The sequence below is a fragment of the Episyrphus balteatus genome, chromosome 3 (assembly GCF_945859705.1).
Source record: "Episyrphus balteatus chromosome 3, idEpiBalt1.1, whole genome shotgun sequence".
Lineage (NCBI taxonomy): Eukaryota > Metazoa > Arthropoda > Insecta > Diptera > Syrphidae > Episyrphus > Episyrphus balteatus.
Window position 1 is genome coordinate 59965474 of NC_079136.1, and position 138876 is coordinate 60104349.

Genomic DNA, 138876 nt, shown 5'->3' on the forward strand with positions numbered 1-138876 from the left:
ATGCTACTGTCAATTGTTGTTGTTTTCCATAAGTTTTCATCCGTCGAGTGCGGTTGCGAGCGCACTTGTCGTATGAAAACTTATGGAAAACAACAACAATTGACAGTAGCTTCCGACTCCATCCGCCAATTATAGTTCTGGCTTCACTCATAGCTATATAATCACTCCCAAAAGGAGTGATTTCAAATTCCAAAATTGAAAAAGCAGTGCATTTTTGAAGAGAATTCTTCACTCCCAAAATTTTGAAGGAGTGACGGAGTGATTACCAATATTTCTACATTTTTCTTCATGGACTACTTGTCAAATTCTTGGGTGGTTGTTTTAATTTATTTTGTGAAGAAAATTATATTTATTTATAAAAAAATCAATAAAGTATTGATAAAAAAACGCGGTTTTCGGCAAAAAAAAATTTGAAAACTTGAAATGCGTTCCCACAGGAAATTTTCAGGTTTTGGTTTGACGTTTTAATTATTTTAATTCTTCATCACCCAGACCCCTCCAAATTAATGGTAAACATAGAAACAAACGTACTCTATTGAACGGTGTTCTATTGTTTTTTATTAAAGCCTGGTACGCAGATAGATCATTAGGGGTATTCACTATTCGATGCAAATGGTCTTGCATCGTTGTAAAAGTGCAAAAGTGTAACATTTTCTTAAAATAAAACAACCAAATATACAGTCTACAATTTTTGTACACTTTTACACTTTTGCTATACCCCAACCCTATTGCAAAAATAAAATACAATGGTGCAAAATTTGTCTATTGTACTTGTAGTAGTAGAAAACAAAATTTTGCATTTTTACACTTTTTTGCTACACCGGATCGTGAATACCCCTATTAATTAACACGTATTGCAACTATTGAGATCTTGCTTTTCATCAGGATCACGAATCTTGATCTTGCTTTTCATCAGAATCACGAATCTTGATCCTGATGAAAAGCAAGATCTCATGTAGTTGTTGTAATAGGTGTTAATTAATGATCTATATGGATAAAGTGTTATAATAAAAAACGGCTAATGTCTGAAATAAATATTTCTAATGTAGGATACGCCTGAATGCTCACATTTAAAACAAAAAGTATTTTATGCGCTGAACATAGCCATTCACAGTTCAGCTTGAACTTACCTGAACACACTTTTCCTGTATGTTCAATGCTTCCCTTTTATCTCTTCTTCAACGCCAAATCAGACACCTCAGTTAAAAAAAAAAACTCGTGCATTGAAAATTTTTCTCATCTAATTTGTTTATAAAATAATAAAAATTACAGCTAAATTTTTAAAACAAAACCAAACCAAAACAATGTCAAAATCATCCCAAAACAAACACAATATAGCTACCAAAAGAATTACCGCCGAACAAACAATAATTATTATTCGTTTAATTAAAAAATACAAATGCATTTGGGACAAGAAGCACCCAGATTTTCGGAAGCGCCAAGTACGTTATAATACTTTTAAAAAAATTGGAAGTTATTTTCAATTAACGCCCGAAGATGTTAGTCGAAAATATAGACGGTATAGAGATTGCTATATTCAAGAACTCAAGCATTTGCAAGAGAAGAAAAAATCATACACAAGTGTGTTTTATTTTGACGAAATGGACTTCTTGCGGGATCAAGTGAAGCATCGTTCTTTGACCAACAAAGACACTAAGTATTCAATAGCATGTTCTGATGGGGTTAATTCTGGTGATAAATCTGATACGGATGAAGAGTAATGATTTTTTTCAAGTATTTATTGGAAATTAATTAATTAATTAATTTAACCTGTCATTATTTTGTAATTTGTAGCTTGCCAGTAGAGTCCCTGGAAGATGAATTTACCTTAGAAGAGCCTATGGAGGAATTCCAATTCTCTAGCAATGAATCTGATAATTCGAAAGAAGAAGAAGAAGAAGCACCTGCAATTGAACAACCTATTAAAATTAAAGAAGAAGTTGTTAATGAAGAAATGGTTAGGAATGAAGAAACTACAATTAACGACGATAATGATCCAATTGAAGAAATACGAGAAGAAAATGAAATGAAAACACTAGCAAAAAATGATAAAACAGATGAGTTTGACGTTTTTGCTGGATACTTGGCCTCTCAACTAAGAACAATGGATAAGCTGTCAGCGTTAGAGACTATGGAGGAATTGCAGGGAGTTATTTTTAAACGAAGGATAGAAATTTTGAAAAGAGATAGGAAAAGTAATTAAGATTTTTAAAAGTAAATTGTTATAAACAAAAGTCCTAAGATCCTTTGATCTGGGGAATGTGAAAAATTCGTTTAGATTTAAGATCAGAAATGGTAGTAGTTTTAAATTTACATACAATTAAAAAAAATATATAAAGTTTTAGAAGTTATTTAAACAAAAAAAACGAAAATAGTCGTATTAGTGAGGCGGCTTAGCATCTAAATCGTGCACTTTGTGATAAAAGCATGAAATTTATATCTTTGGTAGTACTCAATATAAGAGTTATTTTGAGATATTGGGCCACCTTGTATTCCATCCGGAAGGGAAGATACAAGACTTTTTCTGTGTTGCACTCGATTTGTTTCATATCACATAGTATAGGCAATGAAACATTTGTATTAATATGATACATGAAATCAATACCAAAATGTCTCGACCATCATGTAAAAAGTTATTGGACTCTTTATGAATCTTCTTTTACTCAAAGAGCAAGAGTCAGAATATTACCAAGTACTCCTTGAAAAAAAGTGGTTGGTTGATAAAATTTCGTGTGGACGTTTCATATACCATAGACAAAAATAATAAAATATGTCCATCAAAAAATTTCAGGTCAAAGGGTGTTTTTTTTTTAGCAAGAAAGAAACACTTTTGAAATGGTACCATTGCAGCACATGGACAATTTTTGCATTTTTTTGAACCGCATATATATTTTATACATCGTATGAGCATCAAAAGTAATCAAAAAATGAATTATATTTACCATGGAATATTGAATTTTCATGCAAAACTTAAATTGCTTGCTTTTATTTTTTATTAAATTTTCATACAAATTAATATTTTAAAGGAGTGAGGTGCATAAGTAAAAGTATGAAAAAATAATTGTGCAGTTTGTGATAAAGGGATCAAATTAATAGGATTGTTAATACAATATGTAACCCTCATTTTAAGATATTCGGCCACTTAATATTTTGCCTATGGGCAATTCCATGGTAACTCACGTTACATTCACAAAAATTTCCAACACATAAATAATTTTTTTTTTTCAATTTTAATGTAAATTGATACGAAATTACTATCCATGAATGGAGCATAACAATTACTTTCATAATTAACTAAAAAAATTGTCTTTATTTTTAACATTTGCTTGGGAAAAATAAAAGTTTGATGGTAACTCACGTTACAAAAATCGGACACAAATTTTAAGAGTCCGACAGTATGAAGTTTTTATGTGAAATTAAGAATCTTAATTTGTTTTCAATGAAGATTCCATACATACAAAATTACAAGCTTTTAATATGAGTGACAAAACCAAACATTTTTTCAATATTTCGAGGAAAAATTTAAAAATATTTAGGTAACTCACGTTACATTATTTTGGTAACTCATGTTACCTGCGATTTGTGGTTCCAAAAGTAAAGAAAAGATGCATTTTCACTCAAGTTTTTTTTTAATCGAATAGTGTGTAACGAAGCTTGCTTAAATGTTAACTTATTTTAGCACTCACGAGGGGATATTGTCATCGTCACTATTAGACTCATCATATTTTCAGTTTGCTTGTATTTCCGTCATTTTCATGTGAAATTCTTCTGTTGTTGGCAAGCTTATGCTATAAAAATGCTTTAAGATTATTAAACTCCCTGAATTTTATGTCTATCCATAAGGGAATACAACAAAAAATCTTTTTTTGCAACTTGCATAAAGAGTTGCCGTTTGTAAATAGTAATTTGCTAATAAAAAAAGTAAAAAAGACTGCATAATTTGTTCAAAATTCCTGTCCACTTTTTCATGGAATTACCCCTATGCAGATACCATAGAGCCATCTAATAATCACAAATTTCACAAAACTTCATTTAAATTGCTTTTTGTGCATCGTTATAAACATCCTCATTGGTGAAATATTAAGTGGCCCAATATCTTAAAATGAGGGTTACATATTGTATCAATCCTATTAATTTGATCCCTTTATCACGAACTGCACGATTGAACTCTTTTTTAATGCTAAGCCGCGTCACTATATCAAATAATTTAAATTATAAAGAAAAACACATTAAATTCTTCTAAAGTGGTGATTTTATTATGGAAACTCCAGTTTCTAATGCATTCCGATTTTACTAATTGTGCCCTTAATTATTAAAGTGGACTAAGTCACTGTAAAAAAAAGGATTGAAATTAGCATAATAGCATAAAACTTATAATTTAAGGTTTAAACCTCATTTAAAAGCGAAATTGCAGTAAATAGACTTATTTATTGTTCTATTTATTGTTTCAAAAAAGAAATCCATTAAATTTTTTAAATAAAATTATTAAATTAGCTTGTTTTGCAACAATAAAAAAAGTGACTTATAGTCCACTTTCGTAATTATGGGCACAATTCTTTGTGACTCATAGATTTCTTTATTTATATCTTTTAGTTTATCTTGGATCTGCATATGAAAAGAACGAACTTTAAACAGGAGGATCGGGGGATCTTATATACATATGTACATAGTTACATATAAGGCATCACAGTAATCCAGGAAGTGCGAAGACCGGCTATTCGGGTATGGTGTTATGATAAAAGCCAGGTTTTAAACAAAGAATCACGTGCTTGAAATATAATAAGGGAGTACCTTGTCACCATATACTTTTGGGAAAAATTTAAAAATATCACACTAATCTATGCCCATTTCTTATCTTTTAAACCAAGAAAAGATTATATGGGCTTGAATTCCATGACAACCCACTTTTAAAAAAAGTACGTGACGATAATATAAATTTTACTATTCAAGACATATATTATATTTCGCCGGTAAATCAAAGATCCGGGGAAATTCTTGAAACAGAAAATGATAACCTGAAAATCATAGAGGTTAAAACTATCATAACTTCTATTCTTGACAATTTTATTTAACTTTTATTTTTTTTTATTGTTATTGTAAAACGTATAACAAAAAAATGTATTCATTCAGTCATTCATTAATCTATGCCCAGCAGAAGAAATGACCAAATCACGGGATCATTCTGTCCTTCTTTAGAAGCCGCCTTGTAACGAACTTGTATTGTTAGATAGCGGTAGTACTTTTGTTGTTGAGTTTTTTTTAGTCTTGCAAAATTGAAAATTAAGAATTAGTGCTACCCATAAAGTGATGGTTTTCATATCATCAAGAGAATTATAACACATGTTGAGCAGAAAGAGAGCCCCATGAATGGAAGTCTTGAAAAGTATAAATGCATCTGTCCCTCCTTAGCCTCTGAATTGGAACATCTCTAGATGTATGCATATTTTATTTGTGGAACGATACCGCATGAAGAATAAAGGCCTAATTAATGTGCAAGAATGAAAGGAAACAACATTTTACCGCCGAATCCGAACAGAGATGCAATTTTTCATGACATAATAGTCCTTGAAAAATTATTTTGGGGGTGATCAGGATTTCAACCAGACCTCTTACGTTGTAGTGTAATTATTGGGCCATGGAGAACTACGTCTCCAGATGTATGTATGTCTTCTCAAAATCTCTTAAAATTTGGCTGGTTAATTATTGTCATCCCCTACAAGCCCCTTTCAAGCTAAAGGCTTGGAAAATCTATCATTGACCAAATCTTCACTCTCCGGTAGATTTTGGATAAACAAAGAAGCTTCACCATCTTTTTCAACGCTTTTTAAGTCTCATAATGAAAAAAAAGTATATGATTTCATCGAGGAGAGAAATTCAACATCGTCGGACAAAATGAAGAAAGGCTCAAAGTACATTCAAAACTTTGAATGATTCCGGAACACCAGTTGAAATGTATGTAAGTACGCTGTATTTCTACTAAAGTTGAATTGAATATTAAATGATAGGTGATAACGTCTGCTCTGCAAAATTAAATATCCATAGCTTAAGTTTTGTCATGCACCATATTTTAAAGTTAGGAGTGTTAATCGCTTCAGTTCCAGTAATCATAGGAATTCGCACAGCGAATGGTCTTGTGGTGCATACAAAGGAACAAATCGAAAATTTGAGATTTTCAATTTAGGGGGCGTTGTAACCGCCCATTTTCGCTGAATTTTATCAATTATTTTAGAGCATTTTTGATTATCGTAGAATCTTGAAACTTTTTAGAATTGTATAGCTAATAGACAAAAGGAACAAAATTCAAATTTTTGAATTTTAGCCAGGGGGCGTGGTAACCGCCAATTTTCGCTGAATGGCCATCAAACATTATAGAGCACTTCTGATAGAATATTACAGATTGTTAGAATCTTATACCTTTCAAAAAGTAATGAAATCACAACAAAAACATAACTGTTAAAAAAAGCCAAGTTAAGTCTTTGTAAAAAATAAGTTTAAAACAAATTGATTTAAAAAATTGATTTAAAAAAAAATGTTATCCGAATCAGGATATTTTTACATATCAATTACAAAAATGCATTTGAAATTAAAAAATTGTATTAATTGCAACTGAAAAATATTTGCTTAGAAAAAAAAAAAATAAAAAAAAAGAAAAATATTTGTATTGAAAAAAAAAAAAAAATATTTATTGCAACTAAAAATATTTTGCATTAAAAAAAAAATTGTATTGCAAATGAAAGAAATTTGCATTGAAAATGAAATTTTTATTGCAAATAAAAAATGTTCTACATTGAAAAAAAGAAATTCAATGATAAGTGCATAGAGGACTTCCTCTATGGATAAGTGTGTGCATTAAATACTACAATTTTGAATATTTGACCATACATTAGGTTCAATGTTGCATTGAATACAGAATTTTTTTTATTTGCAATACAATTTTTTTTTCAATGCCAAATATTTTTATTTGCAATAAAAATTTTATTTTCAGTGCAAATTTTTTTCATTTGCAATACAATTTTTTTTTAATGCAAATTATTTTTAGTTGCAATAAGTATTTTTTTTTTATATGCAAATATTTTTCAGTTGCAATAAAATTTTTTTTATTGCAAATATTTTTCAGTTAGGTACCTACAGTAAATATTTTTTTTTCAATAAAAAGTTTTTTTTTTGCAATAAATATTTTTTTAGAAGTTTGTAATGGAGAGCAAATGCATCAATAATAAAATGATTTTTTACAAGCCTGTTCCGGATACAATATTTTTTTTTAAATGTTTCATTATATTAAAATTAAGGTTATTAACGTTGCTAAACCTAAATGTTGAAACTAAAACAAATGCAAAAAAAGTCTTTTTGAAATGAAATTTTATTCTGGTTTTTAATCATTTATTTTTTTTTTTAATAAAAAGAATCATTTTCACATTAAATCATATACCTACCTACTATTGCTCCAAAATAAAATAAGTTAAAAAACATTAATTATTTTGAAATAACGAAGTATTTTATTGGTCTAAAATGATTGGTCGACTACTACACGAGTCTCTTCTTTCGTGCTTTTTTGTACATTGAAAAGCTCTTTATAAAGCTTCAAAGCAATTACATATTCTTAAATTCGGACGAAAAAAAAAATAAACTATAGAAAAACTCAATAAATTAATTGTTGTGTTTTGGGTATTTTGTTTTGTGTTGTCTTTTGGTAATTTTAAGTTGAGAGCAAAAACTTCGGAGAGAAATTCCTTCTGAAACGCCTGTTTATACAGTTAATAAAACGTTTACATAAATTACTACAAGTTTCGAAAAAAGTCAAGTGTATTTTTCCTCTTGCCATGAAACATAAAAATAACTAACCAACTACTTGCTGTGACGTTCTCTTTCTCCATTCATTCCGAATTCTCGACTGAAAAAGCGACATGTTCGGAAAGGGGTTTTCAACATGAGGGGATTGCAACATGTGTCATTCACTGGTGTAAAGAAGTAGGGGGCTCGTTTGAATAAAGAAAAAAGTCTTCTCCGACTCTATCGGTCGACTTCGGTTCAAACAAAATAACACCAGCCAAATCATTTCATTCGCGTCGCGAACACTTTAGGAACAAGCTGTATTATAATTGTTGTGCTGTGTGCAAGCTATATCTTTTGGTTGTTCAAATCGCGCGAAAAATATTTTTGTCTGCCATTTGCTTAGGCTAGATAAACACCCACCTTTGTTGAAAGATATCAATATTATTTTTTTGTAATTGCGAAAATAATAGCTATCCGTGGTGGTATATATCATTTTCCATACTTTTTATAACGTTGGCTATCATAATTATACTTTAATTTAAGATACCAAGAAAATTTTGTTATTTTTCCTGAACATTATTTTTTTGTTTACGTTTACGACTTTTACTCATTCTTGTTTCGATTTCTGTTGAAAGGAGTTCGTCGTCAGAGTTCGATACCTAAGCGAAATTTGAAACGATACCTACGAAAAAAAAGTGATTGCAATTTTGAGAAACATATAGCTTTTTTATACTCTCTTTTTTTTTAATTTTTTAATTGCTTTTTTGGAGAGAGAGAGAGAGAGTGAGAGTTTTTGTAATTTTTGTTTTGTGTGACTGTAAATTATAAACAAGAAATGCAGCTTTTTGGCGGAATCGAAGGGTAAGCACGATTTTTGATTTTTTGTTTTTTTTTGATACCTAATCATTCGATATTAAACTTGTTCTGCATTCCTAAGCCTAGACTTTGTTTTAAAACTTAAAAAAATGTGCTGACGCAACACATGTACTCTGAGCTCACATTTTTTTATTATTATTATTTTAAACTAACACCCCCGTAGTGGCGTTGTTTTGTGAGATTACTCGAAAAGAATGTCAAACGTTTTGTATAAAAGATTAGAAATAATCAGGGTCATAATAAATGTAGAAAAGTAGTATTTAGAGAGAGTAGAAGAAGTAGGATCAGTATGACTTATAAGATGACTTTGAAATTGCAGCAATAAGTATGATAAAAATACGAAAGGAAGTATAGATCGTTATTTAATTGCAAAAAAATGTAAACAATGTGATGTAGGCATGTGCTTATTTTATGATTTAAATATTTTTTATTATTCCGTCCCTATACCAAAATCATTAGATAATCCCACATATTTAAGTTATTTAATAGTAGGTATCAAGATTGATATAAAAAATTCAACATTAGATAAATTCACTCAAAATATTCATAGGTATTAATTAAGTTATTTTTAGATTCTGTTTTTTTTTTTTGAATCAACAAAACTTAATAAAAAATAGTTTTCAAAAAGAAAACAAAAAACAAATAAAAAAATAGGAAATTATTGTCTCAAGGAGAAAAGCATAAGGTGGTGCGAAAGTATTTTTCTAATTTAAATTGATAAGAGATTATTTGTTGTAATAAACTGTTCTAGGAAAACGATTTTTACTTGCGGTATACTATAGCTATAGTAGGTACCTATAATAAGTTTAATATATATGTACATAATAAGTTTAAGATTCAACTCATTTCCTTCTACAGATATAAGGTCACCGAATACACTTAGAAGTACAAAAAAAGTAGTTGGTAGTAGTTACTGAAGTCCAAAAAAACACAGCGTCATTATGATGCTGAAGAATGCCATTGAATATCTGCATGTCTATCTGAACCTACAGCCAAAACCACTTCACTGAAGCGATTTACTTCAAACTTTGTAGTAAAGGGTTTTTAAGTGATTTCATAGAGGGGAAATTTAATTTGTTTTATCTATCAAACAGTTTTTCTGTTCTATTTTTGAGATATGAAATAAAACACCATATTTTTGCAGCTGTAAATGACTTAGGTATTTCTAATCACCTTTTTATGAGCAAAAAAAAAAAAATTATATTAACTTTACATTTTTTTAATATTTTAATAATTAATACCGTTTAAATTTAAGATAAATCAAAGAAAAATTAAAAATTTTCAAAAAAAAATTAGGTAGCTTTTGAAAAAAAATTTTCATACCATTTTTGAAAACTTTTCCTTATTTTGAAATTTTTAGATTTTTCTTTAGTTTATCTAAAATTTAAACGATATTTATTAATAAAATGTTCAAAAAAAAAACTCAAAACAATTTGACGTGCTCATAAAAAGTGATTAGAAGTAAGTCATTTACAAAAATGTGGTGTTTTATTTCATCTCAAAAGTTCAATCCTAGATGCAGATTTATTTCAGGTATCTTCGGGTTCAATAAATTAAGCCTCATTTACATATATCTTATCCAACATAGTTATAAAAATAGCAGTTAATTTTCTTAAAAAACCGTAAACAGGCCCATTTTGATTGCTTTTTTAAATTTCCTGTAAAGTGATCCCTTTAATTTTTTTTGTTCTAGTATAGTTGTACAGTCTAATCAAATAGTAGGTAGTTTGAAGAGGAAAATGCTGTATAATAAGAAGCACCTTACTACTTAAAGAAGTAGGTAAGAATTTCGATAAAAGGTTAATTCTTTCTCTCTTAATTGAATCTTAAAATTTTTTAAAGCGGAATGACATTATTCTTAAATACTTCGTTATTCCTTCTTAAAAAGGTTTTACATTTACTTTGCTCATAAAAGCCTTTTTCAATAAATTTTTTACTCCTGCTTAAATAGGTATGGCATTGCTTAAGTAATAATAAAATTAATACGTTTTACAATCGGCCAAAAAGTTTAGATTATTCATTTTTATAAAATATTTTTTCTTTTTAATTTTTATTTTTTTGTCCTTTTATTCTTGCATTTAATATTGCCCTTTCTTTTAAAGAAATTTTTATTTTAACATCAGGATTCGAATTCGACGGTATTTGAGTCGTTATATAAATGAACATCGTATAGGTTTTATATGACATTACTGAACTCCCGATATTAGAAGAAAAGTTTTGATCTCTTGAATAATATTGACTAGCACTTCGCTTCCCATCAACAAAAATACGATTTTGAACTCTTGCTAAAACTTTGCCAAGATAACCTTAAACAGAAAAAAGATGAAGAAATCCTAAAAAAAAAATTATGACATAGCCGCCGCAATCTCCTGATAAGAACCCTATAAAGCGGTTGTAGGAGCAGGTGGATACATCTGTGGTAATAAGTTAAAAGAGCTTATGTCGACATAAGTGAAAAACGATTTTATTTGCTTAACATGTTCACCTTTTGTTCAGCTTTGTTTTAGTCTGGGTCTCATTTCTCTACGCAAAATATAAACCGTTAAATTAAAAAAAAATCATAATAGCTTAAGTCTTTTTGGACAAAAACTGCATTTGCAAAATAGCTTATGTATAAAATCGTCAAAATCTTAAAAATAATACACTTTTTTAAATAAGCTTAAGTCATGACATAAGCTACTATGACAATTTGAATTCAAATATATTCATCGCTTAGGTCAACATAAGCTATTTTAAACTTGTGGTCGAGTGAACCATTTGTGTTCTTATGTCGACTCAAGTCATTTTTAAAAAATGCATTTTGAACCAAACCCAATTTTGCAAAACAGCTTAAGTAAACATAAGCTGTTTTGTTCCTTGAAATGTCTGCAAAATTGTATACTTAAGTCAAAGTAAGTTATTTTTTCAAATGTAACGGCCGTCCCGAACGTTTTCAAGGAAAAATATACATATGAAAATTAAGGGTATAACAAGCCTGTACCCAGAAAAAAAAATTGTTGGTTTAGCGGAAACAGTTTAAAAGTAATCACAAAAAAAGTAAAAAAAAATCTGGTCCACAAACTTCATTTGCTTATACTGAAAAATGATAAAAATTGACTTAAGCTCTTTTAACTTATTGACACAGACATATTATATATGAGGTCAGTGACTATCATCGGATACTGCGTTGCTAAATCAAAAAATGAAAGTCTGAAAAAGGCAAAAAAGACATTTCGTTCACTGAGATGCCATTTTTTTTTTCATATTAAAATAGATTCTTTATTTTGTAGTGTTAATGTAAAATTTGTTTAAGGTGTTGATTCTTAAACTAATTGTTTGTATGAAAGAAATTTAAGGATTCTTTGTAGACCTAATGTGAGTTTAAAAATAAAACAATGATGAAACAAAATGTTGCGTATACGCCACGTTGATTTCACTTTTACATGAGTCTGATCCTGATCCTCCGATCTTAAAGACCTCAATACAAATTGATACATAAGTAAAAAAAAGTTTACTTGAAATTTAAGTCAAATATTGTGAAACAGAGGCTTAGTGAAATTTCTATGAACTGACTATTTTTTAATGTTCGGTAGTAGGCAATGCATTAAATTGTAAATAAATGTATATTTTGTCAAAAAAAAAGACATTATTTTCACAAAGCACATTCAAAACTTGACCCTTTGTTGTTTATCAACCATCCAGAATGTCTTTTCAAAAAGTCGTTTGAAAAATGGATCAGAAAAATGTTTATATTATGTAAAATTTTAGTTCTTAACTCTTTTTTCAATAAACTGTGCGCGGTGCACTGCACCTTTGCATTATTCTGGGTCGTTGGCACCGTGGAGCAAAGTCTAGACATAAAACCCTCATTTATTCATGTTAAGCTAATATAGACAAAATTAAGCCTTAAAAATCATATTGCGTTTTTAAAACAGCGCATCCGTCTGCATTTTATAGCCAAAAAAGACTAATATTAAGGTTCAAATAAAGAAAAAACTGAGGGATTTGCTATTTATTGTCTCAGTCCAATTAAGTATTAATTTGCAAGAGGGTACGTTTGAACTTGGCGCTTAAATTATTTTATAAGCAAGTCTGGTTGATATAAAATAAGATAATTATCTTCAGATTAATTTATCATTAAAAAAAAAAACGTCAAAGATTATAGCAATATTATTTTTATTTTGCAATAAAATTTTTTATTTTCAGTTATCTGCAGATCAAGTAATCAAAATAAAGAACATAATTATTATTTTGGATTTTATTGTTTTTGATCTACGTTGCGTAGGTACTTAAAGAAATTTTAAAACTACGATAAACAAAATTAACCACCACACGGTTTTTATAAAGTTATTAAATTGATGACGATAAAAAGAAACGATAAGTTGATTACAAATTTGCTACTTAGTAAATTATTTGCTAAATAAGATTAGACACTTAACAATTTTTAACAATCTTCTTATCTGAACTCTTGCTAGCATCTTACTGTAGATATTTTTTTAAGAGAAATGTATTTTACGCATTAAATTAATATGAATAATTAAGCAGGATTTAAAAAAAAAAGTTTTATAGAAAAAAAAGTTTAAGAAATCTCATTCATGAAAATTTTGAATTACCTACTTGTTTTGTTACCCTTCAAATAAAATGCAAACCATCTCCTATTTCTCTAATAATATTAATATGACATTAGCAAATGTTCAAACTCAAGTGGAAACAATGTACTTCGTGTGTATTTACTTCTAACACTAAATCAAAATGTGAAATACGTGATAAAACCATGGAATTTACGGTATTTTCCATCGAAGTCAATGGAGAAGTTGATTTACGACAATATCCTACGTATGCAAACACCATCATGTGTAAACAATAATAGTTAACCATTTTGAGTGTGATTGAAAGATATAGTAAAGTGTATAATATAGGTATACAGAAAGGTAGCCAGGCTCTAGGTGTAAATAACTTTTGTTTGATACAGTTCTTCGGTGCTTTTTTAATTTTTTTTAACCATTTTATGAAAAATATGCAATTTCGAAAAGGTCACATCTCCAAATGTTCGTCACATTCACTTTTTAATAGATATGGAATCTATATGCTTCCCAGCATCATCTATGTTCGAAAGAACGCGACTTTCACTTTGTAATAACTTATAAGTTTTTAATGACATTGACATGAATGCTTATAAAAAAGTTCAGACATTTTTAAGAGATGTGCGCTTTTCGAACATACTTAGTTCATTTATATCTACAAAAAAAAAGATCATTAAAAAAGGATTTTTAAAGTATTTCTGTCACCTCACTTTTTTATAATTTTGATGTTGTATTTAATTTTTGATATTTATATAGATGTTTCATAATAATGCTAAATAATAAGTTCATATCTCTTACAAAAAAAAAAACCTGAATAAATATATCGAGTCCTTCCCGCTTATTTATAATAAACACCAAGAAAGTCATGAATTTTTATAAAATAGTGCGTATACGCCACCGAGTCCCACCGGATTTCTTTTTTAAGAAGTTTGAACATACCATTATAAATTGCTATGAGTCGCCATTCTAGTATCGTATTATTTTCTCACTATTCCCTTCTTTAAATTTTAAATACTAAGCAGGTTATGTAATACATACATATGTAATTAATAAGCTAATTTTTCATTGTGTTGAAACTCTTAAATCACATAAGCCAAAAACCTTAAAATAATTCCAAGAATTTTTTAACAAGTTTCAACTTTTTGTTGTTGGATCTAATTTAAAATTTACTGTACAAAGAGCAAAACTCCATGCCGTTCTCACAAGAAACCGTTGCTTGGGAATGAGTCTGAATTAAAATAGAGACTTGAAACTTGGGGAATATTTATTTTCAACTTTCTGAGCTTCTGGAATAGAAAACCGATAGTTACACCAACACACCAAAAATCAAAAACTTTAAATTTTCCATTTATTTGTGCTCCAAAGTGTGCTGAGTAAAACAACAAAAGTGGGTATGGTCGTATAGTAGAACATTTTTTTTTTTCGAAAACATTATAACTACATTTAAAAATGCCTGTAAAAGACTACCAGTCCTGCTAGGATTGTCAAATATCAATTGATGATAAACTATAGAATCTAGCAGTTGATTTGCAACGATTGTGGTTTCAATTTCGTATTGATATATAATTCGTCGCCGTAAAGCAAAATTGTTCTAAGTCACAAAAAGCAAATTTTACACAAGACGATTTTTAAGTTTCAAATTGGTTTAAAGCGAGAATTTTCTTCTCGTTTGCCATTCAAGTTATGTGTTTTATAAAGTTTGTTCTTTTCTCTTGAATAAAATATATAAGTTTACCTCATTAGTAGGTGCATACTATTTTTAAATATTTTATTAAACTAAAAACCCAAAATTGGACATAGAACAAGTACGTTTTTTCCTTAAATAAAAAGTAGACTTAGAATAAAATATGATGGGACTTAGAACAATCAAGAATACTCGGGCTCATTTTCAAAAGGCTACTTCCCTGTTTTTATTGTTCTATGTCCCATTAAATTTTATTATCTGCGGAATGAAATTTTTTTTAACAAAAACGGTTTTCAAATTCGTTCAAAATTAGTAAAACTGCATTATTAACTCATTTTCGGTAAAAAGTGGATTTAGAACAATTTTGCTTTACGCCGACGAATTGTCAACCATAATAGAGTCTTAATTCTATGATGCTTAGGGCCTGTATATTTATTCACTATATTTAACCATGAAAATTGAATGCTCATAAAAGGTGTTTCAAAATATTTCAATAAACATTTGACAGTCTAAAATGAAACATACCCATTGAGTGAAAGTGAGCTCAAATTTTTTTCAAGTGCATACATTAAAATAAAATAAAATCGAGAACTGAAATTAAATGTTTTGTATACAAACGAAAAAAAAAATAGAATTTGAGTTGTTTGTTATATTTTAATTGAAACTAAATGAGAAACGCAACTTAAAAGTGTTTATTTATCCCCCGACTAAATTGTATCTTTAAAAAATTTGTTCTTTTACAATTGCATTAAGGGCTGTATGTCGGTTCAATATGAACTCAAGTGTTTTATATGCAAAAGCTGGTTTCACTGGAAGGTTATATTTCATGCATTCAATTGGATTGCAGAAAATCCTTGGGTTGGGATATTGATTTTTTTTGTTTGTTATGGTATTTATCTTATATTTTAATCTTTGGTTTTTATGGTGTATTCTATGAGGGCACTTAATTTACATTATTAATACCTTCTCTGTGAATCGGTGACACTATTAAATCACTTGTTGAACATGAGCTTTTGGGTGTGTGGTTACAGTTTTGTAAACAAAAATCGTGTTAATTGTAAATAAAATCATAAATGCATCGGGCATACCTTTTGGGAAGGAAAAGAGAGATTGGTGGGTAATATTTTTGTAGTAATGTATTTTCTTAATGCTTCAAATAGGTAATAATAACAAATTTGTTAAGTATTAACGGGTGTCCCAAAAGTTAACGTCGGAACGAAAACGGTAGATAGGGTAGGTGGTGATAGTTATCAGAAAAATAATAAAAAAATCGCAGCCATATATTTTGTGAGTTATGGGCATTTAAAAAAAAGTCGAAAAAATGGTCACCCTGTGACGGTTTTTCATGTTCCGTGACTACAAATCTTAATTTTTCTTATTTTATTTCTTTTCTTTTATTTCAACTCAGCTGCATCAGTTTTAAAGCAAATATTACTTTTTTGGCCAACTAAGTACTAACAAATTTTACATGACTCTAAATTCAATGAACCGTAGTGTAAAAAAAATGCACTACGATGTTTCGGCAAGTAAAGTCAGTGAATATGGACCGCCAATCATATTTTTACTAATAAAACTGATAAATTTAAAGTTTAACCATAGATATTTATTTAAAACAAAATAATAGTGCATTCTTATGAATAATTAGCAAGGCAAATAAAAATTCACTTTACAAAAAAAATTACAAAAAATAAGTTTTGAAGAAACTCAAAAACGTAAAAAAAAGCGGAGGGTAATTTGGACCACCTACACTCAGAGAACAAAATAGTTATTATCGGGATAACTATTAAAATAGTTAGAAAAAATAGTTATATTTGACTATTTTAATAGTCAATCGACTATTAAATAGTCAATTTTAACTATTAAAATAGTTATACATATGTGACTATTTAAATAATCAATATTGACTATTTAATTGTCAATAATGACTATTTTATAGTCAATAATGACTTTTTAAAATAGTTATCCCGGTTTTAACTATTAAAATAGTTGTTTTTTTCTCTGTGTAGGTATTTTCTCAAATTAAGGTGGGAAAACTAACTTAAAGTTAAAAAAAACTTCTAGTATCAGGATTTTCAAATTTGCATAATCTTATGAGCGTAGTTTTTTAGAGCAAAGCCACAACATTAAGACGTAACCATCTCAATCACTCTTTTCACAGCCTCTGAAATCTGGATACCAAGACTTCCTTTTCTCGTATTTTCTTTTGTTTTCGAACTCGTTGCATGCAGTTATACATAGAAAATATGGTTTTTAATATAAATTCAATAATAAGAATTAATATAATCCATCCATCCCATAACATAATCCAAAAAGCCCATGGTAGTCCATATTTCCCACAGTACCTACAATGTCTTAAATAAAAATTATTTAAAATGAAAACAGTCGACAGAGTCGAAGCGTCGAAGATGAAAGCTGAGAGCGTGTGCGCATAAATGCAAATAATTCTCACACGATTGCATTTTTGTGTGCGGCGAAAATCTGGTGATCCATATTAGACGCATGGTCCGTATATGCCGCCTTTACTTTATATAGTGCAGCAACATAGTTTTGAAACATGTTTCTACACTTGGGAAAGATTAATACACCATGTTCCAGGTACATTGTACCTGGAACATAAAAAAATTGAAAAAAAAACCGCCTGAAACAGCGGTTAAACACTGGTTTAAAAAATTTTTTTTTTTAACAAACGATGCTACATTCTTTAATAGATTACTTCATGAAATTTACAGACTTGCAATCTTGCATTTAAAATTCAATTTTTACAATTTAAATTGCTATTATATTAAAGTGTCTGACAAATTAATATACTCAATAGTACCTGTAGCCCGATCATCCTAGACGAAATTTCACTATATATCAAAGTTAATTTAAGTACAAGATTTTTTGATGCAGTTAGGTTCCTTTGATGGAGTAGAATATGAAACCACAGTTTTACACCAAAATTTGATATGGCGTATCCCCGAAAATGACCTCTGAACCCTAGGAAGTTCGAAAAAGTGATTTCAGTCGAATTTAACAGAAATTTTATCAAAGTTAATGGAAGTACACGATTTTTTGATGCAGTTAGGTTCCTTTGATGGAGGAGAATATGAAATCATAGTTTTACACCGAAATTTGATATGGCGTATCCCCGAAAATGACCTCTGAACCCTAGGAAGTTCGAAAAAGTGATTTCACGATTTTTTTATGCAGTTAGGTTCCTTTGATGGAGGAGAATATAAAACCACAGTCTTACACCAAAATTTGATATGGCGTATCCCCGAAAATGACCCCTGACCCCTAGGAAGTTCGAAAAAGTGATTTCAGTCGAATTTAACAGAAATTTTATCAAAGTTAATGGAAGTACACGATTTTTTGATGCAGTTAGGTTCCTTTGATGGAGGAGAATATGAAATCATAGTTTTACACCAAAATTTGATATGGCGTATCCCCGAAAATGACCCCTGACCCCTAGGTAGTACGGAAAAAGTGATTTCACAATTTTTTGATGCAGTTAGGTTCCTTTGATGGAGGAGAATATAAAACCACAGTTTTACACCAAAATTTGATATGGCGTATCCCCGAAAATTTTTTCCTACTTTGTTTCTTTTCCTTTTTTGGAAATTCCACAGCTTTTTCTGTTGTTCTGAAATGATGAGAATATTATTTTAATTGAAAAAGAACACATTTTTTTATTTTCATCACATGGGCCGACCAGGAATCGATCCCACATACCTCTGCATACCTAGCCAGCACCTTACCAGTAGACCATACTGGAATATTAAAGATGAGTGGAAAAAAGGGAGCTAATTGAAACCTCACATAAAAATGCAATGTTTTTTTCTAAAGCGTTACAAACATTGCATATCTGCAGGATAAAAGCTTTGCATACTTATTGGTGAAAAACATTGCATACTTGAGAGATGAAAACATTGCATACTTACAAGAACCTCTTGAAACAGGTCTTATGAAAGCCTTCGACTGAAATCACTTTTTTCGAACTTCCTAGGGTCAAAGGTCATTTTCGGGAACACGCCATATCAAATTTTGGTGTAAAACTGTGATTTCATATTCTCCTCCATCAAAGGAACCCAACTGCATCAAAAAATCGTGAAATCACTTTTTCCGTACTACCTAGGGGTCAGGGGTCATTTTCGGGGATACGCCATATCAAATTTTGGTGTAAAACTGTGGTTTTATATTCTCCTCCATCAAAGGAACCTAACTGCATCAAAAAATCGTGAAATCACCTTTTTCCGTACTACCTAGGGGTCAGGGGTCATTTTCGGGGATACGCCATATCAAATTTTGGTGTAAAACTGTGGTTTTATATTCTCCTCCATCAAAGGAACCTAACTGCATCAAAAAATCTTGTACTTAAATTAACTTTGATAAAATGTCTAGATTGATCGGGCTACTGATCTCCCCTTATTATTACTTAATGTGCATGTCATTTAAAGAGTGCTTCAATTCTATAATGCAGAATTGCAGGCAGACTCTTAGATCATTGACATTGCTATAATTTGCAGTATGCTGCAACAATGTTTTTTTTTCTCCTCAACAAATGTTCTTCTTTCACTCAGAGCTAACATTGTTATTTCAAATTGCTTTCATCATCGGCATAAAAAGTCATTTAACTCTCTATCTTTCTTATTATGAAATAAGTTTTAAATTCCAAAACGTAATATATTTTTTTTACAAAAAAAGGGGGAATATAACTTTATTGGGCTTTTGTATCTATTAAAAGACCAGCCAAATAAAAAAAATTATTCTTCAGGCACATAATTCAATTAAGACCTTATGTAGCCACAATCATTGTGAATTCTATGGATAAATATAGAACTGAATTAGACTCACCCAATTGATGACAGTCGGTCGTTGATTAGTTCTCCTTTATTACTTAGTTTGTTAACCGTCAAATGTAAAGTGAGGAACGTGCCCCTAAAAGAAGAAAAACTTTTCATCTGCATCAAGTATTGAACTTTGGAACCCTATAACCAGATGCATTATTTAATTTAGGCATTGTTATGAATTTAAAAAATTCTCTATTGAAGTTTGTGTTAATTTAATATAAGAAAGTGTATAAAATTGCTTCATAAAAAAAATATCTGTTCATTTATAAACAAGCAGTAATGCAAATCTGGAAAAAACTAAAATGAAAGCAACCACTTTCAATTTTTTCTGGTTTTATTTATATTATTAAAATTAAAATATTTGTGTCCAACAAATAATAAATATATCTCTTTATTCACTTAAAGTGGCGCTACAACGCTGATTGCTCATGGGCGTTAACTGAAAACATTTAAATTACCATTTTATATTTTTGGCGTTTTTTGTTCATAAAAAATAATTTATTTTAAAATTGTTCATCTTGGGAATATGTAGCTGTATTAGTTTTAGTACCTACAGCGTTAAGCCAAAAGTAACTGTACTTGCTGCAATTAAAAGTTTTCTTATAGAATTAAATTCCTTAAAGCAATATTTTTTTTTATATTGTAGGAATCTCTATGATGTACATTTTTTTTGGGGGAAAATACGGTTTCTGTTGCTCTGAAGTTGGTATAGAAATAACGGTTACAAATTTAAGGGGCTTTGTGACCCAATTATCTTTAATTGTGACATCTTCTCTTTCAAAAGGATTGATATAATATGAGGAGTTCACACGCCAAAGTGGGATTGTTTGTTTGTTTTGTTTTAACCATCATACATATACCTAATTAAAAATCAATAATTAAGAAAAATATACTATTCCAAACTTTACTACAGAGTAGCTAGAAGACAGATGTAGGGATTCACCATTTCCGTTCGTTTCGTAATTTTTCGTTTGTATCCTGTACTATATCTGTTTATGGTAGTGGACTAATATGCGATACTAAATCAATTAAATGATATTTCAGTCACTTTTGTAACGATATAAATTTAATATTTTCTTTGAGCAATTCAATGAAAAAACGACACAAGTACCCGTTGATCTTAGATCCAAAAGTAAAAAAAAAAATATTTTAATAATATTTAATTTTTTTTCATGGTTTCATTGAATCCACAAATATATCCTTTAAATATTAAAAAAAAATCCTTACTGAAAACGATTTTTTGTACTAAAATTAAGAAACCCTGAAGAGCTTCATTGCTTCCACCTTTAAGTCTCATAATTTTTTTTTCTCTGGAGGTTTGGGAAAGAAGAGTTATGACCTCTACGCCTCCTTACTTATATCCGCCACTGAGTTTAGGGTATACCAAAATCGTATATGGGACGTATACGTTTTATTGGAGGAGGAAAATTACGAAAACATTAACTGTAAAAAAATTCAAAATTATAGGCTGCAGCTTCATTTACATGTACAGATGAACGTACCGCATAGACCCACTCGTAATATTAGTTTTGAATAAACCTTTGAAATTTGGTTTGAAATCAATATAATGTTTTCTATAAAAAGTACGCATACACCACAGTGACCCCCAAATGGTTCGATGATTTCTCACTTGACACTATCTTCGTTTTAGTCTAATTAGATTTAACCCTTTATATCACCGTGTGACATTTCTGTAACAAACCAAAAAAGATCCCACAAAAAACCATACGAAGTATGTGAACTGCTTTTGACTTAAATAACTTAATTTTTAAATACTTTTTTATCGAAATAATTCAACATGTTACACCGAAATGTCGATATAATTATGTTATTAACAGTTTAGTTTGAGAGTTTGGTTTTCTTGAAAAGATATATATACCTACATATCAATGCCTACATAAGTAAGAAATTCAAAAGACATATTAACTTACAGGGTTTTCTTTTTGGATTTTTGGAGAATGTCTAAAAGTAAATATTTAATAGTTTTTTCTTTTAATTATCACATTTCTGTACTTGAAAACAGCTATAAACACAAGGGTTAAGAAGAATGCTACTGGACTGTTTTCCTTATGATTGTTTTCTTTAGGTATATTGTTTGTATCAATCTTTAGAATGATTTATAATTAAAATTTAAATTTTGAGGTGAAAATTGTTAGTTCGAAAAATTTACTCGAATCTCATACTTCCTTGGATCTTTGTACTTACCTTATTTGTACACAAAGGCATTTAATAAAAAAAAAAAAAAATATATAGAAAATTGTGTTCTCATTTTTACCTACAACTTAAAGGTTTCTATTACCTTATTTAAGTTATTCATATTCATTCTTAAATTTTATATCACCTTTTTCTGAAACAAAAAGAAGATAAAAAGCTGAAACAAAACACGTGCCGTTTATAATTTTATGGCAAATCACATTATAAATTGCTTATATTTTGCAGCAATTGTAATTTAATACATAGTAGAATCCGACTAAGACTGTAGAAATCTCAGTTAATTTATTCTGAAAATCGCCCACTGTATTTATTAAAGAAGTGCCTAAGGAGAAACATTCATCCTTTATTCTTCTCAAAAACCTTTAATAAGGATTGAAAGTTAATACCGAGCACCTGATGCTCACAGTTATAGAAAGTTGCATGACAGAAGTGGGCTTTGGACGTCTACGTATTTTTTTAATGGACTTAATATACCCTAAGGGTTGTTTCAGTAACTTCTAATCAGTTTAAAAAAGATTTCTACCCCCTATAACAAATAAATAAAAATAATAAAAAAGTATTTTCACTGACATGAATAAGACAAAAACTACCTATATTTTGCTTGCAAATAAGTCTTTAAAATGTTTAGTAAACCATAATAATACTCTGCAAGGTTGTCATACATATTATTCAAAAACTAGACAACCCTCAAGCCATCCAAAAATTTCAAGGTCTTGTCAGATGTTTGTTGTTATAGCTTGAGCTTGTTTCTTAAATAGCATGAAACTGTCCAAAACTTGATTTTCAATAACAATCATTTTTTTTATAACCATTATGCAAATTCTAATTTCCGTTAAACACATTTTATATATTAAGTCAATGACCCACTGATCTTTACCTACAATAATTTAATAAGTTCGATTAACAATGAAGTTGTAAAGTATAACGCTAATTAAGATTCAATATGTCATTTCGTCTCGAACCAAACTATAAAACTAAAAAAGTATCTTACAAAGGCAATAAAACAGCATTTTTTTAACGTTAACTTTTACTTTCAGTGGTGCAACCCACTCCCGCTTGGTGATTTGCAATGCTGAAGGTGAATGCATAGCCCAAACAACTGGTCTGAGCACAAATCACTGGATGGTTGGTATTCCGGAATGCGCTCGACGAATTGCTGACATGGTCCATCGAGCTAAATCAGAAGCTCAAATATCAAACGATACACGTTTGACTAGTTTGGGTTTGAGCTTGAGTGGCTGCGAACAGGTATGAAAAAGAAGTTAAACATTACAAACTAAACATGCTACTGTGAAGTAAATTATATACTTTTACTGAAATTAATTGTTTAATTGTTACCAATTGTGTATAGTTAATCATTATCATTATATTCTATCGATTTTTTTTAGGAAGCCACAAACCGACAGCTTGAAAATGAATTGAGGGAGTCATTCCCCGACCTTGCTGACAGCTATGTTGTTTGCAGTGACACTGTAGGCAGTGTGTTTACGGCTTCTCCTATTGGTGGCCTAGTTTTAATTTCCGGAACCGGATCAAATGCTTTGCTACGTAATCCAGATGGAAAGTCATATTCGTGCGGTGGATGGGGCAATTTTCTCGGTGATGAAGGCAGTGGTGAGTATAAATACGAATAAAGTTTTACCTATAAATGATATTAATATTAATTAGCTGTAGTTTCGATAAATTATATTGGTAACCTAAACGAACACTCAGCATCACTGGATTGATGCCGTCTTTTTAATTATTTTTGTTTTTTGATCGAATATAGGTACCAAATTATTTTTAACAAATCAAACTTTGCGGTGTAGTAAGTTCAAAGCAAGATGTAACTATTAATCATTATAAGTGCATTTGTTAGTAATACAACACTTAGCATAAATTTAATAATAACATCATAAATAACAAAATTATAGCTGCAGAGCACGGTTAGGAATTAAATTTCAACTCAATTTTCTTAGCAAATTAACTATCCGAAAAATGCATGTTATTACAAATTGACAAAGACAAACTCTCCAAAATGTTTATAAACAAAAATATATAGAGTTTTATACTTTGAATCAAATGATGAAATTCCTCATACTGAGAGAAATATTTTTCTAGTTACTTAACGACAGATAGCTACAGTGACTTGCAAACCAAACAACTCGTTAAAAAGGAAGGTTCGACTCGTGAACTGAAAGAATAAAAATTATAGTAAAAATCACTTTTTTTTTTGACACAGAAAAAAGCACTCCCAATAAACAATATCCCTTCTATAAAGCTTTACAGGAGCTACATACGTTACCACCTGTAAAGCTTTATAGAAGCAAATTTGTTAGTCGGGTGGACCTGTATTTTTGTTTTTAACCATTTGAAAAATTGCATTGAAGAAAAAAAGTATTTGTTGCAACTGAAAAAAAATTGCACTAAAAAAATGTATTGCAACTGAAAAATATTTGCATTGAAAATAAAATTTTTTTCACAAATAAAAACATTTTGCATTAAAAAAAAATTTATTACAAATAAAAAATTTTCTGCATTGAAACAAAAATTCAATCCAAAATGTGTGCGTGCATTAAATATTTTTTTGTAATATTCGTCGAATTTTTTACAATTTTAGTTATTTGACCATACATTAGGTTCAATGTTACCTATAGTATGGTCAAATAGTTAAAATTGTAAGAAATTTAACTAATATTAAAAAAAAGTGCATCTCTGTAGAATTTGCTTGTAAAGTGGCAGCTTAGACCGTTCCGTTTCCGCAACAGTGAGTGGCTTTCTACAAAACGGCTGTGGTATCGTATACGGGTTGAAATAAAACAGCTAATGTACATTTTTTTAGATACTCATTTAAAAGAAGCTTTAAAAATTTATTTTTGTAAACCGATTTAAATATTTTTAAATGGAAAGTTTTATCAACTTAAATCATTAGAAATTCAACTCAGAGTTATTAAACGAAAATTATTGGGAATTATTTCACATTTTGTCTTTCAGTAAAAATACTTTGGGAAAATTTGAAACAATAAAATAACAACCATACAAAAACCGGCTTAAAAATCAGATTATCACTTTGTAACGTTTTAGTGCCCTTAATTATGAAAGTCTAAGTCACTCCTAAAAAAAAAACGCCCGTTAACGAAGAAGATATTTATCATATTATTAAAATAGATGGGTGTATGTATATAACACATGTTTTGAGTCTTTCAATTATTGAGGACCTTGTATTAAAAGCAGGCAAAGTCCAAGTTTAACTTTTTTTGTGGGAAATTAAAAAAAAGTCTTCGCAAAATTAATTATTTCAGTGATGTTTTAAAATGACATTATATTAAAATTATTTGCATATTTTCACAATTTTTTAATCAAGTTTTAGGTTAAATAAAAAATTGCATTATCTGTTAAAGTTCGTAGGTAGGTACCTATCTGCCTAAATTAAAAATTCACCTTTTTTAGATTACTTGTAGAGAATGCCAAAAAAAAAACCCTTTGCTTTGGTAGGTACAAAAAACATGTTAAAGTAGCTTTGCATCTCTTTACAAAAAAAGACTATTAGGCATTATTTTACAGAAATTTAATGTTTGAATTTTATCCCGAGTCCCTATAATTAAAGTTAATTTAAAGTAAAAACAAAATGATTTATAAAATAAAGCAGCTCAAATCATCTGATCAAGGATGTATAAAACTGAGTTTCTGATTAGCTCTCATGCGGGTGGTGTTAAGTTAATGTAGGTATAGGGCACTTAATGCCAAAGAGTATGGCTATTATAAGCACAGATAACCTTTTAACTGCGTGCTTTATATTTAACGTAAAGTTTTTAAAATTGTATGTACACAGATTTTGTGTTTATTGTTATAGTGATAACATGACATACAAATTCAAAGTCATTGAATTTTTTTTTCGTTTGGTTTTGTTTTGATTCCAGGGTTAATGTTCTGTTTATAAAATTCTAGAACTAATTTTCTCGGACAGAGTGAGATAAGCAATATATTACGTAACTTAAAAAAAAAAAAATATGCCACTTGTCTGCCTCTGCACGTATTACCCTCTTCATCGATTTGTTATCAACCGATAATTTAGCACGATTAAGGCGCACGTTATTGCTCTTAAAGATCAAGTGGATCAAGATTTGTTTATATTCTTAAAAAAATAGTGATTTAAATAAGTATTCAATTGGATTATATTTGCACGATCTTGGTGGTATTGACCATATCTAAAAATTATCAAACTTTTTAGATTAAATTGCTGAAAATATTTTCTGATAAAATCAAACTATTTGAGATTAATGTTTGTACCTACGCAAATGTCTTTTGTTAAGTTCTGGGCATTTTTTTACCGTAATAGATTCCTCTGTGGTTATATTGCACTTGCTAACGAGTTCGAGAGTTGTCTCGAGATTTAACAAGACTCTGATAAGCCAGTTTTAAGGGCTCTTGTTTATCCCAAATACTTACAATTTTCGATTAAATGAAGTTCTTGTGAAATTTCAAAAAATGCCTACATTGAAAATTTTTCACTAACACATTGGTTGATAAATCGTCGCCGTTCAATGAAAACTCCCTAAGTCCATTTCGACTTCAGTTACATTTTCCAAGTTACCCAATGACCAAAGCTTTATTTTTCAATTCTAACACAGCAATTATTTTACCGAAATGTTAACGAACACGTAGATTAGACCATTTTTGAATTTTTAATATGGGAAAACCAATTTCTAATGCGATTTCTCAAAAAGTGAAAAAAGGACTTAGGGAGTTTTCATTGAACGGCGACGAAATACTTAGAAAAAAATAAATAATCAAAACATTTTTCATTTCCTTCCGTGAACAATTTTAATAATATTAAATTTCTTCCTTTTTTTAAGAGCAACTTCCTGAAAAAATTTGTATTGTTTGACACTGGTTTTCCCCGAAAATAGAGACTTTTGTTTAAAAACTTGTACTCGCATTGGCACATTTACTTCTACAGAATTTTTCCGTGGCATGTGACTATTAAAATAGTTATTTCTAACTATAAACATAATAGTTAAAAATTACTATTACTATTTTAATTTGTATTCTATAATCTTTGATTATATTCTCCACTTCAAAACTAATCAGGTTTGAGATGCTGCAAAATATAAGCATTTCAAAACATTGCAATTGAAGCCATAAGAAGAAGAGATCTAAAGTTTACTTCTAAACTAATGACGCTAGATGAATGCCGATAACACCTAAATTTAAGTTGTTATTTGACACCGCTGGAAAAAATTAAAAATTTCACTTATGTAACTCCTTCTTCTTCTCATGGCTTCAATTGTAGGTTGTAGCATTCTTTGGTTACCACTGGTATTTGATTTGACAAAATTGTAGCTTTTGACAGATTATTTTTCAAAAAAAAAAAATATCCCTAGTATATTTTTAACAGAGTTTTAAATTGGGCACGTTCAGGAAATATTAGGAACTAATTATTTAGGCAACGTCTTTTTCTGAACGGAAATTTGAGTAAATTCCCTAAATTAGTTTGGATGTGATATTATTGTCAAATTTCGAAATGTACTTAACAATCTATAGATCGCATGGGGCAGACACTAAATTTCACTTAACTTTAATGAATAAATAATATTAATTATAACCGATAATGCACTTTTTACTCGTTTTACACACAAATAAATTTAATTTTGCTAAATTAATTCTTTAATTCAAATCAATCTACTGTCATGTTGACAAAAAAAACTTTCCTAAATTTTTAGGGAAAATTTTCTTGCCTAACTTTCCAGTTAGCTTTCCAATAAAATTACCCAAATTGGAAAATTTTTTTTTGACAGCTGACCAATCAGAGACCGAGAAATTACCTAAATATTTAGTGCCTAACGTTTCTGAACCTGCCCATTTAAAGTTTCCATTAAAAGTAAGGACTTTAACTAAAGAAGAGTGAATTAAATGAATTTTTAATGATGTATACTTAAAAGCATCAATACGAGGCCGTTAACTAAAGCTATAAATTTCAAAATTTAATGGAGGCTCAATAAATTGGCCCTAATAGTCATATTTTTAACTGTTTTGTTAATATTTTCTGTTTAAAAATAGTTATTCGCAAAATTTCATTAAATTCAATCAAGTGACTGCAAATAGTTACAAAATAACTATTTTTTCTCTGAGTGTACCATACAACTTGAACCATTGCTTGACGATAGAATAATTACAATTAAAAACTTGACAAGTTGCATTTTAAAAATTAATGAAAATTTTTTTATTATTTATTTTCAGCCTGGTACATCGCCCACAGAGCCATGAAAATAGTTTTCGATGATGTTGATAATTTTGAAAAATCAAAATACCCAATCGATAGAGTATGGGAATTAATTCAACAACACTTTAACGTAAAGACTCGCTTAGATCTATTGGACCATTGCTATGCCAAATTCGACAAACCATTCTTTGCAAGTTTGTGCCAAAAATTATCTAAAGCAGCCGATGAAGGTGATGGTTTGTGTCTTTTCCTCTTTCAAGAAGCTGGTCATCATTTGGCCCGTAGCACAATTTCCTTACTTCCCAAAGTTCACGAGGAGCTAGTCAAGAGTGGTGATTTACATATTGTTTGTGTTGGATCAGTTTGGAATAGTTGGCATTTAATGCGTGAAGGATTCTTGCATGAACTACGAAAGGTTCCTCTCAACTATGGAATAAAATTAATTAACATAACTAAATCAATGGCATATGGAGCAGTGTATATTGGAGCTGATGGTATTAATTATGATCTTCCAAGAAACTATTCGGACAATTATAAAGTTATGTTCCATTATACTAATACACCAATGAAGAACGGCATCACAAATGGTCATTCAAATTTATGAAGGTTCTATTTGTAGACTTGTGTTGCGCATTAAGTTTCTCTAAAGGCAATTGACCGACTAAGCCCGATGTGATAAAGGCCAATTTTCTAATATACCTATGTTTTTTTTTTGTTGTTATTTACTTATATTTTTTTTTGTTTCTATTAAATTAACTTTAATTTAGTTGTATAGTTAAATAGTTAAACAAATGAAAATAATCTTAACTATTATTGGTAATATTTGTAAAATATAAAAATTTTGATACGAAAATCCTATTACGTATACTTACGTATTCTATACATACGAGTAGGTATATATGAATTATATCGTTTAAAATTAAGAAAAATAAAAATATTTGCAAAACTCTTAAAATATTGAGTTGAAATGTGAGTTAAATGTTTTTTAATTAATTCGTTCTCCGTTTTTCTTTTATACCTAAGACAGATACAAACTACCTTTATAACTTATTTTCGCTTAAGAAACATGTAGTTAAAGGCCCCGACAAATTTTAAATTAAAATAGGTAACTGGCATAATTGCTTAGTCAGCAGATTAATTTGTATATTTTGTATATTTTTAGAGTTTAACTTAAAGGACACTGCGGTGTATGTGTATCATTTTTTTTTATAGAAAACGGTTAATGCAATTTATTTATTCCTAAGAAATTATCATCTTGTATGGATTTATGGATTTTAATTTGTTGTTTTTTTTTACGAAAAAACTCTTTAATTTTTACTCCACCCCAGAATAATAACACTGACTGGTCTTAAACAAAAATCGCCTTTGAACGGAAACTAAACATATTTTTCCAAAAAATTTTGGTAACTAATTTTCAAAGTTGAAGAGGCTCTGGCACGTCATGTTTTTGAGTTATGTATTTCAATATTTCTTTCTTAAAGAAACTCGATATATGAAGGAAATAAAAAATAAATATTCATTTGTCTAAAAAATGAAATTCTCTAAAAATTAAGAGTAATGAAACTTAGGTACATCTAGAAGTAGTTCACCCATATCTAAGTCGATTTTAAAACTAGAGCACTTTTTTAACAAGTGCCCTTATTTTTTTAATTTATAAATTCTGAATTTGAAACAAATTTTGCTTTATTTATAGAAGAAAATGGATTTTAGAGAATGATAAAGTTACAGAACAGGGGCCAAGATTTTAATTTTGAAGTATTCAATCTCTCTCATCATTTCAAAACAATATTTGAAGGATAAAATAAAAATTGATTTTTGCAGAAGAGTGTTAGTAAATAGTTGATGCAAAAAAAAAAAAAACAAAAATCATTAAAGCAACTTGATTTAAAAATAAATAAATTGCACGACTGGGGTCGCACGTACTTGCTCTTATGCTTAAAGTAACTATAATGTTAAAGCTTTTTATTCAAGAAATTTAAAATTTGATATTTTGAAGAAATTTTATAAGTAGTATAAAAAAATTAAATCTGTTTTTATAATTAATTAAACTCCGTTTTAAATTATCTTAAAACAAAAAACAAATATGCCATTTTATTTCTTGTATAAAAAGGTATTTTTAGAAAAAAAAATTTCGAAAATTGTAGGAGCCGTTTTTTAAAAAAATAATTTTTTATGTATAAAATTTTTTTAACATTTTTCAAAAAAAAAGTTGGTATGCCATTTTGAAGAAATAATTAATTTACACATAAAAACTAAATTTCAAAATTTTTCATTGATCCGTTTTCAAAAAATTGATTTTTCAAAAAAAAATTTTGAAATATTTTTTAAAAATCCAAAAATGCGTTTTTTGAAAATTTTCTAAATTTTTAATATTATCTTTACTTACACACGTTTGTATAAAAATTTTCATTTAAATCGGGTTAATGTTGTACGAGATATTCAGAAATGAAAAAACCCGTTCTATGACAGGTACCGTTAATAACGGTACAAAAAATATTTTTTTTATTTAAAAAGTTGGCTCTTATGTGTAGTACTATACACAAAAATTTTAATCAAAATCGTTAGAGCCGTTTTGAAAAAAATTAACTTTTCTATTTCCGTTATATGGCAGGTACCGTTAGTTTTGGTCATAAAAAAAAAATTTCAATTTCCCCTCTAGGGAATCACCAAAAACTGCTAACTACCAAGTTTGAAGAAAATCACTTCACTCGTTTAGGCTGCAGCTCCAGATAGAGACAGACACACAGACAGACAGACAGACAGACAGACAGACAGAATTGCCGGACCCACTTTTTTGGCATTCTCCATCATCGTAATGTCATGTAAAATTGTTATCTCGAGTTCGATTTTTTTTACGAATCCTAAACTTGCCCTATAGTTACGGTGACCATATTTCTGGAAGCCAAACCCGGGACAGATACAAAATTCTTTGGATCGTTTTGAAAATATGTATTGATTTTTCAAAAAAAATTTCAATTTTTTTTAAATGAGTTTTCATAATTTTTCTTTATATTAGGTGTGTTTTTTTGTTTATCTATATAGATTTTGTGCAAAAAAACGACATCGAGATTTTTGAAATCAAAACAATTTACGTGTTAAAAACAACAAAAACTTTATCTGTATAGATTTTTGAAAAATCCAGATAATTATCCAGATTTTACTTTCTCTCGATAAAAACAGTAGTGCCAAGGTACTTTATTTGTTGTGTTCATACAAAAATATCTGAAAATATTAACAACAAAAAAAAAAGCGGAGAAAAAGAGGTTTGAAAAAAACTCTCATAGAAAAAAATAATTACAAATTTGTTTGACATGGTTGCATTGAAATGCTAATATCTCGAGATATACGCAATGCACTTTTCAGATAAAAGTCTTAAATGGATCCATATAAGATTGTTGAACAGATATGTATAAAAAATTACCAAAGTTTTTTCGAAAAATTAGAAATAAAAATAAAAAAGTTTTCACATTTGATTTTTAAAAAATCGAAAAAAAATTCAATATGGCTACCTTCAAACGCTTATAACACAAGAACGACGCAACTAATGTTAATGGTCATGGTCTTAAAATGTAGCTAAGAATATACAGATAATTTTTGGTTTTTTGTGAAAAAAACCATTTTTTTGAATCCAACATGGATGCCATGGCCATATGAAAATTTTTGTTTGCATCCAACATGGATGTAATGGCCTTCCCACTTCGGAGTTAAAATTAAAAAAAAAACAAAAGCAACATTTTTGACAGACAGCTGCCAAAGTATATGTACAGTGGTGCCAAATGTTTGCATGGATTTCAAAAATCCCGATGTCGTTTTTTTGCACAAAATCTATATAGATAAACAAAAAAACACACCTATTGATATCAAGAACGATTTTTTGGGAGCGTTTTAGTTGAAATCATTTAAGGTCCATTTTCTTCACTCGGAGTTGAACAAAACTTGAGAATTTTTATATTAAAAATTCTCAAGTTATGTTCAACTCCGAGTGAAGAAAATGAACCTAAGTCGGTTACGAAATCAGAAATCAAGAAAATGTTTCATAATAATGTCTGTTAATAACTTCTAAAAAAATATTTTTTAAATAAAATCGTAAGAGTTGCTTTTTAACATTTTAATTTTATTTTAAATGATTTTGAAATTGTATGATCTTTAACACAACTTTTAACATGTCCTTAAAAGTCTTGAAACTTATCTGTGTTATTTACTCTTCCATATGTTGTTCTTTATTTGAATACATTTTTCCTGGTGTAGCAACCAGACAAACAGAAGCTGGAACTTAATAATTGACGAACATTAAAAAAAAAACTAAAGCCTAGCCTAGAGGCGAAATGAAAATTTTCATACAAAACCAACACAACGAAATCATAAACAAAAATTTTGCTTTTCGTTGCACAGTACGCAGCTTAGGCAACGAAATTCTTATCTGTCAGTAGTTGGAAATTAAAATTTTTCTTATTTTTCGGATAAAGCATTAAGCCTAGTACGCTGTTGAAGCAAAACGAAAATTTGCCTGGACAAATAAATGGTGGTGACAAACGATTGAAAACTATCCATATATTCTAGCACGCACTGCTTTCTTGTTTTCCGAACAAAGTATTTAAAATATTGAATACAAAAATCAGAGAATGTGCAAATACTGGACAATCACGGGACAAATTATAAAATACGGGACATTTATACGTCCCGGGTTTCTTAAATAAAAACCCGGGACAAGCTGTAGAAATACGGGACAGTCCCGGGTAAACCGGGACGGATGGTCACCGTACCTATAGTACCTATATCGCAAGTAAAAATGAGTACACATCTAGTTTTCTGAAAAGGTTATTAAAATTATGTTATTATAGGTGATGCCGTTATTTTTAAATATGTATATATTATGCAAGTATATTTTTTTTATTTTTAAGGCCTTTTTAATTAAATTTAACCTACCGTCTCAAAGGAGACAAACGGACCGAAACAATTTAAATTAAAACTTGCGTAATGTATGTCACAAGTTTTAATTGTATTTGGAAATATACATAGTAGGTACAAGTATAGAATTTGTAAAAAAGTCGAACTCGAGATAACAATCAGAAATGAAATCATTAGTGTAGCTAGCCTTCTATTATGGGGTTCAATTAGTTTTCGAAACAAAACAAAAACTAGTATGACAAAAAAATGCAACTTTGGAACAGTTTTCAAGTTGGAAATCATCCTATAATTTTGATCCTGACTTACGCAAAAAAATTGATGTAGTTAACTATAAGCCAACTTAACAAATGTATTCTCCCAGATACGAAAATTATTTAAGTGCGATAAAACCTATGGAAATATATTTTCCTGGTACTTTTCCTGGTACTGGTACTGGTTTTGTGCCGCATTTCCCTGTAGGAACTATATTAATGTTAAAAAATTTTCCTATATTAACGTGACCTTGTATATTAAATTTCTATTGGTATTATTTTAACTAGTTACTAGTTTTCAATTGAAACGATCATTAGTTTGAACATTTCAATTCAATTACTGATAAGCAATGCACAAACTTGAAAGAAATCCCTTTCCTGCAAAAATTTGAGAGGTTCAAGTTTAAATCACTGACAATTTCAAAGCATCTTACCAAATAATTTACTTATACCTAATAAAGAGTTATTTTACACGTGCTTTAAGTATTTTCTTCAAGTATCGATAACTTAACTCATAAAAAAAAACAACTTAATAATTGTTTTGAGATAAGATGTAGATGGCCAAAAAAACGATTGGAAAGTTTTTATGTTTAGTAATTCGATTATGATATGAAAAAAAAAAAAGCGTGCTGATAGCTTGCTAATAGGCAATTTCATCTGAATACTGGAGTAATTTTAGTTAGTAACAATAAGAGCATGATCATCACCGCACGTACAGGGTGTTCATTATCATTTTATCTAAAGAACATGTGTATAATTAAAAATGATAAGATAATGAACAACAAAGTACAACAAAGTTTATGCTGATGGATAAAACACGAGCCAAACTATTTTGTTATAAGCACCATTCATTCTTTATGCCTCTAAATAAATGGATGTTAGTAATTTAAAGCGACTTTCAAATTCATTTAATGAGCTGGAGCGTTGCGAATGACGACGCGACGCACGGCTATAGTGTGATTAGATTAATTTTAATACAAGACGCAGTTTTATATCGTTTTTTTTTTTACAAAAATAAAATACGCACTTCATTTCTTTGGCTCAGATATTAACTGATTCAAAATTTGATAGAGAAAATAATTACAAAATGATAAGAGTTTAATTAACAGGCAGATAAATTGGGCATCAACTGCGTCATAATCAGTAGCCGAACCTTTCTCCATATTCGCACCTAAAGCTATTGTCGTGGGGCCACAATCTCAGATGTAGAATTTAAATTCAAAATTACAAAAAAAACTACATTTGGATAATCGTACCTTTATTTCAGATTGCTAGACTGTAAGAGGCAATTATTTGGATAGATGAAGACTGGCTTCAGAATTATCTATAGGTACATTAAGTTATGCTTTTTTTTTTATTTATCAGCAGTTCTGTTATAAAGATAACAAAGAACATAAAGGTAGCCATAACACACCACGCGTTTTAAACTAAACAGTCCAAAATTAGTAAATAGAATAGATAACCAACTATGTAACATTGCCGATCGCCCGAATAGAAAAGGGGGAGGAGACCGTAAAAAAATTCCAATTTCTGGAAACGAGTATAAAGTAAATTGAAAAAAAGAAGGTTTTACAAAAGGGTTTTTTATAACACTTAAAGCTTAGAGGATATTGCATGTTTTTCAAAATGGCGGCTCTTCCCTGTTTCCCACTGTACCAAAATTATTTTTACTTGTTCTATATAGCAATTGTCTTCGGTTTTCAGTGTTGATGTTTATTCTTCGTAATAAATTTAATTGGGTCTTATTCATAATTTATGTTTTACTTGACCTATCAAGCTTTTTCCAAAGGATGGTTTTGTATTTAAATTTGTATGACCGATATTTTTATATTTTAGTGAAAACATTTCTTAAATCGTCGGCCAACACATACAAAAACAAAGCTTTATGAAAAAGATCACTTTTTTAACCTAAAATACACTAGATTACAAAACTTGCTTAGGTTGGACCTGGAAAACCTATGAATTTCGAAAGAAGATTCTATTACCTTTAATTTGACAATAATATTTTTAAGCTCTATCAGATGCACACCATTATAATGGCTCAAGACCATGATTTTCAATTTTGAGAAGATTTTTCTCAGGAACTAAAGGAACTTTTGAAATAAATGTTTCATAGATCAATAACTCTAATCTATAGAATTCCTTTCTTTCGTTCTATTTGATATAAAACCAAACCCTTAATTTTTAAGACCTTAAAACATCCAACCTATAGAGAAGTGGGCTTGACCCATTATTTTTCCGAACGCTTCAATAGCTACTAATAGTCATCTTACACTTTATATTTGGGACCCTATTATGATTCGCGAGTCGAACGATTTGGGAAACACTCATATCGTGGTATTCCGATTATAAAACTAGGACAATCTACCTGCAATGCAGTCAAAATAAAGGAAACGATGTGAAAATATAATTTTTAAAACGCTAAATTGCTTATTAAAGAATCAATAATGGGGCCCTTGATATCCTTTCCCCCTAATTTCTTTCAATTGCTTGATTTGTTTTTTTTTCTGTGATTCAAGGGGATCATAACTCTCCCAATTTATCCACTTCACATTAGTGATCCGTTTGTGTTTCACCAAGTTGACTTCAGAAAGCTTCGGCAAGCTTCCCTGTTTTAATTTTTTTTTTTTTTCATTTCTGAGGCCATTTCATGTCCTACATCCAACTCCTTAAATTAATTGCTCAACGATAGAAATTTTGTTTTTAAGTTTTTTAGAAAAAAAAAACAAGTATACGCCACAGTGACCTCAAATCGCTCGATTTTTCGCAAGGAAATTAAATAAAAGATATATATTTTGTTTATACATCTCTTTCGTTCTCCTATTGAAAGTCAAGTTTTGTTTTATAAACATATTTCGAAAGTGAAAGAATAAATAAAAGAGATCTGTTTTTTTTTCTAAATAGTAATAAATATTTTATTAATATATAATTATTGTGTCGTACATGTGTCCATTTGTTTTTTAGAAAACAAATTTTTCCCACAATGAGTCATACAAAACGGCAGTTTTATAACGACGCCGCAAACCTCACTTATAAATTATTAAAATTAATTTGTTATACAATAATTATTAATTGGTGTATAATTTATTATTATTCATTCTATTACTCTTTTATTCTTACATACTTTCGATAGATTTTTTTATAGATAAAATTGGGAACAATAAAAGAAAAAAATACAAAAAAAAAAAAAAAATACGTATGAAAATACTGAAATGAAAAATAAGAAATAGAAACAAAATACAAATGTATATAATAAATGTAGGTAGGTATTTAGTCATTATTCACTTAACATCTTAATATAAAAACTTTCTCTTAACAAATTAGAATAATACAAAAAAAAAAAAAAAATCTCGAATATATTATGTAAATCAATATTTTGATCTTAAAATAAATTCATAATAATATTATAATATATTTGTATATATATATATTTTGTAATAATAATTATAAAAAAAGTGTTGTCATTATAAGAAAAATGCACATTTCTGCAAGGTAGCATAAAATAGATCGATAGATAGATTTGATAATTAAGAAGACCAAGGATGATATACATTCGTAGAGAATATTTAATTATTCAGACTCTGGCGAAGCTTATTTGGATCTTGATAGTGTGACGATACCATCGATGGATGCTGAGGTGGTGGGAAACAACGAACATGTTCAACATTCGAACCTTCACCATCGCCACTTTTAAGATATTTATTAAGAACAGCAAATACTTGAGAGTTGAGAACTTGGAAACGACGAATTCGATCAACCATTCGTTTTAATTTCTAAAAAAGCAAAGAAAAAATATTTATATAAACCTTAGGCAAAAAATCATGTTTTTAAATATTTACAATTCCATTGACATCTTGATCTTTTCCATCCACTCGTTGTATTCTTAAAATGTGATAACAAAAATCTAAAGCCTCGAAACGTCTCTGTTGTCCCAGTAGAACAATCATAGCGCAACCAGCCCAGTTCAGACCTTCGCCGAATAGCTCTTCAATTGTGTATTCGGTTCCTCTCACTGGAATGCAATAGACAAATTGCAAGGCTGACCAAAGACGATGGAATTCCGAGCATTCGTCAACATGAATAATTCCATTGGCTGGCGGTGGCCCCACCCACACAGGATCGTCCAAATAGCTTTTGATACGATTGAGGATGACTTCAAAAATGCTCAATCCACAACAGAGTCGTTCTCTGGTTAAAAGGTCACCCTCTCTGGCAATCATTGCTTGCTGCAAAAAATTAAATTTATTAACCAATTTCTTATTAAAACTTGGTAAACTTACTTTAGCTGAACCAAGTTTTTCCACATTGGAGACAATTTGCAAATTCGCAAATTGAGCTTCTAATCGTTTTTGTTTGGCTTCAGGTTTTTCATTTTCTGTGAAATTGCAAGAACAACCAAGAATAATTCACATTTTTTTTTTAGAAAACAAAGTAAATTTCCAAACAAACCTTTACAAAATGGTCTTGGGAAAATATTTTGGAAAAGAGCAGCATGCAACAAATCACAAACTTCTTCTTGTGATAGAGCTTGTTCAATTAGCAGGCAAAATATAACGCAATTTCCAAATTCTCGGAATGATTGGAAGAGTTCAGTTTTTGTGTCAGGATATTGCACAATGTCTGTTAAATGGGCCTGATAATAGCTTAACACACCCGGCGAACCATATTCACATCGTGGCAATTTACATGACTTTGGCATTGCACTCATAAGGGTTTTGGTAAATTGTAGTAGACTTCCCTGTATGAGAGGTTTGACGATATCTTTGAGAATGATGTCCATTACAACAGCAATTCCTTGATAGCCAAGTAGGCGGCACATTCCATGGAAGTGAGGGGCACCAACAAAACCAGCATATTGGCCGTATTGAGTTGAGTAAGCGGCATTCAGTTGTTTCGAACCCCACAAGTAATAGTGAGACATTTGTGGTGGTTTCTCACGCTGAATAGCTTGAGAGGAAGATAAATTGACTTTGCTGCGCACAAATCTGAAATTAGATGAAAACGTTTTTTTTTTTTTTTGTTAAGAAGACTAATAAGTTAGTATTTAAAAAAACTCACCTATTGGTTGCTGCATTGTAACAATAATTTGATAAGAAATCATAGTTTAATTCGACAAAAACGTGTAACGTTATACGGCCGTATGGGGCGAGGACATTATGATTGGCTTCTTTAACCATTCCATCGAAATTATCCATTGCTAACCATTTACTTAACAGTTTATGGCATATACGGTTGGCTTCAAGTAGACCGTCTAATTCCTGCAATTCAAAAGATTAAAGATATGAAAATAGTTCAAATCAAACAATTTTACTAATTTTACGATGAATAAGTTGAGAAAACATTCCTCGTGGTTGACAGTTTAACTAAAGCCTTAAACAATGCAAATAGTACCAGACTACTTTAGAAGAGATTTTACAAGTGCTATTCAAAAAAAAAAGTGATATCACAGTTCCAGTTTTTTAAGCCTAGAACGCAGCTGAAGCGAAACGAAATTTTTCCATACAAAATTTCGTTAACGAAATCTTGAACAAAATTAATTTAGTTTAATTTTTGCTTTAAAACTTATTTTCTGATGTTTTTTCTTGAATTTTTTGATTTGTATTTTTATTTATTTTTGCTTTGCTATAATATCCGATGGAATTTTTTGTCAACATGTTCGCCGTTGACTTTGAAGACTTCAAAATTTTTCGTTTCGCTTCAGCTTCGTACTAGGCTTTAATTCGATTCCAAATCATAGATCGAAACTTATTAATACTAAAAATGTACAACAAAGGAGTGTCGACAAAGTTTGTAAACATTTTACAACTTTGAATTCAACGATTTCGCCAGTTGTCCTTGAAGTTCAGAGAGCAAAACATTAAATTCATCAATCAGTAGTACATGGATCAGGTAAAACCCATTTCGATCATAATTTTGTATGAAGTTATGATATTGAGGTTAAGGGCTATTGTGTTTTTTCTAGACGTTTTTAAGGATTCCCATAATGTAACCCTTTTTTGTCTTTAGGACCTTTTCCTTTTCCCAAGATCATAGAATAGAATTTTTTTATACGCCTCGATTTATTTACACTCCATTAAATAAATTTCAAGTCTTCATTAACGTCAGAACAAATATTTTTTTTTTAATCGAATCGCATCTCAGTGCATGACACTTTTTCGAAAGCAAAAACTCTCGAAAAGTCAAATTTTTCCAAAATAATGTCGAAAAAAAAAATTGATATGCTGAATACATTTGTACGCAAAACAATAATAACCGTCATTTTGGGTTGCTTAATGAAGTTCTTTAGTTTTGCCTTACACGGCTGTTCTGATTTCCGTTCGAGTTCTATTTTCTCCCATTTTCAAATTTAAGCTGTTCCGAATTTTGTATTCGAACACATTTTGCGAATTCATACATAGGTGTTTTGAAAAAGGAACGGACCTACAATCCGACAAATTTTTGACGTTTTCAATCCGGGTAGCAATTTGCTACCGGAAAACAATATTCTCAAACAAAAAAGTCGAATTAAAATCAGAACAACCGTTTTCAATCCGTACGGATTCAATTTTCGTTTCCGTTTTCAAATTCGAACGAATATTAGAAGTGCCGTATTAGTTATTTTTTCATTTAAGAAGTTACTTTTTTTTATAAAAATATGATGATTTTTGTTTATTTATTTTTATAAAACAAAAAACTTTCCAACTTACCACAATTCCAGTTATATCATTTGCTTCGAAACGAGAAATAGCCAATTCGATGCTCTTATGCATATTTGCATTAATACGTTGTGTAATAAGTTTATTTAAATCAATTGAGCGTCCTAAAAAACAAACAAACCAAAAACGTTAAACCAATTACAGTTATTTAAAATCTTTGAAAATTTTACTTACCAAGTAACTGGACATGTCTTTGCTTCAATAAAGTTTCATAACGATTATTTCTTGGATACGATTGAAAATTAAATCCAAGAACTTCACATTCCAAGCGGAATCGCTTATCCAAAAACATACTAAGAAAAAAATATCATTCATTTTAAAATAAATAGGTTTTTTTTTTAAACTATAACAAACCTTCCAGCTAATTGTTTATAATGAGCAAATATTTGTTCACTCAGTTTATACACAAATTGATCAAAGCACAAGTTAACTTCAGCCTCGACTTCATCGTATAAAAACTGTTTACGGAAGACAGTCAGCGCATAGTGTGCTGAATCGTTGTACAAATCCAATGGATATAAAACGAATCTATCAAACAAACAAACGACAATTGAATTTAAAGAAATAAAATAATCATTATAAACTCACTCCATCATAGATGGCTCCTTCGTTTGCAATATATGATCCGTTAATATCCAAGGCATCGACATTTCAATAGGGAACTGAATTCGCTTCTCCATTGTTATCAAATCTTTGCATTCCTCGTTGTGTTGATGACGAACCAGACATTTGTTCACTTTCCTTCCCATGGTCATTTCCAGATAGAACTCTCGATACCAAAGTTGTGATAAATCGCAACACTTTTGCAATGTGTCACTGAAATTCAGCAAATAACTCCAGTAGAACGAAGTCTTATGGAACGAATCAATTTGCATCAAGCAATTGCCATCGATGTCCTTGCGAAGGGTCCTTTTGCCACCACTTTTATCGGCGATAAGAGACTCCAACATGGTTCGCACCATGTAGAGTTGTGTCGATGATGGACCAACATTCAAACGTGGCACATGGATGCGAAAACCTCCATCGGGATCTTTCTTTCCCTTGGAAGCTGGATCATCAGATGGTTCATAGCCTTTTTGCCAATCGGATGAGGTCTCTCTCACTGACATTATGATACTTCTGATGAGATCTTTTTTGTTTTTAACGGCCTTTCGTAACGGTTCTCGGAGTGTCAACTGAACAAAGTCTTGCAGTTCCGAATAGATATTTCGGCGTATAGCTTCACACAAAACGGTCTCTATACGAGCCATAAGGACTTGGAGTCCCTTTATCATGGCAATAACTTCAATTAGAGCAAACTTCTCCTCGGATGTATAATTATAACGAGTAGCTCGTTCATACTCTTCCGCTTCAACGGGACATTCTTTATTCTGATGATGATCGGTTGGATGAAGCAACTTCCACGAGTACAATTCCGTTACTACACTTGTCCACTCTGAGAGCAATTGCAAGCCCCGCAAAGCCAAATCTGAAGTGCAACGATTTTCAAGATCAGAAGGATTTTCCTTCACAGTTGTTGTCACCTCATTTGTGTATCGAGCCAGCTCGGATATATACTTAACATGATCTTCTCGAATTTGTGGCAAATGTACCATCAAATCGGCCTGTGGACTGGTTGCTGTGGAGCTTGAAAGTGGCCATTTACTGGCATCAAAGTGTTTGCTGCGTTTAATATAATTAAATGGAGCAATTTGCATGTCCCCAAAGAGTGGGACAACTTCTAGATTTTTGAAAATACGATCAATTCTATCCAAGCGGATCTTTTTCTTCTGATCCAATTTGTTGATATTGCAACCATCTGAGTCCATCAAAAAGAGACCAAAGCCCATGACTTTAACAAGCATATGCTTTTCTTCGGGAGTTAAATACATTTTTGTTTCGAACATATGTACACAGATGTTTACTACATCTGAAAGTAAATCCTCATAGCCGGGGATTTTTTCGAGAGTGTCTTTGACAGTGTCTCGAATTTTATTTTGTGTTGCCAAGAACATTGATAGATTTTGAGATTCTTGCAATGTATGAGAATCGGACATGACTTTTAGAAATTGAGCAGCCCTTCGGTATGTACTATAGTCATTTTTCACACTCGATTTCATGTTTTTCAATTCATCAAGAACTGCAAACATGTTGATGAATTTTCCCAAGGTTAGAAGGTATGCTTCGGAGACAAAATCTTTGCGTTTCTCTGCATGACATAAGCGTTTAACTTCGCCGGAGAATGCGTCAATAGCTTTGCGCTGCAAATAAAAACATATATTTTTAATTTTAATATGAAAAATTTATTGGCACAATTTCTAACAATTATATGTTAAACAGAATTTTGTAAAATTTGAGTTTTATGGAAGTCCTCCGTTTTCGCATGATGCAATGTCCATGCCTGATCTAAATGGATCCCGAGGGTTATCATATAATGCAATAGATTGCATTTGAGATTAAGAATTGAATTTTTGTTAATCGATAGATAAATGTGTTACAAGAATGGAATACGAGTAGGTTTTAAAAAAAATTCTTACAAATTTCAAAACTAAGGTATGAACGGTTTTCTAAAACAAAGGCATGATATAAGCCTTAAAAACAGTGATTGTTATGCGTTGAAGAAGTTTTACCAATGGAAATTTAATAAAAAAAAATTAGAATTTTTTTCTAACGCGCTAGATTTTGAATATTTTGATATATGATTTTTTGTTTTAAACCTATTTTTGGCGGTTTTTATTCATGCTTTCTATCCCAATTGCAACGTTGGTACCAAAATTCCAAACTGGAACATCAAAATTCAGCTGTGGAAATTTTTTCATACAATTAACCGTACCGCTACCGCATGTACCCTTCGGTGTGGCCAAGCCTTTATAGGTTTGACTATTGCCCATCAATTTTGAAAATTTAAAAAAAAAATTTGGTTATAATGATTTTTCATTCAAATAAATTAAAATAATTCATTGGCATATTTGTTCACTTTTCGTAATTACAAGATTCTAAAGAAAATCAAATTTTTTTTATTCATTTTATCATATTTTTGTTTGAATAAAATAAAACAGCTGTGTCTGACAGTTTTCACTTACTTGCTCTACCTCAAAAGTAGGAGCAGAAAAACTTGAACTAAACTGTCATGGAACACAAATTGACAGTTTGTAGAACAGTTTGGGGCAAAGTTTTCTTTCATGGAACACACAAACTTGTACTTTTTGGATCTTTTCTGTTCTTTTCTGTGCGGATCCGATTTATTAAACAGACCTATTAATTGATTATTTGTATTTATTTAAACAATAATCAATTGTTTTTGAAGGTTCAAATATGTAAAAGTTTAGAAAAAAATGTTCTCTGTAAACAAATAAATAAAAAACTTTTGTTTATCCTTAGCCATCATTTGCCTTTTTTTTAATAGAAAAAAAAAACACCCTTTTAATCATGATGTTCTTATAGACACTATAGATTCTTACTTTCAATCTCAAAACTAACGCAATTGCTGAATTTTAATAGACTATTATTATTAAAATGTACTTTGTTTTGTTCAATAAACCCACTTTATCAATCCTTTGGCCTGCTTTATCTAAAACCTTCATCCAGAATTTTTTTAATTTAACATGTTTTTCAAATCGGTTGCGGCTATATTTTACCTGTTGTTAATTATACTCTACAAACAATTTTGTTAATTTTTTGTTACCTTCTCTCCCTCCCTCCTTTCCACAAAAAACACCCATCACCTAATTTTTGTATAGGTTCTTTTGATCCAAGGTTCTTATTCCAAAAGCAAACTCTTTGCGGAGTTTCATGTGGGAGCGGGTCAAAACTCTGAATTTTGAATTTTTTAAATTCTGCCAGCATTATATTTCAACCAAATAATAAGCAGAATTTTGTAAAGCAGAATTTTGATACTGGCAGAATTTTGACTACAACACGTTTCATGACGGTTTTATTTACAAGAACTATAAACGAAAACTATTTGTTGTTGCCTGATGAAGAGTGTATTTACGCTCAAAACGTTGTAACCATATAAAAATCTTTTATTGGAGCCTGCATTCAAGTTTTTCATATATTTATACCAAAAGCTGAAATCCGTTTTAAGAAGCCATTTTGTAAAAAAAAACTTGAATACAATGGGGCAAATTCATATTCGTTTTTAGACTGCAGTTTATCTTAGACTGAGGTTTATCCAATGTTCTTTGTATAAGATAAACTCCAGTCTTTCTTAGTAGCAACTTAGACAGCGTCTACGAATATCGCTGACTGAGAACTATAATGTTCTATGTTCTAATGTTCATAGAACATTATAGTTCTCAGCCAGCGATATGGCAAAATATAATCGTGAATTGTGATGTAAGTATTTAATTTTTTTTTATATTTGAGGCTATGAGAACAATAGTAGCCCACTTTTTTTTTTTGTTAAAATGAGTTTTTTATAAAAATGAGTTTCTTAATATATATCTAATACATAAAATAGATTTATGGACAAAAAAAGTGTTGTTTTAAAAAACCCTATCTCTTAAATCTCTCGTAGCTGAAAACTTAATTTTATGACCTACGCCACTATTGTTTTCATAGCCTCATTTAGTAATATACTAAAGGAAAAGAAAAAAAAAAAGTGTATTGAGTTTTTAGTTCACAAAAGTCTAGTCTTTGCCTTGACCTTCTATATCTAAGAAAAGGGCGTTTAACTGATAATGTAAGTCTACAGACCATAGTTGGACGAATCCTTTACATGGCACTGAATGCTTTCTCCTTAATGTTTAAAAAACGGACATGCTTTCTTATTCTCATTCAGACATCCTAATATATTGCTTTTCTAATTGAGATAAGTTTTAAGAATCAGTCATAAATACTATTCGTGATACGAAAGTTATTCTAATTTGACTACAGTTTTGCTTTCATCGTTGTAGACAAATAACAAATTATCATAAATCTCTTATGCGGTTTAAAGCATAGATATGTACTATTTATTCTTGAAATCTTATACATGACTTCCAGAACTAATCAATTGTTTAGTTTTAAGTTTATAAGTTTTAAGAATCAGTCATAAATACTATTCGTGATACGAAAGTTATTCTAATTTGACTACAGTTTTGCTTTCATCGTTGTAGACAAATAACAAATTCTCATAAATCTATTATGCGGTTTAAAGTATAGATATGTACTATTTATTCTTGAAATCTTATACATGACTCCCAGAACTAATCAATTGTTTATTTAAACTATCGTCAATACAATTGAATGAATATTATCATGATTTAGTTGTGGCTGCACCCAAAAGAGGTTTACTAAAATTGTTTACATACCTATTTGCTTTCGTCAAACAATAAAAACAATTCATGAATCATTTCTTGTAAAAAAGATAATATCAAATTAGATTACGTAAACAAAAAAACAGAAGGTCATTTTGAAAACTACACACCGGATGTGGTTCATATACCTACTTTAAAGATAAACAAAAACATCTCGAACATTGAATGCTTTTTGAAAGAAAAACTGTTTAATTTTGATCTTACCTGAAAATACATAAAATTCAACAGCTTATTAACTTCTGGAGCAAGCACCTCCACAGTTTTCTCATAAATCTCAACTCGATTAGGTTGTTCATTTGATTTTGGTTGTGGAATTGCCCGGGAACAACATCTCCAAGTGTATAACATGACAGCATGTTTTTGTCCTTCATCTAGAAGAACATTCTAATAAACAAAAATAATTCATAAGTCTCTGACCTCTTATAAACATAAAACAAATCAAACAAACCAAATTAGCATGAGTTGTAGCTTCCTCAATGTATTTAGCAACTCCCGTGACAAATCCATTGCGATCTTCGAAATTTGTATCAAAATTAGCTTTGTAAATAATCGAACAAGGTTGGGCTTCGATGCATGGTTGTTCGTCGGGCAGCGACAACTCATCCAGAACTTCCACGTTGGATAGAGCATCCGCAAGGGTGATCTTTTCCGTCATGGTGTTTTGCTACAAAATAAAACCAGACACAAATAAATATCATCTATAATAGAAAAAACTACACATCAAATTCCGCTCCTAATTAACAACTAATCAAGTGCGTCTTTTGAGGCTTTTTTATGGGTGGGTCTAATTTTTTTTTTTTCATCTTCACTTCATTGAGAGAATTCTATTGAGCGAAAGAATTTTCAATATTTTCACATAAATTAAAGATGAAATTGATAGTTTTGTTAGTGGAATTTAATGTATAGATTGTTTATTTATAATTTAATAATATTTACATACAATTTTTTATTAATATTTATTATGAAAAAAACCTAATTTATAAACAATAAATATTTTTTTTGGATCGTTTACTAATTTTGTCCGTGTTGGAGGGTTAGACATTCCAAATTCCAAATTGGTTCATTTGGCTTGGAGTATTTTTTTACACACACGCACACACTAGAGAATGTTGAGGAATGTCAGATAATAAGGAAATGTCAAAAAATTGTTGTTCTAGTAGGTTTATGGAAGAAAATTGGAATAGAAGTGGAAACATTCAGAGAAATCGTCAGAATTTACACAAGCTGCAACAAAACGAAAATTTGTTTAAACCATGGTTCAGACAGATATTTTAATCTTTTAAAATCTCTGGTATAAATTAGGTTTAGCTGCTAATCAAGGTTCATATATTATGTTTAAATGGTCAAATGGTCATTGATTGAGCTACACAGCTTATTTAGCGAAATTAGTGATTTAAAAATTTGGATACGGTCTCAACCATAGTTTAAACCGTGATTTATAAAATTCCTATCTTGTTAAATGAACGATATATCTATTTCAAGTTCAATATAGCCAAATAAATGTTTAAACCAAAGTTAAACCACAGCTATTCAGCTGAAATCGAAGAGTTAAGTCATAACTACAATGACCTAAAAAGTGAAAAAGTGGGGAAAATTACAAAAGTAAAAAATGTGTATTTCTCTCTAGGGCTATTTGTTTTTTGAAAAAACTACAAAAATTTATTTTGGAACCAAAAAATAAGCTTTCTGCATCATTATCTTTATTTTTTTCTGCTCGGAAAAACTGTTACAAACTGAGTTTGAAAATTTTCACTTTTTGACTTTTTGCAAAAAGTGGCCTTTGTAGTTATACCTTTATGGCTAAAACAGATGTGCGGTACATCTCCCAACTAGCACAACATCTTCTATAATTTGAGATCTCGTCGGTACTACTTTTTATACATCTTGTATTAAGCTTGCTTCAGAATTTAATTGCTTATACAAGTTCGAACTTGTTTAACAACTTCTAATAAGTTGTTTAAATACTGTTAAAGAAACTTAAACGAAAAAAGCTTGTTTTCGGAAAGGCCTGCTTAATGAATTTATAGAAGTTTTAAAGAAATTACCAAGTTTAGTATTTGATTTTGGTTTTGATATTGAATAATCTAGCTGGGACACTTTTTGGTTTTGACATTGAATAATTTAGCTCGGCTATTTTTTGTTTTGACATTTCTGCTATTTGAACTGATTAAGTTTTTGACTTCATTAATGAATATTCTAGGATAGCCGAGTGGGTAGAGTGGCGGACTGCCACCAAGCAGATACGAAGTTCGATTCCTGGGTGTGGTAAAAAAATTATATAATTTTAAAATTGTTATTAATAGATAGACTAAAAACTAATGGAATAATATTTATATAATTTCAAATAAAAAGATAAAATTCATGATTTAAAATCAAATAAAAACCAGTTAAAAAAGAATTCTTTTTTGTTTTTGTAGTTGTTTTTTTAATTTCGGTAAGACATGTATTAAATGGCTGAACTGTCAAAAGTCTTCCAATACACCCACCGAAATAATTATAAAGGCAGTCGATTTTTTTCGCTTTTAAACCATATAAAGGATATTTAATTTTTACTCCTTGCACGAATAAGATGACAAGTACATACTGGATTGTTTGCCACCCTTTATTTTTATAGATACAAGCTGTTCCGAAGCTATCTGTCAAATCTCAAAGCTTCGGTAGAGCTTCGGTAAAGCTTCGTTTACCTTTCCTTTTTCCATGCCCAACAACCTTACTAAAGTTTAAAAGAAGCTGAAATGTAGCTTTTGTAATACCTTAACCGAAGCTGAAATGTTAGTTGGGCTGCACGCATCCATACAAAATTTCGTTAGCGAAATTTTTTGTTTTTGAAAAAAAAACTACAAAAAATGTTTTTGAAACCAAAAAATAAATGCGGTTAAAAAGTAATGGTGGCAGTAATAGATTATTGTTTTCGTCTACCCAAGTCTGGCTACACGTTAATTTTTCAATAGACTAACCAGTTAGGTTTGTAGGCAAGAGGGATCAGTGGCGTATCCAGAAAAAAATTTGGGGGGGGCTGAAAAATTTTTCAAAAATTTTTGATAAGGTAAATGTACTACAAATTTGTCTCTTTTTTTATTCATCTTTGATCGAGAGAAAAGCGCTGTGCTGCGGTACTGAAAGTCGTATAGTAGCATTTTACTGCTCCCGACAACTTCGTACTATTGTCTCCTTTCACATTCAAAGTAGCTATTTTTCCAAGTTCTTGTATCCCAAACATTTTACACAAACAGCAAGGTGTAATCTTAAAAAAAAAAAAAAAACACTTTTTCGTTCGAACTGTTTCATGTGCTGAATTCAAAACTGTTTATAGATTTACTCCTATCACGTCTAGTTTTTGAGCTATACTCATTAAGGTGGAGTGATTTTATTTTTTTTTTTTATTTTCGATTCGGCATAGTGATAAAAAGTTGCGCCATTTATAAACGAACAAAACTGTATATTTAAAATTTTTAAATAATTTCATTTTGAGGTGCCCCAAGCCCTCTGAATGCTTAAAAAGGCAACTTTTTGACCTTTAAATTAAATGGGAAAAAATAAAGTTCAGTATAGATTTTCTTTTAAATTCGTATTTAACTGAGTTTGAATCATCTAAAAAATATGTTTTACTTCACTTTTAATTGAGATTTCAATCAAAAATCTTAACAAAGGTGCGGTTAGTTGAAAATCTAGAATTCTTAAATTTCGATGTTCATTTGTTCATACTTTTCGTAAGACTTTTTTCTAAAAAATATATTAAAAAAGTCAAGTAACTTATTTTTTTCAAGTTTCACACTCAGTGAAACATGAATTAAAAAGAAAATAAATTGAACTTTATTATTAAAGGTCAAAAAGTCCCCTTTTTAAGCATTCAGAGGACTTGGGGCACCTCAAAATGAAATTATTTAAAAATTTTAAGTATACAGTTTTGTTCGTTTATAAATGGCGCAACTTTTTATTACTATGCCAATTCGAAAATAAAAAATTAAAATAAAATCGCTTCACCTTAATACTCATCACTTTTTTCGGTATAAATGCCCATATTTCCGCAATTCGACCGAAAGTGAACTGGCATCACTTTTCAATTTCACGTGAAATTGATCTTCGATCGATTTCGAAAACTTCGAAAATGCTTCGAACTGTCAAAACTGAAGGATCATCCATTTTTATTTTGTTTCTAAAGTTAAATTACTGCTACTTTGAAAATGGATACAATTTTATTGGCAACTTTACTGAAAAAAAGCAGAATTTAAAAGAAAAAATAAGAAGTCACATTTTGCGAGACTTGTAGGTAAGTGAAATGCAGAACATGGGCGATATTATTGCAAATTTTCAAAGAAAAATGAATTAGATAAAGTGTAAAGCGAATGAGGTTGCCAACACAGAGGCATGATATTCATGCCTTATGTGTTTTATGTATTTTGTATTAAATTAACAACAAATAAACATTACAAAACAATAAAAATATAAGTTTTGATAATATTTTGTCCAAAAATTGGAGATTCATTGAAAAAGATACCAAGTTCACAAGCAGAAACAAAGCGAATTGAATTCGATCAGAAAATCGAAATGAGCGAAAAAATGTAGAACTCCTAATTTCACTATCGGCAACGCAAGTGAATGCTCAAAAAGGAAATGCAGAACGTAAAAGTCTCAAAAACTAATTTTCAATTAAATTCGTTTGATGTTTAATGCGATATATTTTTTAATAATATGTTCCTTTTTTAATATAAATCAGAAGCACAAACTGGAATTTGCTTAAATAAACTATTAGTTTGTTGACCACTAAGATATTGAGATATAAACAATTTGTATTTCCAATATCTTTGAGAAAAATATTATTTTTGAAAAAAAGTAATATACTCAAGACAATAAAATACAACGTGATGGCATAAGAAGCTTTGCTAAATTTAACGGTGATGTAATTCGACGTCAAAACAACAAACAAATTATTTGAAGAATTCTGAATTGGACTAAAATCCTGAAAATCCCAAACCTCAACGTCAACTAAGGCACTTACAACACAAACAACCATTTTATAATTTGGGGGGGGCTCGATCATTTGAGCTGCCTCTAAATCTCTACGATTTACGAAGAAGTTTCAGTTAATCATGTAGATTATGATGAAATCAGCTAAATAGTAACATTATTTTGGAGGCTGGGGGGGGCTTGAGCCCCCTGAGCCCCCCCCTCAATACGCCACTGAGAGGGATGAGGATTTGCCTCACAGTACACATAATATGTGTACTGTGGATTTGCCTCTTTTTGACGTGTTTGTTCCTAGAAAATGTAAACTGGAACTTGATTGGGCACAACACTGTTTAGCCACCGCCTTAGTTAGATATCATGTCGTTGGAGTCTCTGTAGCAAAAACACCGTCAGCATAATTCTTAACCGTTATATGGTTTGAGATAGAAAAAACTTTGCTGTGCTGTTCTTTACTTTTTTAAAACTGTGAAAACAACCGGAAACGGAAAAAATAAATAGAAATATCAATCTATTACATTTTTTTTAAATCATTCTTCCGTTCCGTTCCAACAAAAAGAAAGAAAAAAAGAAAGGAGAACAAAAAAAAAAAAAAAAAACAGGAACCAAATGTCATCTGTCATTTGATGTTGCATATATAAAAAAAATTGAATTGCAAATCACCGTTCACCGGTAATTTGGTTTTGGTTATATTTCGCATTCGGCTTTTTTATTCATAAAATTGATTTTATTTCCATGCGATTGTTGAGTTTAATTCTTCCCAAAAGAACAAGCCATTTAAACGCATTTATTAACAACACCAACTGCCTTCAAAGGCTTCGCAAGGTAAGTTTGTTATTAAATATTAAGATGAGCAACTTATATCTATGTATTTCCGAGGAAAAAGATTTTTGTAATTTTAAGAATACCTTGAACTATTTTTAAAGTTAAATTTATTTAAACTCAGTTCCAAATATTATAGTTTTAACATATTCTGCATAAAATTAATCTTAGACGATCTTAAGAAAGTGTGTTTTGTTATCCGCTTTGATGAAACCTGAAAAATGCGTTTACGTTGCCAATAAAGCAATAACAATCATCTTTCATTTGCATATTAAAAGGTCAAGGCTTTTATAAATAACACTAAATACAGAACCTATTTTCTAGGTTAGTGTTATTGTTAAAATATGACAAAATATTGACGATAGCAAAAACATAAACAATCAACAGGCCGAGCGCAAGCAACAACCTATTGCAATGTGTTTGGTCACTTCAATAACATTTCGAGATTTCTGTAGCCCTAAGCTTCCTATGTAAGTACCTATGCCCACAGAAACAGGTTCTACAACTGAGAAGAAGCTAATTAGAAAATTATCTTGTTTAAGAATTTCTAAGCAAGGAAAGGATTATAATATTGGTTAATCTTTGCACAGAACTTGTCTAGTTGAGAACTATTTAAGGGATGTGGCATGGTGTGGGGCCATTTCATCGGATAGGGGGAATTATAAACCACCTTAAGTACAAGGAAATCCTAAGGGACACTATTCTACCTTTTACTGAGAAGGAAATGCCTTTAAAGTGGACATTTCTACAGGATAACGATCCAAAAATAAGACTAAGTCTGTGAAACAATTGCTATCCGTCCAAAAAATCGGTGTTATGGAATTGCCAAGCCAGTCCCCAGATCTGAATCCTATTGAGGACCTGTAGAGTGACGTGGGAAAAGCGATTAACAGGTCTGATACCTCAAATTTGGACAAACTTTGGCAGGAATTTCGACGAGCTTGGTACTCAGTACCTTTTGAACGATTTCGGAGTCTTGTTACGTCTATTAACCGCTGGTTTTATGCTGTGATAAATAATAAGGGTTACCCAACCAAATGGTAGTTATTTTCTTTTAACTGTGTTAAAATTTTTGGTAATTTGTTTTTGTTTTTAGGAAGTGTGCTATTTATTTTGTCCTAAAAAACTTGAGCTGTATTAATGATTTTGTTGTTATTTTTTGTTAAAGAATTCAATGTACTTAATTTCTTTTTTAATAAATCAAATATATCTGTGTTCTTACTTCCTCATTAATAAAACAGCTCTTTTAAGTTAAAAAAGTGCGAAAAACTTTCATTTTAGAAATTTTAGGGTACATGTGCTATTTATTTTGTCGCCACTGTACATTAAAATCCTCAGTTTTGCAAGTTCAAGTAATTTATAAGAAGAGTGATTGTATAATAAAGGTATTCACGGTACCAGGCATAGACAAAAAAAACATTACTATAGGGCTCAAAAGATAATACGATAGTTATTCACCCGTATTACGGATGTCGTTTGTATTAGACAACAAGATAACCAAATCAATTTTGTTTTACTTAGATCTTGAATATGTCATATAGAGCGAGTCATTTTTCTATCGCTTCAGTGCAAAACGTCATCGGTATTGGGGCTGATAACATCTTTAAAACCCTATTGAAGCTGGCAAATTAAGCTATGTACCTATACACGATTAGAAGATCTTTCAATATTGGCTGAACTGTCAAAAGTCTTCCAATACACCCACCGAAATAATTATAAAGGCAGTCGATTTTTTTCGCTTTTAAACCATATAAAGGATATTTAATTTTTACTCCTTGCACGAATAAGATGACAAGTACATACTGGATTGTTTGCCACCCTTTATTTTTATTTAATTCGTTAAACTTAATTTTAAAAATTATTTTTTGAATTTCTGGTGCGAAATAATTATAAAGGCACAGCTGATTTTCACATTAAAAGTGTGGTTTAGCGAGATCAAATGTAACCAAAGGTAAGCAAAACAGTTGGAAAATAAATTTAACCCATTATGAACATTTAATAAGTAAAATTGTTCGGTTATTTTTAAATCAGGCGTGAAAAAACCTTGACGCAGGCAGAAATGGGCAAAATTAAGGCTTACCATGAAAATTGATTGTCCAACCGCGAAAAATCTGGAGGAGTAGAAAAATCCGATTGTGTAATTGATAATTTAATTTACAAAGATGACAAGTATGGGTTCCTAAAACGATCAGGACGGAAGCCTTTGGTCGAGAGAGAGCCAAAAGTGACAAAAAATGAAGTAATTTTCGTGAGAATTTGATAACAAGAGAAGTTTTCGTGAAAATAAACTTGGTAGTGGAAGTACGACAAGTGCAGCAAATAATTAAGTCGGACTTAAGCCATTCCTACGAAAGAAAATGTGGAAAATCGGTGCTCTTATCAAGGCATAAGCTTTCCCGCCTTCGCCTCGGTGAAAAGTATACATTCTGGGATGAAAAATTGAAAAACTTTTAAGTTCACCAATAAGAAAAAGTTCAATTTGGATAGCCTAGATGGTGTACACATCAGTTTTTCCATTTTTCATCCCAGAATGCATACTTTTCACCGAGGCGAAGGCGGGAAAGCTTATGCCTTTACACCTTTGTCTTTGTGGTTTACACTTTTAATGTGAAAATCAGCTGTGCCTTTATAATTATTTCGCACCAGAAATTCAAAAAATAATTTTTAAAATTAAGTTTAATGAATTAAATAAAAATAAAGGGTGGCAAACAATCCAGTATGTACTTGTCATCAAATTCGTGCAAGGAGTAAAAATTAAATATCCTTTATATGGTTTAAAAGCGAAAAAATCGACTGCCTTTATAATTATTTCGGTGGGTGTAGCAACCAATGAGCTGCCAATTTTCTATCAAGTGAAAATTATCTGTTGGAAATTAATAAATTATAAATTTGAAAGAAATTTAGCTTTATTAGCTGTGTTCCTTTGGCCTTAAGGATCTACTGCTAAGTACTTTTGGTTGTATTCAACTCCATTTCTTCTATAGAAAAAATATCTTTCAATGGATTAAGAAGTATTTTGCTGAGCCCAAGAAAATGGATTTCATAGACATTAAAAACTGGGTATAGGAAACATCTATGCAGGGTCGAAAGTCCACAGGCCAAAAGCCCATAATGAACTATTGGCTCACTAGTGTGGGTCATAGCTCCATAAATCAATTATGGACTTACAACCCACCCAAGTGAGTCAAAAGCTCACACATGCGGCTGAGTTCTCATATTCTAATTTTTTTCGCAATATCTCTCCAAAACATTTGTAAAAAAAGTAATCAAATATTCATCAAGTAATCAAGTATTCTAAACTGGAACAATCGGCAATTTTCGAAAGTTTCTTCATTAAATGTTCAATTGGTGTCCAAGTGAAATAAGACCAACTTTCAAAAATTGGTTTTACTTCAATTTTCAACATTTATAAATATACAATTATTCAAAAGCTTTTTAAAACATTTGAATAAACATTGAAAAATTAAATGAAAAAATCCCGTTTTGGCAATTGTATGATAATACCGCACACCAAAGATGTTTATGTTATATGTAACTCGGTAAACGCTTAGCGAAAAAAAACTTGCTAACATGAGAATCTATTTGAATTGCACAAGCTAAACGCGAAGCGGAAAAAAATTTCCACGGGAGAATCAATTTTGAGGTGTCAAAATAAAATTTCACACCTCAAAATTGATTCTCCCGTGGGCAAATTTTTTTCCGCTTCGCGTTTGGCTTGTGCAATTTAAATAGATTCTCATGTGAGCAAATTTTTGTCCGCTTCGCTTTCCGCCAATTAATTGGTATTTATTTGTTTTTAATTCCCATGTGATAATTAATTAGCCCGCTTTGTTTGCAAGATAGTTCCCCAAATAAGTGGCGATCATCACTATGAGACTCCAAACTAATCGTCTTTTGAACAAAATTTTGTTCTTCTTTGCTTTGTGCAAGTTTTCGAAAATTACTTCAATAAGCTTTACAAACAAAGCTCGAGTCAGTTAAGAAAAAAAAAAACATAACATTTTCAAAAAAAAAAAAAATTATAAAAAAAACTAAAAAAATCAATTTACAAATGTTGTTGAAAAAAAATTAACGTTTCAACATTCTTTACAAATTAATATTCCTTAAGCACCTTTTCGACATTATGGAGTTCTGGCTCACTTTTTTGTGGGTTTCTGACACCCTTGGGTGGGTTGTAAGTCCATAATTGATTTGTGGACTTATAACCCACCCTAGTGAGTCAGTAGTCCATTATGGACTTTTGGTCCGTGGACTTACAGCTGCGAGCAAAAAAATAGCAGCGATTTGAAAAATATTTTAAATAAAGCATTAAACATTAAAAAAGCTTTGATTTTGGAAATTTTTTTAAGTAAAACTCATTAAGTTTCATTAAAATTTAATTTTTAGTACAAATGGAATTTAATTTATTTCTATTAAGCTTAAAAATAATCCAAAGACAAAATAAGCCTCAAATTAAAGCGAGCAAAATAATAGCAGTGATTTTCTTTTTCTATTAAATTTAAATAAAACAAGGGCGAAAAAAGTTCAATTAAACGGTATTTTATTAGAGAAAAGGTAGTATTTGCTCCCATGACCGTTATTTTGAATTACCGCTTCGCAACGACCTTTCATGAAGTTTTAAAGTCCCTGAGATCTTTGAGGTGTTATAGATCACTAAACCTGCTCAGCAACGGTTAATAACTCCCGTTATTTTAGCTTTAGACACATCTCCTTTTATATCCCCTCAAAGTTTCTAGAAGGGATTGAGGTCTGAAAGACTGAGCAGGTCACTTTATGACCCAAATTTAAGTATCTTGAAACCATTGCCTGGCTGCTCTGCTAATGTGATTTGGGTTATAATCCTCTTGGAAGACCCATTTAAGCTTCATTTGGTGTCGAAGTAATAGCAGCATAATGTTTTGCAAACTATTCAGGTGCCAGAGCTGGTTAATTACAGTTTTGATCCAATGTATTAGGCCAAGTCCATAGTAGCAGAAGTATCCCCAAAACTTTATACTGGAAACTCCTAGTTAATTAGTTCTTCTAATGTATCTAGTTTTGAATTTCGTTTTCCGTGGTCGTTACACATAAAGAACCAATTTTCTCTCATCAGTAGAGAGAATATTCAAGATAATATAGAGGGTTTAATATTAAGTTTTGGGGATACTTCTGTTACTATGGCCCCCCTTTGGGGTTCGCCCGGTTGACTTCAGAAATCGGTGGCAAGGCTCCCGGTTTTTTATTATTCCATTCTGAGGCTAACTGAATCCTATTGTTTTTTTACCTTTGCTTGTACCAGTAGTTTTTAGTCTAACCTTTTTTTCTACTTCGCGGTCCATGTAGGCTTTCTGGGATCTTCGTACTTTTATATCGATTAAGCTTCGTTATTCCTGGTATCAACCTTATGCCATTAACCTTACGAGTTATAAATAAGATAAGTATAAAATTAAAATATAATAGCAATTCTTAGAACTATTTTTCTTAGAGTCCTGAGGAAGATTGTAAGCACTATCGAAACGTCGAAAAAAAAAAGAAGAGTTAAAAGCAAAACAAGACCTATAGCCAACGAAGAAGATACCATTTACTTATGTGAGTTCTCCACAACTGCGGTGCAGAGCCTTCTTTTCAGCTTAAGGGGCATTTTTGGATCGCAGATAGCAGAATTTTACAATCCATTCTACACTTATGCGATGATTAATATCGTTATCTCAAGTAACTTAGCTATTTATAATAGACCCCATATATTTAAACTTTTCATATTTGAGAATCACTTCCTCATTCAAATAAATTTCAGGAATTGGTATGTATGTATGGATCATACCTATGTATTGATAGCATAGTTATTCTGTCTTTTTTGTGCTTATGAGGTACCCACTTCCTTCCTGAAAATCATACTTCAAGCGCTGCTGGTTGCAGAGATAGCCGATTTTCCTTAGCTATTCCCTTATGTATTTTTTCACCGATTTTCAATTATTTCTATCACTTTGCCTTCAAGCAGGAAATCAAAAACTGTAATAAAAAGGAGAGGAGTTAAGACGCTTCCCTGCTGTGCACCTACTTTGATTTTGAATTTATCGGTGACACCAACTGCACATCTAACTTTAGCAACTGTTCCATTATATGTACATGTCCATAATTATTCACACATAGGTTTTTTAGGAATTCCTCGTTGCCAGAGGGCCATTCATATCAGATGTTTTGGTTGTAGATCGAATATTTTTTTCAAAATCAACCCCTCAAGAAATCCAGATGTTTTTCAATTATGACCCCAATACTTTGGGTTGCATCTGTGGTTGAGCCAAGAATCATAATATATCTTGTGATAAATGCGAAGTCGCACACTTTTTCGCAGGGTATTTCGTCTGGCCCAACAGCTTTTCCATTTTGGAGTATTTAACCCCCTCAATAATTAGGTGAAGCAATGGTGTAAGCATTTGTTATCAAATAGAGTACAAGGCTAAATGGTAATGTTTGATGTATAAAATTCACCTTTAGATTTAGATTAGTTGTTAACTTTATCTAATCTATTACGGGATAGTTTCTACTAATGTTCGATATTAACAAACAAAAACCAAATATTCAGTCATTTCCATCCATGCGTTTAGATGGTTCTGGTAATGTTTTGCTTAATTCTAACTGCGGGTTTGGTTTTGTTCACTTCACATTGATTTAATGAGCAAATTAAGAAATAATATATAAAACAATATAAATATACAATCATAGTAGCAAAAATGTTAAAACGGGGTGCTAAAGATAGAAAGGTAAATCAAAAGTGATGAAATTTTAATATTTTTTTTGTTTTATTTAAGAGTTTTTTTTACCGTATTCATATCCATAAATAATAAGCAAATAATTTGAAAGAAAAGCTATTTCAGTGATGCAGTAGAAGATTAATTCGTATTTATCGCTATAAAAAGATAAGACCATTCACAAGAAAAAAATGTTGAAAAAAAAGAAAAACTTTAACAAAATTAAATCTAGGGCACAAAATAAATTGATTAAAAAATTAAAAAAAAGGTATCAAGAAAATACGGTAAGATTGCAGCTTCATGTACAGATGGACGCACAAACAAACCAAGGAACAGACCGAAGGGGACGGTCAGTATGTGGAAACCAACTCTTTAGTTACCAGCATTTTTTTTTATTTTTGGTGCCGGTGTGCTATCTTGGTCATTACACTGGTGGTGCAGGCACAAGTGTGGTGTGTATATTCCATAATTGTAATTTTGGTTTTGAATAAAATCTCAATTTGTTTTTGATACGAAACCAATATTCTCCCTACATGAGTAAAAAAAGAGTTAGAAAAAATGTATTTGTGTTTTATTAACCTATTTCATGAAAAGTGGGCTTTTTTCGACAATGTACAGAATACAAAATTCCCAATAATCTATGGTTGGCAAATTTCTTTGGACTACTTAACTTATGGCTTAAAAAACGTTGAAAAATTCGTAAAAATCAACATTTTTGAAAACAGACGAAATACTTCTTTTACAGTTTTTTTCTTTAAAAAAGTATTTTACAGCCATGATTTGTACATTGACAAAACATAAATTATTGTAAATTGTCTCTTCTTTTATTTTACAGAATCAGTTTTTGTGAAAAAATTTCACTTTTCAAGAAATACGGCAATAACACAAATTTAAACTTGTTCGGGCTTCTTCGATAATTTCTCAAGTTTTTCGTGAAACATTCACCTTCAGACTAGTGTTTAGCACCCCAAAAAAACATAAATTTAGCTATTAAAAACAATTACATCAGAACAATAGTAGGAATTTATTCACCCCGTTTCACATGGAAATTTTTCCTCCCGGGATGTTTTTGTTCAACCGGAATTTTGTGAGTTTCAGCAGAAGGGAATTGACATTTTCCGCTAAACTGGTTTTTTGTTCTTCATCAAAATTCAAGTTAAAAAAGAGCTGTCGATTCAAAATACGATGAGTTTTTCGACCTTGAACAACTTTTCACCCGGAACTCACAATAGGGGATAAGTTGAACTTAATTTTTCAGGGTTGAAATCTTTTTCACGGGAAACTCACAACATTGCTGTAGTGGCCTCTTTGTCAAGTTTGTCACACATTACACCAAAACACTTTTATATGAATTACAATTTGACTAGATAAAGTTAGCTTTAGACAGTTTCTAACTCTTGTTAAGAATCAAGGTTCTTCATTCTTTGTGCACTTTATTTTGAAATTTTTTTATAATCCTTTTAATGCAATCTCTTATACCCTAAAGTCAAAGTACAAAAATTAAAAGTCTAGATTTTACTCCCAATTTTTTACTTCAAAATATTCTATTTGTTTCCAAAATTATTTTGTTTTTTATTTTATATTTCCCCCCCAGATGAGTACTGATATCAAATTCAATTCATCTTTAACTACCAGCGATCCGCATGTGACACCAGTCCTTATCATCGGCCAGCTGCGTCATCTTAATCTCCTCAAGTTTCCCATAATTGAATGTAAGCTTGCGCCACGTGTCACCGAAGACACATTCAAGCATGCCGTCTCATGCCTTCATCCATCACCAACGGACTCCTGTTCCCTTTATTTGGATATGGCAACAATTGCTGCACTTCCACTAAAAAGTTCCCGCCACAATACAAGTTCGCGTGCTCATGCAATCACTAATTTAGTGAAGAACAAAACTATGAACGTCAACGATAATGTCGTAATTGTTTGCGAACGTGCGGATGTATTTGCAAGCGGATGTGCAGTCGTTCGAGCCTTTCCATTGTACTCACGAAAAACTTCCAACAATGGTTTCAACAACGAAAAATCAAACAACACCGTTAGTATTGAGTTTGTTGTCATTGAAAAAGACGGCCAACTTGCCACATCTGGATTGTCTGCTGATGATATTGCCTGCATGGAAGAAGCAGCGCGAGGCATCCGTTTGGCTGCCAAAATAGTCGATATGCCATGTAACGAAATGAATGTCAGCCACTTCATTGAAGAGGTTAAAGTCATTGCTGGGGAGCTTTCGCTCACTCCGCACATCATTCGCGGCGAAAAGTTACAAGAGCTGGGATTCGGTGGGATTTATGGTGTGGGGAAGGCAGCGGCTGTGCCACCAGCTCTCGTTGTTCTCTCGCACGAGCCGAAGGGGGCGAATGAAACAATTGCGTTGGTGGGCAAAGGAATTGTCTACGACACTGGTGGCCTGAGCATCAAAGGCAAGACTGCAATGCCCGGTATGAAAAGGGATTGCGGCGGTGCTGCAGCTATTCTTGGTGCATTTTATGCGGCTGTTAAGTGCGGATTCAAAGAGAATTTGCATGCAGTCTTTTGTTTGGCTGAAAACTCTGTCGGACCGAATGCCACACGGTGAGTGAGCTAATTGAAACGCTAGCGTTTTCGTAGCCATCGTTGATGATGAGAATGATGATGATGATGATGACTACGACGATGCACGACGATGACAACGAAAAACCACGACCAAGTCGCTGGCAATGAATAATAACGATTTTAATTATTACTATCCCCGTGTTTTGTCTTTTTCTTTTATTCACATGCTATTTGGGATTGCTGCTTGCTATTGCTACCTTTGTTATACTGCTTGTTATTGTTTTGTTGGGAACTGCTGCTGCTACTGCTGTACAGCCCAGATGATGTTCATACACTGTACTCTGGTCGTACGGTGGAAATTAACAATACGGATGCCGAGGGACGTCTGGTCCTAGCCGACGGTGTAACCTATGCACAAAAGGATCTGAAGGCAAACATCATATTGGATATGGCAACACTCACCGGAGCTCAGGTAAATATACCTTTGGTTGCTATAGTTGCAATTCCATTTTATAGCAGAGCAGAGCAGAGAGAGCTAGGCAATTATTCAATATTGCGAAGGTTCCGTGTCTTTTGTTTTGTAGTTACCTATTCTCATCCCTTAGTTTTAACTTGCCTAGCCATGGATGGTTTGTTCTATTGTGCTTGTAAAGTTCATTAGCGTGTTTTTGCTTAGCTCCAACAATCATTGGATTTTGTAAAGTTCTTTGTGATAATTATTTCGTAAAATGAATGCAACATGGAATTTATGTGGTAATCGTAGAGACAACTAGACTTGAATGTGTATGTACAAAATGTTTGTGAGAGAGGATTGTGATATGTACATTCGATGATGATGTTAATTGATTTATGAATTTGAGGGGATGAAAAATTAAAAATGATTTGGATTTCTTTTGGTATAGAAGGACATAATACGAAAATCTTTAATTGAGTTAATGTTAGATCAAACAAATTGATGATGGCTTATATTTAATCAGTTAGAATAATGAAGCTACAGTTTATATCCTCTCCATCAAATTTAAAGTGTGAATGAAGTGTGAATAAAATTGCTGCTAGGGTCTAATTTATTCACCGTGAATCACATTTAAAGGCGGCTTTTAAAACAGGAAATTTTCATTTTTTAAGTTTAATTAAATTTTACGAAACTCACCGCGTATTTATAAGAAATATTTGATTTATTTCTTCGTCCCGACGTTTCGAAGAACCTTCAAACTTCGTGGTCACGGGATTACGCGGTGAGTTTCGTAATATTTAATCAAACTTAAAATGATTGATACCCGCGAAAAGCATAACTTAAAATCTTATATAGGAAATTTTAAATTTTGTATGCGATTTGACAGACTTCTTATTTTAAATGGCGACTTTAAATTTAATTAAGAATGAATAAATTGGGGCAAAGTGTACTAGTTAATTAAAATTTGACGAAAATATAGGGGTTTTTGTCGGTACAAAAATTATTCATAAGACTTTCTATGCATTTCAATGTTTCTTCAAATCTAAGGCATATAGTATTATTTTCTATTTTCTAAAACCTTTCAGAATACAAAAACTTAAATAAAATGGAAAAATTACCTAATAAAAAAGTCGGATTTCTTAAGAAAATAAATTTTATCTCGGTTATTTATGGAATATTCTCAACAATGTTATACCATTTTGAAAAGAGAATTGAACACACCAACTTTTAAGGTAACTTGCCGAAACATCGTTGTGCATTTTTTTTACACTACGGTTCATTGAATTAGAGTCATGTAAAAATTTTTAGTACTTAGTTGGGCAAAAGAGTAATATTTGCTTTAAAACTGATGCAGCTGAGTTAAAATTTTTGAATGCATTTGCAGGGTTATTCAAGGTTCCGTAACAAAAGAAAAAAATGAGAAAAATTAAGATTTGTAGTCACGGCATATAAAAACCGTCACAGGGTGACCATTTTTTCGACTTTTTTTCAAATGCCCATAACTCACAAAATATATGGCTGCGATTTTTTTTATTATTTTTCTGATAACTGTCACAACCTACCCTATCTACCGTTTTCGTTTCGACGTTACCTTTTTGGACAACCTGTATAAAACAAAAACAAGGTGTTGTAAGCGTCATGTCGCTTATTTGGGGGGACGTGCGCGATATGTTGGAACAACATATTACTTTTTTAACAATCAATATTTTAACATAAACAGTCCAATTATATCGGCCCCTAACCCTTGTTGTTACTAAAGTAATTATTATTTCTTTTATGCATGTCTATTCTAGTAAAAAAAAAATTTTTTTTTATGTCCGTTTAAACAAAATCTCTCAATCGACTGGTTTTATAGAGAGGACTTTAAGCTTTAATTTTATTCGATTTTTAACTAATGATTATGCTCAGTAAAAACATGAAGTCGAAAGTAGTTTATTCAGGCAGACCGTAATACTATGTTTCCACCTACCCTAAATTCGAGATTTAGGTAAGTAGATTTAGAATAAATCTCGAGATTTCTTCGCTAAATCACGGATTTAGGGTAGCTTAACACCCGTAATTTTGCAAAGTAGATTAAGAATAAATCTCGACTACCAGTTTTGAAAATGCTTCAATTTTTACAAATTAAATTTTAATATTCTTAAATTTCTGAACCAAAAAAAAAAAAAAACTAAAATAAGTAACATTTAAATTCGTCATATCAAACTGAAAAACAAACAAAAAAAATTAAGCCTGAACTACATCAAAACACAAAGTAAAAAAAGTACGAAAAAGTAAATAAAGCTTAAAATATAAAAATCACATGTATATTTACCTGACATCTATTGGAAAAAAATTAACTAAAAATTCAAATTCAAATTTAGATTTATTGAGACTTATTTTTGATTACAATAAAGTACTTATGTTTGAAATACATTAGTATATTTAAAAAAAACTGACTTATAATTTTAATTTAAATATTGAAATTAACTAAAAAAGCTCTTTTGTTTTTGAAGTTTTGAAATTTCAAATAAAAAAATTTAAAAAGTAAACAAATTACAGTCAACTCCATCTAAGTCGAATTGTCACAAGACACGAAAATTGCTTCGAGTTAGAGGGAAATTCGACTAAGAGAAATCTATTTAATCTTTTTGCTGCAGGCGGTTTCATTAAAAACCTTAAAAAAATTGAGTTAGAGGAAAATTTGACCTAAAGGAGGTACGACTTATAGGGAATCGACTGTTTTTGAAATTTCAATTGTTTGTCAAAAGAGCTTTTTTTTCGCAAAATGACAGGAACTATGTGATCGAAGAGCTACCTTACAGAAAGGATATAAAATATTGTTTCAGTGTATTTGTTTTTAAAACTTTGTGAAAATTGAAAGCTTGGTCTTGTTCAAGCTTTTTGAATCGAATACTTTTTTAAAATGAAAGAGAGATATACAAACAAGCTACTAGGGGGAAGAAAAAAAAACATCGTGTTTACTTTTTTGTACTTTTTTGACTTTGTGTTTTGATGTAGTTCAGGCTTTAAACAATGAATTCACAGAGCGCTCGCGCATACCGTTAAAAGAAATTAAATATTTTGTAAAAACTGCAATAAAATGTGACATAAGGAAGTTGCTTTATTATTCAATTATTGTAGGTATAAATTTATTTTAAATATTTTTGTAGTAAATCCTTTACTATCCCAAAACTCATTCCTAATCTCTTTCAAATATCTGACATTTGTTTAAATTAACCTGTCAAAATTGAAAACATTCTCCAATTAGGAAAATTCAATTTTATTTATGAAAATCACATAAATTACCTTCTAAAACATCCTGTCCTTGATTTACCACTGTGATTGATACCACTCTTGATCTCTCCCAATAAAATTCAATCAATCATGTCAAGAAAATGTGTTCTTATTTGAATACTGTTGTGTGGTTGTTGTTATTGTTGTTATTTTCTATCAACCATATCTCCTCCACCTGCAAAATGCATTTAATTTACTCCTCTCTTTTCCAATTTCCTAAATGACGATCACAATCGGCTGCGAGATTCCTTCAAAACTCTTGCAGCAACCCTTGGTTTGGTGGACCACCCCATTATTTCCTACCCTAGCACCAAGACACTATCTTTGTTAACCAAATAAATTATATTGCTCCTTGAAGCTTAAAATTTACATTATCCACCCTTCTTGCAAAAAACCACCAATACCACCCAATCTGCTCATAAATCGAGTGAATCTTATTCCGAAGCCATTGAATCGCATCGCACCGCACTGCACTGCTTCGAAATAAGTGAAATATAACCCAATACCCTACACCCTTCCCACTATTTAGCTATATGTATGTGGTACACACAGGTATGTACAATGTACATACTCGAATGAGATGATTTTAAAATGATTTAAGTGATCTGCTCCGTCGCCTCTTCTATCTTTTCGTATATCACGGGCACAAACCGGCACGGGCAATAACTTCTTGCCGCCACCTTGTGCTGCTGACTGCCTCCCTTATCCCTTTAACCAATATGCTCCACCAAAGAAACAATAAAAGGTGGAAAAAGAAATTTAACGGAAATTTCCTGTTTCACAAATTTGTTTCCTTCCTCTAATTCGATTGTCTTCCTTCGGCCTGCTCTCTTCCATCCATATCTATCTACTTCTTTTAAGTGAGAGTGGGCGTGGGCGTGTGTGTCTCTCTTCCATTGCATTCTCAATTTTCTACACTTTACTGCTTGTGTATCCTGGTTTACTTTTTCGTATGCATTCTATCTTTGTGTTTTTTTTTTTATTTTTTTGTTCGTTACCATCCTGCAACAAATTACCATCTGTGTACCCACTCGATGTCGATATCCGTTCAAGGTGTACAAGGAAGAAATACTTTTGCTCCATTGACAAGGCAGTGTTGTTATAGGTATGATTTGTTTGTTTCAAGTAAACACAGTGACCTTGTAGAGCGGGTGACCACTGCAAAAACGCTTTACTCATCGGGCAAAAGAAAATTTCAAACTGGAAGTGAAAGTTGACTATTATTGTGCATCTCATAAAGCTAAAAGACGATATTTGTGTCAAATAAAAGGTAATAACAACTTCTTGCTAAATTTAGATGTTTTCCGTGTTAGCCTGTTAGGAAAAAGGAAAATAATTAAAATGTACGCTGTGGTAATCGTACCAACATACTTATCGAGTTAAATGGCGAAATAATTATAGGTAATATCGCCTAATTATTAAAACAAAAAAAACTTCCAAGTAAAAATTCTGAAGTTTTGTGAAGCAGCCTGCTTAGTTTTGTCGTTGAATTGATAACAAAAATTCCTTAACTTGTCGGCGAACACACAAAAAACAGAAATTTTCTTAAAAAAACTAACGGTTTTGAACCCTTAAACAAAGTAGAGGAAGTGGGACAATACCGTCTCTTTAAGGTTTGCCTACCTTAAAACCCAATAAAAAACGTTTCTTATTTAAAATAAAGTCTTTATTCATTAAATTATTGTTATTAGTATAAAAAAATACTGAACAAAAGATAGGACGTTTAAAAAAAAAACATCTAAAAAAAGGGTCTTGCCTCCACATGGGTGCCCGACCGCCCCATTAAATTTTATTTTTTAAGAATGCAATCTATTTGCACTAACACACACGTATGCTATTGATATCTTCATTGGATCCCACTTTAACCCAAGCTTTGTGGGACCATTTCGTACACATATTGCATTTAATCCACCTAATATTTTGGTTTGGATTAAGAAGCAGGAAGGAAATACAAATACAGTCTGCAACATCCTTTTCCTCAGTATCTTAACTTACAGTAATATTTAGCGCCTGTCTCTTACCTTTTTTGACAACTTAAACAATGAACTTCTTTTTTAAGCTGCCTGAGTTTGCAATTCCGCACATGGACTGTCTTACCTGATGTTCTGCAATATTTTTTTTTGAAATTGAATCTTTACGACTCTTTCTTGCGCAAAAAATACTTTTGAATAACTACCTTTTATTAACCGACTTTCAAAAAGGAAGACGTTATCAATTCGTCTGTTTTTTTATCAAGGGGCACGGTAGTGCCCAGCCAAGTTCTCTAGCAACTTTGGCACTACACCCTTATTTACAGGAAACAACTCAGGCCATTTTCGACCCCCCTCTAACTTCCACACCAAATATGCTAGAAATTTCAAACTCACTACGTTTGTTGAGCTCGTCAAAACCAAACACCTCACAAAATTTCAGCCTCCTACGATGAGTAGTTTCTGAGATATAGGGCTTCAAAAATCGCAAAAACCGTAACTGACTCACTGACTCACTGACAGATCATCAAAATTATGGAGAACTTCCCGATATCGTAGAAACTTGAAATTTTACACGGTGATAGGACTTGTGGTGTATACAAAGGAAAAAGAAAGAAAAGAAAGAAAATTTGAGATTTTCAATTCAGGGGACGTGGCATCCGCCCATTTCCGCTGAATTTTCATCATATATTATAGAGCTCTTCTGATTATCGTAGAATCTTGAAATTTGGTAGAATAGTAGAGCTGGTAGTTTATACAAAGGAAAAAAATTAAAATTTGAGAATTTTAGCCCGGGGGCGTGGCAACCGCCCATTCCCGCTGAATTTTCATCAAATATTATAGAGCACTTCTGTATGTCGTAGAATCTTGAAATTTAGTAGAATGGTGGAGCTGGTAGTTTACACAAAGGAAAAAATTTAAAATTTGAGAATTTCAGCCAGGGGGCGTGGCAACCGCCCATTCCCGCTGAATTTTCATCAAATATTATAGAGCACTTCTGTATGTCGTAGAATCTTGAAATTTGGTAGAATGGTGGAGCTGGTAGTTAATACAAAAGAAAAAAATTAAAAGTTTGAGAATTTCAGGCAGGGGGCGTGGCAACCACCCATTTTCACTGAATTTTCATCAAATAAAGAGATTTTATATTCTACAGCCATACCTTACAAAAAGTAGTGAAATCACAACAAAAACATTACTGTTAAAAAAAGAGCCAAGTTATCCTATGTTGAAATTATGCTGGCACAAAAAGTACTGAGATGTAAAAGTGTACCAAGTTCTAAAGTTTGGGTTCAAATTCGTATCAATAAAATTTTGATTGTTTACTTGGCAATTTTTGAAATAACTTTAAAAATCGATGGTTAAGAAAAATTGTCAAGAGAACAATCAAAATTTTATTGATACGAATTTGAACCCAAACTTTAGAACTTGGTACACTTTTACATCTCAGTACTTTTTGTGCCAGCATAATTTCAACATAGGATAACTTGGCTCTTTTTTAACAGTAATGTTTTTGTTGTGATATTTATTACCTCATGACTTTGGACTGAGTGAACCAATTTTGAATTTTGTATTCGAAAGCTGGTGCCTGTGGTCCCATTCCATGAGAAAACCATAAATCTATGTTTCGTTCCATAGAAGTCGGTTTTTTTTTTTATATATATAAATGATTATTACCTATAAAAAAAGACAAAGTTAAAAACTTTTAATACTTCACTGTTAAAAATTCAACTTACTTTTCATATAAACGATTTGATGAAAAATCACAAAATTTACCGTAACTTTACCGTAACGACATGTTTTTTCGGTCCACTTAATCACATTTTTTATTTTGATTGCCTTGACATAATTTCAACTCATTTGTATCTGGAACTTACTATATCACCGTTATAACAACGCTGTTCAAAATTGAAAATTCTTAAGTACGACTAGATGACGAAAAAAAAGTTATAACACACACGAACGAATATCTCTCACCCAGGATTTTTCCTTTCGAATAGCATTTTCTTTAGACAAATAAACACGGCGGATACGCTTGGATAACGAACAAAATGTTGAGTTGCGTTTCTAGGCGGTAAGAGTGAGGTAGTAGGGTGGTATTGTGTATCTACGTAGCATATATCTGTGGCTAGAATAGGTTTCGTCTTTTTACATAGGTTAGGGCCGTATACCTACACAGCCAAGCGCCAAGCTTTCTGTAATGGTTCAATAAATTAACAATAATTTATAGCAACTTTACAATACCCTGTTTGCTTGCAAGCTAGCTTGCTTAGATTGTATCTTGTGAAAGTCCCATATAACGGTACTCCAAACCCTTTTTAACTTTTTTTTTATTGTTATTTTTGCAGGGAATAGCAACAGGCAAGTATCATGGTGCCATTTTGACAAACTCAGAGGATTGGGAGGTGAAATCACTTGATGCTGGACGCAAATCTGGAGATTTATTAGCACCAATAATTTATTGTCCTGAATTGCAGTTTCCTGAATTTACATCGGCGATAGCTGACATGAAAAATTCCGTCGCTGTAAGTATAAAAGAGCCTTATGTATTTTTTGTGAAGGTAGTTTATCCTTTTTTTTTACGGGCCATACGTTTTTTTTTTGCATATATGAGGTTGATTTTTTTTATGGACGCGTGTTGGATGGGAGAGACGACGACCGGGTACATTCTATGAGTCTATGTGTGGTAGTTGTTAGGGATTAGATTTTAAGTCTAGAAGTCCAGCGCGTCCAAATTCAAATATACAGAAAACACCCCCGGGTTTGGGTTAGAGTACGAGATCCACCTTTTCGAGTGGCTTCGGTTGTTGTCTGGTTACGGTCGGTGATTTATTTTATTTTGTGTGCTATGCTCTGCTCCTCTACTCATAGTGTCCTGCTTGCCGCGTGCATGGGCAAATTGTTGTTGTTTTATTTTTTAAGCTTTATTCTGTTGTGTTTTTTGTTGTTGTTGTGTTGATCTTTATAGTGATGCATGACAATGTCAGAGATGATAACTCGAGGCTATTTGATGGCGACATGGTGTATAGAGATGATGGAGAGCTAGCCGGACGCTATGCATGCGACAGTCATTTAACCCGATGGGATTTTTGATCGATTAGGTCGAATGATGTAGTATGTAGTGGCTGTAGTGCTTCTGCTTTTGCTAGTACTGGCTGCTACTACTGCAACTCTATTGTCCGATTGAAGAGAAAATTACACTCTGAACATGATGGGTGTATAGAGCATAATGGTATACCTAGTAAAGAATGAGGACACACACAAACATGAACAAAATACAAAATACAAAAAAATACTGAAAGGATAAAGGTTTACCCTCTTCTGCATCGAATGATTTAAAATCCATAATTTAAAGAGAGATTTTTTTTTTGATTTAAAAATGGGATTGAAAGCCTTGTTTTAAAGAATATTTTATGCATTTTCAAAATAATGTATGATGAATCAGTGACGGTAGTGTATTTTTATGTACACACTATATCGTATATCGTGTAATTTGTTATTCTTTTTGCAATGGTTTTTAATAAAATGTAATTTAATATTGAACAATACAATGACAAAATTGTGATATATAACAGAGATGTATACAATATTTGCCTTAAAATGGTATTCGATTAAGGGCCAATTTTTCAATAGTCAGATAAACTTCAGATAGAGCTCATTCCTAGGAATAAAAGTTTTTTTTATATTGACATTTATTCTTCTGATAGTCTAACTGACGATTGAAAAATCAGGGCTAAATTGAAAATATTACAAAGGAAGAAATTGAATCTGTTAAGAAATATTATATGAATTTTAAATTAGTAATTCAAATTGCTCTTAAAACATTGTATCCATTCTTTGACTTGATTTATTAGTAATAGATTTTTTACAAAAAACCTTTAATTGTTTAAGGTTAATCTGGCCTTATATAAAATTTTTCAGACTGGCACCTCTTTAAGGGTCCACATAGAAGAATAAAGAATTAAAAAAACAAAAATGGAGGATGCTTCAATAGAAAATTTAAAGCTTTACATTAAGGGTCTTAATGATACTTCATAATCGCTAAACCAATTGGTTCATATGTAATTAAAAGACAAAGTTAATTCTGGAACTAACCACCACAAAAAAATATAGGTACCCAAATTTTTAAACTGCAGGATTTATTAACGAATTATTTAAATTAAAAACAAAAGAAAATTGAAAAGTTAAATCAATTTTTTAATAGGATTAAAGTACCTATCGAGTTATAATTTATTTTTGTTTTTTTAATTTATTAGAGGTAAGATGTTTTCGCGTTTTATAGTGATCTTAGAAAAATATAAGCCGAAAAAATATGTTTTACAAGATATTTGGCATAGAGGAAGGAATACCTAGAGAGCCGACTCGTACCCCCCTTACCTAAAACACCCGCAAATTTAATTTCAGATAATCTCTCTTATTTTTCTCTTGTTTTCCTATCTGTGAATACGTGTGAAAAGTACAATTCGTTTAATACCTTCCTTTCACCAGTAGATGTCCTCACAAATTTTGAATTTAAACATGATTTTGGTTTGTACATGAACTTGAATAGCTCAAATAGCTCACTCCAGACACCCACCTTTCAATAAATATGTACAGAAATAAAAAAAAAGGTTCGTGTTTTGAATTTATTACATTATTTTTTTATGAATTTATTTCCTACTGAGCACTTAAATTGTTTTTAATTGTTTTGAGCTCAACTCCACAGTTGAATGTGTTGGTGCCATTTAAAATGCACGGGAAAACTACCACATATAAGCACTGTGGAGTTTTTCCTCTCATTGCAGCTTGTAGGGTGGAAGAGAAAAACCAACCGAAGTCGCGTCTCTAGGTATTCCTTCCTCTATGATATTTGGTTGGTGAACTATAAAAGTATGTTTTTGTAAACGTTCATGTTACCCGTGTTTTTTTGGTACTCAGTATTTTACTGAGTAAACATTTTATGATGTAAATAACAACAAACGATTGCTTTTATTTATTATTAATAATCTTTTATTGTTGAGAGGTCAAAAATGTATAAGTTAAGAAAAAAGATTTCTCTGTAAACCAACAAATAAAAAACTTTTGTTTATCCTTAGCAATCATTTGTTGTTGTTTACCGTCTAAAATCAAATGAAAACCTTTTTTGAAAATAACTTTAAAATAAAGGTTATGCGACTTTCGACAAAAAAAAACATTGTTGAAATAAACATATTATGTACCTAAGATGAATAAACCAGTTCTTGTATCAATTTATTCAAATTTATTTAAGTTTCGTCACTCTAAAAACACTTTTAACTGCTATTTTAATTGTTGCTGTTTTTTCATCGAAGTCAATAAGTTTAGATCTTTCAAAATCCCCCATTAAAAATCTACAATCTTATTTAAATCCTTAAAGACCCTTCTAAATGTACATTCCCCCCTAAAATCCGTCATCATAAAATATGTTAGGTACAAAATCAAATGAAGAAATAAATATATATATTTTATGGATTTCATTATCAGATATAGAAATCAGTAATTCCATTTTAAGGGTAAATATCCATATCGAATAAGCACAACAGAGTACTTAACATAAATACAAACAACAATCTTTTGAGCCGGAAGAATGTTATATACCATTTTTTTTTTTTTTTTTTGAATTCGAACATAACATATTATGACCATCGAACATGAACCATAAAATCATAATGACCAACAATTTTTATATCTCATCATGTTGCTTGCTTACTCATTTGTTTGTCTCATAAAAGGTTACACATAAAAAAAAAAAAGGTAAGATACTAAATTTTCATGAAGCACTTTAAATTGATAGCCACCAGAAATTATTATGTATAAGCAACTTCCTGATGGTTCCCTAAATACCACCTACGGATTGACCTCATCATTCCAACCAAAAATGTGTTATCCGACAACCAAGAGAAGATTGCTATTAGCACCGCAGTAAATTGCACAAAGTATTCATCTCATTATTTTTCACATCCAACACAACAAGAAACCCATCATCATTCTATTGCATCCGCCCATCATCAAAGCCATCTCCATCTCCATGCTCCATCCATATACGCACACCACCTTTCCGCCTCCTTGATAAACGGTTATTCTAAATAATAATATTTGCTCCTCCGTCTAGTTAACGTTAGTGTAGAGATTTTACCCAAAGATTGGGCCAAGGATATGTTGTTGCAACAGCATCCAAGGTTTGAGCCAAGCACCACCACACACACAAATTCCAGATTCATTTAATCCTCAAAACGCAAAAGGATGCTAAGTTTTGGGGTAAACTTACAGACTTTTTTTTTGGGTGTGTTATTATTCTGAATGAGGGCCTGGTCCTGTTTAGCAGTGCGAATATGAGAATAACTGACATTAGGAGGCAAAAAAGTGCTCTTTAGCCGAGTGAGATGGGCTCCTTGCTGTGGGATCAGGGATTTTTGTACATTACGTATAAATATTGGTGTGCAATAGAACCGTTACTTCTTTTACACTCATCCCATAAATAATGTAAAGTAATATTGTGTGTTTTATTCATCGTGTGTAGAGAACAACGTGCTGGAAACGATAGAGAATCGATTTAACACCATACAAAAATTAACATAGGGTACGCTCGGGTAAAGTGGCCCGTGCACACCATACTTTTTTGCGCACTAGTGGCTGTATCTGTCAAGGAATTTTTTTAAAAAGAGAGACTTTTAGCTTCATCTTTAGTTTTCCTCAGCTATTTCTATCAATGATCTTTTTATCCTATTTTACCCTATACATTCAAGGTAGACACTGTGTTTTGTGCGGTTGTGGTGGAATTTCGAAAAAAAATCCTTGAAATGAAAAGAACCATGCAAAAGAAGAAGATGCTGTGCACAGCACGATTTCTTAAGGAAATACAGCAAAACATAGCTTTTGTATCCTTGCATTTTCGCATTATAAGTTACGACCAAAGCCTTTATTATAGAGATGTATTCCAATTTTATGATGGGTGTTTTATAGAAGTAATTTCCGTAAACGGAATGTTAGCTCTACGTTGTCGTTGTCGACGTCTTCTTCTTTTGCTGTTGCTTAGTGCTCACCGAGCCATAGTGTTATTATTCGCTTATCCAGCAGAGAGAGAGAGAGAAAGAAAGAGAAAGTGAATGTTAGAGACGATAAGCTAAGCTCCAACTGATGTTGAACGCGAGAAAGCGCGCGCTAATACTCAGCATGAATCCTTATAATACAGAAGAATACCAATGAAGGAGTTAAATGCTTCGGAATGAAAGTTAAACATACAAGGATGCAACAATATTTTTCAAATGATTTGAGATTTTTTTTTGTAGTGGGAAGGTTGGGATTGAGAAATATTTTAGCAGATCAAAGGAAACAGGGAGTCTTTTCAGAAAATAAAAAATGAATTATATGCCTGATCAATAGAAAAAAAAAACACTTTTGTACTACGAATTACGCAAAATATTGATTGGGATATTAGAGTTGTAGTTTTTTTTCAAGCTGCTGTCCCACTTTTTTAGAAAAAAAAGCTACAGTTGACTCAATAGATTTTTATCTATTTTTTTTTATAAAGAAAAGGAAAAAAAGCTACAGTTGACTCAATAGATTTTATCTATTTTTTTTTATAAAGAAAAGTTAAAAATTCCGGGAAATTCTTTGAAATGACAAATTTGTGCAGAGTTCTGTTTTAATATCTTACCTTGTGTGCTAGAATTCTAGATATTCTGCATTTTATGTTACCGGTTTTCGGGTTTTCTCATTTTTATTTTTGAGAATATACCTAGATTCAAGATGGATTTTGGATTTTAGGTTTCATGGTTAACTATTCAATATTTAAATGAATAATTGTTTTTGAGCAGGTTTTAAATTTCATTTAAATGTTATTTGAACGTCAGATACCTATACATTGATTAACACAAAAATCAATTATTTAACCACACAAACGTGTTTCAGAAATGAAACTTTTCGAATTCCTAAAATTTAAGTCAGTAACACTTTAATTATACGTTCTGGAACTGTATGAGTTTCAATATAGATAAATATAGATAAAAGGCCAAACAAATAATAATGAACGTTTTCGGGAATTACAATTCCCGTCTTCAGATTACGAGCAAATATTTTTGATTTTAGATTTTGCTCGCAATCTGAAGATGGGAAGGTTGTATTTTCTAAAATAAAATTTTGACCATAATTATGACTTGCAAATCGCTGCAAAAATTTAGGGAATCACAGTTATTGAGTTATATTAGAGTTTTAAAAATTATATAGACGCATATTCTTTTCTTTATTTTAGCTGCATTCCAAGGCGAAAACGTTGTAGTTTTCTAATCGGAATACCACTATATGAGTGTTTGCGAAATCGCTCCACTGGAGGCGAACGTTCGACTCACTAGTGATAAAAGGAACCTTTTTTGTTACTACAACCCTTTTTACTCATTCGTTTGATGTTTGGGGCATTCCATAAGAAAATTAATCTCGAAAAAATTTTGCAAAAATTTCTATTTTTGATATTATGTACCTACTATGTAAACATTGCCGATGCCGATTGCCGATGCCGATTGCCGATGCCGCGAATATTTGGCCACTATTCGGTAATTGGCCTATTCGGCCTATTTTTCTGGTATTCGGTATTCGGCCGAATAGTTTAACTAATCGGCCGAATACCGAATACCAAATGGAGAAGAAAATGGACATACATTATTATAACAAAATATGTGTTTTATTAAAAAATTGTAATTTTAGTAGGGTAATTGCGGGAGAGATGCCGCGTCGGGAGAGTTGCCGCAGTCAACCGAAACCATATATCTAGTCGTCCAGGCAAACAAATTTTTTTTCTAATTTGTTCGTTTTACATTCAAATTTAAACGTAGCAAAAAAAATCTGCACTTATTGTATATGTAACGGGATTTTTTGTCATTTGTTTTGTTTTATGCTCGCCTTTTGACTATGGAAATTTTTCAGCCGGTTGGAATTTTTCGTTTCTGAGACAAGTTATTTCGTTTTTTTATAAATTTAATGATTTTGTTTAGTTAATAAGTGTTTCAAGAAGTGATGGGTGTGATTTTTTTTTTGTTCTTTTTTTTGTTGTTGTGTGGTGTCGTGCGGCATCTCTCCCTCACAAAAGGGAGAGATGCCGCATTTTTGTTGGGAGAAGATGCCGCATTTTGATTTTAGTGTTTTTTTTTTGTTTAAATGAAAATATTTAGCTTTATTAGGTCACGAAAATATGTCTGTAAGAATATCAGAGGAAGTTAGACCAAAGATGTCTTAGAAAAAGCTTAAAAATGCATCGTTAATTCGAGAAAGGGATAACTCCGCCACATCTCAGCTTTCAGAAACAGCTCTTCTTCCTACAACAATTTCAGAACTGACGTTTCCCACGTAAGCAATCACGTTCACTCTTGCAATCATTTTGAAAAGGGAATTCACACATCATCATGCTTCAAAAGCTCTGCGCCAGTAAAATTATTTTAAGAAATTCACCACTTCCAAAAAAACCGATGCCAAGTTTTTCAAAACTTAGGGTATTTTCAGAGGTTTTACCCACTACATAACTACCTCGTTAAAAAAAGAAAAATAGGTTAAAAGAAGATAAAAACTGAAAAGTGAATGTTGAGTTTGCAGAGCCCGCTGGGAACCGAAAAAATTGTGACCAATGTTGCAAAAACTATTTCTCAACAAAAAACAAGAACATTGAATCTTATGCAAAAAATGTAGCAAACGGGTACAAAAAAATTGTACCCGTTATAAAAATAAACGAATTCATCAATCGTACTGATTGTAGGCGTGATGATCCCAGAAAACCACATGTTCCATATTAATTAACTACTACAAATTCAATGCATTTGCTATGCGGCATCTCTCCCACACATGAAGGGAGAGATGGCCCACTTAATACTTTTTTCTTTGTTATTAATTTCATAAAAAAAATAATTTTTTTTTAGGTTAAGTATTTTTTTATGATAGCAAACAAAGCAATTCTTACGCTTTTTAAAAAAAATTTAATATTTTTCACCATTATATAATTTAAAAATTAATTTTTCAAAAACCGCGGCATCTATCCCGCAATTACCCTACTTATAATCTACTAAGGCAAGTTGTGGTAAATGAAAACTATTTGTTCCGCATTTGTTGGTAGTAAACGATTACGTTTATCTACGTAGACTATTCCTTCTTCGGAAAATAGTCTTTCGCTGTTAACACTTGTCTCAGGAGACAAAAGGTAGACTTTAGCAAATTTTGTCAAAATTGGAAATTTTGTAGTATGTGTTGACCACCACTTGTATGGGTCCGCCGCCGCCGTTCGATCTTGGCGAACAGTCGAATTATAAATTCGATTTCAGATGTCTACCTTTGCAGTAGTAGGTAGTGTGTTCAGACATTTATCTTAAAAGTAGTTCAGTTATTCATCGTTACAATACGATGTTGTTGGGAATTTTTTAAGCCACATCAATTCTTGAGACAAACTATAAAATTTTTGAAATTACCAACGTTTTTTTCTGAGTGTCCTTGGCCGAATATTCGGCGGTTTCATTATTTCAAAAACGTCTTAGCTGTATTTTCACGTTTAAGTCTGAATCATTTAGGTGTAATGGGTTTTAAGATAGCTTAGCTGACGTTTGTTCGAACACAGAGAAAATTGATTGCAATGAATCAGACTTCAAATTAGTACCCTCTTTTGAAAAAAAGATGTTATTTAATTATTAAAATCATAGGTTTTTAGATTTTGTTTTCAATAAACATAAAAAAATAAAAAGTTGTTAGGCTCGTGATACCAAATAACTAACATTTTTTATGAGGACACGAATGTTTTATGAATGTAATAAAAGGATTTAAATGAAAATTTGAAATAGATTTGCAGACAATTGGTGAGAAAATACTCTGTCTCAAAATCACTATTTTTATTTTTGTCCCACCCGTTATGGAAAAAACTAGCCTAATTTAAAAAATAATAGAGTTCGCATATTTTTCTTTGCAGTTTTGTTAATTAACAAATTCTAATCTTGGTGTTATGAAAGTGTATGCAAACTTTCTCTATATTATAATTGTACAGGTGTCCCACCCGTGACGATGGAATGCTCCATTTTTCTTTATGAAAAGCTACTTTTTGTTTCACACCAAATAGTGGCTACAAAACGTAAAAGTCAAATGAGTGCTCTTCTATGAATACCAGAATCGTTAAGAATTTTGTCAAATGTATCAACTCTTTTATTTAATGATCCTAAAAATTAATTTTCTTAAAAAATTACGTCAAGTGAAATATCTTTCTTTTCGATTTATGCAATTCGATCTAGATTCATAAATTGATAAAACCCTTCAATAAAGCCCTTTCATAAAAAAATATCAATCTACCTTATTTTTTTTTTTTTATTTTTTTTCATCAAGTACCTACCTCATAGATACAAACTTAATTAAAAGAAGACACCCACAACCATAAGTCCTATATATATTGATGGCCAACAACACTTTAGTGCTCCATTTTATTTAGCCACTCAAAACGTTAATGTTGGATCGTAATAAAGCGCTATAAATTCGACTTCTTTTCCAACAACATCCGGGTATAGGGCACAAGGCAACGGTATTCTCGACATCGACATCCTTCTATTCAATATTTAGGTGCAATGAATTGAAAATGAAAAGAACTCAACAACCATTGCAGAGTGTTCCACTTAAACCAAAATTATGAATCATTTATTGTCCCGGACTAGTTGTTTACACCAATGTTATGGGGCAATTAATTAAGATTAGAGCAATCAATCTGTTATTTTGTGATTTTTTTTTTTTTGCGCAACAAAAATAAATCATAAAAAAGACCAAGTTGATTGGCAATTTCTCGTCGGGGCTCAAAGGATTGAAGACTGAAGACGACTGCAGATGGTGATGGAAAGGAACATGGAGATGGAGATGGAAATGGTGGAGTTGAAGATGAAGAGAGTTGAAATGTTCAGAAATCAAAGACCAAATGAACCCAATTTTTATTACACATCCAAGTGCCCATCAAGACGAAGGAAGAATGTTGGTGCGGGATATATAGACAAGGACGACGACGACGTATAGGTCGGTCGGTTGGTCGTTCGGTTAGTTGGTTGGGTTCAGGTTCATGTTGGGGTTAGGGTTCGTGTTCTTGTAGAATTTAGAAGATGCTTCTTGAATTTGATGTTTGGAATGTGTGATGGTAATAATATTTCTGGAAACCGAACGATATGATTCATTCACACAGCATTTTATTTGGTGCAATAAAAATACAAGTATTGCCCATAAATATGGCATCCACATTCGAAATGGGTTTTTATGGCTTCTTTTTGGTTTCAAAAGACCCAAGAAAAAGATGAATTCAAGAGTTAGGTAGAATAGAAGAAGGAGGAGGAATTATTTTCTTGTTTTCTTTTTTATTTTCATTTTTATTTGTATTTTATTTTATCTCTAAGCAGAAGTGTATGTCTATTTGCTGTGCATCTAGGTCAATTTCAATAAAATATTTATTATTTCAATCCGCTTTGATGTGGTTCTATGAAATTGAAACAAAAAAAAAAATACGAAAATATCCAAATCCAAAACAGGAAAATAGTTTCATCAGAATGGGTTTTGTTTTTTTTTTTTTATTGATTGTACCCAAGAGACAGTTTTTGGTAGTCCATTTTAAGTCTTACTACATTTTGGGGTTTTTGTTAGGGCAGAATTCATAAAAAAGGGGTTTCGAAAGGTTTATGGAATACATTTAAAAACGTGTTTTAAAGGTTCTGTGAATTTTGTGTGTAGGATGCGTTAATTTTTTTTAGAAAAGTTAATCTTTAAAGTCTCTAGTGAGAACATGCCAAAACTTATTTGATGTTCAAATAAGTCCAATATCCAATTTATGTTTAATTTAGCACTGTGGCGTATGTGGAATAATTTTTGTTTTTATTTTTGTTGGCTAAGTATTATATAAAGTTTAAGTTGATGTAATATTTTATGTACAAATTGATATAAAAGTAATTTTATTTTGCTATCAATTTTATAAAAAATGTGATCTTCTTACTTCTTACTAAGTTTTCACCTCCAAAAAAAGTATTTATCAATTACAAATACAAGTGCATGTACATAAGTATGTTATGTACAATCAGGCACGTAGCCAGGATTTCGTTTCGGGGGGGGGGGGGGCTTGGTTCAAAATCTGGTGAACAATTTTGATGTAAGATAAAAACTGCCTGTATACTACATGCTTTATGTAATACCTAAAAATCTTGAATATCCAATATTATTTTTTTCTCATAAAACCATCTATGGTTATTGCTATCACGATTCTCAATTTCAAATTATTAAGTGTTTTTTAATGCAAAACTATTTTATTGAACTCAGATTGTCTCGGTTTTAGTTCCATGAGATTCAGCATCGAAAATATCCTAAGATGATGCGCCATCCTAAGATTATTTTTTAAATGCCGCTGCGCTGTTTGCTTATTTTTATGCTTAATGTAGATACATGATGGACACAGCCATTATGTGGATCTGTTGTTGATATTGTTGATTCGGATGTATAGGATTCAAAATTCTTGCAAAGCCTAGTGAGCTGATTCCAAAATAAAGTGCACTAATTTTCTTAAATAAGGATGATACTCAAAAAACGATACCATATATGTATATTGAATTTTCTTCCACAATACGAAACAATTAAGTTCAAAACGGTTTAATGGTTGTCTTCTGACCGGCAATGCACTTAAAAACGAATACTTTAATTGCATATTTGACATTTTGGTAAAAGCTAAGGAAGAAGAATAAGAATCATCGTAGCAACTTTCGGGGAAGGTTTTATTTGAAAAAAATTTCATATTTCTTATTTACGATTGATGCCTTTTCATTTTGAGCGGTTGGAGGTTTTTTTGGCATTCTTCTTTATAAACAACTTTTTGGTTTATATTTATATTTTTTTCTAAGTTTTAATAAACAATTTTTAAAAGTAAGCAATAAAATTGGTTCACATGAATAAAGGCTAAAACAATTTGATTGGCTGTAGCTGGAAGCTCGATGAATTATTTAAAATTAGAAACGGTTTAAAATAACACTAGTCGACTCGGTTATTCAAAATGTTACCCACTTTCTCGGTTAAATTTTACTAATATCTCAAATTTTAGGCAAGTTTCTTGATCAATATAAACAAGTTGATTAATTTTAAACAATTTAACTTAACCGAGGCGACTACGTTGATTTTAGCAAGGAGAACTACGTAGTTTTTAACCAAGACTACGTTATTTTTAACACATTTTTTTAACCCACCGAAAAACAATTTTGGTAGGTCCATTATTTGTCTGTGTGTGTGTCAAAAATGATTTTAGAATACAAAATTGTACACCATTCAAGCCCACTTGCAATGGGTGCTGTTCAAATACCTTTCCAACTGGTACAGGTTTTTTTTTATATTCGGTTAAAATTTTTTGTTTTTCAATGAACATATCTTTTTATTTTATTAATATTAATTTTAAAACTGCCTATATATACACCAAATTTATTGAAAATTTATAATCACTTTATTTAGATATTTATTAATAGTCGGTAGGTATATAATTTCCAAAGAACCATTTTTTAGAGTATTCAAAGAAAAGTCTTAGTATTATGGTTAAAGAAAATTTACAAAAACAAAAATTGGGATTTAAAGAAAAATATTTTTTTTCACTAATTTTTCTTAAATAGGATACTACATACCTAGTACATACATTAGGGTGCTTCTTAAAAATCAATTTTCGAAATTTTAATGGGACACCCTTTCATTTTGTTCTTCCTGCCTTAAATATAAATTGGGTAAAATTTGGTCCAGTTTAAATACGTTCTAGGGGTCGCTACCACAATTCAAAGTTTTGAAAAATACACCAAATTTTGTTTTTTTTTTTCTCCGAAAATTTTAAAATTTGTAATCAGAATTAATTACTTTATATTAAATCTTTAACTGTTTTGAAAGAAATTTTGATAAAAATACAGCGGAATAAAAATGAAGTTTAATTTTGAATATTTTTGAACTGAAATTTTTTTTTGTGTTATTCTGTAGAATATCTAACTGAAAATTCAATGATTTTATCTGATTTTTTATGAGCCTAATATCTTTGTTCGACAGACAGTTAACTGACTGTTTATTAGAAGATTGAAAAATCGGGTCTTAAGCGTACTTTGTATTGTAACAAACAAAATTTTGTTGAAATTGATCTTTTTTTTTACTTAAATCTTTAGTGAATGGTAGCGACCACTAAGCCCCCCCCTGGCTACGTGCCTGTGTACAATAGATTTTTCTATCTGTATGCAGATAAAGCTAAATTTTAAGTTCGTGCGCAGCTGTTATTTTATAGCCTTTTATAGACCAAATTAAAATCATTTTACAAAAACACAGTTTTTTTAGGTTAAGTTTCTAAAAACAGAAATTTTAATATTTGTTCAACAGATCTCAACAACTTAAAATACAGGGTGCCCCAAAAGTAATTCTCGAACTAAATATATCGTCGCCCTAGTATTGAAGTGCCGTATACGCCATTTTTACATTTTTTGGGAAATCGCATTTAAATGTTTGGAAGATTATTGCGAAAGAACTAATCGCTGGCATTTTTAGTATACATGTTATTGGACATCTGGAATTCGTTTAGTTTTCAAAATATTTAAATTTTTGTCCAAAATGAGTTTGCCGTATACGCTATGAAAATCAGAAGTTTCTTTTATTCGTACACGTACTTAAAAAAAAAAAAAAAAACGATGTAAGACGTACGTCAAAACAATTCTCAAAATGTTCGTAAATTGCATGAAAAATTTGACGTAAATGCCAAAATTTGTTGTTTTTGTCAAAAAAAAATAGTGAATATCTCTGCAACGAAAAAAGATAGAAAAAAACAGATAACAGATTCGAAAACATAAGACTGCATTCCTAGTTTAATACTAGGGCGACGATATGTTGAAAAACCAAATCAACCAACAAACCAAGCTCTTAGAATTTGTTTTTTGCTCTTCAGTATTAATGAATTCAAATTGCAACATCTTTCGTTCCAAGTTGAACTTTGAAAACTTTTTTAAAAGCTACAAAAACAAGAAAAGTGTAAAATATTAAGCCAGTTTCAAGCCACACAAATTTTTTTCAGGGTGCTTGTCTTAAAATTGATGTTGACCCTAATTAAAACATCCTAATTTTAATAACATATTTATATTATTTATTAATGGCGTACGAAATAAATAAAATGCACGACTGAGGTCTCACGTACTTGCTCTTGCAGCTCAAAGCACTTTTATGTTAGTCTACTTGTAGATTTTAAAAGCCGGCTCGTAATTTAAAAAAAAAAAATTGATATTGGGGAAGAGCCGGCATGAAATTTTTTTTTTTTGTTTGACTTTTTTGAGAAAAAATAAAAATGCAGTTTTATTTCCACTGCTTTAAATATTACGTTTACAAATTTTAATCAAAATCGTTAGAGCCGTTTTCGAGAAATTCGCAATATCGTATTTTTTTGTATGGGAGGTATACGTTTTAAACGAGATATAAAAAACAAAAAAAAACCAACTTTCAGAATTCCATAAAAATCATCTGTATCAAATTTGAAGAAAATCCGTCCACCCGTTTAGGCTGTGGAAATGTGTACAAATGGACGCATAAACGCACAGACGGACAGACGTATAGACGCACGGACGGAATTGCGAGACCCACTTTTTTGGAATTCTCCATCATCGTAATGTTGGTTTTGATTAAAATTTTTCGACACGAAACCAATACTTGCCCTATAGAGCAAGTAAAAACAAAAATCGTAAATTAATTGCTCAAAAATGAAAGAATTGTAAAAAATAAAAATAATTTTTGTACAAGGAAATTAAAATATTAGTTTAACTCTTTCCGGGACAGTGGTACGAAAATCGTACCACCAATTTAAGCATTTTTTCAAGCTTAAATGTGCAATTATTAATTTATTTTTATATTTATATTATTTAATACCATTGCACATTAAAGCTTGAAAAAAATGCTAAAAAAAGTGGAACGATTTTCATACCACTGCCCCGGAAAAAGTTAAAGTGGAAGAATTTAGAAATTTCATGGGACACCCTGTGTAAGTAAAATAAAAAAAATGCTCATGTTATACCGAAATACTCAAAAGGAATCGAGTTTTTCATGCATTTTCTAATATTACCCTGAGAAAATTTGATAAGCAACGGATTCGTGTTCAGCACTCTCCATTAGAAAAAATCGAACCCACGAAAACTGACAAAAATATTGTACCTCTACCAATTATTATTATTAATTTTAATTATCTTTCAATAATAATACTTTTCATCTGAAATCTTTAAGAATACGATAAAAAATAGAGTTCCAAACCGTAGCATTCCTAAGCTTAAACAAAATATGTATAAGTATAACCCAAGAGAAAATTATTATAAATGAGTGGAAGGATGCTACGGGTAGCTCTTATCATCATATTTATTTCAGCTAAACTCACTTAATTTTCTCAATATTAATGTACACACATAAAATGCATTACAAGCATCAATTTATTATTTCTATTTCTTCACTTCATTAAATATTCTTATGTTGTTTTTTTTAATTTTTTGTTTTAATTTATTTTTGCAGGATCGTAATAATGCACAATCATCATGTGCTGGTCTTTTTGTTGCAGCTCACATTGGATTTGATTTCCCCGGTGTATGGATGCACGTAGATATGGCAACTCCAGTTCATTGCGTGAGTATAAAAATCTTCTCTCTCTCTAATTCCATTAATTAATTAATAACATTATCTTTTTGCTTTACTCTCCCCAACACAGGGCGAACGAGCTACTGGCTACGGTGTAGCCCTGCTGCTGGCCCTATTCGGAAACCATACCAATTGCCCGATGTTGCAGTCCGTTGCTCCAGCAGAATATGAGCCACCGTCGAAGCGCATCTGTCGTGATTAATAATTCATTAACTTCGTTCATCATCGCTGTAAAGTTTACGAAATTAAATCAATTTCACTCTTTTGGAGTTTGCAGAGTTTTGCAACGAAATGAAACGATGCACAGTTTTTTTTTCTTCCTTCATTTATTTTTCCCTTTTTGTTGCTTTTTAATTTATTGCTTGCTATGCAACTACCTTTTGGTTTCCTCATCTTTTTTTTTTTGGCCCGTTTCAACTCCCTTCAATTGTCGGGGGCTATTTTGCTTTTGCACAATTCTGGTTGGTTCCCAGCTCTCTGAGTTCTTAGTTCTCAGTTCCCAGTTGCCATCACCAAACCCATCACCATCACATTTCTGTATTCTGTTATAAGCGAAAGGAAGAAGAAGATTTCCCAGATTTCATCTGTCGTGCACATTTTAATGATGGGGTAGCCAAAACTGACGAAGAGAGATGATGTACCCCATCGCCAGCAGGCAACTTCAGAATCACATTGTAATATCAGCTGGACAATGGAATACATCCGGAAAGCATAATTTCTCATCTCTCCCTCTAGGGGGCCTTACAATTTAGCAGCAGTACGACGAAATACGTTTTTGCAGCAGATCTTTTAAGGAGCCAGAGCTCTTCCAATTGCTTTTATCTTTGTTGCTTTTGAATTCAGTTTTTTTTTTTTTTTTATTTCTTTGTATTTTTTTTTTTCATCTCAAATGTTCCAAGTGGAACATGATGGTGTACAAAAAAAAGGTAAAAATGGTTGAATTTAAAATTAAGTTCAACAGTATTGTAGCTTGTGGCTTTTTTTTATTTTGTGTGGTAAGAGGAGAGAAGACTACATGTTTTGTTTTCCTTTGAAGGACTTTCTGTTCACGAAAAAAAAAAAAGAATTCTGAATCAGTCGTCCATCTCTCAGAAAAAAAAAGATTAAATACGGTTACAACGTCCACCAAAGATATAATTTGAATTTTTTCTTCTTCTAACGTATCCAATATTTTTTATCTTATAGTTTTTGATGTAGACTATAGTCTATATACCATTTCGTGGATTTTCCTTAAGGACTAGAAAAAAAAAAAATTAATAGAAAGGTTTTTTTTTTTATAAAATTGCCAATTAGACCTATCGAATTATTTAACTATACCTATTCAATTTCTTTCTAGGATAACTTCGGACCCATTCCGAATTATCACTATAGTACGGGTAAAATTGGCATCTAAAAAAATAATGTTTTAAGTAAAGCAGAGACAAAGGATTAATAAAGCTGAAATTAATTTTGTTATTTTTTATAAACTTGGTGAAAATAACGGCTGTTCTGATTTCCAATCGAATTCTATTTTCTCCCGTTTTCGCGAATTTTAGCTGTTCCGAATTCCATATTTGAATACATCTTGGGGATTCATAGATGTTTTCAAAAAACGAACGGATCTACAATCCGACAAATTTTTGCCGTATTCATTCCGGGTAGCAATTTGCTACCGGAAAACAATATTCTTTACCAAAAAAAAATCGTATGAAAATCAGAATAACCGTTTTCAATCAATCAAAGATTCAATTTTCAATTGTAGAGAAAATGTGGGTCTATTGAAATTTAGCAACTTTGTTACTTTTGAGATTGGAAACAGGAATATCATGGGGTGTTTTTATGAGTGAAAAAACAAAATTGATACCCTTATGAAACTTGGTAAAAACCTTGTATTTGAGATCGAAAGCAAAAATAAAGAGTTTTCATTAAAAATAAATGGGGTGAAAGGATTTCTTTTTTTCGAAGAGAATGTAAAATTTGGACTTGGTCCTAAAAAGCCAATGATTCATTTTATTTTTTGTACTTGAGTTCTTAGACGTTATACGTGAATTATAGGCTTTTTGGAAATCACAGATTTTACTGTCTCTTCGACAAAAAACACCCTTTCACTCAATTTTTTTTAGACTCTTTTGATCCTTGGTTCTTATTGCAAAAGCAAACTTTTTGCCAATTTTCATGAGGGCAACAATTTTTTGTATTTATTGATTTTTTGTACTATTTAACCTGTTCCTTCTATCTGTAAACGAAAACGTAAACATAAAAAAATAATAAAGAGAACTTTTCAACATATTGCAGTTGTATATGTATTTTTTGTAGGTAATGTTTTTTCAATTTCATGAATGTATTCCGTTGACGTAGTACCTAGCTTGACGGGTTTGTAGAAAACTTAATCGTTCACTATGGCGTATGTGGAATATTTTCTCTTGATAAGTAAGGAGCTTTGGATGTAAACAAAACTTTTTTAATCGATTTTTAAAAATATTTCTATGAATATTGATTCTAATTCTATAAATAAGTTCAAATTCTCTGCAATGGCAGACGTTAAACCATAGAAAATTCTAAAATGCTTACCAGATTATAAATATGAAACTAATATCTTGTATTACGCCTTTCATAGTATCGATACCAAAGCCACCTTCGCTTAAAAATAATGATCAATAACGTTCACTATTCCACGGAGAAAGTCAAATAAGTTATCTTGCAAAATCTAACAGAAAATAAATATAAATGGTTTCTGTTGTTTTTATACATTCCAGATTCCAAACTGATTCCATATACCCTATGAGCTTGGTTCACTTAAATGGTCCCTCAACCCATCAACATCATCAGCTTTTGGGTAGAGTGTTTTTCTTTATTTTAAGGCTCCCGCCACCACCACATATCGGTTGGAATTGTTTTGCACCCAAAAACTAAACGGAACGGGTATCATAAAGAAAAGAGCCTTTAAGAAGAATGTTCAAACTAAATCACGCACACAAATTCGTGCAAGCACATCAGTTCAGTTCAAATAATCTCTTCTCTTCGAAATATCTTACGTTCCATCATCGATTTGTGTGTCCTTTCTGCGTTTCGCTCTGTCATCGCGTCATCATCATCATCGTCTTCAGTCCCAGTTGTTGTTTTCGGTGGTTGGTATTTCAATCGTTTTCAGTTAACATGTTATGCGTTTAGGTCTAGAGAAGTGGATTCCAGATATTCCAGGTTCAAAAGCCTTTTTTAAATGTATGTGACAAAGACGAAAGCCTTTTTCGCATTACAGCCGAAGCCGAAGGACGACTCTAAAACGACATTGATGCTAAAGGCTTTTTTTGTTGTTGCTTTTCTTGCGACTCTGATAGAGCACGTGCGATTATTTCCTAACATCAAACCTAAAAATCAGGATATATATATTTTGCATAAATTGGGAATTGTTTTTGAAAGGGGTTTTTCGTTCGTTCGTTTTTCTGTCCTTTGCGTTCCAAATGACTAAAACGATATCTTGGCGGTATAGTGTGGGAGTGTTGTTTTCATGATAGAACGAAATCAATTACGTTTAAAAGAGACGAAGACGACAACGAGCATATGGAAGAGGAAGGGGTATAATGAAAGTGTTTCTTCGATTCCCTGGAGGCTCGCTTTTGCACGAATATATTTTTTTTTTTTTCAGTTTTTTGTTAAGAGAAAATTGAAAATTGAAAGCTGTTATGGCGCCCAATATTCAAGACACGTGAAATTATCATTTGAAAATACGAAATAACGAAGATAGAGTCTGAATGGTAAAATATTAAATGGAATTGTATGGATTTTGCGATGAAATGTTTAAAGATTTGTCAAAAGGGATCGTGTTTGTAGTGTGAGAAGTCGTTTAAGCATGTCACAAACAATAATTGAAAATTGCGACAGTTGATTGAAGTATCCACCTATTTGAAAAACAATATCCTTTCAAATTTTCAAAACGCGTGATTATGTTCCGCCAAAGACATTTTTACATGAACAAAATTGAAAAACTAAATATAACATTAATTTAAGAAAAGAAATAAATGTTTTTTAATAAACGACACTTTAATTAGATAGTCTGCCCCCTTTTAAATGCAAATGAAGGGTCCATTGGAAAAACGGCACATGTCCACTTTTTGTCAAAAATAAATTAATGATGAGGTCTTGTAGTATTTACTGAGCACTATCTGATAGCATCCTTACTTTTAGAAAACTATTTTGAAATAAATAAATAACTGACGTGACTTCAAATAATTTCAGCTTATTAATTTTTTTTTCTAATGAGCAAGCACTAAAGGGGTTTTGGGTACCCTTGATTTGTTAACACGGTACGAACTTTAGGATTATCAGTAGAGTAAAAAGCTGACAAAAAAATTTTTACTTGCTGTGGGACATTGAAGTATTTTTTCACGTAAAAATTTTGTTCGTCGAATATGGACATTGCTTGCTTTTCTGGCTTGTTTAAACTTTGTGCGTTGAGGTTGAAGGAACGTTACCTTTTAATCCAGATAAACTCGAGTCAAACCACGAATTATCTTTTGGTTTGAATGTTTCCATTATAATTATTAGGGATGAAATATCTCGTTGCGGAGAGGATTTAATTTTTGTCCATATCTGTTAACTGGATTCAACGTCAATATCGAGGAAGCATAGCGTACAGTTAAAGTTTTTAAAGAAACTGTTGAAACTCTCCCAGTTGGCACTACCGGCTATTGATGACTATATCAACAATGTGCTTCATACCAGAGTTGTAAAAATATCAATTGATAAAAAAAGCATTTGAAATTTAAAATTAAATGCACGACTGGGGTCGCACGTTCCTGCTCTTGCAATTCAAAGCACTTTTATGTAAGTAGATTTTAAGAGCTGGCTCTATATAAAAAAAAAAATTGAGATTGGGGAAGAGCCGACATTTAGGGTAAAAATGTTTTATTTGACTTTTTTGGAAAAAATAAAAATGCAGTTTTATTGCAATTGTTTTGAGTATTACGTATGCAGTTTAATCAAAATCGTTAGAGCCGTTATCGAGATATTTGGTTTTAATTGATGAAAATTTGTATGGGATGTACCTACACTTTCTAAGAGAGATATAAAACAAAAACAAAAAAAAAACAACTCTCAGAATTCCATTAAAATCATCTATACCAAATTTGAAGAAAATCCGTCCACCCGTTTAGGCTGTGGAAATGTGTACAGATGGACGCACAACCGCACAGACGCACGGACGGAATTGCGAGACCCACTTTTTCGGACTCCTCCATAATCATAATGTTGGTTTTGATTAAAACCTCAATTTTTTTTTCGACACGAAACCAATACTTGCCCTATGCTATAGGCTATAGCTATAACACTGGTTAACAAAATTAAACTTTTTTTTTGTTGCCGAAACAAAAATATACTTTTCTGAAGGTTTTCGGTGTGCTGAACTCGAATCTGAAGTCAAAAAAAATTAATCAGCTCCCGTTTTTGAAATATTACCGTTAGAAAATGCAGTACTTCGGACCTTATTCTTTTATATAAGGAAAATTTTTTGAGCATATTTAGTAACGGTTTTCATAAGTACTACTTACCACCTTTTTAAATCTGTTTAAATCTTTCCAAAATCTTTTTTACTGCCCGAGATATCCTAAGTTGTTTGGTATTTTTATAAATTTTATAATGTCATTATCTTCTTTATGATATATGAAGCCAAACCCACTTACTTCAGTTTGAGATATCTCGGGCAATATAAAAGATATTAAAAAGATTTAAACAGGTGTCGAAAGATGGAAAACAGTTCTAATAGAAACCGTTACTAAATATGCTCAAACAATTTTCTTTATACAAAAGAATAAGGTCCGAAGAATTCAAAAAAACGTATTTTTGCATTTTCTAACGGTAATATCTCAAAAACGGGAGCTGATTAGTTGTTTCTGACTTCGGATTCGAGTTCAACACACCAAAAACCTTCAGAAAAATATATTTTTGTTTCGGCAACAAAACCCTTGTAAACCAGTGTAATAGAGCAAGTAAAAATGTTATTGCAACTGAAAAATAATTGCATTGAAAATAGAATTTTTATTGCTTATAAAAATATTTTGCAAATAAAAAAAACTCTGCATTGAAAAAAAAAAAAAATAAAAAAATTAAATGCAAAAGGTATGCATTTTTAATATTCGTCGAATTTCTTTGAGTTTTGACTATCTTAAAGTTAAACTAGCTAATGTATGGGCAAATAGTCAAAATCGTTTAGAAAGAAATTCGACGAATAAAAAAAAAATTATTTAACCCCTTGTAGCCCCATGTGACATTTCTGTAACAAACCGAAAAAGATCGCCAAAAAGCTGTAAAAAACATATTTTTATTCTCTTAAAGCTTCTTACATAATCTTTAAGAATTGCTTTATAGAAATAATGCGCCATATTTCAAATAAATAGCACCAATAGTTTTTAATTGGCAGTTAATGTTGAAAGTTCGGCTTTTTTGGAAAACAAGCAAATTTATGTAAAAACTACGAAATTCAGAAAAAATATTTTTCGTGCGAAAACTAACGGGGTTTTATTTTTGAATTTTAGGAATGCGACTAAAAATAAATATTAGATAGCTTTTTGTTTGAATTTTTGCATTTATACACAAAAATAAATTATTTAAACTTTTTTTTTACTGCGTAAATTTCGAAATAACTAAGCAAATAATGAACTTATTGAATTTTTTAAAAAAAATTTACGATGTTGGGTTACAAGGGGTTAATGCACACATTTTGCAGTAATTTTTTTACTTGCAATAATAATTTTTTTAATACAAAATATTTTTATTTGCAACAAATATTTTATTTTTAATGCAAATTTTTTCAGTTGCAATAAATATTTTTTTAGTGCAATTTTTTTGTATTGCAATATTTTTTTTTTAAATTTGTAATGGAAAACAAATGCATTAAAAATTTTTTTTTACAACTTTGGTTCTAAGCGTGACTAAGAGTGAATTCTGCTATCTCAGACTGTTGTTCATAGTGACGTCTGCTATTTCACACTGCTATCTGCTGCTATCTCACCAAATTAAAATCACCTATTACACCATTCTGTGTGGCAAAAGAGTCTTATAAATACTTTCCCGCATTTGTCCATTAATTTACCAGGATCGTCCGTTGATTTGCAAAATCATTGGTATGTAGCTATAAAATTACATTTTTTTAATGAAACAAATTTTTTTTTTTTAAATCTGTCGGACACTTCAAGAAATTTGTAACGTGGCAGAGGGACAAACATTAATATAGCATTAGAAATGCATGCTTTTTTGTTCTTATTGGTTTATGTAAAAACAAACAAATAAATTAAAACTTTCAAAATAACATTTTCACATAAATAAAGATTAAGTCATTTATTTTTGACTTTGTCACAAAACACCTTCTAAAAATATCTAGCTACTTTGTTAAAAAAATATGCACAAGCACATGCATAACTAAACTTTCCATAAAGTAAAGAGTATACATTATAAAACACTTTATAAAACCATAACCACAATTATTACTTTCCAATCTGCATGTTATGTGAAACAGATTAAACTTTTTCCAACACACACGTCCCCGCAAGAGTTCTAAAAACTAAAAATATAAAAAAAAAAAAAATATTTAAACTTACTACCAGTTTATGCAAAGTATAAAAGTCAAACTATGTACATATACTTCCATGGAAATTTATTGACCTGGTGATATCAAAAGTTAATTTCCCTTCTGTGACACTCTAAACTATGTATAGAGTTTAGTCTATGTTCAGTTCAGGGTGGTACACTCTCAATTTTCAAGACAAAGTTCAAAAGAAAACCCCTTAAATTGATCCCAACTATACTTCAGACCGCCAAAATAATTATTGCCAAGAATGTATTTCCCTTATGCACCCAGTAGAGAAAAAAGAAAACCTCTAACCGCTTTACTTCCATTTATGTATTTTAACACACACACACACACACCACCCACAACCCCACAAGTGTTTGTACTTTGAGAGCTTTAAATTTTTGGATAAAAGGACATGATGTGAACTTGCTTCTCTATGCAACACAGGAGTAAAAGACATTGTGCAGCACTATGGTAGATGAAAGTTATCCTCGAGAATTGTCCTGAGATAAAAGCAGCCAAGTTGCAAATTGGCTTGATAGCCAGTGTTACCATAATGTAGTTTATCTTTTTTTTTTTTTTTAATTTACCTACATATAAAAAAAAGTTTACAGTCCAGCGTAATAAAACTTTGGCCCAGACAAAATATATCACAATATTTTATTTGTGGAAATTGTTGGCAGCAATGTCCTCACTCATGTTCTTAAGGTTCCATAATAAATCACATTTGGAGCTTAGCCACTATCTTGAAAAAAAAATTCAATTAAATTGCACTTTTCGATTGGAAAACGAGTTATCCTTGTAGTCCAGTGCATTTATGATGTTCATATATGGGCGACCCAGCAGTTTGTACCACCCCCAAATTTTTTTTGCTTATTCGATAGAGCATTGGCTGAATATCATTACCCCGATGTTTTGCACTCGCGAAATTCACCTTTCGGCCGCCATCTTGGATTTTACTTTTTGTTGAATATCTCGGTTTATATTTATCCTACATAAAAGTTGTGTATACAAGAAACGTTGGCAATTAAATTTCGCGTCTTTTATGTTCAGAACACTTTTTCGATATTCTGAATATTAAAAATGTTACAAGCCAAAAAAGTAAAAAAAAAACGAAAAAAATGACAGTTTTAAAGATTTGAACACTTTCTCAAAATTATGAAAAAACATATCGAGAAAAGATTATTCGCCTTAAAATTCTCTACAACTCTGCTCTACAACTTTTTTTTGTATCGCTATAATAATTAAAGTTATTAATACTTTTTTGGTAAAAAACACCCCTTTTTACGCAATGAAGAGACTTAAATATAAAAAAATTGCAGGTCTTGAATTTTCTCTTGTAACATAAAGCTATAAAATACTCACTAATCATTTAAAATTCAAGATTTGGTAAAAAAAAATTAAGAAAAAAGTAAAGATAAAAAACACAAACAAAAAAGAGCATTTTTAACAAAAAAAGTATTAATAACTTTTGTATTTATAGCGATAGAAAAAAAAGTTGTAGAGCAGAGTTGTAGAGAATTTAAAGGTGAATAATCTTATCTCGGAAGGTTTTTTCATAATTTTGATAAAAAGTGCTGAAAACTTTAAAATTGTCACTTTTTTCTGTTTTTTTTACTTTGTTGGCTTGTAACTTTTTTTAATATTCAGAATATCGAAAAAGTGTTCAGAACATAAAAGACGCGAAATTTAATTGCCTACATTTCTTGCATACACAACTTTTATGTAGGATAAATAAAAATCGAGATATTCAACAAATACTAAAATCCAAGATGCCGGCCGAAAGGTGAATTTCGCGAGTGCGAAAAATCAGTGTAATGATATTCAGCCAATGCTCTATCGAATGAGCAAAAAAAACTTGGGGGTGGTACAAACTGCTGGGTCAAATTATAAATGCACTGGACTATTGAGAGACAATTTAAGTAGGTACCTATTAAAAACAAGCTGACTTGCTTAGTTTAAAATTTAATCAGGCTAGAGCTAAGAATATATTCCAATGTTAGTATCCGGAGAACACTACTTCAAATATAGACCTCGGTGATTAAAAATAAAATAAGAGCCAATTTCACAGTGTGGACTTCAGTTTAGACTAGGTAGGGCAGTTAAGTTTTACTTATAAGTTTCCACAATTGGAGACTTAAAACTTTAGTGCCATACACCATACTTATTCAATTTATGAAATGACGAAACATTTTATTTGAAAACCTATGAAACAATTTCATAAAACAAAATTTTAAAATATTTGAAAATTTTAAAACTTTTTGTACTTTTTCACTTTTTACACAACATCAAACGATCACTTTTACTTACACTCAGAGGTCCGAGAATAAAGTTAAGACTTCAATTCTTGCTTCAAAAATATTTTGTTACAACTATTTTACTGTTGATACTTTAGGTTTTAAAAGAAATAAGTTGTTGGTTCAACATTTTATTCTTAAAATGAAAATATTTCCTTTTAACACTTTGCATTCTTAAATTAACAATATCTTGTTGGGAATTTTTTTAAGCCACATATATTCTTGGGACAAAGTATATAAAAATCTTGAAATTACAAACGTTTTTCTCTGATTGTATTATTAAGTATTCTTTGTTGTTGAAGGGTAAAAAACGTATAATTTTCTTGGTACACTGAGGGAAAAGCCACCATAAAACTACGTAAAATCAATGAAAACCACATTGATTTAACTATTATTCGGAATGATTTTGCGTTGAAGATGAACATTTTAAAATCAACGTTAAAAAAAGGTTAATTTTTGATGGTTTCGTATCTTAAAGTCACATAAATCAAAGTAGTTCATCTTTGAAACAACGATGTTTCAACTTCAATTTATTTTTTCCCTCAGTGTAGGTATACCACAACCAACGAGTACTTTTTATTACCCTTAGCAATCGTTTGTTGTCTATAACCGTGCAAAATTTTACTGAGCTTATTATACCGAGTTACCAATAAAACATGGCTAAAATGTTTCAAGTTTAAAAATTTGGTTCAAAATTTTGATCCATTGAATTTCAATTGTTTTACTTAGCAATTTATTTTGCTTACCATTTATTTGCGATTATGTAAAATGTGTATAGAATATACATCAATTCATGCATTTCTAAAAAAAAAATTCATGTGTGCAATTCACACGTGGTAGAAGTGAAACCTTAAAAATTATTTTTCTTGCATAAAATAAAAATCGAAAAAATTTACCTTTTTTTATTCTATCACCTTTAAATCCATATCTTTTATATGACAACCTTATAAATTAAAAAATAATAAATTTTAAATCATCTGAAAGCTTATTATTTCACCTTTTATTTGGCTTTTCAATCATTTTTCTACCATGCCTACAAAAAAGTAAGAATTTTTTAAAGTCAACCATCTCGAAATTTAAAACTGAGATAATGGTATTTCCTACACTGGTGGCTGGTCATCGGTAACAGATCTTCACAGGTGTTTTGTGGTATTTTTCAATTTTTTCAATTTAAGATTGTGTAACTTGTAGAGTACGTACCGTTATGTGTGATATATCAAATAAAAGGCTATGTTATCATGTATTAAAGTTAAATCAAATTTATATGTGCACTATATCAAAAGATATAACGTGTGTAGGAAAAGAACATCTTTTTACCGTTATCTCAGAATTTTGAATATGAAATTAATTGAAACTTTGTATAATTATAATTTATTTAATTACCTATATACAGTACAAATTTCATTCATCTATCTATTAAAACAAAAACGTTATAACAAGTTGAAGTCGTGTCGCGTTTTCGTTTCATCTTGTTTCAAATTAGAGCCTACGATTTTGTTCGTGTATTTAATTACACGTGTACCCGATACACGTGTACACGTGTATCTAAAAAACGTTTACACGTGTATCTTATTTACACGTGTATTTATTAAATACACGTGTATTTATTTTTACACGTGTAAATACGAAACAAAATGATTTTTTTGCTTTTTGGGGGTAAAATAAAAGTTTTTAAAACTAAACAACTGAAGATTATTGTGCAAATAAATAGTTCGAATTGGAAAAATAGTATTTGAACTTTTTGAAGACCTTATAAATAATTTATTCAAAAATTAAAAATAATGATGTGCCTTTTCATTAAAAAAAAGCTAATAAATTTTTCCAAGATATATTTGCATATTGCCTACTGTGTCTTTCTCAGAAGAAAGTGTACCAACTGTTACATGTTTTTTTTTTTTTTTTTTGTTAATCACCGTTTATTTGAAGATCATATGGTTTACTAAGTTCATAGTGAAAGTGTAAAAGGTGTTTTATAAATAAAGCGACAAATTCAATCAAAATAAATTTTAAAATAAAACTAAAATATGAAGCCAAGGAGTTGGATATGGCAATATGCCCACCGAGCAGTGGCGTAGATAGGGGGGGGGGGGATCAGGGGGATATATCCCCCCCATTGGGATCGATAATTGTGCAGTATAAACAGTCATAAATAAATAAGTTGATTTCGAGTTCTTGATTAGCTTAACACCTTATCCGCATGATTTTTGTGTTTTGCGTGAAAAAAATATATATGGTAGATTATGTTAAATAAAAAGACACGTGTTTCAGGAATTTTCAATTTTTTGAGTAAAAGTCGGAAAAGTTTGGGTTTTCCGGTTTGGATCATATTTGGCACATTGAGCAGAAAACGAACAAAAAAAATTTAAATTTAATTAATCATACGTAAAAACTACGCGCTGGAACTGTATGAGTCTCAATAAAATAGATTAAAAGGCCTTTTAATCTATTTTAAATTAAATCTGTACCATTCCGCACGTAAACGTAAAAAATAACGGGTATAGATAATAAGAAAAAAAGAGAATTTGTTCCCTTATTGCATGATGGCTAACATATGGACCAACAAGAGAGGAACATTTCTGCATGGTGGCTCATATATGATCCATTCACTTAATGCCACTTTCAAATGACTCAAACTTGATAAATGTAAAAAAAAATATATTTGCAATAATAATCACATTATATCCTTTATTGGCATATTTTATTTTTCTTACTCAGTGTTTTATATTTTTTATTCAATTTTCAATTTTTCAAATATGCTCAGTCCTGCCTATCACCAGTTTGGCCACTTTAGCGGATAATTATGCTCGCCCAAATCATTATAAATTTTGAAAGAAAAATACTTCCTCTACTAACTCATTGAAAGCGCTCGAAAGCTGCACCGAAAAAAGTTGTCCTGGTATTTATATTTTATAAAAGATATTAGCTACACTTCTGGTTTCTACGTCAACTACCGAAAGAACTTTCTCCAATTTAAAGAGAATAAAAACAATACAAAGAAGCATTATTAAAACTTAAAAAAAAATTTGCGAACTAGATCTATCCCCCCCCTTAGCAAAAAGCTATCTACGCCACTGCCACCGAGAAGGGACAAATGCCTACTGTGACTTATGTAGTTCACAACAAAACAACCGTTTTTCTTGTCCCGGTGGAACAACCGGAGCCCTTGGACGGCATTTAAAGGGACTCCATGGAGTCAATTTAATTATTTTATATGTTTTGTTGCTTGGTAATCTAATCTAATCTGCTTTATTTTTTTACTTTTTAGTCGTATAATATTTGAAAGAAGATGATAATTTGATTGGGTGGTATGAGCTCCCAAAGCCCCTCTCTTGCAATTGACCTACAAAAGCTTTTGCGATATTTAGAATGGGATAAAATAGATTTGGGGTTTTTCAACCCCCCAATGCCCCTCCCCTGAGTTCGGACCCCAAAATATTGCGTTGCAATCCAAACTTCATATGTGTACAAAGTTCAGTTCGATACGATAATGGGAATCGGGTCAAAATTTTTTTCCAAGATTTATATGGCTAGGGTTGAATAAGAATTTCCAATTAAATTTTCCGTGTAATTTCAATGTGTAAATCTAGCCAATAGCCGCAAAAACCTGAACAATATCCTTTTCATTCAATATAATACATATTTTAGGAAATCGCCACCAAATCTACCTGTACGAACGCTATTTACACGTGTAAATATAAATACACGTGTAAATATAAATACACGTGTATTTACAAATACACGTGCTTCGGCACGAATTATTTAAATACACGTGTAGCACGTGTACCTTAATACACGTGCAATAGTAGGCTCTATTTCAAATCACTACGATACTAAAGAAGTTTTCACTTCAAAAACAAAATGCATAACTGGGTCACACGCACTTGCTTATAATAAAAAGTACTTAATATTAGCTTACCAAAGGAATTTTAACGATTCGATTCGAAATCAGAAAAAATAGTAAAAGAAAAATCACGAACAAAAACTATAAAGTGTTTTTTCGGCCAAAACTATTTTCAGCGAAGTCCGATTGTCTTCATTTTTATTCCATGAGATGCAACATCGAAAAATACCCTAAAATCATGTGCCATAAGCTAAGGTTGGATTTTAAATGCCGCTGTTGGCTGGTTTTTTGCTCGTTTTGAGATAGCCAATGGAACACACGACACACGACGAAGCAAAAAACTGGGTTTTGCGGTCTCTCTGTCTGCCTGACATTCTGTCTGCCTGACAGTCTGTCTGCATAAGGTATGTGTATACCAATTTTTAAACGACTTTGTTTAAAAAAAATGAGTGTTAGTTTTTAATCAAGTCCTACCTTTTCATGGAAAAGTTTTTTAATTTCTAAAACTATGCAAAAAATATTTTTTTTTTTTTAAATTCACCCTTCGACGAATATTTTTTTAAATTTTGTTTTTTTCTTTTTTTGTCGAATAATAACAAAAGAGTATAGGTACCTAAGATAAAAAAAAAAAACAGAGCATAAAAAGTACGAAATATGAAAAAAAAATTATATTAATGTTAAAAATAAAAATTATTTAAAAATTAAAAACCTTTTTTTACTTTTTCAATTTTTTAAAAAAATCATTTTTATCAAAAAACTAAACCGACTTCCATGGCTAAAACTGGGTTTTATGGTTTTTTTAATAGTTCCTATAGCCAGAACTGAACGAACCACCAGCCACCAGCTATCCAATACAAAAAGAATTATCAAAATTGGTTCACTCAGTCCAAAGTTATGAGGTTACAAACACAAAAAAAAAAAACATCGGAAGTCGGTAAAAAAAAAAAAATAAATGGGTAACATACTCCGTTTTGAAAACGAAAACTTTCAAAAAGGTGTTTTTGTAATTTTAAGAAAAAGTTTAATTTTTTTTACACATCTTTTCATATGTACCTATGGACATAAAATTATTCTTTTATGAACTTTTCCATACATGGCTTTTATATTCTAAGCAACTTTTACTAAAAGAGCTATTTTAATATTATTTGATAAAAAAAATTAACTCTAAGTCTTTGAATTTCGTATACTTTTATAACTCAGTGCTTTTTGTGGCAGCCCTAATTTCAACACAGGAGAACTTGGCTCCTTTTTTTTACAGTTATATTTTTTTAATTATATATATGTAATTTTAAAATAGTATTAAAATTTTAAATTTTGCTGAAGGTGTTGTTGTTTTTTATAATACTTCTTTTCCACTAAACTCATTTTCTACAAAATTGCTTCACCTACCATAGGTATAGGCTACTTAAACGGAGATAGACAGCCTCGAGGCCACCTGCAGAGTGCACAACCTATAAAGGTACCTACATGCTTTAGTTTCTTGTCACATTTTAATAATAGTCCAGTGCATTTATAATTTGACCCAGCAGTTTGTACCACCCCCAAAATTTTTTTGCTCATTCGATAAAGCATTGGCTAAATATCATTACCCTGATTTTTCGCACTCGCGAAATTCACCTTTCGGCCGCCATCTTGGATTTTAGTTTTTGTTGAATATCTCGATTTCTATTTATCCTACATAAAAGTTGTGTATACAAGAAACGTAGGCAATCAAATATCGCGTCTTTTATGTTCGGAACACTTTTTCAATATTCTGAATATTAAAAAAGTTACAAGCCAACAAAGTCAAAAAAAAAAAAATAGAAAAAAGTGACAATTTTAAAGTTTTGAGCACTTTTTATAAAAATTATGAAAAAACCTTCCGAGATAAGATTATTAACCTTAAAATTCTCTACAACTCTGCTATACAACTTTTTTTTCTATCGCTATAAAAACAAAAGTTATTAATACTTTTTTGTTAAAAATGCTCTTTTTTGTTTGTGTTTTTTATCTTTACTTTTTTCTTAATTTTTTTTTACCAAATCTTGAATTTTAAATGATTAGTGAGTATTTTATAGCTTTATGTTACAAGAGAAAATTCAAGACCTGCAATTTTTTTATATTTAAGTCTCTTCATTGCGTAAAAAGGGGTGTTTTTTACCAAAAAAGTATTAATAACTTTAATTATTATAGCGATACAAAAAAAAGTTGTAGAGCAGAGTTGTAGAGAATTTTAAGGCGAATAATCTTTTCTCGATATGTTTTTTCATAATTTTGATAAAGTGCTCAAATCTTTAAAACTGTCATTTTTTTTCGTTTTTTTTTTTTACTTTGTTGGCTTGTAACTTTTTTAATATTCAGAATATCGAAAAAGTGTTCTGAACATAAAAGACGCGAAATTTAATTGCCTACGTTTCTTGTATACACAACTTTTATGTAGGATAAATAGAAATCGAGATATTCAACAAAAACTAAAATCCAAGATGGCGGCCGAAAGGTGAATTTCGCGAGTGCAAAAAATCAGGGTATTGATATTCAGCCAATGCTTTATCGAATGAGCAAAACAAATTTGGGGGTGGTACAAACTGCTGGGTCGCCCATATATGAACATCATAAATGCACTGCACTATAAGTCGGCTTTCAACTGTCGACAAAAAAAAGAATCTATTTGGCAACTCCCACTCCAAAACTGCGCTTCGATTGCACGAATAGTTGATAGTCACTAAACTGATAGTGGTTCTCATTTTTCAAAGGACAAAGCACATATCCCGAACTAACGTAATTTGGGTGACTTTTTCCACCAAAAATAACTTTTGGATTTGGTTTCGGTCATAATATTTGTACATCATCTGTTTTACTATATCTTTTAAAGCTTAAATAGGTGAAGGGCTTGATGCATATAGGGTTGATTAAAGTTCGGGTCTAAGCAAAAAAAAAAAACAGCAAGTTTATAAAAAGGTCATCTTTTGTTTTTGATAAAATTTTAAATCCTCTAGGTACCATCAATTTCGCTCACCAAGAACAGATTCTATAGCATACAACAATATTCGAAGCAGCATGAAAACTAAACCAAATAAATTAAATTATGAAAAGTTTAGTCTAATTAATTTTTCATTTCCTAAATTCTAAGCAGAGGTCTTTTTTTTTTTTTATTCCATTTTTATGTTTTTTCAGCTAAAATTTTATACTGATGATGATGATGAGGTTAAGGTTTTTTTTAGGAGAGGGTTGAGTAGGCAGTATCGCATGAATATAACAAGCATAAAATTTCACTTCTCTCTCAACTCTGGTGAAGTGCTTTTAATGGATGCATCACAGCTTTGCTTGGGTCCAGACTAAACCAAACTAAACCAAAAAACCACCCTCCTCCAGACCAGTTGGAATTTCTCTCTCAAAACTATTTTAACAACTTTTTGATTGAAATTATAAACGAAAGTTTTTCGACAACCACGTGCTGATTGCATTAAGTAAAAAGTTCGTTGTTCGAGCATCACACATTCATTTATGTGTAGGTATGTATCATAGAGTCAAGGGTGTTGTATCTTGTATGTTTAGTTAGGTAAAAGGTCAAACATTTGGAAAACATTCCATAACATTTATCTTCACTTTTAAAAGTGGTAGAGAGTTCATAAACGCAACAAGAAGGGTGAAAACTTTTACTTATTATAGATTTTTCAGAGTTAAATAATTTCAATCTAGAGTATTGAAAAGTTCTCAATTTTAAATCTTATTATGATTTTGTTGTATGTCTGGTACCTACATTTTATCATATTTTGTTAGTTAGGTTGTTACCATGAACAAATGCTATACTTGTTACCTATTTCTGCAATAAGTTACAAATACGAATTTAGGATTGTAGAAAAATTGATTAAATTCCATATAAAAATAATTTATTCAATGTGTTTTAACAATAAAAAGATAAAGAATATTTTCTTATTCTCCTATAAGTTTATTGTTTATTTAAACAAAAATGTTCTCGAGAATTCTTCTCATCTTTAGTTTAAATTAAATGAAAAATATTATTTTAAATTTATACAAAAGTCAATTTATAAATTTTTTTTTTAAATTTTAAGAAATTAAAGTAATTTTGAGGATGAAAAGAATTCTGGAAAACGTTTGCTTAAATAAACAGTAAATTTATATGAGAATAAGAAAATATTCTTTATCTTTTAATTAAGCTTATATTGAAATGAAAAAAAAAAAAAAAAATTATAATTTATTATAAATTTTAAAAATTATAAATATTAGAAAATAATTGATTGATAATAATAATACTGAGTTTACAATAAGGATTGATATAGAAAAACATTCATTCAAAAACAAAAAAGATTATACCTACATTGCTGTAGAACCAAAGTATTTTTACTACAATGTAAGTTTATGATTCGTAAACAAAATCGAACTCAATAAGACATGAAATTACGATGGTAGAGAATTCGAGAAAAGTGGGTCTTGCTATTCCTTCGAGCTACAACTTAAGCCACTGAAGCAATTGATTTCAAACTTCCTAGTGGTTTTGGTGATTCGCTAGAGGGGGAAATTGAATTCTTTTTTGGGACTAAAATTAACGGTATTTGCCATAATTACTTTCTTGTAAACGATCTAACTGATTTCAACGAAAATTTTTATAAAAAGACGTAAAAATAAAGAAAACATACATATAAAAAATGATTGTATTTTGAACTCTGTCGATTAAAAAAAAATGTATTACAATTGATATGCCATTTTGTTGTTATTAATGAATAATTTAAACCACAAATTTCAAAAGCCCGTTTTCGAAAAAAATGATTTCGAAAAAAACGTTTTTCAACTTTTAAACAAAAAGTTTGTATTTAAAAAAAACTATTTTTGCTATTGTAAAAAACGAAATTATGAACCAGTTATTTAGGAGTAAGTTTCAGATAAAAAAAGAGATCCATTATAACCTTTAATAACGATTTTCCAAAAAAGAAAATATTTTCATCAAACGATAATGATAGCTACGAGATATGAAGGAGTTATTTTACTAAAAAGTTTCTGAAGTTGAAAAGAAAATTGTTTTCAAATTTTAATAAGAAATTTCAATTTTAACCTTTGATTTGTTGAGATGTACATAATGTATGTACATTGTTACAAGTTACATTTTTTACCTTTTCAGTTCAAATTAAGTTACTTTTTAGAATTAAGTTAAAAAAAAAGCTGTTTTCAAAATGAGTTACGGCAGCGTATGAGAAAAATTGACATTTTCAGTCCCATAACTCTTTCCTCAAAAATTAGAGCCTTATTTCGTTTTTAATTTTATAGGTACTAAAATTCAATTCCTTCCTTCCATCATAGTAATTTTTCAGTATGCACATTAGAGTATACCGTCATATTTTTTTGCGGCTTATCATCACTCAAAAGTTGCGTATTCAATTGGGGAAAACGGGACCTCTACCAGCCTTTTTAAAAAGCAAAAACCCGTCAAAAGTCTTACTTTAAAATTTTTAAAAAAAACTAATTATTATTTTTTTTCGGTAGGGCTCAGTGTTGCTGAATTTTCGCTTGTTATGGAACACGTACCTGATATTGAACAAAAACCGAAAAAAATAACTTTTTTAACTATGTCAAGCGATCAAACTAGGTTATTTTTTTTAAAAGTTATATCACAAAATAAAGTAAACACATATTATTAACCTACTCGTCAATATGCAACTTTTGATACCTCTTAAGATACAAAACTAAAAAGAAAAATTTCCCCTAAATGAACAGGACACTCTAATGTACATACTCAATAATCAGAATAACTGCCACTTTATTCGTATTTTGTTAGTAGATAAAAATTAGCGAAATAATCCTTTTAATTAATTTTAAAAGAATGAACAACGATGAACCAGAATCAATTGTTAAAATTGCACAGCAGTCTTTATACTGCATACGATCTAAGCGTATATACCAGAGTAATGCACGATTATCAACTTTCAAAACTTTTCCAAATAGTTTTCCAGCATCTGCATTAAGTTCCAAATAGTTTTCAAATTTAATCAAATTAAGTGTGGTATAGTTACATTTGTGGAGCTCCAAACAAAGTTAACACGAAAATTATACACTGTGGCGTATACGTACTATTTTGTTTATAATTTTTAAAATATTAAAATTAAGTATGAGTATTTAAATTTTTAAGTTAAAAGTTACGAAAATGTATTCAAAACAATTCTTACTCCCCATTCACAGTAAGCAGCACCACATTTGTCGATTTTCAAGAACCCGACCCTATTGTATTCAATGAATTGATTGCTTCATAATCAACTCTAAGTACTTTCCGAGATTCAAAAGCTCAAAACAAATTTAGCATATTATTCAAATCCTGGCTGAGTAAACTTTTATCGACTTGGGATTTACTTTGCAAAATCAGTTCAGATTTTCAATGTATATAAGTAAGTAAATTGTAGGTGTTTTTTTTTTTTTACTTTTCTTTGCTTCTTTAATATTTCTACCAAAAAGTTCCCCATTACTGCCCTGGGAAATTAACTGCAAAAAGGATAAACGAGAAATTAATTATCTTTCTAGCTCATCATTTCCATGGGAACAACTGACTGTGAGTATAAAAGAGATAGAAAAGGAGTGGAAGGAGAACAGCAGAGCAGAAAACAACTGCGACACAACGGTGAACGTGTTTCACTACCACATTCGTTGTCCCAAAAGTTATACCAACCTAACTCCCTTTGCGTTTCAAACTTTTCTACTTTTTTTTAATGTTATTTTTTTTTTTTGCTTTTTTTTGTGTAAAAAGTTTAAAAACATTTTTCACCCGCTGAATCCCCCCCCTCCCCTGCCATCACAAAAAAGAGGTTATTTTGCTTGGTAGTGGTTCCTCTTTTCAAGAGGTTAAGAGAATTCCTGTGTTCTCCATCTGGAATAAACGCTGGCAAACGTCATTGGGAAGTTGTTTCGCTTGAGTGTCAATTTACACATTTCTACAGGATCAAAGGAGAGAACAAACTTTGAAAGTCAACACGGACGAAGCGACGCGCTGCTGTCGTGTGATCTCGGCCGCATGAGAAATTGGCCATCACCATTCGCCAGAGTGTTCCCTAGTGTTGTTTTGGGCAAGTTGGTTTTGTTTTTTTTTCTCATTTTTTTTTTAATACGAGTATTCGTGTTTTTCTGTATATTTGAGTTCACCCTTTCCAAGCTTAAAAAAAAACTCTTAAAAAGAAGGAAAACAAACCAAATAGGGTTTCACTGGGAAGAAGAGAGGAATGGAACTTGGAGGTCTGCAAGTTTTAAATTATACCCAACGGTCACCTTATAAATGCGTATTAAGAGACACACAGAGTGTTTTTTGGACAAAGACTTACATACGAGAGAAATTTTCAAAATGTACAGATAAATTGTTAGGGAAGCCTGGAATGGTGCAGTGTGACTTATCATCCAAAAATAAGACAAATTCGAGATATGGGGTGTTGACTGTGCGATAGAGTTAAGTGAGACTTTCCTTCAGGGCTGTAATAATTGTGAGATAGAATTTGTTGTTTCCATTGGTACTTGTTATGAGAATCTAATTAAACTGATACATGTGCATAAATATTAAAATTCTTAAAATTATAAAACTCGTTGCTAATAAAAGTGTTGTACCAAAAAAAATTAGAGACCCGGATCAAAAAAAAAAAATGATAAGTTTTTCGAGTCAATTTGAAAAAAGCAACTTAAGTTTGAACCGGTCCAGAGGAATACCAAAATATTGTGATAATCTTATTCGAATTCGGTGTCTTTAAACCCATTTTTTGAGGAAAAGTTTATAACGTTGTGAACGGGAGTTCTGAACTGGAATCCAGAATTAGAATTATTGAATTAGGTTAAACTGAGTGTGTGGACGAATAGCATTTTGGCTAGCAATTTAAAAAAAACAGTGTTCATCAACATAGTGTGACGCAACATAAGATATCTCACACCAGAAAAAAAAAATCGCAAAGATTTAACCCTTTGTAACCCAAGATCGTAAATTCTAAAATTAATAATGTCAATCGACTTGCCTTTAACTATAATAAAACACGTAATTTAAAAATTCAATATCTTCATTTAATTATTTACTGAGTTAATTCGAAACTAACGGAGTAAAAAAATAAGATTAAAAATTTACTTTTTTATAGAAAAGCAAAAAATCAAACAAAATAAGCACTTTCCTAAAATTCAAGAATAAATCTCAGTTAGTTTATGCAGGAAAAATATTTTTTTTTTAATTTCGTTGTTTTTACACAAATTTGCTTATTTTCAAAAACACTTTCAACATTAACTGCCAATTAAAAACTATTTGTGCCATTTATTAGAAATATGTCTACTACATACACAATTTTTCTGGTGTATTTAAAAATTATGTTGTAAGCTTCATATAGTTTGTAATATAAGAAAGAAAACAGAAAACTAAATAAATTCATAATTTTTGTTTAGGTTCAGTGGACTTTATGAATAAAATTCAATTTAAAAAGTTTTGTATGACCTGTAATCCAAAATGCGTTTTGCCCAGGTACAACAGTTGGTCTCATCAGCATCAGTTAGATGCTGTTGTACCCTTTCGAATCAAATTCACAGTATATTCATGATGTAATTTTAATCACAACAAAATCATTACTGTTAAAAAAAGAGCCAAGTTCTCCTATGTTAAAATTATGCTAGCACAAAAATTACTGAGATGTAAAAGTGTACCAAGTTCTAAAGCTTGGATTCAAATTCGTATAAATAAAATTTTGATTGTTCTCTTGACAATTTTTCTTTTAATTACCTATTTTCAAAGTTATTTCAAAAATTGCCAAGTAAACAATCAAAATTTTATCAAATTTTTGTTGACCAGCTCAACAAATGTAGCAAGTTTGAAATTTCTAGCATCTTTGGTGTGGAAGTTAGAGAGGTGTCGAAAATGGCCTGAGTTGTTTCCTGTAAATAAGGGTGTAGTGCCAAAGTTGCTAGAGAACTTGGCTGGGCACTACCGTGCCCCTTGATAAGTGTCGGTTCGGTAATAATCGACCAAAATTTTGCGTCTTAGAAAAGGTACAATATTGTACTATGAATTAAATATAAATTTTAAATATACATACCTACTCTGCTTGTTTGTGAATAAAAAAGTATGTTTTTTAATTTTTTGGCATTAAACGTGTAAAAAGCGATTTTTTGACAAAGTCTGAAAAAATGATTTTCTTTACCAAGCTAAGTCTATAAAATTATAACAATTAAAAATTTGAGTCTGTAAAGTTTAAGATTTTTTGAACAAATGGTTTGGCTGGAATTTTAAATTGATCGAACAAGGTCCGAAAAACCCCGTGTTATTCCCATAAGAAACTTCAACCGCTTGGAGGCACGGGTTAGAATTAAGTTAGAGACTTGAAACTTTGGGAAAATTTTTTTTTAGTTTATTTCCAACCATATAAGATCTCAGCAGAATACAAATTCTAATTATTTTAAAATAACGAGCACCCTATTGTGCACCTTGCAATGCACATCATGATATGCTATATTTTCTAATTACAAAAAAGTAGCATAGATTCCGCAGTTTTGATTGAATTTGATAAATTAATACACCAATTTATGCCCAAATAAATATTCAGAATATTACCTTATTTTATTTTTTTGTTTGTTTTATTGTGCAATAAAAGATGGGTAAAGTTGAAAAAATTGACGAAAAAATCACTTTTTCAAGATTTATGGGATAAAAACCTACATTTTTTTTGTTTAAACAATAGACTTATGTGAATCATTCAAAAGGTCTAAGAACGTTCTTTCCTAAAACATATAACATATTGAGAAAAAATGACTGAGATATTCATAGATTACCTCGTAAAGTCTGTAAAAATGGTTTTTTGTACATAAAAAAAAAATGGAGGGTTCCAAAAATATAACAAAAATATTTGTATGCATTATTCGACCATATAAACAGCCTACATTGTGTTAGTTGTCGGGTGTATTTATTTTTTTTATTTTGTAGCACAGTGTAATAGTAAGTAGTAGTTGCTAATCCCACGAAGAAAATATTCATTCACACATTTACCAGAGAAGAGGTTAGCGCTTATTTATATCAAATTCTTTGAAAACTTTTTCAGAAGTTTTCGTTCCTCGATCTTTTTTTTTCTAAATTGCTTTCGAAAGAAGGCACGTAAAAGGCGTTTTTGGCTCTCTAGCTTGTTTGAACTCTTTCTAGTTTTCCTCATTGGTGTTTGGCTTTGTAACTTTGGAAGTTTACCTCTTTAACCCCGATAACCTCTTAAGTCTTTACAAGAGCTCGATGCTAAGACTGCATTTAATTTTGGTTTAATACTTTCAACACTTTTCGGGAAGTTTCTGAAGAAATCATTGTGACCATCTAAGTTGACTTTCTACTTTTGCCAAGCAGTTCTCTAAGGTTAAGTGACAAAATGATCTGATATCCAGAAAAAAAATATTGACAAATTTTGATTTTTATAAATATTGCATAGTTTCGCTATTTCTGCTATAAAATCATATGGTATTTTCTTAACTTTTTTGAGTACTTAAACAAATCAGTAAGACTTCATAATATTCGATGGAATTGTTCTCGTTATAACTGAAATATTGACTCACAACATACCTAATACCTTATTACAATCCTTAAGTATGATTATAGTATACTTGAGCATTTTCTACAACATTCCTTTTCGTTGTCATTCTAATCGCAATCTCCTAATGCCTGATAATTGCATTAAAGGCCTTTAATGGCACTACTGCATCCTTACTTGACTCCATTGGGCCATTGACGCGTTAGTCCATTGAAATGTTACATTAACCTTGCATTTTGGGTAGGACAAGATTTTTTGGTTTTGATGTGTAGAGGAGGTTAATGTGAGTATACAATCTAGTTTTCGGGGTTGAAAGCCCCCCCATTTGGCCGGCATCTTGGAAAAAGGGGTGTAAACTGTTTTTAATCGATATCTTCCGAACGGTAAGTCCCACAAAAAAAATTTCTAAAGCGATTTTGTAGATAATTTATTTCTGTACAATTTTGATTAAGGTACTTTTTTGTGTGAAATTGAAAATAAGAAAGTTATACTTGAAAATAGATGTACATTTTCAAGAAAAAAATCTTTGAAGGGCCATAGCTTTTTTTTTACAACTTTTTTTGAAAAAATACTCATGACAGTTTTTAAAGATCATTTAATTTTCAACAATTTGATGTGCTCATTTTGCAGATTTTGTTTATATAAAGCTGTTGGAATGGTTTTACAAAAAAAGGTAACAATTTATTTTCGTACTTTTATATGTATGTTCATTTTATTTTTTTTTGCTTCAATACAGGCTGATTCAGAAGGATATGTAGGTTGGGTTGAAACAAGAAAAAAATCATGAGGTATAGGAGGGTCCATTCCCTACCGTTTAGTTAGGAGATCAATTTTCTAAAAAAAAATTGTCTTACTTTTGAAAAAAAAATTACTAAAAATCAACGTTTACACATATTTTAACGTGTTATATTTTTTTGTAAAGCCGAAAACCCTTTCTTTTATACTATTTTTAATTAAACCTGTTTTATAGAATAGCTTTTGAAAAAATAATTTTCAAAATAAAAACTTTGAAAAAAGAAATACGAAAAAAATATTTCGAACTAATTTTTTTCAAAATTTTATATAATTAAGTACTAATTTAGTTTTCAAAATTCAATGCTGAAAATCGGATGCAAAAAAAGTCTTGTCGTTTTCGAGAAATTAAAAAAAAAAACAAAACTACTTTCACCACTTATATCCAATTTTTTAAATCCAATCTCGTTAAATCCAAACAAATTTAAACTGCTCTCTGGGGGTCTGTTTACCTTTAATAACCCAGATGTAAAATTCATTTTCACAGCGTTCAGTTGTCAAGTATTTTGTGAAGGAAAAATAAAGATAAATACAAACTATACAAAATTGATTTAATAATTAAATAATTTTTTAAAGTTAAAACAAACAATAATGGGGTTATTAGAAAAAAGTAGTTTTGGTTTTTTTTAATTTCTCGAAAACGACAAGACTTTTTTGCATCCGGTTTTTTAGCATTGAATTTTGAAAACTAAATTAGTACTTAATTATATAAAATTTTGAAAAAAATTAGTTCGAAATATTTTTTTCGTATTTTTTTCAAAGTTTTTATTTTGAAAATTATTTTTTCAAAAGCTATTCTATAAAACAGGTTTAATTAGAAATAGTATAAAAGAAAGGGTTTTCGGCTTTACAAAAAAATATAACACGTTAAAATAGGTGTAAACGTTGATTTTTAGTAATTTTTTTTCAAAAGTAAGACAATTTTTTCAGAAAATTGATCTCCTGACTAAACGGTAGGGTTTCAACCCAACCTACATATTCTTCTGAATCAGCCTGTATTGAAGTAAAAAAAAATAAAATGAACATATAAAAGTAGGAAATTAAATTGCTACCTTTTTTTGTAAAACCATTCCAACAGCTTTATATAAACGAAATCTGCAAAATGAGCACATCAAATTGTTGTAAATTAAATGATCTTTAAAAACTGTCATGAGTATTTTTTCAAAAAAAGTTGTAAAAAAAAGCTATGGCCCTTCAAAGATTTTTTTCTTGAAAATGTACATCTATTTTCAAGTATAACTTTCTTATTTTCAATTTCACACAAAAAATTACATTAATCAAAATTGTACAGAAATAAATTATCTACAAAATCGCTTTAGAAATTTTTTTTGTGGGACTTACCGTTCGCAAGATATCGATTAAAAACAGTTTACACCCCTTTTTCCAAGATGGCGGCCAAATGGGGGGGCTTTCAACCCCGAAAACTAGATTGTATACTCACATTAACCTCCTCTACACATCAAAATAAAAAAATCTTGTCCTACCTAAAATGCAAGGTTCGGTCAAATTTTTGTAACATTTCAATGGACTACGTCTCGGCCCTCATCGTCGCACAGTGTGCAATTTTGCCAATCTAGCAGTACTTAATTCTAATTCCAAGTAAACTTAATTTTTTTGATGCAAACCAGCTTAATTTTGTTTAGTATTGTATTTCTACAAGGGTTTTATTGATTTTCAAAATTATATATCTAACTATATGTCCAATATGTATTATACGAGTACAAAATGTACCACAATGGGTGGGGAAGAGCCGACATCGAGCAAACGATTTTGGGAGTTGGTTCTTAAACTGTCTCTATTTCGAAAACGAAGCAAAATATCGAAAAATTTTATTTAATCTTTTTGTCTTATTTTGCCAACAAGAATCTAAAAAAGTCATTTTCAATTTGTAAAAATGTGATGTGCGATTTTTCAAAAGATCAAAAAATTGGTTTTTGGCCTATGTACCTGAACAAAAAAAAAAATTTTGTATGGGGTCAGCAGTCTAAAGCATGGAAAGTAAAGAAATTCTAACACAGAATATACCAACGGAGATTTTAAACCCAATAACACGAAATATACACGAGGATACATTTTTAAAACGCTTCACAAAGTTACAGAACACAATTAAAAAACATCACTTTTAAGGACTTCAAACAAACGACTTTTTTTTTTTTATTTGTAAGTGCAAAAAAAATTACTTACCCTGAGAAGTTATAATATATTACCAAAAATAAATAAAATAAATTTAATTTACACAACTTATTTTCCACTTGACCACGCTGTTATCAACTTGACACAAGAAAAGCAATGAGCTTCAATTTTTTTTTCTCTTGAACCAAGCTGATGTTTGTGATTCTGTTGAACGGTAAATACAGTTGTTTTCTTGTTTTTTTTTTTAACACTCTATTGCCAGAGGTTTTACCTTTCATATGATACCAATTTTGTCGCATTTGAGAGACATTTATTTTTGATTAAAGTTCCGCTAGATTGGCAAAATTACACACTGTGCGTCGTCGTCGCTAGAACGAATGACTTCACAACTTTTTATCATCAGCAAGACACCAATAAAGAACGTTACACGTTTTTTTTTAAATGAAATTCGAAGCACATCTTTATCGAATGGGAGTTTATGGAAGCTTTGCACACTTTTTCGACACTCTCGTCTGCCTCCCACAGCATCGATAACCGGGACGGGAGATTCTTTTGTGTTAAGGAATGGTAAAGGAGGACAAACGCCAAACAAACACCAACGAGTGACAGAAGCTAATTTATTATTTATTGCGGTAAATATTAATAAATGGGCGATTTGTTTTCATTAGACAGCCAACGCTATGAAACAGGAATCGTAGTCCTCGTCGTAGTCGAAGCTGTACTTTCGCGTTTTTGGAATTCAAAGATATGCGAAGGTGGGTGGGATAGGCGGGAATAGAATGTGTGCCTGGGGGTTTGAGTATTCTCTTTTCACGTAAACATCAATAATGGAATAGTGGCAACGGTTAATATTTTTGTTTCGTATTGCGGAGGAGTTAAGGGATTTCAAAAAAAACCTTTGTGTTTTGTGTTGAGAAATGATAACTAAAAGTTTTCATTCTATTTTTGGAATAGAAATTCAAAACAAAAAAGCAATGAATTCAACTTTTGAAACTGATAAAGTCAATTTTATAAATAGAATTTGGAATAACAACAACAAAGAGATGGAAAAATAACGACAGTACAGAAAAATAAATGTTAATTTATTGTTACCCACAAAGAGACGTGAATATATTGATTAGAAACAAATTTTTTCCACTGAAGAAAAGTTATTCATCGTGTAAAATTAGACCGCTGCATAACTAGTTTTTAGAGGTCAAAAAGGAATATGTTTTTTATAAATACTAAAAGACCATTTTAAATGATTTTTGACCACAAAACGAAGTATGCGCCATTTGATTTATTGTATAAAAAGAAATTTTTCGAAGAAAATTTTAAAATCGTTTGAATGATTTTTGAAAAAAAATAATTATTTATAAAAAAATTCGTTCACGCATTTAAAAAAAAAATGATTTTTCAAAAAAAAATTTCAAAAATGTTTTAAAACTCAAAAATGTATCTAGGGCCTACATATGTTATAGTTGTTCGGCTGCAGATGGCCTATTACAGGACCTAACATTCTACTGGCTGATCTGGAGGCTGTTTCTCGACAAGCTGCATCAACTACATCACCTATGTACATTTACTACATCGACGACCCCACAAAATCCAATAGTATATCTCGATTTAATATTGGGAAATATTGTTTGTATCATTGTCCTTAATTTGTATAAAGAATTTTTCATTACAGCTCGTTTCAAATCAAAAGTCCTGACTCTGATTTTATTTTCTACCTTCCCGGAAAATTGAGAACAAATAAACAAAAAACTCAATTTTATTGGCTCATTAAGACAAATAAATTTAAAAATAACAACAAATCATACTTGTTTGAATGAAAGAAATGCTATAGAATAGAGAAAACAATAAACAAACGAAAAATATGAATTTATTTATTAATGATTTCTATGGTGGATGACTCCAAAATAATTGAAAAATAAAAAGAAAATATTTACTGCCCAATAAATTACACAAATAAAAAGAGATGAATAGAATCAGGGCTACCTTCGCTGATTTTCAGAAAGAGGCAAAAAAAGAGGAATTTGATAAAAAAAAGAGGCCCCAATAAAAAAAATGTGAAAATAGAATAAGTTAAGTACGACATTCACACGAAATACCTCATTTGCGCCTTTCCCGAACCGCAACATAAACCTTTTAACACAATTTTTCTTAAAATTAAAATTGTTTGATTATAATAAAAATAATACTCGTATACAAACATTACTTGTGCATAATTTCTTCAAGAAACAACACAGAATTTATCAAAAATAACCTTATAAAAATCAAATCAGCGCTAAACTACTATTTTTTACTTGCGATATATAGGTACTATATTATCAAGTTATGCTTTCGTACAAAAAAAAAGTTGAGATAACATTTTTCCATGACATCACGATGGTAGAGAATGCCAAAATACCGATTTTAGTAAAATTGAAATATCTCGAAAACGGCTCCAACGATTTTGTTTAAAAAATTCAAATGTTAGTTTTAAGCTAAGGTCTATATTTCAATGAAAAAATTTTTTTTTTGAAAAATCATTATTAACGGTACATGCCATAGAACCGTTTTTTTTTTTTTAAATCCGATTATCTCCGAAACTGCTTATTCGATTTCAAGGAAAATTTTTGTGAAGAAGCACTTATATAATCTAAATATATGTAAATCAAAAATAAAATTTTAAATTGAAAAATCAAATTTTCGAAAACGTTACATTGAATTTTTTTGAAATTTTGTTTTTAGATGTTGCTTAGTGATTTCTACAAAATGGCATACCAATTTTATTTTAAAACTTTTTTTCCAAAAAATTATTTATAAAAAATTAGTTTTTTAAAAAACGGCTCTAACGATTTTGAAATTTTTTTTCTAAAAATGCACCTTAATATATCAATCAAAACTGCATACTTGTTTTGGAGGGCAATTTGATTTCAGATTTTATTTTATTTTTTTAAAAAACGAATTTTATTTTTTTTTCCAAATTTCTATATAAAAAGTCTTAAAAATTTAAGAAACTTTAACTCGAAGAGCAAGTTCGTGCGACCCAGTCGTGCATTTTATTTTTTTTACAATTGAGTCGTTATAATTGAAAGTGGTATAAGCCAAATTTTCCATGATTTAAAAAAAAATGTCTATTTTTTTAATCAAACGTACATAATTTTAAAAAAGAAGAAAAAGAGAAATCAAAATATCAAAAAGAGGGATTTTTTTGACAATTTTGAAAGAGTGAAGGGAAAGTGGATTGGGTGAAAAAGAGAGGCAAACACCTCTTTAGAGGCGCAAAGGTAGCCCTGAATAGAATATGGAGTTATGAATTGCTATCATTAAAAGTGGACATTTCTGTTGCATCTTCACCTAGTACTATAAGAATAACTTTGGCAAAGTTTAAATGATAAATAATTAAATAATATTTTTTTTTTTTGTATTGCCCGCGGATACGGAATGATGCAAGTCCGGAAGACTTGCCTCCCCTTTGAATGAATTAAAAAAGCGATATCAAGAACTAGTTTTTATTATTATATCGTTATTTTTTTGGCGCCGGGTACAAAGGTGTTAAGTCAGAAAAGGTAATTTTGAGGAAAATGAATATAAAGTTTCAATTTTTGTTTGTAAATCTGAATATTATTATTTTGAAAAAGTAATGATGCAGAAACATTATCTATAAGATCTTTTTTAATATCTATATGCTGTTGACCAGAAAAGGACAGTTCTTAAAAAAATTTGTGTTGACTTAACACTTTAGAGCCATTTAATTTTTCAAAAATAAGCTTGGTGTTAAGTCAAGAAAAATCTTTGTTTACATTGATAACAAAGTTAAATTTATAAAGGAAAGTTGGAAATGTCAATGTGATTGATTACCATATGTGAGAATTATATTTGAGATAGAAAAATGGCTTTTCGTTTTCTGTCTTCGTCTTGACTTAACGCCTTAGGATCAATTTTTTTATTTAAAAATAAAAAAAATTAATGCAAAAACAAAGGAGTTAAGTCAACAAACTTACGCCCTTAGTACCACGCAATTTTAAAATTTTTTTACTTAAGCGCTTTGTACCGAATCATTTCTAATGGAGATACGCTAGAGCAGGCATGTCAAACTCAATGGCTACGAAGGGCCAAATCAGCGAGATCAAAATTTGAATGGGCAGCAGAAAAAAGTAAAACTAAAATTTTTATAAAACAAATTTATAAAAAAAAAAGAAAAATGATAACATTAATGTATTCCAGTTACCATGTTTTTTCTAAGACCAAGGTTAGTTAGGCTGGATATTTTAGGTAACTCATTTCTCTTATCTTAATGACCTTAATAACAGCTCGTATCGACAGGTACATTTAACAGGAAAAAAAAGCGAAGAAAATCAAGAGAACTTGTCTTTCAAAGACAAATCTGCATTCCTTTTTTCATATTCAGTTTTAAGGCCCAACTATAATAGGCATAATGCGCGCATGGGCTTATGTCACAATTTAGATTTTTGTTTTCCATAATTTTTGTAAAAAACGCGTTAAATTTACACAAAAATATTTTTCAAACTGTTTTTATTCAATTCACAATTCGTTTATAATATTTTTATTAAGTGGAAATTAATTTAATTTTTCCATCCCCCTTGCATCCATGTTGTTTACATTTTATTCTGAGAAATTTAGCATTTAGCATTATGGCTATCCCATAAAAATTGTGTATGTTCGACAACTCACTCATGCCATTTTGACATAAGCATAAGCGCGTATATGCCTATTATAGTTGGGCCTCAAAATTTTAGATTTTCTTGTGGATTATTTTTGATACGACCGACCACCAATGCAAACTAACCTAAATGTTGCATGCTGGTGTTTAGGTTTTTATCATCAAAACCTAAAAAAATTCCCAAGACCCAGAGCCGTTTGTTAGGTTAAATGGGAATATTCGCTTTCTAATTCACTTTAAGAAATCACAGAACTTCCCCTGATTTACGCCCACGAGATTTTATACATTTTATAATTTTGTTTTTAAGAACATGTTCCACACTTATTTATTTGTTGATTAGAAAAAAAGGCGGTGCATGTATGTATGTCGAAAGCTGGGAGCACAAAATCTAAATTATAAACTTAAACTCAGAATTATTATAAAATGTTGACTGGGCCGCAGAGTTATGCGTTGTGGGCCGCATGCGGCCCGCGGGCCGCAAGTTTGACATGCCTGCGCTAGAGCTATGGCGATAGGACCAAACGAAAGAGAAAAAAAAAACTGACTGAAGTCAGTTCGATTTTTTTGACTAAACCCCTTTGTACCCGGCAGCAAAGATTTAAAAATAAGTTCAGCTGCGTCATAAATGCTTCCTTCCAGTGAGCGAATGAGTATTTTTTTATTTTTGCTCAATTTTCCATGTGACTTTTGATTTGAAACGACCTGGGGGGCTGTTTACGACAAGCTACATCAACTACATCAGCTACATTTACTACATCGACGACCCTAAAAACCAATAGTAAAAATCCATTTAGCATTGGGAAATATTGTTTGTGGTCGAAATAACTCAAAAATACTAAAATTTTATCCGTGAGATTCCATGTATATAATTTTTCGAACGAATTACCCCATCATCTCAAAATCAAATACTTAAGCCAAAAATCCAAGGAATAAAATTCATTAAATGCATATCTCTTCAGGACCGCAGTGTAGAGATAAGTTAGATATGGGTAATTCCATTGTACCGGGTTACTTAATTTTTTTGTTCTTGGCTTATGTATGTATTAACTTGTACTATTAATATTCACTAAATAAAGTATTTAATAGGCTTAGGCTGTTTTCACTAAAGCCCGAACGAGATAATTTCGCAAATGAGTAGAGTTCAGATTTCAAATTAAATTTTTTTTCTATAGAATATGACATTCGAAATTATGTAATTTGCGTAATTATCTAATTTGGGCTCTAGTGAAAACAGGCTATAATAGCTCGAATACCTTATATATATTTAGCTGTTAGTATGTGTTTAAAATAACATTTTGTTAACCTGTCTTTCAACGTCTTAAATTCTAAACATAAGACTTTTGAATGAAAAGTCTAACCATGACTTTTCATTCAAAAGTCTACAATATGGCTTTTATCTTGCATATTCAATAAGAAAGAAGATTTAATAACGTTGCCAGTAGGCATATATTTTTAAGGAAATTATAGATATACACAATGTGGTTTTATAACAATTCAAAAATGTAACGGGTGTGACATATTTTTGTAACGGTTGTGACACTGTAAGAAAAGATTTATTTTTAAAATATTACATTAAAGAAAAAATCATCAAGTACTATTTACAAAATAAATTATTTTTTAGGCTCAGAATCTCAGTATTTAACAGAACAATTGACTGGAATTTTGTTTGAGCAAATTATTTCAATTTTGGATAAAAGCGCGCGTCCATCGTCAATAAAGTTTATTCTAGGCTTTTTAAACTAATGTCGGCCCTTGGAAACTTTTAGATTGCCATTTTTTTTAAATTTTTAGTTTGAGGAATACTATAAAAAAAATCTATATGCAATTATAAAAATAAAATGCAAAAGTATTTAAATCACATAATAAAATTTCAACTTAAGTAAAATTACCCATATTTAAGCTATTTATCCTTTGGACACATCAGGCCCTTCTAATACTTTTCGATTTCCAATTGAAGAATTCTTAACAATCTGCAAAATATAATTTCAAGATTTTTCTTATTTTTCCTGGTTCTTTACAATTCTACTGATTGTAAACATTTCTTCGTTACATTTCAAAATGAATTCACAAAAATAAAAACCAAAGAAAAAAATAATTTTTTTTTTTAATATGTAATCCAACAAAATACAAATTGAGGTAACCGACCAGGACGAGTTTACAAAAAAAAAAAAAAAAAAAAATAAAAAAAAGAACAACGAAAAAATGTGTTATTTATGCATGATGCTTGCTAAACATTAAACCATCAGACAAAATACACAAATGCACACCATCTCTCGTACTCGTACCCATTTTTTCTACCATTGCTATATATTCTAGCTCCATGTTCTCGATCTTCTGAGCTGAAAGCTGACTCTAACTCAATCTCCATTCGTTATCCTTTTTTCATCAGTTTTGTGTCTGATTTTTGCTTGCTTTCCTAATTAAGAGCATCAGAATCAGAATAGCAAATAAAAACGAATAACAAGCAGAAAGCAAACAAGTGTGTAAGTGTGTGTATGTTAGTGTGTATTTTCATATGCGCATTCAAAGGATAATAGAAACAAAAAAAAAAAAAATGCACAACGACGACGACCAAGCATCGAGGATGAAGACGAGGATTGAGGAGGATTGGAGACTGGAATGAACGACGAAGATGTTGCCACTTGCCACCGCCTGTCATTGCCGCCACTGTCGACGTCGATGTGCCAACTGCCAATGTTGGCACAACCACATGTTCTAAATAGGTTTTTCTTTTTTTCTACTTCTCAACTCTAGCCCTGTCATGTTGGGTTTTTTTTTGCTATTTTTCTGCTTTACTTCAGCTATAAGTTCGTTTTGTTGAATTGTGTGACTATGTTTTTGTGAGAACACATAAAAACTGGTACAGAGAAAAAAAAGTTAACAAAAGGATACGTGTACGTTTAAACAATCTCTCTCTCAAAGGAAAGAAACGCACCTTCATTTGTATAAGTTATCACAGTATAAGTTGTCGTCGCTAACAACACGCGCGACACAACTTAGCTGACACAACATGTTGTCGACCCCAGTCAACACGAGCCAGTGACCAGACTGCAGCGAGGGTTCCCACAGGTGGGAATTCCAGGAATATGAAGTCAGCAGTACTACAGTCAGCAACACTAACAACATAACAACAAAATTAGGTTTCTTTCGGGCCAACAAAATATTTATAATTGAGTTTACTTCGATCAATAAAAGAGCTCACTTCACTGAGCAAAAAGTACAAAAACTGTTTTTTTTAGTTCATATAATAAACAAATCCATAACTGGCGCCCGAGCAGATTATCGCGGAATAAATAACCGTTTACTGAAAACCCGTGCAAACTTAAATAAAATAAGTGAAACCCGGTTAAAGTTAAAAAAAAATAAAAGTGAATTAAAACACTAAATGCAAAAAGTGAACTAAGACACTAAAAGCAAATAAAAATAAAAAAAAGTGAATTAAAACACTAAATGCAAAAAGTGAACTAAGACACTAAAAGCAAATAAAAAAAAAAAGTGGATAAAAAGTGGATTAAAACACACAAAAAGTGAACTAAGACAGTGCGTAACTCCCCTGAGGAAAAGAGGCCCCCCAGTAGCAACCAGCAAAAAGGAGGTGAAATTATTTACCAGCCGCCCAGGACATAAGGAAGATGATAATTACAATCATAATAGCGTAAGGAAGTTTATTATTTTTTTAAAAAATTTTTTTTTTCTCAAAAGAAAATTATTTTTAATTTAATTAATTCAAAATATATTAAAATAATACGACAAAATATATAAATAAATTTATATAAGAATTTACAAAAAAAAAGTTACGAAAATTAAATAAGAAATAATTACGCAGTAATTCAAAATATATTAAAATAATACGACAAAATATATAAATAAATTTATATAAGAATTTACAAAAAAAGTTACAAAAATTAAATAAGAAATAATTACGCAGTAATTCAAAATATATTAAAATAATACGACAAAATATATAAATAAATTTATATAAGAATTTATTACAAAAAAAAAAGTGACACAAATTAAATAAGAAATAATTACGCAACAAGCGAAAAAAGAAACAAATTTTTATATTACAAAAAATCCAAGAATAAATATTTTTTATATTTCAAAAATATTATCTTCACAAAAGTGTAGAAAATTTTAAATCAAGAATAAATAGTTTTAAGAAAAATATATAAACATAAAAAGTGCAACATGGCAAACCAAAACAATAATTTAGTTCCCCCACCTATTAACCCCCCTAATTTGAATATACCCCCTCCAAATCCACAACCACAAGGGAATCGACCACCACCACCTATTCAACCTGCCTTTATCGCTTCTCCGGAATTAATAAATATTATCGCTGAAGTAGTTAATTCAATAGTTAGGCCAGACTTTGATGCTGTCCCTACACGGGACCAAGCCATTCGCCCCGAATTATTGAACAATTTGGAAGAACTTGATAAGATACCCGATGTCGTAAGATCCTTGCGGGATTTTTCGGGTAAGTCAGGAGAATTCAGCTCCTGGCGTAAAAGTGTAGAACGTATCTTAAAAATTTATGAACCTCTCCAAGGTACACCAAAGTTCTACGGTATCTTGAGTATAATTCGTAATAAAATTATTGGTGATGCAGACGCCGTATTGGAGTCGTATAATACTCCACTAGACTGGAGAGCAATTTCCAAATGTCTAACCTTACACTATGCGGATAAAAGAGATTTGGGTACTTTAGAGTACCAAATGACATCTCTTGTTCAAGGATATTCTTCAGTGCAAGAGTTCTACCAATCGGTATATAAACACTTGTCACTCCTCCTAAATAAGATTTCCTGCATGGACGTTGGTCAAGAGGCCATCTCTCTGTTGACTAGCAACTACAGGGACAAGGCATTGGATACCTTCATTAGAGGCCTAAACGGAGATCTTCCAAGACTCCTAGGCATGAAAGAGCCGTCGGACCTCCCAGAAGCCTTAAACTTATGCCAAAAACTGGAAAATCAAAAATTTCGCTCCCAATATGCGAGCAACCATCAAAATCAGCAACATTTAGGAAACTATCAAAAATTCCAAAATAGACGACAACAACCAACATTGTCCACCGGATATGCACAGAATAGGAGAACACCACAACAAAATGCTTTCTATCCAGAAATTGCCTACTTGCCACAACCTAACAACAGTATCCCTAATCTTGCTTACCAAAATAAGCAAAGAAATTATCCCAACTACCCCAACTACACGCACCCTAATTATAACTACCCCAATCCTAATTACCCTAACTATACACAAACACAACCTAACTATAATTTTCCCAATTTTGCTCCTCCACGCCCACCCAAACCCCAACAGAAACCGGAACCAATGGAGACATCAACTATCCACTCTGGTGCCGTAAACTACCAGAACCGTCCCCAACCGTTTAAATACGCTGGTAAAAGGACACAAGGGTTCAACCCTTCAGTTCAAAATATGGTACCTCAGAAAATCCAAAGGAATTTTCATATAAATTCTGAAAATCCAGTTCCATCATCTTCAAATATACCTCCAGATTTCACCCTGCAGCCAACTGGATATATCTCTCCTAACGATGCTTATGCCTTCTACCAACAACCAAACGTACAAGAAGCAGAAAACGATCCCGATCTTTATAATTATATGCAAGAACAGATTGAAGATCAGGAACCCGAAGCCGATGAATGTGACATTCATTTTTTAGGTTAAATGACTCTTCGCTGCCATATTTTCAATGCAGAACGAAGAGTGGACAACTACTAAATTTTCTAATTGATACAGGCTCGAGTAAAAATTACATCCAACCATGTTTGGTAGAGAAACCTCTTCCAAACGAACAAACATTTTTGGCAAAATCAATTGCAGGTAACATTGAAATAACGAAACACACGTTCGTTAACCTATTTAATTTAAATGACGTCAAACTGAAATTCTACCTTCTCCCAACCCTTAAATCTTTTCATGGGATCTTGGGAAATGATAGTCTTAAAAATTTACATGCAGTTATTCATACAAAAGATAATTTTATGTCAATTTTAGGCAAAACTAAAATTCGAATTAAACAACTTAAGTCACAATACGTAAACCCCATAGGTATAAAAATTGACCATATGTCAGAATCGCAGAAAAAAACTATAGCCTCTATCTCTCAAAAATTCAAACCTCTATTCGCTAATCCAAATGAAAAACTTACATACACAACAAGAGTCATAGGAGAAATACGCACCAACACAGATTCCCCAGTATACTCGAAATATTACCCTTACCCCGCCTCATTAAAAGATGAAGTGGAAAAACAGATAAATGAGCTTTTGGAAAACAATATAATTAAACCTTCTCGATCCCCATACAATTCACCTGTGTGGATTGTACCAAAAAAACCCGACTCATCAGGAAAAAAGAACTTCAGACTTGTAATTGATTACAGAAAATTAAACGAGGTCACTATCTCTGATCGTTACCCCATCCCAGAAATTAACGAAATATTATCCCATTTAGGTCAAAGTAAATTTTTTTCAGTTCTCGATTTAAAAAGTGGTTTCCACCAAATTCCCCTAAAACGTTCCGATACGGAGAAAACAGCTTTTTCCATTAACGGAGGCAAATACGAATTCACCCGACTTCCCTTCGGACTTAAGAATGCGCCATCCATTTTCCAACGTGCAGTTGACGACATTCTGCGCGCTTACATCGGTAAAATATGTTATGTCTACATCGATGACATAATTATATTTAGTCAAAACGAAAAAGACCATGCATGTCACATAGAAAAAGTACTACACACACTATGCGAGGCAAACATGAAGGTACAACTAGACAAATGCCACTTCTTCAAAGAAGAAGTAGAATTTTTGGGCTTCATTGTATCGTCAAAAGGTCTAACGACAAACCCTTCCAAAGTTCAAGCAATAGCAAATTTCCCAATTCCAAAAAACCTAAAAGAATTACGATCATTCTTAGGATTGGCCGGATATTACAGACGGTTCATTCACGATTATGCTAAATTAGCAAAACCATTAACGAGGATGTTACGCGGCAAAGAGGGCCACATTTCAAAATTTAAATCGAGCAAAGTTTTAATTTCACTATCCACCGAAGCAATAGAAGCTTTTAACAAACTTAGAAAATCCCTTACTTCTAAAGATGTAATCCTCGCCTACCCTGACTTTAAAAAAAGTTTCGAACTCACAACCGATGCATCAGAGTACGCAATCGGTGCAGTTCTCTCGCAAGATGACAGACCAATAATGTTCATTTCAAGGTCATTAGACAAGACAGAAGAACATTATGCTGTCAACGAAAAAGAAATGCTTGCCATCATTTGGGCATTGGACAGCTTCAGAAATTATTTATACGGAACAGCTCATGTTAAAATTTATACAGACCACCAGCCGCTTACATACGCTATGAGTAACAAGAATAACAATTCGAAAATGAAACGCTGGAAAGAAATCCTTGAAGAATACGACCACAAAATTATATACAAACCAGGGAAAAGCAACGTAGTCGCAGATGCACTATCGCGTGCTCCACAAAACTCCGAAGTATTCTCACTTACCGCATCTCAACATAGTGACCAAAGCTCGTCGCATAATTTAATCCCTAGTGTTGAAAGCCCAGTTAACGTTTTTAAAAATCAAATCTTTCTTCTCATTGGCAAAGAAACAAAATACGAATTTAAAATCCCTTTCCCAACCTACCATAGACATATATTCACACAACCAGATTATACCATAGACCAGTTAATTTCAATATTTAAAAGAGTCTTAAACCCAAGTGTTATCAATGGTCTTTATACCAACGAATCAATTATGGGAAGAGTTCAAGAAATGTATCCGCTTCACTATCAAACTTTTAGAATTCGTTTCACTCAAACACAGGTTACCGACCTCACAAATGTAATTGATCAGAATGAAGAAATCTTAAAAGAACACAATAGAGCCCATAGGAACGCTAAAGAAAACAAAATTCAACTCCTTTTCAAATATTATTTCCCAAAGATGAACGCTCGAATTTCCGAAATTATTAAACAGTGTAGAATATGCAAAGAACAAAAATATGAACGACATCCTAATAAACCAAAAATTCAAGAAACCCCAATTCCACAATTTCCAGGCGATATAGTTCATATTGACATTTACTCAACAGATTCAAAACAGATACTCACTGCAATAGACAAATTTTCAAAATATGCGCAAGTAAAAATTATTAAATCAAAAGCTATATTCGATATAATTGAACCTTTAAGGCAGCTCATATTTTCCTTCGGCGTACCGAAAAAAATAATTTTCGACAACGAAAAATCATTCAATTCAGCAACAATATCCTTCATGCTTCAAGATCAGTTAGGAATCCAAATTTATACCACCCCTCCTTACAGCAGTTCGGTAAACGGTCAAATAGAAAGATTCCATTCGACACTCTCTGAGATAATGCGTTGTTTAAAAGCTGAACGACCTCGAATGCCATTTGATCAACTTCTTGATTGCTCTGTATACGAATATAATTACTCTATTCATTCTGTTACAAATAAAAGACCAATCGAAGTATTCTTCGGTAGGACTGTTACAACAGATCCGAAGCAATTCGAATCAGCAAGACAGGAAAATATTGAAAACCTCCGATTGAAGCAGAGTAAAGATTTGCAAACCCATAATAAATCAAGACAAGAATTAAAAACATATTCACCTGGTGAAACCATTTATATCAAAATTAATAAAAGGCTAGGAACAAAATTAACCCCCAGATTTAGAAAAGAGATTGTTAAAGAAGACAAATCAACCACAGTTCTAACAAATTCAGGCAAAATAGTCCACAAAAATAACATTAGGAATTAACTTTTTCAGATTTTTCCTTTGCGGTGTGCTAAGCGAAATACAAATTTTGGATTATTCCAATTCAAAAATTGTAGCCACGAACATGGGCCCAGCAAAATTACAAATCGGCGCGTTAAGAATTATCCACGTCATCGACCTAGGCCAATACGAGGAGATCTTAACGAATATCCAAGCCGACATAGACCATCAAGTCAATAAATCCGATCCCAGTCTTCCCTACCTGTCCCACCAAATATCCGAAGTCCTCAAATCCCTAAATAATTTAAAACCCAATAGAAATCCGAGATCAATGAACTTCTTAGGAAGTGCATGGAAATGGTTGGCCGGTACTCCGGACCACGAGGATTTCCGAATTATAAAAGCACACACACAAAAATTATTACAAAATAATGAGAAACAAATCATTATTAATAATGTATTAACAAAAAAAATAAATAAAATAAGCAATATAACAAACAATTTAGTAGAAATTACTAAACTTAATGCAATCCAAAAAAACGAATTTCTGTTAGACATTAAGTTCAAAGTACAAATCATAAAAGAAGAAATAATCAATATAGAATACGCTCTACTTTGGGCAAAAAATAACATAATAAATTCATTTATTTTATCTAATTCCGAAATCGAAATTGTCAAAGAAAAATTTAATAAGCAAAATGTACCATTCATTAACTTAGAAGAGGCACTAGAATTTTCGAATGTAAAAATAGCCTCCAATAATACAAATTTACTTTATATAATAACTATTCCCACAACGGGAACAGAGATTTGTACAAAAATTCTAATCAAACCTATTAAACAAAATAAAAATGTAATTAAAATAAATTATGAGAACATATTAAATTGTAACAATAAAATATATGGTGTAAAAAGTAAATGCAATACTTGCAACAATCTAACTATCTGTAAAAGAAACGAAATTATAAATTTAGAAAACGACAATTGTACAAGAAACCTAATCCAAAGTAAACAACTAAACTGCGACGAAATCAACAACCAGCATATCCCGACTGTAGAGGAAATACACCCAGGAACAATACTACTCAACCAATTCAACGGCTCTATTCTGGTGGAAAATAAGAAAGTAAATCTAACTGGCTCCTTCATTGTGCAATACAGCAACATATCAATAGTTATAGATGGGCAGGAATACCTATCAAAGGAGACTCCAGCAGGAAAGCCATTACCTGCAATCTTGCATGAGAACTTTTCAACAAAAACCTACAAGGAGATTCTCACAATGGAAATGCTCAAAGAACTGCACATCAACAACACGGTGCATCTAAAGAAAATCCAAAGCGATGCAAACATCCATAAAATCGCCAACTATAGCCTTTCGACCATCCTAATACTTTCCATACTAGCAATAATCGTCAAAATAATCATTCCAACCAAGAAAGTCATACAAATCAAAGAAGAACCAAAGAAAGATCATATGGACCAAAACAAAATACCAGTGCTCTATTTGTCGACTGAGGACAGTCGAATTTAAGAAGGGAGGAGTTATCACAGTATAAGTTGTCGTCGCTAACAACACGCGCGACACAACTTAGCTGACACAACATGTTGTCGACCCCAGTCAACACGAGCCAGTGACCAGACTGCAGCGAGGGTTCCCACAGGTGGGAATTCCAGGAATATGAAGTCAGCAGTACTACAGTCAGCAACACTAACAACATAACAACAAAATTAGGTTTCTTTCGGGCCAACAAAATATTTATAATTGAGTTTACTTCGATCAATAAAAGAGCTCACTTCACTGAGCAAAAAGTACAAAAACTGTTTTTTTTAGTTCATATAATAAACAAATCCATAACTTATACACGAGGTATACCCAGGGTATCTAGTTCTTATTGGAATAAAAGGGGGGGATTAAAGTTGTCTATTTCGTTTTTTTTTTGTTTTAGTCTTTTGTTTTTTTTTTTTTTTTTTGCACAAACATAACAGAGGAGTTATCTAGCTTCGCACTCGTTTAACTCTCAAAATTGAATTAGGTTACCTTTTCTTAAGTGTCCTTCACACAGGAGGACATTGTTGCAGAATTGGAAAACTCAACTGTTCGTGATTTTGTGATTTTATGTCCCTAACAGACACAGCAGATGGATCAAAAGGTTCGTATTCATAAACAGTTTCTAATGCATTGATAAGAAAAACAGGAGTTTATTTATTGGTTAAGACTAAGTTAACCCCCTTTTTTTTTAAGGAATACATAGTTTAAAAATGATTTTATTTTACTCAAAATTTTGTACCTAACTTGAAAGCCTTATCAAAGATTCAAAAAGAAAATAAAGTATTCCACAAGGTTGTATCTTGTGACCAATCATCTTTACTCTATTAACTGACTATATTTGAAATTTCTTCTAGGTAATCAGATTTAATAAAATTCACTACTGGGGTCGCACGTACTTGCTGTTATGGTAAAGGTTATTCTAATGGTAAAGCTTTTTATAGAACATAATAATTTTTATCAAAAAAAAAATACAAAACCGACTTCCATGGATCAAAACTGGGTTTTATGGTTTTTCCAATAGTTTCTATAGCAATAACTGGACGAAGTTGAAATGGGACCACATTGCAGGCACCAGCTTTCCAATACAAAAAGAATTATCAAAATTGGTTCACTTAGTCCAAAATGAGGTAACAAACACAAAAAAAAAAAAAATACAGATGAATTGAATACATTCTAATTTTTGGAAGTTGGTAAGAATTAGGGAAAATTTGATATTTTCGAGGAATTGGCTAAACACCGTTTTAAATGATTTTTTACATAAAACCAAGTATGTTATTTTATTTCTTGTATAAATAACAAAGTATTAGACAAAAATCGTTAGAATGGTTTTTTAAAGAATAATTTTTTATAGAAATTTTCTACCATTAAACAAAAAAGTTGGTATGCCATTTTGAAGAAATAATTATTTTACACATAAAAACGAAATTTGAAAATTTTTCATAAATCCGTTTTCAAAAAATTGATTTTCCGAAATTTGAATATTAACTTTACCTAAACGCTTTTGTATAAGAATTTACGTTGAAATCGGATTAATCTTGTACGAGATATTCAGAAAAAAAAAAAACCGATCAATGGCAGGTACCGTTAATAACGGTACAAAAAATATTTTTTTTTATTTTAAAGGTGGCTCTTATGCGTGTAATACACACACGCACACAAAAATTTTAATCCAAATCGTAAGAGCCGTTTTTGAAAAGAATACGATTTCAATGAACAAAATTCCCACCGAACTTATTGAAAAAAGCTGATATTTTGACACCAGAATTTTCGTTCCAAAATTAAGGTTATTTTTTGATATTAAGTCAAACTAAGGTGAACACATATTTTAAATCAAATAAATTACAATATATTTGGGATATAATAAGGTAATTTTTCACCAAACAGCGAAAAAAAAAAAATTATCGTTGAAAAAGATAAAAATAAAAAACCAAAAACTTGGTTTTTTGAGTTTTTCCCATAAATCTTTGAAAAGCTGTAGACCTTTTTATTACCTACACCTTTACTATTTAACTTTTTTTCATAAGATTAAACCATTTTTATTTTTTCACTTTCTACTGTTTTTTTTTTTTAACTTAGTCCAGTCAAATAAGGGTTAAACTGAACGGCAGAATAAGAGCTAATAGAAATTTTTTTTTATTCAAAATCTTCGTTTGGGCATTCTATAATCTATCTCAAAATTGAGGTTAAGAAAAATCTTATGTCCGTAAGTAACGATTTCTAACAACAACGACAGACCTTTTACCTCTTTTTCGTGTGTCATCTCGATCCCGTTTTATAATAACAGAAGCAAACTTACTACCGAAAACCCTTTAAATGTCCGGAAGTCCTATTTTTCCAGGTCGAACTAAGTTAGATTTCGTGCCACATCAAAATGAATAGATTCATTACTTTTCAAAGCCATCAGACTCCTCTATCCATTAATTTCATTAACACCAACTCATAGTATACAAATGGACTTAAAATATATTTCAAATAGTGGAATCTTTGCTGAATGTTTATTTTTATGAGGTTTCAAAAAACCACAATAGTAAAACGAAAATGTTACGTATACACCACAGTGACCCAAATACAAATACTTACTTTTGAAACTTTCTAATCATTCTCAGTAAAACACGATTTAAAGCGACCGCTTATTAGAAAACGTGTACAGTAACCTTTAGAAATGCATTCAGCGATATTATACCATGCTATTCGTAGTTTACCCTAAGTTCATTTCCGATTGTCATAATTTTCTTTTTAATGCAATAAATGGAAATCATTCAACCTTTTCAGACATATCTCTTAAACATGTGTTTTTTTTTTTTTGTTATGTGATGCTCGCTGCTCCAGTTCTGGGCAAATATAAAAAAATGCTGAAAAAAAAAATACATAAACGCTTCAGCGGATGATGTCTTGTTAATAGTTTGCCAGAGGAATTCCTGCGTATAGAATGAGATGCTTCTGACATATATTTCTGTTTGACTGAATAACAGATACATTTTTTTATTTTTTATTTTTACAAACCAACCATAAATGAAGCTTTGAAGTAATGAAAGTATGCATCAGCCCAACATAGAACGTGCAGTAGGTTAACATTTTTTTTTGCAAGAGATAAAACGTTTTTTTTTGTGTTGGAAAATGTTAATCTCTTTAAATGGGGTTTAAGAGTAAGCTTTAAGATTAAACTGAAGTATTTTTAAACTAAAAGCACAGGGCTTAGATTAAAAAGGAAGTAAGGTGGTTCAAATTGCGAGCATTAGCTGACTGGGGAAAAAAAATTCAAATATAAAAGAATGAGATTTTATGTAATAAAAATTGCAAGTAGGGGTTTTACTTATTCAATTTCAAGTTAAACACAAATCTAAATTTAGAAACGTGATCTTGAGAAAACTTATATCTCCTGGTAGTTGCCGTATTACCGAGTGTGTCGCGCTTTTATTGGACCGCTTGGGACATGTAATGCCAATTTTTGTTTTTTATCAAACTTTATGTCAATCTCTTCTGCAGTTGGTGTTGTCAGCTAAAGTTCCAGAAATTCATACTAATGCTGTCATATCTTTTTTTTTTTGGTCAGATAAGAACATTTTTGAAACTCCAAACAAAAGCCTATAATACAAAAAAAAATTAATAAAATAATATAAGAAATATAACCCTACAAATGTGGCAACCCTATTCAAATGAAACCCTATTCAAATAAAATAATTGCAAATAATTTTCTTTCAACAAAACAGTACATTGTTTGATATACTACAAGGCTACATTATACACCAAACCTTAGCTGAGAGTCTCTTCTTTCTAAGAATTGTCGGATGCCACTCGGCAACCCTACGCAAATGCAAAAAAACCACTAAAAATACAGCTTTTTCGGCCAAATATTATACACATATTGAAGAGTACTTGTCCGTAAAAAGGGGTTACCAAATTACAAATTTTGTAGTCTTACATTCCTTATATTATTTGATTATTATATATACAAAATTAAATAAAATAAAATAAAAATGACCTGGGGATGCGACGTTAATTTAATTTTTTTTTTTCATAATTGAAACCGGATCCGAGTCCGTTTCACTCGATTACGTCAAGTTTACTGGACAATCTCAAACAATCTCAAATAATGTTCATAGACACCCTGAAACCAAAATATTTTTTGATGTTATGTCGAAAACATTATGTGATCTAGTAAAATGAACTTAATTTGGTTTCAGCGACCGAAAAAACGTAAGTATCACCAGCCTGGTCGGAATTTTTCGTCACTGTTACTATTTCCCATCCGTTTCTGTCTTTCTGTCCAGTTATTATTTTATTGTTCTGAACAATACATACAAAAGAACTGTAAATAATGTGGAAATGTTTAAACTTAAACGGTCACTGTGGTGTATGAGCAACTTTTTTTTTAACAAATTTGTGTTGGTAAAAAGCTTGAAGGGGTAGGGCCTTAAAGTTTGATCTGCTTATAAAACTATTTGAGGATACTTAAATACGAGAATAATCCTTCCTTAAGTAAATTTGGTATGATTGATTTCGCTTTCAAAAGAAGGATCTACAATTTTCTTTTTAAGATTGGCATTAAAAACTCCTCCAACTGATTTTATCATTATTTTGAAAAATTCTAACAGCTCTCAGAAGAATTTTTAGAGTTGTAGTACCTACATAAAAAGAATTTAATTTTTGTTTTAAACGCATTGATGGCTACAATTACACTTGCGCTGACACACAGTGTTGGGTTTTAAAATTGACAGCGCGTTGACCGATGATTTCTGATGATATCATAGAGTCAACGCGTTGACCGATTTCGTTGACCGTATAATCCCAGCTTGATTGCATCACTTTGATAGATTTCATATTTTTTTGTTTTTTTTGATCATTTTGTTTATCAAATTGTTCACATCAATCCTTATTTTTTTTTCTTCACAGTATTTAGAGCAAGATTTGTATTTTCATTTCATAAAAGTTACAAAAATTTGTCCTTCGATTCTTCTTTATATTATCTAATTAAATAAAAACACAAATCAATTTTATTTTATTATGAGGATCATAGTTTTATTTTATTTATTTAAGTTTTAAATAACAAAAAGTAACATTAACCTTTATTTCATTTTCGTTTTCAATTTCTTATAGATTTTTGTTTTATTTTGTTAAATAAATAAAAATTAAAATGCAACTAAAAAATAATTATGGTTTTTCCTTAGCAATATATATGTATATTTGTTTTATTTTTTTTTTAATGAATTTTTATAAATTTACAATTTGATTTTTTTGTGTGCATTTTAAATGACTTAGAAGAGAACTCTACATGAAAATTTTATTCTGTTTTTTTTTTTTTTTTTTCATTTAAATGAAAATATCTTATCTATTTATAAAATGTATGGGTGCAGTTATATCAAAACTTAATAAATTTTTTAAATTTAAGAATTTTAAATTCCAAATTTGTTTTCTTAGAATTTCAATTATACATTAAATGTATTTATGTTTTTATTTATTTATAATCATTTACACCTTAATTTTATTTTAGATATTTTCGTTTATTTTTTTTAATTAATTTGATTTTTTTTATTTACAATAACCTACATTATTTAAATTTTAAATATTGCTATCAAATTTAAATTACATATATCCATGATTTTTATTTATATATATATTTTTTTAAAGAAATGTTGTTTTTTTTTTTAAGAGTGTGCGGGTGTTGAGAATGAAATCTAAGAAAAATGTGTAGGTATGATATGTATGAAAAAAAAAAAAAATCAAGAAATCTGAAATTTGATAAAAAGAAAAAAATAATAAATTTTTGTATGAATTTTATGGGTTTTTTGTTTCTTTTTTAATTCGTACAGGTTGCAATAAAATTTTCCATTACAACTCCAATATTTAAAGTTTCTGATTAAAATTTCTCATAAAATTTCACTTAACTTTCAACCCAAAAAAAACCCCTCATCCATAAAATTTTGCAATATGCAATAAAAATATCAATTTCGCCATTCATATTCCATTCCGCAAACATTAATTTTGATTTTAAATATCCCCAACAAAAATACAACAAAAATCGTGAGGGAGGACACAACAAAAAAAACCCATACGTTAAACTAATTTTGAAAATTGTGTGCTCATTCATCTATGTAACAATCTCAAATCATGCGTTCGTGCCTCGTGTCGTCATCAGAACAAAAAAACGGCAAAAACACCAACAAAATCAACATCTTCTTGGTTGTCGTTGGCACCAGAAAAGCACGACTCGACTATACTCTACTCATACAACAACAACAACGACGACGACGATTCAATATCAATCAATCGAAATTATACCTCGGAAATATATCGCATTAGCATATTTCGTCAATTCCCCGGCCATTATTTTGGCGCACAATAAAAGCTGATAACCAGATTTATACAAACGTATACACGATATAAAAAAAAAAAAGAAAAAAACTCAAATCGAATATAAATTTTAAAGTCTTTTCTCCTTTTTTTTTCATCATTCCATCCACCACCACCGCAACCAGATTTTTCTATTTCCACTTTTTAGAATAATAAAAAAAAAAAATACCCGTTCAAATAATTTTATTGAACTCTCCCGTGATGAATTCCCCTTTTCCCCCATCTGCCATCGACCCATCTGCCTGCATCCGGCGGAAAGAGACTCCCATCGCTATATATTAGCTTTCAATAGTAATAATCAGCTTGGTTCGATGAGAAAGAGAGAGTCTTCCTCAAGGGATATCCTTTTGCGGGATTGTATAGTATAGGGCTCGTCTCATAGTCCCTTTTTCAACAAAGTCGTCTTACACTCGTATGTTTGAGTGTGAGATACAAAATACACCAAAAACCAATAGAATTTAGACGTTTGCTCTTTTGCGCCCATCGTTTCTTCGTTTCTATAGCGTTCTATATTGTAGCTGATGGAGCTGTTGTATAGTACAGTCTCACCCAAAGGACCTCATCCAAAAGATTCATTCAATAAGAGAGACAACAGAAAGGAAAAAAGAAAATTCTTGAATTTTGAAATCCAATTGAAATTTGAATAATATTGCCATTAATAATCGAAACGATGAAATTGATTTGAAGTAAACAAACGAACATGGCAATCCTGAATGTTTTGTCCTTATTTTTTTCATTTTTCTTTTTTTTTTATTATTTTATTATTGGATGATTGTTTCTTTGAGATTTTGTCCTTTGTATATTTGATATTATTTTGTGTCCTTGACTGTTTTTTTTTTTTTTGTTGGGTGGCTTATTGTGTGTTTGTCATTTCATTTTGTAGTTCTAATTTTTTTTTTTTTTATTTTATTTTTTTATTCTTGTGTGTTCCTTCTCATTCTTTTCTATTTGATGTGTGTGTAATTTTTGTTTTTTTTGTTTTGTTGTTATTTTTTTTTTGTTATGATTTCATTTGGGAATTTAACTTTATTTGTTGTTTATTTTTTTGTTGTTGTTCGATATACTTAATGGATTTTGAAAATGACAAATGATGTTTGATTGACGTCAAAATGCTTATAATTTGAATTCAAGGATCAAGTTAAAGTAACAAAATTTATAATAATATGAGAATGAAGGAAATCTAATTTAACGTGTGGAAGGAGCAGGAGGATTGTTAATTTTTGAATAAGCTTTCTCATTTATATAATTAGTGGCTAAAAATTAGAAAATTAATTTGCTTCAGTTTAGAGTATATGTATGTATAAGAATATACAATATACATATTATGTTTTTTTTTAGCTTTGAAATGTCACTTGAATTTTGAGTTCAAATGGCACACTTTATTATTTGATGAAACAAATTGCAAACATTTTGTTGGCCTAAGACATAAAGTAATCAAAACTTCGAAAGCTGGTTGACATTTTCTTCAATGATACAGTAGTTTAGGAAACTTGTTGTTCCATCTAAATCATGAATATCTTTGGAAGAAGAAAAAGAAAAGCCTTAAAGAAAAATATACTTTGAATGAACTTTACGGAGCTTTGTAACTAATGCTATCCGAATAAGAAAATACGTAGCTACTCTCATAGGAAGGAAGAGTTCCATGCCGAAAATCATTCAATATGGACAAGGTGCTGCATCCTTAGCAGCTAAAAAAGCTGCTGTATTTACCAACTATTTCGAGGAAAATTTCAAGGACCAACCTCTGACACATCTTCTAGATTTTATAGAAGAAGTAGATGCTAGATATGAGGAAATAGACACTAGAATTATTAACATCCTCAGCAAGGACAAGTCCGTAGAAGAACAACTTTCAAGTTATATACTTTCAATCAAATGACTGTTTTTTATTCATAATAAGAACTTGAATAATTCAGCAGAAAGTTATAAGATCTCTAACTTTGTAGTTCAAAAGTTACCAAATCTTGCTATATTTTTCCTACTTGGCATCAACCACCAACCCACGTAAAAGGCTCCCGACCAATCTTTCCTAGCTGCCATTCCAACACGGAAGAGGAAATCATAGCACATTTCAGTACAGCTTTCGAGGAAAACACTCAACAATTCATCCGCTCATTAGACTTTACACAAATTTTTTTTCTGGACTCAACAAAAATGAAACAACAAAAGCATTTCTCCAGTGAAAAAGCTTTTGGTACAGCTTGGATAAAACAAGAACGAGTCTATAGAAGGACATGGGACTTATACTCTTCAATATCCATACCGCTGACCGTTCGCCAACATGGGAGCGAAGCTGTCTGATGGAGAGTGAAAGACCAAATCAGGAATTTATTAAAATACTATCTAAAATGCTACAAGACATCAGCAACAGTAAAATCCATAAGCATCAAGCAATATGAAGCTTAAACAAGCACGCTGCCAACTTTTCCCCTTACTGGGACTTCAGCTTCTCAGGAAGTTAGATAGCAGTAAAGTAAAAGAAGTATAAAATAAATAATGGTCTTTCATGATTTCGTTTTTAAATAAAGATTTTGAAAAAGCACACAACAAGTGATTATTCTTAAAGCTTGAAGCCATTTTGGTTCCCTTTAAAGAAAACCTGGAGTAAGTTTACTTTGTTTAAAAACAAGATCGATTACATGTTTCTAAGTCACGTTGTTTCCTCACGTTCTTCTGAGTATGGAAAAATACTGTATACTTCTGTGGGGCAGGGTTGTAAAAGAATGCAATCTTTTGTGAATGCAGTCATCGAAATTCAGTTATAAAATTCCAAAAAAAGATTGTATTCATTGACTTACACTTGAGACTTAGACTTTAAATTTTGCAATCACCAATCATTTTTCGTGAAATTATTGCAATTTTTTTTTTTACCAATCAATTGACTGCATTCAAATGATTGCATTAATTTGGGACTGCATGCAGTCTTTGCATTCTTTTTGCAATCTTTCCATTCCTTGGCAGTCTTTGCATTCATTTGCATACCTTGGCAGTCTTAGCATTCTTTTGAAGTCTTTTTGCATTCTTTTGCAGTCTTTTTGAATCTTTTGCATTCATTTCCATTCTTTTGGGACTGCATGCAGTTTTTGCATTCTTTTTACAATCTTTCCATTCCTTGGCAGTCTTTTGCATTCATTTGCATTCCTTGGCAGTCTTTGCACTCTTTTGAAGTCTTTTTGCATTCTTTTGCATTTTGCATTCTTTTGAATTCTTTTGCATTCTTTTGCATTCTTTTTGCATTCTTTTGCATTAAAAAAAAATTTTGCAATCATTTCACTGAAAATGATTGGTGATTGCAAAATTTGACGTCAATGAATGCAATCTTTTGATTGAAGTCATTAAAGATTGCATTCAAAAAAGATTGCAATCTTTTACAACTCTGCGGTGGAGAACATTTACATCTCTAATTATTACTTACAACTCCTCCTTTGAAAACAAAAATATAGCTTAAATCTATTTTTTAAGATTTGGGCAGTGCTCTTCATTCTTAGTATTATTACAAATCCTGAGCCACAAATACGATATATTTTTGGTCTTGAGGTGTTTCATAATAAGTTTTATTTTGTGTTTAAAGTAATGTAGGTGCCTACTTCGGACTTTCTTATTACTAAAAAAAAAAAAATAATAGATACTGAGTGACTCGCTTGATCGCTCAGTCCCTCATTGCATGGTCGTACCCTCATACCTTGGCTAATATATGAGTTGTTCACTGGAAAAACGGCACACGTTCATTTTCTAATGATGAGGTCTTCTAGAATTTACTGATGACTAAAAAAATTTATAAATTATAGGCCTTTAGTACTAAGTTGTATGGAGAACAAAATTTTAAATTGTGTTGTTCTCGGAATGAGTTGGATTGGAATTTTACTACACATATTTGACTTAGAATGGGGGAAAAAAAATTAAACAAAAAACAAAAGCACATTATAATGCCTTATACCTTTTTGGAAAGCTAAAATATACACCTTGAATTTGATGTTTATTTGAAGTTAATTGAGTAAATAGTTTTTGAGAAATTTAATTTCAAAGTCAAAATTTAAAAAAGTCATTCTAAGTCAAATGTATATATTTGTATAATGCCTGTAACTCAAAAAAGGGATCAGGTACGATTTTTAAATTTACAAATTTGGAATCCTGAGATCATTTCGAACAAATCTGCATCATTACTTTTGGGATCCATTTTTATAAAACCTGCCGTTTTTTCAAGACCACCGTGATTTATTACACATTGCTATAAACTTTTTGAACCAAATTTATTACAATTAATCACGACATATAGTTTTAGTGTGTTAAAGGTATAAAAAAAAAACTATTTTACACAAAATTTATCCCACAAACGATTTTTCTTAAAAATTCATTCAGCCAATAGGTAATTGTGATATTACTCTAAAGTATCTATATAAATCCATATATCTGATGGTGAGCTTATAATCCCTTAATAGCAAAAACCACCCGCATGTCATCTCTCATCACCATTAGTATGTCAGCGTCAACAACATGTCTATATACCGCAATTGGCCTTTCTATACCAACATCCTATCCCTCTCTACATATATCACAAAACCAACAAAATCGAAAAAATACAACAACAAAAAATACAAAATAAAAAAAAAAAATTTCCAACACCAAGGACTTGATATATGTACATATTTTAACTACTAACGACCAGAATCGAGATAGAGGTTAGTTGCCGTAGGGAAGTTCCTACATCATGTGTAATGTGTTTAACAAAAAAATATTTTCGTTCTTTTTTTTATTCTACTTGCTGTTGGTTGTTATATTCCTATATCATCATGCCGGGAAAAAAAGTCCTGTCCAGTTATTTCACATTCATCAATCTTCCTCGAGCTGGGGCAGGTTTTTTTTTTTTGGGTTGGTTTTTGTTATTCCTCTCGCCGGACACATTTTGAGCATATTGACTGCGTGCGTGTGTGTGAGTGTTTGACGTTGTTGGTATACTCGTAGATTGGGTTTTATTTGGGATATGGGACACGACAGGCGAGTGTTTTAATGGATTTCAGTTTAGCACTAAATATTGTGTCTACTACATCGGCCCTTGATTAACGATATAAAAAAAATGAAAAGACGAGCAGAAAAAAAAAACAAAAATATCCTTTAAAATGTATTTATTTTTTCACAGTAACGCATTTGAATAGGGTGTTAAAGGAAATAACTTTTTTTTTTACATTAAAAATGGATAAAGATTTTCAATGTTTCTTTTCTACGTCTCGCTTTTTAATTCTGGAATTACATATTTGGTTTGCATTTTAATGTTTAAAAGATTTTTGTTAACTGAAAAAAAGTTACGTATACGCCACAGTGTCTGAAACAAAATCGAAAACGAATTGCATTGCGTCGCTAAAAAAGTTTGTTGGTTTTTTAACTTTGAAATAACATATTGAATGATTTGAAATGTAACTCATAACTCATAAGGTCTTTAATTCTCAGCTAAGCTTTACGGTTTTTGATTTGTTATCAGTAAAGTGGCGTTTTACCAGAAAATTATGATCAAGAGATTTATTTTCTTCTGCCATTTCGGAACTTTCTCATGAGATAAGATGCTTTTATAAGCTACATTATTACTATTAAGTTTACCTGAGTCAAGTGTAATCCTTTCTTAGGGTCAGTTCATAGTAGATTATAAAGATAAGACACGGTTGTCGAATTGTTGAAGCAAGGATAAGTTTTTTAAAAGTTAATTGTTGAGTGATGAAGTAAAAATAGATTCCTTGTTTTTGTAAACCATTCGTGATGTTGAGAGCTCCCCAAACATTTTCTGTGATTAAAAAAAAAAAAAAAAGTAATGTCCGTTAAAATAAAAAAAAAACTACATTCTGACGAGATCATCACAGACTTTAACGGCTATGAATTTCTGGAGCTTTTGAGCAGTCCAATAGCTAACAAATTTTACCACTACCTGCAATCAAGAGTGCTCCAGAAGATTCTACAAGAAAACCTACCTCCTAAAAAACGACGAAGATGAAAATTATATCTAAATTAAAGGAGATTGGGCAAATTTGTATAGAATGTGGTCGTTAAACGACCAGAAATAATTTATTATTTTTTGATGTAACTAAGTCTTATAATATATTGTGCAGAAGTTTCATTCTTGTGACGTACTTCACAATCGGATAAAATGCATTTTTGCATTTAACACCTTTCAAAATATGACACTCTATCATTTTCCCTGAGTCTGAAGACTTTTAACTTGAATATCCAACCATATGAACCCAAACTATAAGCATTTTAAAAGAACAATTTCAAGCCTATTCCGAGTTTTGTTGTTCAATTTTTTGTTATAAATTTGTTTGAAAACTCTCGAACAAAATCTTCAAGTGGTTCGCTTTAAAATCTTATATTATGAGTTCAATTGGTCGGATTTTTAAGAGTAATGTCTTCAAGCTCAGGGAAAATGGCAATGTATCATAATGATATATTTTAAAAAAAATTTTAATTCAATTTGTCCTTTACACATTCAACGATGCATAAACAATGCTAATATTTAAATATCTTACATTCTTAACGCAATATAGTGAAACTTCCATTGTAAAATTTTTTTCTAAGTCATAGTTCTTTTATTTGATACCAATTTCATTAATGGCCGCTCAACGTCCAAAATGATCATTCTCCTTTAAATTTCTTATCAAAAGACCAAACTGATTTTTACTTGCTCTATAGGGCAAGTATTGGTTTCGTGTAGAAAAAAAAATTCCAGGTTTTAATCAAAACCAACATTACGATAATGGAGAAGATCAAGAAAGTGGT

General features: G+C 30.9%; 4 protein-coding genes and 1 long non-coding RNA gene across 8 annotated transcripts; 3 read left to right on the top strand and 2 right to left on the bottom strand.

Moving 5' to 3' along the window:
* The first annotated feature begins 1174 nt into the window (after window positions 1-1174).
* LOC129914439 (uncharacterized) lies at window positions 1175-2335 on the top strand. Its single transcript, XM_055993701.1, has 2 exons — window positions 1175-1717; window positions 1795-2335. Exons 1-2 carry the CDS (start codon window positions 1305-1307, stop codon window positions 2201-2203), a joined length of 822 nt encoding a protein of 273 aa, XP_055849676.1. The 5' UTR covers window positions 1175-1304; the 3' UTR covers window positions 2204-2335.
* Window positions 2336-7787: 5452 nt separating this feature from the next.
* Window positions 7788-29116, top strand: LOC129914435 (N-acetyl-D-glucosamine kinase). 3 transcript variants are annotated; one of them, XM_055993694.1, is made up of 5 exons: window positions 7788-8255; window positions 8409-8634; window positions 22979-23189; window positions 23330-23555; window positions 28161-29116. In XM_055993694.1, exons 2-5 carry the CDS (start codon window positions 8609-8611, stop codon window positions 28745-28747), a joined length of 1050 nt encoding a protein of 349 aa, XP_055849669.1. In that variant the 5' UTR covers window positions 7788-8255; window positions 8409-8608; the 3' UTR covers window positions 28748-29116. The 3 variants fall into 3 exon arrangements, with proteins under 3 accessions (XP_055849669.1, XP_055849668.1, XP_055849671.1); XM_055993693.1 differs by having other exon boundaries at window positions 7788-8090; window positions 8177-8634; XM_055993696.1 differs by having other exon boundaries at window positions 7788-8090.
* Window positions 29117-36226: 7110 nt separating this feature from the next.
* LOC129914630 (cytoplasmic FMR1-interacting protein) lies at window positions 36227-46364 on the bottom strand. Of its 2 annotated transcripts, none has more exons than XM_055993968.1 (12): window positions 46217-46364; window positions 45725-45940; window positions 45481-45660; window positions 40586-42237; window positions 40352-40525; window positions 40172-40290; window positions 39989-40101; window positions 38361-38560; window positions 37752-38287; window positions 37583-37677; window positions 37142-37528; window positions 36227-37075 (listed from the first exon to the last, which is right to left on the bottom strand). In XM_055993968.1, the coding sequence occupies exons 2-12, from the start codon at window positions 45929-45931 to the stop codon at window positions 36869-36871; spliced, it is 3870 nt and encodes a 1289-aa protein (XP_055849943.1). In that variant the 5' UTR covers window positions 45932-45940; window positions 46217-46364; the 3' UTR covers window positions 36227-36868. The 2 variants fall into 2 exon arrangements, with proteins under 2 accessions (XP_055849943.1, XP_055849942.1); XM_055993967.1 differs by having other exon boundaries at window positions 46289-46333.
* Window positions 46365-50842: 4478 nt separating this feature from the next.
* On the top strand, window positions 50843-83963 carry LOC129913836 (probable aminopeptidase NPEPL1). Its single transcript, XM_055992739.1, has 6 exons — window positions 50843-51066; window positions 59386-60368; window positions 60645-60801; window positions 68375-68551; window positions 83544-83654; window positions 83737-83963. Exons 1-6 carry the CDS (start codon window positions 50977-50979, stop codon window positions 83866-83868), a joined length of 1650 nt encoding a protein of 549 aa, XP_055848714.1. The 5' UTR covers window positions 50843-50976; the 3' UTR covers window positions 83869-83963.
* A 587-nt stretch (window positions 83964-84550) lies between these two features.
* Window positions 84551-87541, bottom strand: LOC129913837 (uncharacterized). Its single transcript, XR_008772099.1, has 3 exons — window positions 86217-87541; window positions 84984-85055; window positions 84551-84903 (listed from the first exon to the last, which is right to left on the bottom strand). It is a non-coding gene; the product is annotated as an uncharacterized LOC129913837 (long non-coding RNA).
* Between the last annotated feature and the right edge of the window lie 51335 nt (window positions 87542-138876).

What these genes read in the sequence shown, in the direction of transcription:
- LOC129914435 (XM_055993694.1), top strand. Translation starts at nt 8,609, where the DNA reads ATGCAGCTTTTTGGCGGAATCGAAGG. An exon ending in GCTTGAGTGGCTGCGAACAG is followed by an intron (nt 23,190 to 23,329) that starts GTATGAAAAAGA and finishes GATTTTTTTTAG; the next exon opens with GAAGCCACAAACCGACAGCT. An exon ending in TCTCGGTGATGAAGGCAGTG is followed by an intron (nt 23,556 to 28,160) that starts GTGAGTATAAAT and finishes ATTTATTTTCAG; the next exon opens with CCTGGTACATCGCCCACAGA.
- LOC129914439 (XM_055993701.1), top strand. Translation starts at nt 1,305, where the DNA reads ATGTCAAAATCATCCCAAAACAAACACAATATAGCTACCAAAAGAATT. An exon ending in AAATCTGATACGGATGAAGA is followed by an intron (nt 1,718 to 1,794) that starts GTAATGATTTTT and finishes TGTAATTTGTAG; the next exon opens with CTTGCCAGTAGAGTCCCTGG.
- LOC129914630 (XM_055993967.1), bottom strand. Translation starts at nt 46,318, where the DNA reads ATGTCTAACCCTCCAACACGGACAAAATTA. An exon ending in AAGGAGCCATCTATGATGGA is followed by an intron (nt 40,526 to 40,585) that starts GTGAGTTTATAA and finishes TTTGTTTGATAG; the next exon opens with ATTCGTTTTATATCCATTGG. An exon ending in AAAAACTTGGTTCAGCTAAA is followed by an intron (nt 37,529 to 37,582) that starts GTAAGTTTACCA and finishes AATTTTTTGCAG; the next exon opens with CAAGCAATGATTGCCAGAGA.
- LOC129913836 (XM_055992739.1), top strand. Translation starts at nt 50,977, where the DNA reads ATGCGATTGTTGAGTTTAATTCTTCCCAAAAGAACAAGCCATTTAAAC. An exon ending in CAACACTCACCGGAGCTCAG is followed by an intron (nt 60,802 to 68,374) that starts GTAAATATACCT and finishes TTATTTTTGCAG; the next exon opens with GGAATAGCAACAGGCAAGTA. An exon ending in TGGCAACTCCAGTTCATTGC is followed by an intron (nt 83,655 to 83,736) that starts GTGAGTATAAAA and finishes TCCCCAACACAG; the next exon opens with GGCGAACGAGCTACTGGCTA.